This window comes from Plecotus auritus, assembly GCF_963455305.1.
Source record: "Plecotus auritus genome assembly, chromosome: 2".
NCBI classification, from domain to species: domain Eukaryota; kingdom Metazoa; phylum Chordata; class Mammalia; order Chiroptera; family Vespertilionidae; genus Plecotus; species Plecotus auritus.
The window spans coordinates 159,331,252-159,445,595 of record NC_137771.1 but is presented as its reverse complement, the minus strand read 5'-3'; the positions used below and the strand labels follow the sequence as shown (position 1 = coordinate 159,445,595).

The 114,344-nt window shown below is 39.8% G+C and overlaps 1 protein-coding gene and 1 pseudogene across 2 annotated transcripts; both read right to left on the bottom strand.

Moving 5' to 3' along the window:
* Positions 1 to 1,593: 1,593 nt before the first annotated feature.
* Positions 1,594 to 101,418, bottom strand: PHLDB2 (pleckstrin homology like domain family B member 2). Its single transcript, XM_080657321.1, has 19 exons — positions 101,164 to 101,418; positions 83,046 to 84,394; positions 63,500 to 63,883; positions 57,970 to 58,113; positions 56,574 to 56,711; positions 45,698 to 45,826; positions 40,052 to 40,207; positions 38,997 to 39,107; positions 37,105 to 37,194; positions 32,386 to 32,529; positions 31,322 to 31,507; positions 29,428 to 29,568; positions 28,140 to 28,239; positions 19,275 to 19,482; positions 10,708 to 10,798; positions 9,628 to 9,774; positions 7,635 to 7,854; positions 4,045 to 4,130; positions 1,594 to 3,430 (listed from the first exon to the last, which is right to left on the bottom strand). Exons 2-19 carry the CDS (start codon positions 84,378 to 84,380, stop codon positions 3,290 to 3,292), a joined length of 3,951 nt encoding a protein of 1,316 aa, XP_080513447.1. The 5' UTR covers positions 84,381 to 84,394; positions 101,164 to 101,418; the 3' UTR covers positions 1,594 to 3,289.
* On the bottom strand, positions 50,206 to 50,666 carry LOC308240881 (large ribosomal subunit protein eL21-like; annotated as a pseudogene). Its single transcript has one exon. The product of its transcript is annotated as a large ribosomal subunit protein eL21-like (transcript).
* Positions 101,419 to 114,344: the final 12,926 nt, after the last annotated feature.

Below are 114,344 nucleotides of genomic sequence, written 5' to 3'. Positions count from 1 at the left end.
AGAGAGAGCAAGGACAGCCTCTTGACTTCAGGACATACTTTGAAAGTTGCTAAGTTATTTTAATAGTTCTCCATTAGGCCTGTTGTAGAGTACAGAAGGACTAAGTTAATATGGCGATACCCAATGCACGCCACTTCACCATCCCTTGTATCCTAACAATAAACACTTATCCTCAAGGTTTTTGGATAATTGCACAGAATCTCAATCATTCCTGTCCCTATTATCTTCCTGTATTTTTGCAGGTCTTGCATTTTATGTGCAGCAAAATGGAAAAAAAAAAACAAAAACTGAATTGTTCTCAGAGTGGGAAAAAACACTACACACAATCCATTGATCATTTCCTCTGTATAACCTTATCAGTCTAACAAATCAGAAAAAAAATTGGGGCTTCTGTCAAGTAAAGGTACTTTTACTGACATGATGTGTTTGAAGTAGGCAAATTTGTTTCCATTGACCTACTGTAAATGTTGCCTTCATTAACAGGGATGAAAGGGAGTATTGGTGAGGGCAGTTTCGCTCTCTGAAACCTGCTGCCTTTGTTCAGGGAGACAGATGAGGTCCCCATGGAATAGAGCCCTAGAGCTTTACTTTACACCTGTGTGATTTATTCCTTATCATATCCTACATAATAAAAGCCTAATATGCTAAGTGTCTGGTTGTCCAGTTGGCCGTTAAACCAATCAAAGTGTAATATGCTAATGATATGCTAAGGCAGCTCAACCACTCTCTATGATGTGCACTGACCACCAGGGGGCAGACAGTCAACTGGTCGACCAGTCACTATGACATGCACTGACCAGCAGAGGGCAGACGCTCCAACTGGTAGGTTAGCTTGCTGCTGGGGTCCGGCTGATCGGGACTGAGCAACATGGGCCGGACATGCCCTGGAGCCCTCCTGCGGTCCCTCCCTGGCTGGCCAATCTCCCACGTCCCTCCCCAGCCCGATCGTGTCCCTCAGCCTGGCCTGCATCCTCTCACAATCTGGGACCCCTCAGGGGATGTCAGAGAGCCAGTTTTGGCCTGATGGCAGAACGACCAGTCGCTATGACATGCAGTGACCACCAGGGGGCAGACGTTCAATGCAGGAGCTGCCCCTGGTGGTCAGTGCACTGCCACAGGGAGAGTGCTGCTCAGCCAGAAGCCGGGCTCATGACTGGTGAGCGCAGCGGCGGTGGTGGAGGCAGGGAGCGGGCCTAAGCCGTCAGTCAGACATTCCCTGAGGGCTCCTGGACTGTGAGAGGGTGCAGGCCGGCTGAGGGAACTCAACCTCCCCCAGTGCATGAATTTCATGCACCAGGCCTCTAGTAGAAGTAGAAGTAAACACAGTCCTTGTAATCCCCAGTACTAAATGCATCTGTGAAAAAAGATAGTAAGATGTCAGAGTTTTTAGGGGTACCTCATTTTGTTAACAACAGGAATGCAACCAAAGATACTTCTAATTACTTGTTTTCATACCACAAATCATATTGTTAGCACACAACATCCTTTATGTAGTCTACAGTGAACTTTGGCTGATTAATCCACCTGCCACACTTGTCATGTTACCAATAGGTAACTTCCTAATGAGAGATGAGTTTATCTTCAGACTGAAATCTGGTCAACGTTTTAATGCAAACTCAACACATTTTAACACACATTTTTAAAAGGTTTACTACATCATGCAAGATATAAAGTTGATTAGAGTATCTTTACAATCCTATGCAGAAAGTACAGTACAAAAAAGTTGTATCTTTACATTAAACCAAGAAAATTTTAGCAATTATATTCACTTTTTTAGATCATTACAAGATTAAGGGTGATCTCTGAAAAAAAAAACCCAAACACACCCAGATAATAAAAATGTCTCCTGCAATCGTGATTTTGTCCTCTATTGTTCAAGTAAAATCATGTGTAATCCAGTTGCAAAATCTTATTATTGGCAATATGTATACATATACACGAAGCACACTGCAAATGTAAAAAATTGTACCCAGTCAGGCCTAACAAACTTTTCATAGACATTTCTAATCTAACCATTTCACCTTCACTAGTAAGTAATGTCATTATTTTCTACTTCTATTCATTTGCCAAGTTTTAGGAAAGTACATTCATACTTACAAACACACAACATAACAAGCCATGATAAATGGCATTTAAAAAACTGTTATGAAAGAGACTTGCCTGAAGTCATTTAATTCAACCAAAAATTAACTTAACTCTAAGAACAAAGGCTTATTATAAAGAGATACATAATAAAATAGTACATTTCAGAGAACATGATTGAACTTCATTTGATATTTTATAAAACTACAGCATTCTGTAAATAAGTATTTTAATTGGTCTGTTCTTTGGTTAAAAAAAAAAAAAAACCACACAACTCTGATTTCATAGTTATGTCATGTGAGGCTGCAATTAACAGGTGTGCTCCATAACAAAGGAAAATCCAACAATCTAAGTAATTGGCTACTGGTTACCTGTATTTTCAGCACTGGGAATGGAGAAATCTTCAGGAAAACAATCTCCTAATATTAAATAGTCTCTTTATTTTAATTGCCCAATGTGACAAAATATCTGTCCAAGACTGTTTCTTTCTAAAATACACAGCTTTCTGTTCTTTCTTATTTTACAAAAAAATGGTTTGCTATACATATATAGTAGCTTATGCTGGTGACCCTTCAAAGTCAACTGCCTGGGCACTTGATGGCATCAAAGCATCATTTTAAAGTGTAGAATAACACAAAATGCAGTTCATCACTTGACACTACTACTATTAAACAGAGGTCATGTCAAGTCTTTGGTTTGGTGCAATACTTAAAAATTAGGGCAAAAGTTCCTCCTGTAATATATTCTTCTCCAAGGCCCTGTGTGCTCATATTTATAATAACTTTCAGCAAAATGCTCCTATTTTTAAAAGGCCAGTTAATACCAATAATGTCAATACCAATGATTTGGGTGCAAAAGTAATTACATATTTCCAAGTATGTACATTTTGTAAACTGTTTAGTTCACTAAGATCAGCAATTGATAAAAAATAGTTTATTAGAAATGCTCCTCTTAAGTGATGCTATTTACCAAAATAGTGTTTTCTTTCTCATAGGTGCTTGATTCTTTTGCTATTTATGATCAAGCTTTGAATTAAAATCCCTTCTTTCTCGTTTACAAATGGCTTCCTCTTAATATGAAAGGAGTTCTGAGTATGCACAATTAAAGGGATGGGTCTGTTGGGTCTTTCCATCTGGGATACAATATGGCTTCATTCTTGTAAGAGATTATTGCAGTCTGCCCTGAAGTGGACCATCGCTCCAGTTCACTACAACATGAAGTGAGTATAGCCTTCTGCCCCAGTAACTATGACATCCATCCAGATCCGCATGGCTTCCGGTGATGGGGCCACCATATAGTAGATTCTGTCATGTGTCTTGACGCTAAAGGTGAGTAATGGGTTAGGACTCTAAAAACCAAAAAAGGAAACAAAAATGTAACACACGTATCTTGAAACTTTAACATGAAATGACACCAGGGCTTCTTCCATTTTAAAAGTTCCAATTTATGCAAATCTACATAGGTATTACTTTTGCTCTGGTATAACCTATACCCCAGTCCCAACACCTTTCTCAAGATTGACTATCTTTCTGGCCTTTCTGCACAAGAAATTTCAGAGAGCTCACCAACCCTCTGAGTAGTTCCTCTGTAAAGCTCTAGGAGTGTACCTAGCTGATGGTGGGTGCTCAACAAACAATGGCTGCTAGTCTCAGTCCTACTCAGATCCTTCCTCATAAGCAGGTAGTATGTACTTAGAACCCTAGCAAAGAGTCACTTGGCAGGGTCTCTCCAAACAATATGTCCAGAACATTTCCTCACTGTACCATGACTTTTTTTCCCCACAAAAAGATCAGCTGTACTAATTACTTCTCTGGTTATTTTTCTACACCATTCTGATCATTTCTATTTGTTATGTAAGAACAATAAATCTAAATTGCTTCAAATAAAAACACACACACACACACATATTTTTCCAATTTAGGTATGCATTAAAATGGTAGAAACCTGAAAATCAGTGTTTACCTTATTAGCATTCTTGAGGTGATCATAATACACTTCTTCAATGGCTTGAAAGTATATTACTCCTTTTAATTTCGTTTCATGCTTGTCTGCAACAATAGATGAGTGTTAAATATATTATCACCACCAATGGACAGGAAAAATTATAATTCATTGCAGTCATCATTAAAATATTTATCTAATATTAAAATTATCTACATTTAATTCAGGTATTTTAGGTTAGTGCATTAGCCTGGTTCTATATTGAAAAAAGATGAAATTATCAGTCCAAACTAAAGGGAATAAGTGACTTTGCCCAAGGTTTTCCAACAAAATAGCAGTCAGATTAACACACAAAGAATAAATACCATTGACATGGATATAAATCATTTCTCCACATTCTCTAAGACATTAAAATGGAACTATGAATATGCAGAGCTGTTGTAATAAATTTGTAACAATTGTGTTTTTCAACTTATTTTTTAAAATAATATGCTACTTATATTTCTTTTCTATCAATTTCTTGTCCAGCATGCTTGATTTATTTGCCTGTTCCCATTAGAACTTCACATCAATAATTTAATGTCCCTACAATGCAGCATTTTCCAAACTGTTTCTAAGATTTTATCAGATTTTCCATAAAAAGCAAACAAAACGTTTAAAAAACAACCAACCACCAACCAAATAAACAACATCACTCTGTAATCTAATAAGTTCCTGAAATATAATTTAAATTCATCAAGAATCATAACAAATGAGCATATTAAAGGTTTTTAAAGCATGATGAGGATGCAGAGAAAGAGACACTATCATACCTCATTGGTGGAAGTGCAAATAAAAAAAAGCCTTTTTGGAAGGCAATTTGATAAAATAAACACAATTAAAAATGCAAAACCATCTTTTTACTCAGCAATTCTACTTTTAAAACTTTTTGTATAAAAGCTCCTGATGCACATGCACACAGATTTGTATTTGATATAGCAGAAGGCTGCCAAAGTCTGCTTGAACTTTAGCAGGGAACTGATTCAATAACAGACCAGCCATAAAATGGACTCTAACAGCCACTGAAAAGATGGAGGTAGTTATGTGCCCAGTAGAGAAAAATCTTGAAATATTGTTATGTGAAAAAAGTTATGAACAGAGTGTAATTTGGTCCCAACTGTATTAAAGAAGAAAGAACACATGTAACATACTGAAATTGATATATAAATGAATAGAGAAAATCCAAAAGGAAATTTCAGATGTAGTAGTGGAAAAAGGTTAGAACTTTGCTATGGGAAAGAGGCAATTTCTTTATAGACACTTTGGTTGAATTTTTATTGCTTTACTAATGAATATCCCTTTTTTTCCCCAACAACAACAATAAAATCCTAGTATGAAAAAAAATATATCCCCTAGGAAGTTCAGTAGAAAATAAAGCTGTTTAATTGTATTTAACCCAGTGCATCTCTCAAACATTTGCTGGAAAGAGTCTGCAATATTCATGTGAATACAATAATACATTGTTCTCTGAAAACAGATGCAAAATAAAATCTGAAGATAAAAGTAAATCTTGTTAGTGTATCAAGCAGGCAGAAAACTGGAATGAAACTTCTGTTAGGCACTTCCTATATGAGAAAGAACTCTGAAAAACATAGGCCTCACAAGGACACTATGAACTAAGAGAATCAACCATGCTTTTGGTAAGCTGGTGAGGTAATGCTACTCATTTTGTTTCAGTAGAATTATCCTATCAACTTACAGACATTTTGTTCTGTGCCTCAGTTCTTTAGAGATTCTTCCAACGTTACCCAGTTAATATGTGGAGGCCAAGTACAGAGCCCGGGTTCAAGGCCAACAGAGACCAAAGACTCTAGCTTTCAGCACTCACCTTTACAGCTCCTTCATGCATACCATGGTCATCTACCTCACTGATAAGCTAAAGGGGCATGGCTAACGTGGGCTCAAGTCCAGCCTGAACTGCAATCCGTATGACTTCCTGTGGACTGATCTGTTCCTGAACGTGGTGCTGTTTTGGGAACGAGTGTGAGTGGAGGTGGCAGGAGCAGGCAAAGCTGATGATGGCTGCAAACAGAGCCAACTGGGCGGCATTTGCCAAATGAGGTCCCACCAGTCAGTTACAGAATATATAAATATTAAAAAGCTGAATTAAGTATGATGTTGTCTGTTTTATGCACTAGGATTCTGAGTAATTTTCCATATACCAAAGAGGTTTGTAAAAAATTGAAAACCAGTCACTAAGAAGTTTAACTTTGGGAAAACTCACTTCCATGGGTCAGAGGAAGGGACACCGAACCACCTACCTGACAGATGGAATGAAGTAAGGATCCCAGGGAAAAGAAGAATGAAACTGTTTGTGTGAAATTATTTCAAAATTTTACTTTTGGAAAATTCTGGGTGAGGTTGCCTGTGAAGACTAGCACACAGCAAAGATCGTTTGTTTGTTTTTTAATGCATTTTGCAGACACTAAATTAGCATTTCTTATTAAATAGGCATCTTTTCTATCACACTAACTGGAGAGAATGTCTCTGGATTCCTATAGAATTCAAGGTCATAAAGCCTGAGAGAGGCAAAGCAGGGGACCTGTAAGGTTCGGCCATTCGTGTCAGGTCACTAGCCACTGTAGTAACTCGAACCCCACTCAAAGAGTTCCTATAAAAGGCACATACCCCCACCCTCTCCTCACCCCAATTCTGGGGCTCCACAGATTTTATTTCATTTTTTTTACATGTTTCTTGGTTTTGATACCTCTCGTCATAACATATCCTGACCTCACACTATAGATTAAATGGCTGAACGGTTATTTTTTACTTATCACATACATACTTTTTAAAAATAATTCCTGATAAGGCTAATAAATGCTGATACAGTCGTCACAAAAAGAGTCTCTTCATAACCTCTGGGAAGATCCCCCCTTCTTCAGAGCTGAAAGGAGGCCAGAGCCTTACTGTGGTGGAAATGGACATGTTTCATATGGATCAAGGGTAAGTAAGAGGCTTGTGGGTAAGTATGCCAGTCACACTAATATTCCTGTATTTATGGAAAATTACGTAGGGCGTGTTTCTCATAATCCATCATTTACAGCATCCAAAATATTTCAGTCACTTAATAAATATTTACTTATTCACAAGTTCACTGATGAGCTTTACTCTCTGAGATTAAAAGACCATTCCAGTTTATAAACTATAGCTGAATAACTGTCAGCTATGGTTGCCTAATTGTGTGTGACTTACATAGGGCATATGACAATAAATAAATAAATAAATAAATAAATAAATAAATACCTTTTTTTTCTGGCTTTATGGTTAAAAAGAGAAAATTTGGTCTCGAAAATATATTCCATTTAATATGTATTTGGACTTGAGCTTATTTAAGAACTAGAATAGATTAATTCACACTTTTAGAGAACATGATTTTTATTATTTCTAAGAGGAAATTCATATCACGTGGACCATATAATCTGAACATAAAATAATTATACATTTACAAAGTTAATATTGTCATTATTTCTATTATTTACCAATTCACTATTTATACTGAATTTTATTGCCTTTACTCTTTAACAGAGGGTTCCTAATTTGAATACATTGTTTAGATTTTTCCCATCACCCACCTGCATAATAAGAGAATGTGCGCTTGTTCCGATCAAAAACAAACCAACGTTTTTTCCAAGTTTTAATTTTTCCACCCATTTTGATGAGGAATCCTCGGCAGGTCTTCTCTGTGATGGATACATGGTAACAGGTGTCGATATTGTGGCCAGCAGTCTCCACGTGGCTCCGCAAATCAAAGTCTTCCTTCCGGACGGGCAGATAGCGTGTCAAAGGTCGAGCCTAGAGAAGGGCAAACCCATTGCATCTGAAACTAGTTATCTGCTTCGTTTAGATCAGAGGGGTAGAAGCAGAAAACAACTGAAAAGCCTAAGCATTAAAATGCCCATGTGATTATGAGCACTTAAAATTCATGACATGGGGTCTAAAAAGTGGGTAGTATTTTAAGAAGGATGCTACAATATTGCAGGGGTGGGGAGGGCTAGGGGGTAAACCCAGGCCAATAGATTCTGTGTCTGGAAATGGACAGATAAGAAAATGGAAAAATGTCATTTATCTTAGCTTTCAAAAAGGTACTTAGCACTTAAAAACAGGGGAATGGAGCATGAAGTTACCTGGGTGGCTTCCTACAGATGAGGACTCCTCCACTGTAAAGTTTCCAGTTCTCCTCCCCACCATCTCACAATAGTTCTTAAATAATTTCAGACATGACTGATGGAACATTCTTCAGTAAGTATGAACCCCACAAACCGCCCCCCCCCCCGCCCCCAGCTGTACACATCGGCTTCCATACAATAGAAATCTAAGGCAGAGATGTATGTTTTGCAAAGCGAAGCTAAAATAAGGTAAGAAGTGGAGTCAAAATTCTGTCCAGGACCAGACAGCGAAGAGACAGACATAGATGTCTTTTAATTCACTGTGGCTGGAGTAGAGGTGCGTCTAATCTAGGAAGCACAGATCACCATGGGCAATGCTTCTAAAATAATGCTTTATTTGATCCTGTTAAATTAACCCACTCCTTTTCCCTGGGGAAAATGACCTCATCATATTCTTGGTTAAACCTTATAATTAGGATTAAAATAGAATTGTGCTTTTGCTTTGGCTTCAGATACCTTAAAGGTGAATCAAAACTTGGCAGAGGTTTAGCTTAATAAAATAAAATGAACATGTTTCACTTTGTAGTTCTCCTTCAATATTTTGCCTTTGATTCTGTGGTACTTTGTAAACAGATGTTACAGACCTATGGTGCATCACAGCCTTAAAGAAAGTGTCTCACTGCTGTACTATCAACTGCCAGAAACTAGAAAGAATAAGGGAAATGGTGCCTTTTACCTTTAAGTCTAGTAAACTTTGGTAAAACTGATTTGAACTTCAAATTACATGGACTTAACAAAATTTTGAGTTTCTCAGAAAACATACATTATGTAAGCAGCTCTCGTGACAATACCAGAAATTCAAACTCTATGATGACCAAGATAGAAAGTTAAACAGAATGGGTGGTTTCCCCAAGTCTTGCTCGAGTTCAGTAATTTCATGCACATGTGTGTGTACTGGTATAGTAATGGGGATACATGTGATAATACAGTGGTAGGGACACATGTGATAATACAGTGGTTAGGAAACAATAACAAACCAGAATACTAACACCACCACCAAGAAACGGGTCTGGTAAAATTACCCTGTTCTGGAGTGTTTGCTTTCAAAAGATGCCTTAATAGTGTATTTGCTTTCAGTAGTAAATCCAGCTGCATTTTTCAAAGCTCCTCAAAAAAATTCTCCTTTTAAATATAGCCCCCAAAATGGGTAGAAGAAAAAGTGTCTTTCCCATCAAATGTCCCATGCACGAGCAGAGCAAAGTGTCATTGATTGGTAGGCCCTGCTAAGTTCCGAAATCAACGTGTTTGGTATTTTTTGCCCACTAAGGCACATCTTCCCCTTAGCCATTACAGGTCAAGTGCTCATTCCTGGAAGGCATCCTGACACAGCATTACCTTCCTCTACAGAACAGCCACTAGGCGGCAACATACTCTCATGTATCCAGATGGACCCACCAACCTGTGCCCTTTGTTTCTCCCTTATTTTCACTTCCTTTTCAATCAACTTCTGCCTCTGGCTAGTTTCTTCCTGCAATCGTTTTTCCAGGAGTTCTCGGCGTCGTTTCTCTTCTTCCAGAGCTCTTTTTTTGGCTTCCATTTCCCGTTCCTAAATATCATTAGGCAGAATACATTTTAAGACATACTGGTTATATTTGAATGAGTCCAATTAATATCAAAAAGGAAATTCTCACTAGAAATTTTGGTTTATAACCTGGTCCCTTATAATATGTAACCTCGACTAAAACACTCGTAATCACCTCTCACATAGCTTGCAAAATCATCCTATGCAAAAAGGCAACCAGTAACTTGAACTAACAATTGAATTTAAGTGAAAATCCAGCCGGTGATTACAGTACATTCTGTCATTTCATACTGATGACCACGATTCTCCCATTTCTAGTTAAAAAGCCTCTCAAATTGTCAGCCAACACTGGTCATGAGATTTAGCCTTTCTTTCAGTTGCCCTCTTCTAACTGAAGGTCATGCATGGGTCCTTCCAATTCCTATTGTTGCTCTGCAGCTTCCTGGCCAAAGGTCGCAGAGGAAGCATGTGGGGAAGTTAGAAGAGGAAAGGAGGTGCCCCTAGGCAGGATGCAAAGGCATTCTGGGGGATTCCTAAGGAAGTTCAGATTCTGCTTGAAACACAGTCACAATAACGAGGGATTTTTAATGTGACAATAGTGCAGTTAATGCAAGCTGACAAGGAATGGAGACTACATAAAGACATGACATGCCTCCTCATTCTTTGGCAGGCAAACAAAGTGCCCGTCAAAAGGAAAACATAATACAAAGCATTCATTTCGGTCTACATCAACACAATGTCTATTTTCAATTATGAAAGATTGTAGTGCAGTAAAGAACCTTAGAAATCATCCAACACCCTTGGTTGTCAGATAAGAAAATGAAGCCGAGAAAGGTTGAGTGACTACTCCACGATCACACCACTGAGTGAGGCACCTAGGACAGCTTCCTGGTTCAAGCGCAGAGCACCTTGCACCCCCACATCTCTGCCCTTGGCATCACGATCTAAGAGACCTACCCTGGATTCCAGCAGCCGTGTCTTCTCTGCATGAGCCTGCTTCAAAAGTCTCTCCATCTCTTCTATTCTGGCAATATTTGAAGTGCTGGCGCTAAATAAAACACAAAAGCCTTTCAAGAATATTGTTTTGGAATGAGATCTCTTCAAACATACACACACACACACACACACACACACACACACACACACACACAGGTTCACGAAGGTGTAGAACAAAATCCAATGCAATTTAAAGGTCTGAAGGGGCAAGTCAATTCAACTCTGAAAACTGTAGGTGATATTGACTTACCTCAGTGTAGGACACAAAATACAGACAAGCAAAATAGCGCCAAAGTGCTTTACTCATAAACAAACCAAAAACAATTTTATGAAGAATGTTTTCAAAATGCTTCTTGCAAAGTCTAAAAATTTTGGCCTGTGGGAGGCCTTCCGATTAGCTGAATTATTCAGAGTCGACAGACCAACAGGACTATCACTAAAGTTCTAGGTAAATGACACCTATGGTTTGAAGGGCCTTTATTTGGTTTGGGAATATGTGTCATTAGCTCCTTTTTTGTTGTGCCTTCACATCTATGGGCATTTTATTTCTTAAATGATAATGCCAATTAAAAAATGACTTCTTATAGGTGCAATGGGAGGGTGGTGGCCAGTTTTGTCAACAATACCCACCCGCCATACCAATGAACAAACTGCATAAAGGGATCCAAGCGTTTTGAAAGAAATGCCTCTTGGGAAAGACATCACACAAACAACTAAAGGAACAAACAAAAAAACAACAACATAGGAAATGAACACTGCAAGAAGAGTTAGGGGTAACCAAATGAAAAAGAGAAGAACTTGGAAGCGAACTAACTGAATAAAGGGATCCAAGAGCTTCAAAAGAAATGCAACCTGGGAAAGACATCACACAAACAAGTAAAGGATAAAAACAACAACAGAGGACAAGAACAGTTAAAGATAACTAAATGAGGAAGAGAAGGACTTGGAAATGTTTAACACTAAACAAAAATTTCTGTTTTCCTCTTGCTTACATTTTATTTCACTAGTTTGGAAAAGAGAGACGGTAGCCGAGGGAAAAATGTATTTACTCTGATGTTGCAGCCACGGGAGAACCAAAGTTGTGTCTTATGCATGTACACGTGTATAATCACTTATCTGTCTTCTTTTCCAGACTCTCTTGAGGACAGAGAGGCTTTCTGCCACTATCCCCCACAGCACAGCGCCCGGCACACAGTAGGAATTTGTGTTTGTAAGACATTCATATAAAAGTGAGTTCATATAAGATATATAAGATAATTATTACTGTGGTCTTCCAAAATCAGGCTTTGGATCATCTCAAACGTGGGGTGTTTTGAAGAGATAAATGACCTCAGTAACACTGGACATGTGGTTTTATCTTAAAAACAGTACTGTGAACACAGATGTTTTTAGCAGTTTTGTTCATACTGGTATCTGCCAAAATTTGGAAGCAACCAAGACGTCCTTCAGTAGGTAAATGAATAAAGTGTGGTTTAATCCAACATTCCTTTTTATTGTCTAGCTTGTGCCCTAAACATTGTTACAGAAAAGTCACTGTATCCACTCCTTTATTGTTTGGATAGCATTGTTAGAATGATGATTCTCATGTTGAATATTCCTACAGCTTCCATTCACTGGCCTAAGTATGACCCTGAAGCCACTTGAAACCTACCCAGATGAACTGGTTGCAAGTAACTTGGTTAGACACAAATATTTTCAGTCCATGGTTTTTCATATATTTGCAATTTGGGTTCATCCTGGGGTATGTTTTCAAACATTTATCCAAGTTTCAATATTTCTGTTCATTTTTAAAAGAATTTTTCAGAGTGTTTTCTATTTATTTGGTAACTACAGGCCCAGTGCACGAAATTTGTGCACACAGCCTGCTTGCTCAGTCGTTTGGTCGTCCCTCACTAACCCCCTGCTGGCCTGGCCATAGGCAGCCATCTTGTGAGGGCATGAGGGTTAATTTGCATATTACCTTTTTATTATATAGGGTAGTTCTAATTAATTTTATGCCAATTATATCCAATCTATTTGGCAATGTTCTCATAAATGTCTTTTTTTTTAATTGTTGAATTTATTTATTTATTTTTTAAAATTTTATTTATTTTTATTAATTTCTTTATTGATTAAGGTATCACATATTTGTCCTCATCCCCCCATTCCCATCCCAAACCCCTCCCCACGCATGCCCCCACCCCCCTGTTTTCCGTGACCACTGGTTAGGCTTATATGCATGCATACAAGTCCTTTGGTTGATCTCTCCCCCACCCTCCCCTAAATTAAGTGAATTTTCTGAAAACACTTGATAGAAGAAAGTACAGGTTAACAGTGACCATGTCTTCATTATTTTAGGCACCTAAGGTCACCTTTTTTTTTTTTTTAACTATGCTGGATACACTTTAAAAAGATACTTAGTTATTTTATTAAAAATATAAATTAGCCCTGGCCGGTGTTGCTCAGTGGATAGAGTGTCAGTCTGCAGACTGAAGGGTCCCGGGTTCGATTCCCGGTCAGGGCACATGCCCGGGTTGCGGGCTCGATCTCCAGTAGGGTGCGTGCAGAAGGCAGCCAATCCATGATTCTCTCTCATCATTGATGTTTCTCTCTCTCCCTTCCTCTCTGAAATCAATAAAAATATATTTAAAAAATATATATATATATATAAATTAATTTTTATCCATAGACACTTAATTGTTCTCCACAGCCACATTTTTGTGACTGTTCACTTGAATATTTCCTTGGCATTAAGCCACTTTTATTCAGCAAAACTTTTGCTGCTCTATGATATCCTGTTGCCACCCTTTGATGAGATTCACTTTAAAAAAAGAGTCAGGAGGCCGCTGAGGAAGTGAGGCCTGTGCACATCTCCTGCCTCAGTTCTCAGAGCTGCTATGAAGTTGCTAACCTGTTGCTACACTCAGTTCAAAGCTGAGCCTTAAACATCCTGGGACAACTGCTGTATGGACATGTATGGATGTTACTTCCTCCTCGTAATTTCTGACTCCCTCATTTGCATATTGGAACTGCCCAATCCCTGTTAAGTTAGCCAGATTCCTTCATTTTCGTGGAGGACCAGAATGGGAACCAGACTTGTAAGCTTCACCTCTATAACATCCTGCCTTTCTCGTTTCTTTTCTGAGCACAATTGAGGTTGCTGCCTGAATCTGGGCCTCCTGGGTTGTGAACCTTTTTGATCAAATAAATACTTTTTGTTCTTTATTGGAGCCTGAACCTCTTCTTGGTTAACACTATCCAGAGTAGAAAGCAGAATATAAACCTTAGCCTAAAATGAAGGGATTAGAAGCACCTCAAATTCTGGTTAAAGCATCTTTTAAAACCAAGTTTAGCCATCGATTGCTCTCAATCCGGTTCCCAGTCTTATTTCTTTCGCTCACATACATTGTTGGTATTTAAGCTATCATGAGCAATCAGCTTCCTCAACATTTTCTAAAAATTATGAGCATAGGATCAGAACTTAGTAAGTTAATAATGGCAACAGTAATAATATTGTATTACTATAGGAGGTATTTAGAACACTACATTCTATAAGACAATCAGTAATTCTAGCAGAATAGAGATTTTATGCAGAATCAATTCTCAGTTACTGTTTTCTAAGACCAAGACTTGCTTTCTTAGCTCCATGTTTGTTTACAGTGTAGTAAGAATGCTGAAAAAGCAAAAACATTGTCTGACTCAAGTAACTTTCTGGTAGATGCAAAAATGATGTCTCAACAAAAACTGCAGGGCAAACGTACCCACAAGTCTGAGGAATTCTGTAATTCTACAAATGGCTTTTTGTGACATAATAAACCACAAGACTATGTTTATGTCACTAGAATTTCAGCATGCAATTACCTTTTTAAAATATGTATTATTTCAGGGTATTTTGATACATAATTTTTAAAAGTTTTAAAATGAGAAAAATTTTAGTCCTTTATTCTTCTTTCTACCTATCTGCACAGAGCTCCCATTAAGGAAGTCCTGTCGTAACACACCTTCCAAACACTAGTTCCTATTACCCACTTTCCTGATGTTTATCCTTGATTTTCTACCTTAACAATGGGTGTGAGCTTATCCTAGGGGAGCATGGGTTCTTTTTAAAGGTAGATGGTGGCACAGAGGAGACATGCTTGTTTTTCTCTCCCTTGTCTGCTAGACCTTTTATAGGCATCTTCTACTTGAGCTTCCATTTTTTGACCTTCAGAGGATCTGACAGAAAAATTAAATAAACGCTGTGAGTAATTGCTGACTGTAGTGACTGGTTACCCACAACTGCTAGCACTAACAGGTCAGTTCTGTGTGCAGACTATGGAAAACGACGGTGGCCACACGTAAGTACCTTCCAGGAATGGTCATTCTGCAATGATGCTGTTTTCTTAATGTGGCATGTTCAGTGGGAATATTCTTGTTTTCAACCCCTGGAAACCATTCTAAGAAAAAGCAACTGAATGAGCAAATAAAAATAAATTAAGGTTTTGCTGGTCACCAGATCTGAACTTGTAATGCTTGGTAAATATAATCAAAGTGGTCCCTTTTTAGGTCATTTCTTGTATTCACTGCTGCGCTGCAGTTGTTGACCTCTGTTAAGTATGAGAGATAGGGTGGGGAGTGATTATTTGGAAGGATGCATATTTACTTCTAATTTTGAAGGGAAAGAAGAGGGGAAGAGAAAACAGAAGAAAAATAAAGCATCAAGATAGGAAAACCCTTAGAGTGTATTTATTAAAGATGGCTCAGGCCCAGCTGGTTTGGCTCAGTGGATAGAGCGTCGGCCTGCAGACCAAAGGGTCCCGGGTTCGATTAAGGTCAAGGGCACATGCCTGGGTTGTGGGCTCAATCCCCAGTAGGGGACGTGCAGGAGGCAGCCGATCAATGATTCTCATCATTGATGTTTCTATCTCTCTCTCCCTCTCCCTTCCTCTCTGAAATCAATAAAAAAGATGGCTCAAAAAGGAAAAAAAAGGTCAAGCTTTCAAGAATTCATCATAGGAATATTGTTATAACCTGTTCACAATTATTAGGGAAGAGGGGAGAGTAGTCTGATGTTTTCAAAATAACAACTAAGTACAAAGTGCCAAAGAAACGTGGGCAGTCCCTCTATGATTACTACATTGGGAAACTAAACTGCTGCATTTTGTATTCTCTCTTTTAACGTCCAACTTTTATTCCCCTATCATCATTATATAATAGTTACTGACTTTTGTTTGGGTCCTGTTATTAAAAAATACCACATCGAATTGGTCTGGTCAGTTTACACTGGACAAGTAGTTATGAATAACTACTCAAAGCTCTAGGATTTCTGTCCTGAGAATATCAGCTCCCACTGGCAAGGCTCCAACACCCTCACCAGGACCACAGGGACTACCTGAGCACCTTCAGGCAAGAGATGGTTTGATGCCCAACGTTCCACACACTCATGTATCTTCCTCAAAATAGTCATGTTATATATATTTTTAAAGGGAAATACTGCACCTTCTAATCTATATATATAAAAGCCTAAGTGACTGGCCAACTGGTAGCTATGATGCACACTGACCACCAGAGGGCAGACACTCAATGCAGGAGTGGAAACCACAGGCATGGAAACATGGAACAGAGTGATGAATCTCAGTGTGTGTGTGTGTGTGTGTGGTGGGCAGGGAGGGTGGGAAGAGATTAACCAAAGATCTTATATGCATACTAGAGGCCTAGAGCATGGATTTGTGTACCGGTGGGGTCCCTTAGCCTGGCCAGTGGGGATTGGGCCAAAACCAGCCCGGTGCATAGGCCAGGCTGAGGGACCCCACTGATGCACGATCGGGGCCGGGGAGGGACGCAGGAGGTTGGCCAGCTGGGGAGGGATCGTGGGAGGGCTCCAGGGCATGTCCAGCACATCTCGCTCAGTCCCAATTGGCTGGACCCCAGCAGTAAGCTAACCTACGGGTTGGAGCATCTGCCTGGCCTGTGCCGTGTTGCAATTGGGGACCCCTCAGGAGATGTCGGAGAGCCGGTTTCGGCCCGATTCCTGAAGGCCAGGCCAAGGGACCCCACCAGTGCATGAGTCTGTGCACCGGGCCTCTAGTATTGAATAAAGTGAAATACTAAACCTTCAAACATTAAATAATAATGGCAGCAAAAATAACATCTTTATTCATTATTATTACATAATTCCCTCCTTAAATTTGGGTCATTTCTATGTGACAAGTGGTAATATAATTATGATTGCTTTTATGTTTTTCCCAGGAATGCCTTTTTTTTCCTGATAGGATATATCCAGAAATATTAATATTTTGCCCATTAATGCCAGAATTAAAATACACTATACTCTATTTATTACAGACTATAGTATCTGTCCTTCCCTTCTCCCCTCCTCCCCCCAAATTTCCTGGCTACAATGTCTGGTTACAATTGACTCTCTCATATTCTTTTCATTTATGAAACACTAACTAACCCAAACGCTAAGTATAACTTGCTAATAGTCTTTTCTTCTGCCTTTGTCACTCTTTTTTATTTTTATACTGTTTTTTTTTTTGGGGGGGGGGGAATAAATTATTGAAACCGTTATAAAGAATGAAATTATGTTCAGATGATGGCAATTTTCCATCAAAATATTTAAAAAGCCGTTCTTCCCTTGTATTCAAGAAACAAGCCCTCCATTTCACAGACTAGCAAATCAGGGCCGAGAGAAGTCTGAGGTCTGCTTCAAGTGGCACACGTATTCCTGTTCCCAGCCTGAGACTTCATCCCATTATAGGAAAACTTGTTTGATGGCAGCTATCCAACTAGACATTTTCTTTTGAGACACAAAAATGCTCAATTAATGTTTATTGAATATTGGATTTCTTTTTGGTTTAAATCATAATGCTTCTCAGCCAATTAACTAACTAGATCAAACACAGAAAAATGTCAAAATTGAAAATATGTCCATTTTATTTCATCCTGAGGTACTTATTTAGCTAACACTTACAGAATGCCTACTATACATCAATATCTCTACTGGGTGTGGAAAGTGAAAGATGAATAGACATCTTCCTTGACATTGAGGATTTCACCCATTAAGTACTGAAGAAAAAATTTATACTGCAATGGGATCAGTGATATAATAGAAGAAAAATAGCTAGTGCAATGGAAGAAAAAGCCCTGAAGGAAATTTTTCATGAGTTTCCAACTTCAGTTTGAACTTGAAGGATGAGGAGAATTTCTCCAGGTCAGATGGGAGTGAGGCAATGATGATGGAATAGATATTTTGTAAGGCCAGACAAGATCAGTGCTCAGTAGGTACAGGTTGAGTGAATAAAACAAATGAAAGCATGAACTGACTAGAGACAGTGGTGTGCTGGTGTTCTAGCTCTCTGGAGGAAAACAAAAACCCTGATGTGTAGCAATTGTTGATTTATGTGGAATGTATATTCCCACCATGGCCAATCTCAAACTTCCAACATGACATCACTGATTGCAGAGTTAGGAGAAGATGTGCACATTAGGCGCTTGCCAGCCAGTATGAGCCGACTCTAGCCCACTGATGACTGTACAGGAATCCATGTGTTTTTGTGGAATGAAGGAGCCTATAAATGAATGAATGAACAAACTACACAATTCCAGGGCAAGGACCAAGATGGTTAAAGGCAAGAGATCTGAGAATTCATCACCCTTTCAATTAATAATACAAAGGTCTATGAGGTGCATCAGGAGAAGAGAATGAATGGGGAGTTGGCCTGAATATAGAATGCCATGTTCTGGGGTCTAACTTTATTCAAAAGATAGTAGGGCATCATCAAAGCTTTTGAAGAGAAAGGGTACCATGATTAGATCTATGTCTTAGATGTGCCTTTAGCCATAATTCCATGAAAACACCTTTGTTTGCCTCAAAGTATAAACACAAATGTGAATTGTTAAATCCTTACAAAAATTTCAATATGCAGAACAGCTAAAGCCTCCCTTTTAATGAAACACAAGGGTAAGAAATCCTTCGAAGTTCTTACTCTGTTGTTGGAGATTATTTCTTTTTTAAAAAAATATATTTTATTGATTTTTACAGACAGGAAGGGAGAGGGATAGAAAGTTAGAAACATCGATGAGAGAGAAACATCGATCAGCTGCCTCCTGCACACCCCCTACTGGAGATGTGCCTGCAACCAAGGTACATGCCCTTGACTGGAATCGAACCTGGGACCCTTCAGTCCGCAGGCCGACGCTCTATCCACTGAGCCAAACCAGCTAGAGTGGAGATTATTTCTTTATTTAATCAAAAGCAGTCCGAATGAAGCTTAGAGTCAACCAACAGAAGCAAAACGATTTTGAAGCACAGTATACATGTGAACTCAAATGTAAACAATGAAGAAAGATAAACTAAATGATGTCTGACTGGCTGAGTCACACAGGATACAAAGAAATTACTTTAAAGGCCACCATGACACCCATCCTCTTTCTGCATTACAGACCCTTTATGTTTCAGAAATTTGGGTTTGTACCAATACATACATTGCCCCAAATTGATGTCTTTACTTTTTGAAACCAGCAGGTCCTTCTCCCAACCAGACACCTTACCTACAAAGAAATCTTACCTAGAAATATTGTCAGGTGAGCAAGCAGAGATGCTGGTCTCCATGCTATCAGAGCTGTCTAGGCTCAAAGTATCAAAGGCCTGGTCCTTGTAGCCGTGATCTGGGTAGTGGAAACTGTTCAAGTAGACATTTGATTCAGATGCTGTGCGGCTGTAAAACTCAGAAGATTTCTGCCTTTGTCCTTCACTCATCTGTTGGTGATTATACCCTAAGGAAAGAGCCATAAATATGTTACTGTGCCTCATTTTTCAGTCTTAGATCTTATAAGACTCAAACTTAGCAACCCAAAACATCTGCCTATGAAACTTGGCCCTTGGTCTAATTTGTTTTGAAGCCAAGAAGATCAAAGAAACAGCATCATGCTCAGTGCAAGTACCAAATTCAAAGAAGTGGTCTTGTGAGTGATCTTTTTTTTTGTCAGTGGATCACTTGACACTTTCCTATGCCATTCCCACATCTCTGCACAAGTGAGACTAATATTATCAGCACACACAGAAACACAAGAAAACCAAAACAGAAACACAGTGAAAGGCCCTGAATCCTTTCAAAATAGCGGGGTTCACGTCAGGGCAAAATGACTCCTAGTAATAGGCAACAGCAGGTTAGGGGAATCACTTTTTCAATGATATTTATATTTAAGGGATACCCGATCTGGTCATAAAGAGCAGGTAAATCAGCCAGGTATAGGATTTGAGAAACCTATCATTTACTCATCATCACTAACACTTTCACTCTGGTTAAGAGACAGACTGTACATTTTTCTCATTCTTTTATAAAAAATTTCCTTGTCTGCCATTACTTATTTAAAATATTCAGAGTCAGCAATCCTTCCAATGGTTGTACTCCACCTCATTACTGTACGTACAGTAAGTCCTAACATCATCGATAGATTCTTGAAACTGTGGTGAAACGACCATACGAAAACCAGTTTTCTCACAGGCTAATTGATATAAACAAGAGTTAAGTTTCTATGGCATCTCATCAATGTTATAACAAAACACCATTATTCGAGGACCTGTAGCTAGAGCTGTCTTCTTTTTCCATCTGAACCGCCAGCCTTCTGTCAGTTGGTAATATTGACCACATGACAATGTAGGAGCTACATCAATGGCAGCAAAGGTACCATTACTAAGAGGTGTCCGCCTTACCCTAGTGCCTGGTCAGCTGTGCATTAGGTAATTGGCTTTACTTTGCGTTATTGCTGCGGCTTGTTCTCTAGTAGCTGATTTGGGGCATCATAAACCGAGTTTTTCTTTCCTTTCAATTCTCTATGTACCATACACTCAGGAAGCAGGGGTCATGCTGATAAACAAATTCTTCTATTCATTCATTGCTTTAGCCAGTACTATAGTTTGCAATCTCTTTCTCTCTGAGTAAACTGACTATTAGACCTATTAAGAGCTTACAATTGGCCCATTTGAATTTTGCCTCTTTCCTTGTGCTCTGCTTATCTTACACTGAGGCTTTTAATTGGCAATGAAATGTCCAAAAAGTGGGCAAGAGAGTGAGCGAAGGCAAGTGATTTCAAACAGCTTCCTCCACTGTTGATTAAACATTTCAATTTAAAACCAGAGCTACCTCCATGATGCAAAGCATCACACACCAAAGGCTACTATAGAGTGATTTTAGTTCTATGAGTTTTTTTTTTTAAATATATTTTATTGATTTTTTACAGAGAGGAAGGAAGAGTGATAGATAGTCAGAAACATCGATGAGAGAGAAACATCGACCAGCTGCCTCCTGCACACCTCCCACTGGGGATGTGCCCGCAACCAAGTTACATGCCCTTGACCGGAATCGAACATGGGACCTTTCAGTCCGCAGGCTGACGCTCTATCCACTGAGCCAAACCGGTTTCGGCTAGTTCTATGAGTTTTGACGCATTAAAATTTGGAACAGTTTTAGGTATCTAAGTGAAAATATGTTAATTCAGATAAGGCCTCTTCTGGAAAAAAAGTTTTTGTAACATCAATTATAATTATCCTATATAATAAAAGCATAATAATAAAAGGGTAATATGCAAATTGACCCTAAGGGCGAACGACCAGACCAGTCACTATAACGTGCACTGACCACCGGGGGCCAGACACTCAATGCAGAGGCTGCCCCCTGGTGGTCAGTGTGCACTCACAGGGGGAGCTTCATTCAGCCACAAGTCGGGCTGACAGCTGCAAGTGCAGCGGCGGTGGCGGGAGCCTCCATGACAGCGCTAAGGATGTCCAACTGCATCTTAGGCGGGGAGCAGGCCTAAGCTGCAGTTGGACATCCCCCAAGGGCTCCCGGGCTGCCAGAGGGATATCTGACTGCCATCTTAGGCCTGATCCCCTAGGAAGTGAGCCTAAGTTGGCAGGTGGACATCCCCCAAGGGGTCCTGGACTGTGAGAGGGTGCAGGCTGGGCTGAGGGACTCCCCGCCCCCCGAGTGCACAAATTTTCATACACCAGGCTTCTAGTCCTATATAATAAAAGTGTAATATGGTAACTAGACTGGATGTCCTCCCGGTCGTCCTTCCAGACAAAGCTCGGGCTGCAAGGGAAGCCTGGGTCCTGGGTGCCAGAGGGAAGCTGGTGCTGGCAGCCAGGGGAAGGAAGGCCTACTCTTGCATGATTTTCGTGCATTAGGCCTCTAGTAAATTATAAATACCAACACACGCACACACACACACACTTGCGTGCATGCACACACACATACACACACGTAAAAGCTACATATCAATAAGGTAAGATGAAAAATATAAATGCAAACCATGAGATTTTAGGCAGATTACCATTACTTGTAGTGATTAATGCATAAAGCATTAAATGAAGCCAGTACAGTCATGAGAGTGGAGCATGTGCCTTTAAAAAAAAATAAGGCAAACAATTCATTACTCAATATTTACCTTTGATATTTGAACTTTTAGAATTACTAATTGCTCCTTTTAAATTTTTTAAAAATTATTCATTAGGAAAAGGAAGAGGACAAAAAACTCACTAGAACTTATTTAAAAAGTTCATATAAGTCTGTTGCCTATGCTTTCAAAAGGTTTGTTGGCAAAGAAAAGGTCCACATTGACACCAACTACATGGATGACATTTCCTTGTTTTAGTATGAAAAATAAATCCCTAAAAGACAACCATGTAATTGAAAACATTCAAGAATTGTCTGCTTAACAATGACATGTGCCATGCCTCAACTTTCCCTTTGCCTCCAGTTTTTCATAATGAGGAAAAGTCAATCCCTATGATGCAATAACACTTCCTTAGAAAAGCAGAAAGGAAGGTGAGTATATTTCTTCTTAAAACAACACATGCCCTGCTCCTCAAATCTTCCAGGATTCCTGCCCCCCCCCCCCCCCAATAAAAAGTATCACAGAATAAGCAGATGAACTTAGTATCTTCAGGTGAGGCTAAAATCATTCAAAATTTTCAGATGCGGCATGAGGAAAAGCTGTGTGAGAAGGTGTACTGTGCTAAGAATTGCGCATGTAAATTTCCCAGATCACCCCACTATTTGTTGAGGTTTGGCTCTATGTCTTAGAGAAACTTCCACCATTCAGGTGGTAAAATAAGCCTTACATTTTCATGGCAACTTAAATGAAAAAGCCAGCTGCCAACGAGCATATCGTTCACAATGCAGGACTCTTGTTTCCTGCGAACCCAATGTGAATGGAAATGTTCTATGTTACGAAGCTTCTCATTTCTCCCAATGGGCAATGTTTTATTGACCACGATGAACTCAACTGTCACCTGGCTTAGCCTCCTCTTTCTTGAACAATTAAAAAAAAACCACAAAAAACAAACAAACACCAAGTTGCCCTGCTATTACAAATAAGGCCATGGAGCTCTCCTCCGTGGCCCTGGAATCGTGCCAGGTGATTCCAAAGAGCTGGTATTGGGATTCAGGCTCAGACTTGGCCAGCCAAAGGTGTAGGTACTTTCATTAGAGGAGGGGGAGGGCACCCTGGAAGGAGGCCTGAGAGGTGCTGGTGCAGTGAGGTAGCACAGAGGACACACCTATGTTCTGTTCATCACAGATTCCCCATTTACTTAGCATATGGATGTCATGAAATAAAGAATCAATCAATGAATTCATGTTCTCATCTATAAATGGCAACCAAATTAGTGGCTAAGTAAAGAAGTGTATGCAGCAAGAATAACATGCAGCACTGGACAGCATCTAAAAAGTAAAAAGGGCCTTGTAGATGCTTCAAATCCTTCCTATCTGGACAGAAAAAGCTATTTGAAAGGGTATTTTATGGGGTTTATAAAGTGAGACCTGATATCTGAGGTCAGTCGCTAAGCATAGCACATACAAGGACTCCAAACAACTCAACTCTCTTCACTGTCCAAGAAGAGCCAATATTCTGCACGTGCAAGGTCCACTTATTATTATTTTTAGTGCCAGCCTCTGTGAATTCTGGGTAATTGGACCTGAGAAGTCCTGTGTGAGCTGACCACTATGAGACACACAGTCTTGCCCATAGCTTCCAAATGTGTGGTATATACTTTAAACGACTATCTAGGCCTTAATATAGAAATGACTTAAAATTATAACCTGGGTTTAAGAGGACAAAATCAATCAATATTTCTGGCAATTCAGCCTTTCATAGCTCACCTGATGAGAAATTCATTCTTCCTAACCATATTCCACAGCCGGAAGATGAAGGCACAGGAAAAGTCAGGAATGAAGAGAATGACAGAGAAAGGGGAAAAGATACAAGATCAAAAAGGATGACCAGAGGACAGGAAAAATATACGACACTTCAACATGCAGTCATTGTCGGTGTTAGTGACGACAGCAGATTGACAAGGCAAGATGTTCACATCTTTAGATTAAATCTGAGTTTATAGAGAAGAGCTCAAGAAGCTAAAAAACACAATAAGCTTATAATACATGCACACAGTCAAAAAAGATTTCTTAAGAAAAAAAAATCTTTCACACATATCAACCAAAAAAATAGGGAGAATAAAAACAAGATTATATCTATAAAACAGTTCATTTTTTCCCATGCAGACAGTAACAAATTGCTTTTAAGAGCTAAGGTTTGTAAAATGTCATTCAATTATTTGAAGCAGTGTCCATCAAATTATATAACCCAGTTCCCTAATATCCTATATCTCTATCAGCTAGCCACAGTAATTACATCTTATTGATTCAGGCCAGCCAGTTAAACTGTTCTTCACTCTCCACTAAGTCTTTCACATGAAATAGTCTTAAATGGGATGATTAAGTAGGATCCCTTTAAATCTTTCCATCTTCCCACGCAGCCTGCTTTATTTATACCTGATCTTTATAAAGGAGTAATCTCATGCCTTACACTTAGCCTATATACACAACAAGACCCACTCTTTTCTTTATCTAGATCCTGCGTCTTACAAAACAATGCTTGCCAAGCACTCATGCTTCCTGCATGGTCTGTCCTTGTCATAAAAAAAAGCAAAACAAAGAAGGTCATGCAGCTGCCTGTGAATGAATGGCAGCTGCACCCTGCAAGGGTGCAACGACTTTTCTCCATTGTGTAAAAGGAATAATCATCAGGCTAAAAATCTGCCATTGTACAGTTTTAATTCTGATCATTTCTTAAAGATGACTTCACAGTGACCTTTCACTATTAGCTGGAAACAAAAACACCACACAAGGAGGTTGTCATACCTTTCTTGGACTTTCCTGCATTAAACAAAAGACAAAAGGACAAAGATTTCATTCATTCTAAAGCTCACAAAGCCATAGTTCACAAGTTGTACAAAAGCCAATAACCATTACAACGTTAAGAGCCGAGTTTCTGGGCTGTCTGCTTTCAACTCTGCCCTCGGGGACCTTTGTCTGCATGATTCACATTGTTGGTTCCATTAAAACAATGCTGACTGCAGGATGGCTTATACTTACACCATGGTCCTTGATGTATCCGTGATGCACAAACAGCAAAAAAAGTTAGTTCATTTAAGTTAACTGTGTAAGTCAACAAAAATGGTAAGAGCTATTACATTTGAGTTGATAAAAATGTGCTAGATCCAAACTTTTTCAAAACCATGAAATTTTACTTGTATTTTAGTGCTCGTGAAACAATTCTAAATGAAATGGTGATTCAACCCTCCAGGTCACTGGGCCACCAGGATGGGTTCAACAGAAAATTCTGCCAAATTTAAGGTCTGCTGTGGCTCTAAGAACTGTGGCCCCCAACCCCTCCTCCTCCACGTGGGGGAGCCACGGGAGACAGGCTGGCCTCACAAGACACAGCACATGCAATTGGATCAGCACACACGATGCTTCTCCATTTCCTCAGAAGCGGTCTCATCAGCACCACAGACACGCTGTAAGGAACACCACTTTAGCTGCAGTAGGAAGACTGAAGCGCAGTCTTCTCGGGTGTACAGAAGACCTACCAGCGAAGAACCAGAGCAAAAAGATCAAAGACAGTATATTTTACAGAGGGCACTTCCCTAAGGTGACCTAAGAGAATCAGATCAATTTTCCCGTATAAATGTAGCTTAGGGATTCCCATTACTTGAGGGGAAAACAGAGATTAGAAAATTAGAGATGAAACATCCCTTCGTTTCACCATATTCTCACAAGGGTCATGGTAATGTTAATAGTTCTTATTTTTACAAATCCATGTAGTATAAAGGTCTCGTTTTCCTTACTCTCTATTTTAAGAAAATGTTTTTAAAATAAAGTATGGTATTGGGGCCAATCCAAGCTTTCATGTCTTCAGCCACTGGGAAAAAACACATTTAAAAAGAAGTCTATAAATATTGCAGAAAAATGCTTCAATAAAAAATAGACCTGACTCAAATGAACAGTAATAAATGGGAGCTAAATGGTACTTTTATGTTTATTATTTATAAATCATAAGAGCTATTTTTTAGCTTCAGAAATTATTGTAAAAAAAAAAAAAAAAAAAAGGCCCTGGCTGGGCAGCTCAGTTGGTTAGAGCATCATCCCAATATGCCAAGGTGGCAGGTTTGACCCCTGGTCAGGGCACATGCAAGAATCCACCAATGAATACATACATAAGATAAATAAGTGGAACAACAAATCGACATCTCTCTCTTTCTCTTTCTAAAAATCAATAAATAAAACTAAAAAACGAAACACAGAAGTTCAATGAAATGTATTTTATTTAAATGTAACATAAACCTATCATACATTATAAACCTCTCTTCTGACTACTACAGACTCTATTAACGATTAACTAATTTCTAATAATGATTTAAAAATCTCGCTCAAGCCCTAGCTTGTTTGCTCAATAGTTAGAGCACCGGCCCTCAGACTGAAGGGTTGCAGGTTCGATTCCAGTCAAGGGCACGTGCCTCAGTTGCAGGCTTGATCCCCTACTCTGGGTCAGGGCGAGTGCAGGAGGCAACCAGTCGATGTGTCTTTCTCACATCGCTGTTTCTCTCTCACTGTCTCTCCCCCTCCCTTCCACTCTCTAAAAATCAGTGGAAAAAGTATTCTCTGATGAGGATTAACAAAAAAAAAAAAAAAAAGAAAAAAAGAAAAAAAAGAAAGAAAGAAAAAATAAACAAATCTCATTCAAGTGATATATATGTATATATACAAAAGTTATACACATACATATACACACCACACATACATACATATATATACATACCAAAATGTATATATTTTTTTCCTTTTTTTTTGTCTGATAGAAAACCGGTGATTATCCCCTGATACCATTGGCAGAGAGGCTGAGCAGTCAGGATGGAATCCCAGCCTGCTTGGAGGGAAGAGATTCGATCCCACTGGTACATGAATACATTTAGGAGCCACATGCCCACCACTCTATCAGCCTCCGCATTTACATCCTTTCACACCTCCATCACATTTACTACATTTTATTGAAATTATCTGTTATGTGTCTTTTTCCCTCACTAGACTATAAGCATTTCAAGGGCAAGAATCATGTCATTCATTTGCATTCTTGGTCTCTAGCACTCTGACTATTCAAAAGTGAGAGCCAGCCAGGCCGGTGTGGCTCAGTGGTTGAGCATCGACCCATGAACCAGGAGATCACGATTCAATTTTGGGTCAGGGCACATGCCTGGGCTCAATCTGCAGTAGGGTGTGTACAGGAGGCAGCCAATCAATGATTCTCTCTCATCACTGATGTTTCTCTCTCTCTCTCTCTCTGAAATCAATAAAAACTTAAAAAAAAAAAAGTGAGGGCCAATATAAGTTGTTGACCTAAGCGACTGTGTTAACACAATAAATCTAATCTCAACAAGACTCTCATAGTTGGAATTATATTGCAGTTATATCTTCTAGCCCACAAAGACTATTTGAGAACCCCATTATAAATGCAATGCATTTTTACAAAGAAATAAAATACCCAGAGAATCAAAGTCTACCTGAAACCTAACAACCACATTAGAAGAAAGGCTCAAACCACATTAAAAGGCCTAGGGGAATTCTGTCCTGGGCCACTGGTGCTCCATTTATTGTGTCAGTTCAATGAATCTTTAGCACATGTTTCAACACAGTGGCTCAGCCACAAACCACGTGAGTGACTTAGGATCTCTCATTTCTTTCTACCTATAAAATGCAAAGGTTAGCAATTCTCTAGGGGCATTTCTGGTTTGAGAATACTATTACTAATAAATTTATGAAGTGAAAATTTGAAACATACCAGTCATATATGTATATAGAAAAAGTTACCTTAGTACAACAATAATCTATCATCTATCTATCTATCTATCTATCTATCTATCTATCTATCTATCTATCTATCTATTCCTTCCCCAAAGAGGACACATTAAGAGTAAAATCGAGGACTTTGCTTGCTGCCCTTTTAATGATCCTCAACTTTGCTCTCCCTCCCTCTCTCTGAATAATTCTTATGCTTAACAAAAGACATCCTATTTGATTTTTAAAGTGACATACCTCTGAGCATCCTCCGAGATTCTGAGTCTTTGGTCATGGTTGCCAGCGAGTGAGGGAGCACACTGCCACAGCTGTTGCTCTGTCCCAGGGGCAAGTGAGCCTGTGAGAAACAGGAGGAAACACTTCAGGCAAACTGCAGCCCAGTGGTCCTTCAGGACACGGCCACATCCCTGTCCCACGGCTCCTATCTAAGCACAGAGGGCAGGACAGGAAGGTCTTCCAACCCGTTTGTGGATGCTCAATGATAAAGACCAGTCGCTGTCCCTCCCAAGGAACTCCATGGAAGTCTCCACATCACAGCAGTTCCTCCAGTGGCAGCAATTCCAAAAGACAGGGGAAACACTTGTTCTCCAAAACCACCATTGAGAGCAACTCAAAGTTCTACATGCATAAGGAGCAGAGGGCAGATGCAGGGGCAGGAACGTGCAGGGCATGCACCAGGACAGAGCAGACCTACCCTGTGACACGGGTGCCAATTTCCACCTCCCTCAGTTAGCTAGTGGGCTGAAATCTATAAACTCCTCCAGTGGTTCTATCACTCTCTTTAATAGCAAAATCCTTCACATAAAATATTCTTGGAACACCAGTTTATATAATAGGACACCAGTTTAAAACAACATTACTCTTAAGGTCAAAGGAAGAGCCCCAAAGTCTGTACCCTCAGAGCCTCCTTGTCATCTGCCTTTCCTCCTCTTCCTGCAATGACCCCTCAGGCATATCAGCAGAACATGAATGAGGGTTAGGCATCGGACCACATGGGTTCATATTCCAGCTTCATGACTAACTAACTGAGGGCACTTGGGCTAGTCACTTAGCTTCTTTATACCTCAGTTTATCCATATGCACAATGAGGATAATAATTAGTATCTCTACTGAAGAGTCTTGTTGGGTTTTAAAATAAGACAATCCACATAAAGCACTTAGCCCAATGTCAGGTTCAGAAACGACTCAGTAAAAATCTGGTCCTATTATTCCTGTAATCCAGAGCTTGTATCTTCCAATTTCCAGATGTGGGATGTAGCCACAGGAGTCTGCCACATGAATGCCACCTACTACTTGTGTGGTGGTGGCAGAAAATACCCTGGACCAGGTTCTTTGGTCCCAGAGCGTACAATTCCAAATGTCCTCTGAGTAAGACAGAAAATGCAATTTAGTCATAATGTCTGCCCGACAAGCAAACTTAATGATTTATTATTTAGCATTTTCTTTAAGGACCTTTGAGCATCTGTCAAACTCAGGATGAGAAGACTCCCTGGATGTGAAGCCCACAGTTCTCCCCATGTCCTACCTTCGGGGCGGTGCTTCTCCCCATAGTAGCACTGCTGAAGTGTGGGGATATGGAAGGAGTGCTTTTCTTTCGAGGCAAAGTGTCACTCAGATAGAGGCCTTCTTTATGCTGTTTTTTCCTTTCTTCCAGACTTCTAAAGTGCTTTAAATGCAAATGTAAAGCAGAATAGCAAAACTTGACTAATTGAAACAGGTCACTGAAGAAATTAAGAAGTATGCATTTACCAAGAAGTTTGGAAATTTTAACAAAATTTTTTAAAATCCAACTCATACTTGTGTTCACTAACAGACTTGGGCTAGCTAGCATTTGGTAAGATACACAGGCAGTAGATGAATTTTTTTACTGAACCTAGAAACAAAAGAAAAAAAAATCCACCTTTCACTCTCATAGTGCCTGCTGCCTTGGGGCCTCAGGACAACTTACAAATGATTATGATGGTCGCCATGTGGATGGCGGAACAGCCAGTGGACAAAGCAAGTAAGCAGTTTCTCCCCTTGTCTGTCTGGACAGTTCTGTGTGGTGGCACAGATCCCAGTGTGAGGAGAACAAGAAAAGGGAGAAGGAAGAAGACGAAGAGAAAGAGCAAGTAAACAGGGGAGCTGTTTTATAGTTGGAATAATATTTCAATCACATAAACACACTCCAAATCAGCATAACGTTTCCATAAAAGGCATCCTTCTAGGTTACTTTTTTATTTAAAAAAGATCTTGGCCAAGAATCCCCTATCATAATCCTTCACATAAAAAAAAAAATCCTCCTGTTGACTATTTCTTTTTTTTTTTTTTCCCTTTCAGATTCCTAACACAAAATTTTGCCAACTTGACATTTATCCAAAATTTTCTTGGCCTCTCAAAAAAAAAAAAAAGTCTTCAATAGTGAAGTTATTTCCTAAAGTTTCTTTAGGTTTGATCATTTTTACACTAAGCTTGGGCTTTTGAAATATGTAAAAATTAATGCAAATTTGAGTTACCAAATTCCTTCTTCTTCTTTACATGTGCCAATCATGAAAAATACCTGCATTTTTACTTTAACCTTATCTACTTATAGTAGCTAATATTTACTAACCTAAAAGTAGTGGGGAGATATAGTCCTTTAACAAAGGGTAATAGAGAGTAAAGGTACCTTCAAGAAATGTGAGGGCTGGGCACAGCATAGCAGGGCTTGCCTATTTCAAGGATCTAATGTCTGTGCCTCCTTAGGATCTTCTGGGGCCCAATTCACATAGGAATTTGCTTATAATTTAAAGGAGGCTCATAATAGATTTTTAAAACACGAGCATGCATAAGCACTGAATGTAGTAAAAGGAGGGCAACATTAAGAACAACAAATATGTATTTTAAAATCTGGTCAATATAAACTGTTGTTCTATGGCCCCAGAACACTACTTGGGTGACATTGGACAAACTATTTACTATACTGAGACTCAATTCCCTAAATGTCAATATGCAGTTAATTCATATTTCACGGCATTATTTGAAGGGAGAAATGAGAAGTTTATTTGTAAAATGTTTAGGAAATTTTGACACAGAGTAAAGGAATGATGTCTATTATGATTTCAATAATGTATAAAAAAATGTGTGTTGACACAGCAACTTTTATACCATGGATTTTATGGAAATAATAATCATTATTTTGAAAATACCCAAGGTAAGTTGCAATATTTTGGTTGAGTGAAAACTAATGTATGAGGATATAGAATTAGCTCAAACATATCAAAACTTAGGAGAGGACAGTCAAGGTCCCAAACTTATAACACTCCCCACACCCTCAGACCTCACTAAATGTCCTTTAAAAAGAAAATCAGCAAAGGAGTATGCGCCTTGTCTTTTTAAGAAATTTCTTTGCAAAAGTTGAAGGAAAGATTTACAAGCTCTGAACACCAGTTCCTAATTACCTGTTGCTCCTGCTGCTGCTGCCTTCTGTGTTTCTTAGCTGGTAGAGGAGGAGGTGTGTCATTTAAAGGGAAGGGATTGACAGACGGAGCCATGACTTCAGGCCAAGGAGCTGATGGAGGTTGAGTGACAGGATGAGGAGAAAGGGTAGAAGGAAACATAAATCCAGGACAGACAGGTGATCTTTGCTTCATGGAGGAAAAAAAAAAAGTATTCATGTGTCCATGTAAAATGAAAGAATAATGACAAAGAAATGAAATAAATAACCCCATTATTCTCTTTTGCTTATATTTTAATCAAGAAATCACAAATGATGGGCTGTATCTTTCCATTTAGCCTCTAGTGAAAACCCCAATCTGCAAGCAACTTAAATGAGCAGACGGTATTTTCATTTATTATTATTTGCCCCTTTCCAGATGTTTTAAAAAGGCATAACACTAAAAAATAATCCATACTGCAAAATGTAACAGAAAACAAAATTGCCCTAGCCAGTTTGGCTCAGTGGACAGAGCGTCGGCCTGTGGACCTGGTTTGATTCTGATCAAGGGCACGTACCTTGGCTGCAGGCCCCTCCCTGGCCTGGGCCCTGGTCAGGGCTCATGCAGGAAGCAATCAATCAATGTGTTTCTCTCACATCAATATTTCTCTCTCTCTTCCACTCTCTCTAAAATCAATGGAAGAATATCCTCGGGTGAGGATTAAAAAAAAAAAAGAAAGAAAGAAAGAAAAGAAAACAAAATCAAACTGGAAAGGTGATTCAAACCAACAATTTTAGAAAGACTCTTGATTTTTAAGAAAGCTAGATCAGGTTAGAGTACTCAGATATAGAGTTTATATTTTTGAACTTACTTCTAGTAGTCCACTCTGTCCCATATATTTCATGGTTTCTTGTATTACAATTGGTATAGCAGTACCCCCAAATTGGTATGTTTTTCAAACTCAATATCACTTTGACCCTATGGTCAACCAGACATGTATTTGTCACAAGTGCCCTCATTTTCAGTTAACCAGGGTTAATTTTTGACATGAGGAAGCAGTGAATGAATGAAATGTCATGCCAACACACCTCTTTATTTTGTGGCTGGCTCACCAGTACAGCTGTGGTAGGCCCAGTGGCAACAGCATCAGCGTCAGCAGGGAACTGAGTGGAAGGGGATAGATTCGTGGAATTGCCACATGGCTCATTAATTTCATTTACACTGATATAGCCCTAAAAGGAGGAATTTAGAAATTAAACACAAAGAAAGCAAAAGCTGAGGCATGCGAGAGTATTAATGCTCTAATACAATGGAGTTAGCTTAGAGCAGCACAGCCAGATATCTGTGGTATTATCAAATGTTTCATCAGGGAGTTATCAGCAATTAAAATGGATTTACAGTGCTTAATCATGAAAAATGATATTCCAAATATTAAAATTTTTTCCCATTGAAATTATAAATAACCCAACATCATCCATTTTAAAGTACCCGGAGGTATCACCTTTCATTCTGTTGACTGAATGAGGTTGTCATTACACAACATTTAAAATAATCACACACACACACAAATCGGAGATATAAAGTTGACAATGTAATCATTCACTCTCTACTTCAAGAGCCTTTTCCACATTATTTTTAGATTTTTCTCTCTTCTTCTGTTTCCTGATAAATTAAAGTGTGAGTGAATGTGGGCTGAGGGCTACTGGTTTTTGCTCTAAGACATTTATAAAACCATAATTTATTTGTAATGGAATCCAACTTTTAGGCATCTCAATTAAATGAGAATAAGAAGTACACTGTCCTCTAGTGAGCTTCTTTTAGCAAGACACATGAATAAACACACATACACACACACTCTAAGATGGAGTTGCAACTTGAGGATGTTTCAATTCAAGGCAGCTCCCCCAACTCCCACTCTATCCCCAGGACAGAGACTTTCCAGTTACTTTAAATTCAATGAATCAATTTTGGCTTCAGCATAAATACCCATAAGTCAAAGTCTATCATCTTCAAACTCCTGAATTTATATTTGAGGAAAAGGCACTTGCAAATTTTCATGGAAAGTAATTGTACAGACCAATCATAATTTTCACCACACCAATAAAGCAGTATGAAAAAAGAATAAAGAGTAGGAAATAGTATTTCTTTCAAAGGTAAAATAGTGTTAAATTTAACGCTTAGGTTCTTCTATTAGCTCATCAATCTTTTCAAAAAATGGCTCAAAGAAAGGCAAAATAACATTATGCTGATGAAGCAAAAATTCCAGGCTAGAAAGCAAGGCTTTACTGAGAATCATAATTATGAGATAATAGAGAAAGTGGGAATTGACTGTTTGTAAATTGGAGGTATCAAAATGCTGCTGAATTAGTCTCACACTTCAGATAGAGGCAATGAATACTATGTAAAGTTTTATAAGATTAAATGAAAGAAAGGCAGTAGACAACTGGGTTGTCCAATTTTCATTTTATCTTTGATAATGAATCAGAAACGAAGAGTAACAACTTTTGAGTTATTCTTTTGTTCAGTTGATAGTAGAATGTTTCATAGACCACAAAACCAAATTAATTGATTCAAAAATGTATGAAGCTTGTCAAAAGTGGGACTTGCTTAAAAATTAGATACAAATTCACCACTCCTTAAAAACGAGAGAGAGAGAGAGAGAGACAGAGAGAGACAGAGAGAGACAGAAAGAAAGAAAGAAAGAAAGAAAGAAAGAAAGAAAGAAAGAAAGAAAGAAAGAAAGAAAGAAAGAAAATCAAAACAACTTGTGAGTCAAGTTGATTTGGTCCATGAAAGAGAACACACATAGCTACTCAAAAGAGTTGCAGACATGCAAAAATGATAAAGAGCCAAATAGCCTTTTGAAACCAGGAAGGGTACAGAGAAAAAGAACAACTCTTTAAAAGAAAAGGAAAGATTTTATTCTTCTAGTAAGAGATAAAGAGACCTTGGAGCCTACTTAATTCCTTGGATGCTATAAGCCTTTCAGACTCACTGTGTTCAGAGTCAAACTGCTTATCTTCCCTCTTGAGCCTATTCTTACCCCAGTCCTCCCTTTCTTAGGAAAAGGTACTCGGTATCCATCTCATTATTCAAACTGGAATAATGACATGACTCCTGACACCTTCCTTAATTTACTTCATCCCCACATCCAGCCTATCAACAAGAATTGTCACCTCTGGTTCCAAGATACTATATCTGCATGCAGCTAATTCTCTCCATTTCTGTGCCATTGCTCAAATCTGAGCCCCCAGCATCTCCAGCCTATACTATTGCAATCACCACCACGCTGGCTTTCTGGCATCTCCTGCTTCTCCTCCTAATCCAGTAGAACAGCCCAGAGTGAGGTTTAACAAATGGATATCAAGTGATGTCACCTCCCAGCTTAAAAGCACTCAGGGGCTTCCCATCCATATAAAATAAACCAGGTTTCTTTCAAATGGCTCATAAGACCTAGCCCCTGTCCACCTTGCTAATATTCTATATTTGGCTACACTGCATTCACAACCACTCATTGTCCACTGAATGTGCCAGTTCCGTGTTCTGAATTATGGGAGAGAAACTATGAAACTGAATCATCTAATAAAGCTTTGTGGAAACAGTTCACAAATTGCGTCTGCGGTACACATTAAGCACACCTGTTTATGTGATGAACATTTACTTCACATACCCTTCCCCCCCCCCCCCCCACACAAAATACTTTCTATGCAGGAATTCTTAACTTTGATGTCTTTTTAAAATCAATTTATAAATAAAGGGGTTGTTATTATGCAAATTTTTATGTAGAAGCAAGCTTTTTCCTTAGCTTTTTGTAGAATATAAATATAAAAAGTTTTCTTTTTCAGTCAAGGTTATACTTTTCCAAATTAGAATTAAAATAGTCACCATTGTAGCAGTGTAGCTCTATCTTATATAATAAAAGAGTAATATGCAAAGTAACCATCACTCCGCTACACCCACAAGCCACGCCCACCAGCCAATCAGGAGCGAATATGCAAATAAACCCAACCAAGATGGCTACGGCCACAGAGAGCAGGAAGGAGGCTTGGGTTTCCCCGGCGATAGAGGAAGCCAAGCTTTCCACCTGCCCTTGCTGGCCTAGGCCTCCACTCAAGGCTACAAAGTTTCAATGATAGAAGATACATAAACCCAAAGAGAAATGGCGGCAGCCACGGAGCTGGAAAGAGCAGGAGGCTAGGGTTGCCCCCGGTGATGGAGGAAGCCAAGCTTTCCACACACCCTGGCCGGCCCAGGCCTCGCTTAAGGCTACAAAGTTTCAATTATAGAAGACACATAAATCCAAAAAAAATGGCTGCCGCCTCAGTGCAAGCAGAAGGCTTGGCTCCACTCCAGGCTACAAAGTTTCAATTGTAGAAGATAAATAAACCCCAGATACCAGGGCCTCTGCTTGGGTCGCCAGGGGGCGTGGCCGGCCTGCAAACCACCACAGGCCCCTCGCCCAGGCCGCCCCACGCCCCAAAGGAACCCCCACCCTGATCCAGGTCACCCTTCAGGGCAAACCAGCTGGCCCCCACCCACGCACCAGGCCTCTGTCCTATCTAATAAAAGAGTAATATGCAGATTGACCATCACTCCAACACACAAGATGGCTGCCCCCATGTGGTCAAAGATCCTGCCCCCATGTGGACACAAGATGGCCACCACAAGATGGCCAGCAGGGGAGGGCAGTTGGGAGGGACCAGGCCTGCAAGGGAGGGAAGTTGGGGGCGATCAAGCCTGCAAGGGAGGGCAGTTAGGGGTGACCAAGCCTGCAGAGGAGGGAAGTTGGGGGCGACCAGGCCTGCAGAGAAAGGCAGTTGGGAGGGACCCAGGCCTGCAGGGGAGAGCAGTTGGGGGGTACCAGGCCTGCAGGGGAGAGCAGTTGGGGGGGACCAGGCCTGCAGGGGAGGGCAGTTAGGGGTGATCAGTCCTGCAGGGGAGGGCAGTTAGGGGCAAACAGGCTGGCAGGGGAGTGGTTAGGGGGTGATCAAGCTGGCAGGCAGAAGCGGTTAGTGGCAATGAAGAAGGCAGGCAGGCGAGCAGTTGGGAGCCAGCAGTCCTGGATTGTGAGAGGGATGTCCGACTGCCCGTTTAGGCCCTATCCCACTGGGATCAGGCTTAAACGGGCAGTCGGACATCCCTCGAGGGGTCCCAGATTGGAGAGGGTGCAGGCTGGCCTGAGGGACACCCCCCTCCCCTGTGCACGAATTTCTTGCACCGGGCCTCTAGTAAAAAGATATTTAGGAAAGGAGAGTGTCAGGGTCTGGGGGAACATGGATGTTTGGGATAAAGAATGTATATAGTTTAATATAAATAGGATTTTTTCAATTTAGATGGAAAACAGCAGAAATGACTTTGGGAGAATAAAGAGAGAGAGAGAGAAAAGAAAGAAATCAGATTATCTTCTCAAATATAATGGGGAATTTTTATGTTTTAGGAGACTTAGAAGTAAAATAAAACAGAGGAAAAACTAAGAAAGGAAATTGCAGGAAGGAAAGAAGAGAATTTAAGACTAGTTTTGGTCTGGAACCTAAATTTTTTGAAACTCCGAGTTAACTCACAATGTCACTGTCAAGCAAAGTATGCACATACACACACATACACACAGGGCATTTGCATAAGACACAAAAATAATCCCTTAAATTCTCAAAGCATAAATAATGAAAGGCAGGAAGGCTATTGACACATGGAGTGCTTTCCTAAGTCATTTAAGCTCATGTTTTTCCTGTTTCGCTAATCACAGAAGACTGAGGTGCAAGTCTTGATGTCTCAGGTGGTAGGAGTGGACATGTGAAATCACAGCTCACCTCTTTTAGAGTATTTGGGTTGACAGGAAACCCTTTCCCCCCCGAGAGGCTGGAGTATTTCTTTTCCAGATTACAAAGATTTTCCTTTTCCTGAAAGAACACAAAATCTATTAAGTTTAGTCAACCTTGGATTTCCCTGATGACTCATGTTACCTTTAATATTTTTTCAGATGACTTCATATATCTTTTGTAAAGTGTTTATATTTAAGTCTTTTGCCTGCTTTTTAAAAAATTATTTATTGGGTGTTTAAGTGTTATTATTGAGTCATAGGAGTTTTTAATATATTCTGGATACAAGTTCTTTGCCATTTCCTCTTTTAAAAAATATCTTTCCTTACCCCAGGGCACTTGCACCCCTATAATTTCTTCTGGAAACTTCATCCCTTCAAGTTTTAAGTTTAAATCTATGATCGCTCTCAAATTAATTTGCATGTATGGTGTGAGAATGGATGGTGCTGAGGCTCCTTTTCTTCCTTGTTTATCCAGTTGATCCAGCCCTATCTGTTGGAGAGACTTTCCTTTCTCTACCTGATTTCTTGGAGCCTTTGTAAAAAATGAATTAGACAGCCTATGTGTGGGTCTACTTCTGGACGCTATTTGTTTCCATTGACCTATATGTCTGTTTGCACGCCAGCACCACACACACAAGTAGTCTTAAATCCCGCAGCTTGATAGTAAGACTTGAAGTCAAATAGTATAAGTTCTCCAACTTTGCTCTTGTTCAAAGCTGTTTTGGCTATACTACACTGTTTACATTTTCATATACAGACAATTCTCATATTTTGCAGAGTTAATGTTCCATTATGTTGCCATGAACACTGAATTAGTGACTGCAGAACCAGTGTCCCTAAAGGAATGACAGGGTTGGATTACTGTGGGCCTCTGCGTTGATCAAGCAGCGAACACACGTAACTTTATTTTATGTGTGTTTCTGTAAATGATGCTCAACTACATTTTATTATCAACCTGCCAATCTCTACAAAATGTCTGTTGGAATTTTTATTGGGATTGAGCTGCATCTATAGGTCAAATTTGGGAAAATAAAGATTTTAATACTTATGAACCATAATTTTTACAAGAGAATTATGTTTCGTGTATTTTTAATAAGGAAATATTATTTCTGTGAGGGTGCCTATCCATTTATAAAAATTTATCCCTAAGAAACTTCCTTTTCGGCTAAAATTTCAGAAACATATTACATATTACACTATATAATTTAATCTGTGCCCTGAACTATTATTATGTGAAAGGGTAAAATGGCAGTAGGGAGACTAATGGTGCTAAAGCAGAGTTCATCCCTAGAGCAGCACAAAGGAATGGCAACTACAGCTCCATTCAGAGGTTTGTAGGTGCTGAAGAAGCAAGAGGAGAGGTGCTGCCGGGGATTGGTGTGGGCTACAGAGGCACTTTGAGTGAACTGATAATTCTCTGTAAAACACCGGTCTTCCTCTCTATTCTCAAACTAAACGTAGCTAAAATGGGAATGCTCCAGCTACACTTCTTCTAGGTGGGGTCATGTACAGCTTCATATTTTAAAGTATCATCCGGGATTTGTTTTTTTCCTTCACACCATTCTGGGTCCATCTCACATGATCCCAAATGTCACTGGCCTGCATTCAAGGCTCAGTTTAGAGACGAGGCCCATCAACTCTCATTTCTGGTGCCTTATTCATGAAATTAGACGATGGCCATATCAGGAAATCTGGTTGTGGATGAATCCCTTTCCAGGTAGCCACGTTAGGGGCTGAGGTGTGGACATGGTCCCTTTGGTGAGAATAACCTTTACCCCAAAAGTCATTCTTAGATTGCAATCCACTGTCACTATTAAAAGGCACTTGCTTTGAAGGAAATGACTTTCCCCAAATTTCCAGTGCTGAAAGAGAAATACTTACTCTTTGCAGCATCATTATTAAATTATTCTTTTCTTTCACAAAGTGGTCTTGTTCTCTCTGAGCCTGCTGGACAATGTGATTGGCTTGCTTTTTCAATGCAGAAATTTTTTCCTGGAGGAAAAGAAGATGATAATAGAAAGATGCAAATTAGACATACAAAGGTTTGCCAGTCTGTCCTGGAAACAAGAGAAAAGGTGTTTATAGCTGGAATAATATTCTCATTGACGGCTGGCCATGATTACTACCCAGAGGAAGTTTCTTAGACCGCCAAGCTTGTGGCTTTTCCTTACCTAAGGCCAACACAGTTCGAGCGTTTAAAATCTATTTGAAGAACCCAGAAGTCAACAGGAAATCTTGTTTTAAAATATAAATGAACTTTTGGCATCATCTTGGGAGACGCTTTATGGGAAAAACAATGAAATTTCTTATTTAAACTGAGAGCTTAAGAAGTCACCTTCTCCATCTTCCCTTTGCTCAGTTTTTTGGGTTTAGTCCAGAGTGCTGGGGTGTGATTCTAAATTCTGGAACAAGAGCTGATTTCTGGGCTGGGCATCTGGGTGCTAGGGGTTGGGAGGAGTCAGTAATGTGCATGGCATTCATGGGGCTATTTCTAATGGTGACAAGCTATCAGCCAGCTTTGCAAACTATTGAGCAATGGACAGAGAAAGTTTCCAAGTAGATTTTGTTCATACAATTATTCTGAATCTAGTTACTATGATTGCAAAAGGAAGTAATTGAAAACAAATATTGAAATTTCTGATTCTCTCTAACTCGGTTTTTACATAAGAAAAAAAAAAGGTATTTTTTATAAATGCATCCACAGCATTAAGTAACAATGACTGTAACATGTAATGTTTATCTAGTTTAAAGCACCATTTGGCATATAGATGGCAGGCTCCATAATCTGCAAAATGGGATATGTGATTAAACACTCAGACATTCAGATGTAAAGATAGGCAGACAGACACATGCTATAGCTATATTAATGATTACTATTGTCACATAGTGAGGGGTATATTATGATTTTTGCCTTGAATGACACCCGGCAAATGTACCTTTCTAGTAACAATGTTCCGCTGATATTCAGCCACCTCACGCAAGAGCTGCTGGGTCAGGTTCTCCTTTTCCTCGTCCAGACGGCTCTCATGCTCTAGCTGCTGGAATTCTAGGTCCTCAAAGTGTTTGCTCTCAACATCCAACAGGTCGGCATCCTTTGGAGAAAAGCAAATGAAAACAAGGCAAACCAGAATGGCTACAGCTTTTTAAATGTGAAAAAAAAATTTTTTTAAGCAAACAGTCCAAAATACCTTTTCAATTACAACATCAAACAGGGTTATAATATGGTAACCCTTTCCTTTTGGAATTAACCCCCAGTGCAGAGACTGTTATTAGAATTGAAAAGGACTTGGGGGAAGGGGATGGGGACACATTTATTTCACCATTGATTTTAGACTGCTTTGTGGACAAAGAAATACTTGCTTTAAATCTACTGGGTGGCTTTAAAATGGATCACAAAGTATACAAAGAATTCAGTGAATAGCATAAATATTATCTGCAGACCAAAGGTGTGACATAGTCTCTTGAGAAAATTCCCATTTTCCACAAATGGTCAAATAAAATGAGACTTTAGTGATTAAATTCAAGATTTCAAAGTTGTTGACTGTAAAAAAAAAAAAAAAATGTTGGCATACATAACAGACCAGAGATCTCTAGGAGGGATAATATGCCCCAAATGGCACACCACACAATCCACTAAGATGTGAAGAGAAAATATTAGAGCTCCTTTATACTTAATTTTAGTTTTTCCTTTCCTTTTATAATTCCTCAATAAATGTTCTTTAATCTACATACAGATAGAATAGCATATATACATTATTTAAAATAAATATATATTTTTGAGCATGTATAAGTATATATATGATCAATGTAACATATAGGCATGCATGCTCACATAATTTTATTGAAGAGAGGTGTAATCAAACATATTTGGAGATTGGGGTTCTTAAAAAATTGTTTATAAAACTTCTTAGTGGAAAGAAGAAACCACAGCTCTCATCAGGCACAAAGAGAGACTCAAAGATTACATACAGTACTCTGGGTAATCTTGAGGACACTTAAGAAAGATCTGAAATCATAAAAATCAGAGGATCTAAAACAGGCATTCTCCAACTCATAAGATGCCTGAAGACAAGAATGAATCTGTATCTGTGCAAAAATCGACCCGTGTTGTATAAGTTATTCTCCAATCTATTTTTTTTAAAAATCCACTCCTTTACTTTTGGAGACTTTGACAGAACTATAAATGTGGTATGTATAGATTTTTAAAAATATATAATTTGTAAGTAATCTATGGCAAAAAAAGAAGAGGCAGTTGAACTATATGGATCACAGCTCTTCATAGGCAAAAAAAAATCCAATACTTTTTTTTTCAATCAAAAAGAGTTGAAAAAATAAATATATCATAATTTAGATCTGCATCAGTATTTAACTCCATCCACCTCCTAGTTTTTATGTAAGTGATAATAAATTAAGTCTTTTAATCAAATGGGATATATTTCTATTTTATGGAATAAATTTTATTCTGAGAATGATTCTCAGAAGAGATATTAGCTATCATGTAACCCATGTGACTAAAACCAACACTATAGCAACAGAAGTGTATTCTCAAAGCTTAAGAGCAGAAAAAACAATTTGAAAAATTTATCATTTAAAACTTCTTTACACTTTAATTGGCAAGACTAAAATACGCTTTTGGTTTCAAGTTATTGCCTGACATTTCAAGTTTCTCAGACATTTCATGTTTATAATTCCAAAGAAATTAATAAATTCAGACCAAATCTAGTCTCTACTGAAGAAATTAAGAGATAACTCATGTATTATGTCGTGAAACAAGTATTAAGTCCTATAGTCTTGCAGCAATACATTAGCTGATATATTTATTCAAACAGGCATGCACACTAATTTTTAAAGTCTTTCCATTAAGGTTGGTTTGTGTCTAAATGTTATTAAGATAAAAACTTAATAAACCTTTTTTTCAGTTTATAGATAATCTACATTCAAAGTGGATATATGGCTCACAATATATTCACAATGCTAGTCCCTCACTCCACATCTAGTTAACATGCAGTATGTTATTTTAACCACACGAAGGTCAGAGAGTCACTAATTAATTTGTAGTAAATATTTAAACCACTGCATGACACTAATAGCACACTAGGAAGGAAACTGGAAAGCTAAAGCTAAACTCGGCACTCAGATTCCATGGGCGTAATCATCTGATCAAGTTATCTAAACTATCAAAATGTGTGTCTATAAACTTACACTGTGAAAGAAAAACAACTTGGGAGGGCAAAAAAACATTTAAAAGATATTAGATAATAGAAATTTAGGGGATGGAAATTGGAGGCAGAAGCAGTTTCATTGAGCACAGAACAATATAGGCAGGCAACTCCAGTAAGTGTACGATGAGTTGAATGAAAATCTGAACTCCATTTCACTACTAGAAGAACATTATATTAGTAAATCTTCACCGCTGGCAAGCTTAAAGGCCAGGTGTGAAAGGCCCTGAAATAGCTCACTAAAGACAATTCAGTGCAATTCCTTTTTTTCTTTCCAATAACTTCTGAGAATTTATATGGCAGAGTTTATATGTAGATCTTTATGTTTTCTTTGCCTTGTAGAGGAAGAAGAGAATAGATGTGGTAAAGCCAGGAGAGATTAAAGTAATGATTTCATGACAGCTCAAGACCAAGTCTGAAAGGAAATTTAAATGGGGCTCAGGGTTTGTTAATATTCCTGCATCTTACGTTCTACAGTCAAACACTTTAACTGCATACTTTTGGAATTTGGAAAGATAATGGTACAATGGTACATCTACTACAACCTCTTCATGTTACACAGGAGGATACTGAGGCCCATGTAGGTTGAATGACTTGTGCAAGATTAAATTATAAACTGACTGTAGAGTCACTGACAAGGTCTCCCAATTATAGATATTATGGTGCCCTGCTGGTATGGCTTAGTGGTTGAGTGTCGACCTATGAACCAGGAGGTCATGGTTCAATTCCTGGTAGGGGCACATGCCCAGGTTGTGGCTCGATCCCCAGTGTGGGGCCTACAGGAGGCAGCCAATCAATGATTCTCTCTCATCATTGATGTTTCTCTCTCTCTCTCCCTCTCCCTTCCTCTCTAAAGTCAATTAAAAAAATAAATATATACACACACATATATAAAATATGAAATAATTTTTTTTTAAAACCAGGAGCCTAAAGTCAACTAGGCAGCTGAATAAATATCCAAAGCACAAGAAACTGTCCTAGCCAGGTGTTGCCTGCATTTAATAATGGAACCTATCTTGGCAAATGAAAGACTCATTTAATTTCAGCTTTCTTTCCCACACTACTCATACCCTGGGGAGCAATTTGATTGGTGAGCCCATATCCACTACATACTATTGCAGGCCATGAAACAACATCAGAGGAAAAGTGCAATCTGACTCTTAAAGCAATGATTTAGAGGTAAGAAGCGCAGTCATAAATCCATAGGGTATTGAATACACAAAATCAACCTACAATTTCAGCTTAAGTATTTGAGACAACATAGAGTTTAAGAAAACGATGTTCTTCCTATTCCTTTATGATTTTATTTTGTATAACTTGCCATATAATGAAATTTGTTGTAATAAAACCAACTTTATTGAATCTAGTTAAAATGCCTTGGGGAAAACTTTGTGGTGAAATGGTAATCTGAAATGTTTGAGGTCTGAAGGGAAATGAATTGTGGTAACACAGGAAAGTTTCACTTCTCACGAAATAAGTGAACTTTTTACTGATTAAGCCAAGGGTTTGGTGAAGAGTTACTATGGTCATTATTCCTGAAAAATAGCATTAGTAGACCTCTTGATATCAAGAGAACAGAAACCATCACAAGCCAGTTTCTCTCCTAAGAAAAGGGGTTTTATGATAAGTATATTACACTCTGCTTAGGGAAGAGGAAGGAGTCTTTGACTTTGATTAGTGAAATATGCTTTCTGCATAATTTCCTTTCCTCTTTTGTACTCAAAATCCTTAGAACGTATACAAATTTATGTGTTATCCTATAGAAGCTAGATTAAGCAAACAGCAATTATATCAACCTGAGTTCAGTTTATTAATAGAATCTACCAATTTTTATCTGGTGATGTTATAAAGAATACAAACAATAACTGCATAACTAGAGGAAAGAATAAACAAAATATAGAACTATGTTGCTGACTCATAGTATTTCAGCTATGTAAAAACTTTAGTAATAAGGAAAGTTGAAAAATATTAAACTATAAAAATCAGTCTCCCAACCTCTTTTGTGAACTGGCATAAACACAAATAAATGACAAACTAAAATAATTTTATAAATACTATTATTCTTTTCCTAATCATTGATACCACAAGATTTCCAGAGAACAGTGCCATTGAGGGATTAGGAGTTTTATCTTCTTACAGCAAATTTAGCTGCACATGATAAAATGAGTGACGAGGAAGAAACACTGTTGGAATTTTCTTTGATCCAACATTGTAAGAAATAACAAGTATTAAAACTGTTATGCTGCAGTTTAACTTGTCCGCATTCGGCACTCTTTATTAAGATGCTTTCCACCTCTGCAATATACAGAAAAGTTTTAACTAATTTTTCATAACCTAGTGATGCTCAAGGCATCAAATATCTTTGTATTAAAGGTCATCTTAAACATTTTCGAGGGTTGGCATCTTATTTTTCAACCTGGGAAAGCTCAAGGAGGTAGACATAATGGCATGAATGAAACTAGCTTTCTTTTCTACTCATGTGGCATCATAAATTGTTAGTCACTCAAGACTACGTACTATTATGTGATTTCTTTGAAAGTCCAAGACTTTTAATGATTGCTTCCCAGGGTCACACTTTATTTGGGCTTCTGTTTTGAGGAAACAGCCCTGCTATCTCTGAACTAAGAAGTGGCCTTTACCAGTGATTCTGAAACCATCCATGTAGTTGGGTTTTTAATTAGTGAAATATGCATCATGGATCACTGAATAACCTGATGAAGTTCAACTAGAAGGTCTGTGCTGCACTAAGTTTTTCAAAGTCATGAAATTCACATAGAAGATGTTGAGGCCATTGGTACCGCCCTGCATCATGAGGCTGCATGTTAGATTGCTGTGATTGTGCTTGTGAGTTCAGCGTCACTACTAGTAAGAAGTAGAAAGAAAAACCATACACTAAGCGGTGGTGGGAGCAAATAGGAGAATAGGAGAATTTTTGGACAGGAGGATAAAATCAAGCTAAAAAATATTCAAGGGCAAATAGTATTCACAATGCAGCGCAGAATGGGGTGAAGATGTCAGTTGATTTAAATGCTACAATCTTGGTGACCATTACATGTCAGGAATTGCTCTCTTTAAAAAACTAAAACAGAAAATAAACAAACAAAAAGCACCCAAAAACAAAGAATGTTTTTACATTATCTGTTAGGTGAAGGATTCTAACAAGGTAATTTTTAACAGATTAGCATGATATAATGTATACTGTCAGCATGCATATTTCTGTTTAAAAAATATCTAATGACCAGAACTTATGCAAATTTATGGTATGTGAAAAAGGAAGTCAGAGTAAGTGGAATTTAATTGAAAAAACAAAAACAAAACAAAAAAAAGCAAAAAACAATGGGCACATTCCTGTTTGCTACTGACCCTCTTCAGCTGCTGCTGTAACTGTTCCCGCATGGACTCAGGACAAGTGTCCAGCTGGGTCTTCTGCTCGGAGTAAAGCTCCTGAAGCCTCTCTAGTTTTTCCCTTTCAGCATCAAGCTTTACCTTCTCCTGAAGTTCAGAAATCAGAAAATAGAAGAATAGAAATTACCTTCACACCTAAGCAGGCGTTAGTGAACATTTCCCAAGGATAACACATACAGTACAGTATATGCAAACTCTAGATATCCTATGAATGTAGAAACATAGGTTAGTGACTAGGAAAAGGGGGTATAAGTGGAAGTAGAAACAAGGGACCCATTTCTGTATTCTTAAAACACAATCTACCTCCTGGAGTATTGGCAATGACTGACTTCCTTCCTTCCTTCCTTCCTTTCTTCCTTCCTTCCTTCCTCCTTCTTTCCTCCTTCCTTCCTTCCTTCCTGCCACCACGTTACAAAAGCCGGGGAAGCAATGGTAATGTTGGTCAATGGTCAACAAAGAACAAAAGCAATGCCAACAGAATTCATAAGACAGCCTTGCAGAGTCACTTGGCAGAGAGCCAGACAATGAAAAGCAGGCATTTACCTCAAGTACTGTGGTAGTCCAATTTGCTCAAGACATTTCTTAGGCAAGCTTTGGAAATCACTGAAATTTTATTTCCATGTCAGAGGCACATTAGGCACTTTAGGTAATACCCCGGCATCCAAAACAGTTCTAGCTATCTGGTAAACCTTAGTGCTTAAGCAATTTGAGGATCTGATTTCAAGGAGAACATCTAATTCAGAGGTTGAGAGAGCTAGTAAAAAAAAAAAAGACTTGACCAAGCAGTGAGAGGAAGGTATATAAGAGACATCGAATGTGTGACATTTACTGTGGAGATAAGAACTTTCCCTACAAGGACTGACTAAAAAAATAAGTGAAACATGGACTGTGAAAAAAGAGGAGAGGAGAACTCCAGGAGTCAGAGAATAGAAGAGAAAGGAGAAGATAGCACTCAATCCCTCCAAAGTCACACACTCCAAAGTGACCCCGGACATTTCCAGAGTATAATAGGCGAATCTGTAATAATACAGTGATTACCAGGCCTTCCAATGCCACTTGGTAAACAATCAAAACTTCAACCTGTTTAGTGCTGGTCTTCCCAACTTGTGTTCCCTTTATGATACTCTGAACCCTTGACGTAACCTTCAGACCTGATTCTCTCCTTGCGGAACACTCTCGGACTATACAGAAGCACTTTATGAAGCATGACCATAAAATACCATGTCCTTCCTTTCCTTTGTTCATTCTGTGTGAATTGGTAGAAATAAAACTGGCTTCTAAGTATATTACGGAAGTATTTTTTTTAAAGATGAAGCTCTGAAGTAGTCCTATGAAATTATACTTACTATAACTTCTTCATCCAAGTGGCCATGATTTCCTGTGTAAACATATATTTAGATTCTTTATAAAAGATGTTATGGTTTTTTTTTTAAGTCTAAAACAGTTCACTTGAGTCTCTATTTTTGGCTTAAATTTTAAAGTGTTAAAGACATTTTAGAAATGTATGTTTTGATTTAGAAATGCATTCTTTTCTCAAAATGATTAAATACAGAAATCATAAAACTGAAATCCTACTTCATATATCAACCTGAAAATGATTCTGCAACTTATACCTCAGCAGATTGTGAGTACAGTGTCCTTGTCTTTAATGGCAAGTTTGCTCATTGGGCGCATACATTGAGCAGGAATTGGAGAAAGTAATGACACTGTTCAGAGAAATAAAGGATTCTCAAGTGTTGATTCATAGTAAAACTGAAAATACTGGCAGTACCAGTTAGATTTAGTCTTTACTTTTAGAATCAACCATTTTTCCCTTAATAAAACCAGCAATACAGAGTACCCATTGTGTTTTGGCCAATAAAATGTATTTCCTATGTGTGTGGATCAAAGATGGCCCTCTTTAGAAAGCAAATAATGTTATCCAAAAACAATTCTATTTCTAGATATTACATCACCAAATATAGCAGTAAATCTAGTTCCAAACAGAAAGTTAAGCAAATAAGAAAACCATATATTCCAATTAAATACCATAAGTTCAAAGCCCCCAAATTTAAAGTTATATTTGATAAAAAAAAAAACACTGATACAATATTTGATAATATGAAAAGGTGCTGGCCTAAAACACAGGTCTCAATCCAAAGAAATAAACAATTGCTCTGATGCCCTCATTTTAAAAAATTGTTAATAATAGGTCACAAATGAACAGCTAATAAAAAATACCTTATGTTTACATAGTGCCTTCTTCCCGAGGTGCTCAAAACGTTTCGCAATTCCATACAAGGGGGCGGTTAGAAGAATTATGCAAGCAGGCACCATCAGAACCTTCTGCAGCTTCTCTGAGATTTACCAGTAAGGCTGTGACTACTACCTAGGTCTCAGTGGGGCCAATGCGAGGGCAAAGGAAGTAAAGGGGAAGGATAAAAGAAGGACTAGTGTCAGGTGTACCCGGCCATAAATCACAGAGGACCACAGAGGTGACATCACTCCTGCCAGAGCCAGAAGTAGACCAACTCTGAGTCAGAAAGAAATTAATATTCCTCTCTCCTATTTACTGCCCAGGAAGTTTTCAGAGGAAAATTAGCTTCAAGCAAGTAGTTAATTAGAGCTGAACGTATCACCTAATACAGCGAAGGTAAAATAGATGGACCAATTAGACGGCGTTCTAATTGCTTTCTACAATTATTGCATTATAATTGATTTTTACAGGGATTCTTGCTTTTTACATGTAAAATATTAAAACAGGGTGTCATTCTCTTCCCCCAGATTTAAAATTCACCTATTCCAATGACCATAGCACAGTGATATTTTCCAAATGTAAAATTGGGAAAGAGTATAACTTTTTTTAAAGATTCATAAAATTGATTTTCAGGAAATACATGAATTAAGATAAATTTGTAATATTTTAATAAATTTAACTTTGTTGAAAAAATAAGATTTCAAGGAATTTGGACACACCAGGAAAGTACAGGCAGGGGACATTTATAAAACCAAGAACAGACCAAGATTCCCTAGAGACACAGCTGCTTCCATCAGCACTGTTCTCACATTGACTTGTCCTCGTCTCAAATTCATTGCCAGATGGTGCCTGTTTTGTGTATTTAAGACTGATGTTCCTGAGGTGTATATACAGCCAAAAGTAAATTATTCGCGGGCAAATGAAAGTAGAAATCAGTACATAAACCAGGCTTATATTTGTATCCATAGTGAGTTGTTCATTCACTCACTCAATAAATATTTATAAGGGGCTAGAGGTAGAGAAGAGAGGGAACTTGATCACTTCTCATGAAGTACAGGCTATTCAGCTCTGTGGTTCTTAGCCCAGACTGCACGTTAGAATACCTTCTGTGAGTTTTTCAATATGTTATTTCCAGGCCTCCACTTAGTCAGAAAGGCTAAGGAATGAGCCTTTAAAAAATCTTGTCAGCCCAGCAGGAGTGGCTCAGTGGGTTGAGTGTCGTCCTGTGCACTGAAAAGTTGCTGGTTCAATTCCCAGTCAGGGCATATACCTAGACTGTGGATTTGACCCCTGGTCGGGCATGTAAAGGAAGGTAACAGATCAATGTTCCTCTCTCCCTTCCTCTCTCTAAGCATGTCCTTGGGTGAGAATAAAAACAAACAAAACAACAACAACAAAAATCTCTCCAACTTTTCTAATATGCAGCCAGGCTGAGAATCACTGACTTAGCCACCCAGGATGATGTGAAAGGCAAAAGCAATTAACTATATTTTGATTTTCCTAATAAAGACACCAGATTCTACCACAGGGTACATCAGAAATTGTTCTTAAATATTTGGTCTTAGCACCTTTGCTTCAGAAAAGGCTTCTCTTACAAGTAACATCCCAGTTGTTCTTGTCCCAGATTTTTACATTCATATTAAATGCTTCAAGTAAACTAAACAAAAATTGGATTGTGAAAGATTTCAATATCCAATATGCATTCAGAGATAAATGATGCATTTCAAATTCAGGTGCAAAATGATTCTCTTCTAATAGACAAATGGTCAGGAGTGGTTATAAAGTTACCCTAAATAATTTGAATTTGCACAAAAGAATTGCCAATAATCTTGAATGAACGTAATAGACCAAGGGTTGTCATAGGACCGCTTACATTGCTAGATCTGTGCTTAGACGACAATAATGTAAGTTTTCTCTCTTTCAAGTTGTATTCTTGAACTGAAAGTTAACTTGTTGGTTCTATCTGAATTTCAATACCACACATAAATTCTTGAATACCAATGAAAAAAATAATTTTAGCATATCTAAGTGCGCAATACTTGTTAAGCAGATGGTTCAAGATTATTCTGAAAAGTTTCTTACTTTATTAGCTTGTATGGCTGCTAGTTAAAACAGAGGACACTCAGTTAAATTTTAATTTCAGGTAAATAATAAATTACCTTTTAATGTAAGTATGTCCCAAATAATGCATGACATAATTATACCAAAAATGTCTTTTCTTTTCATACTGTCATGCCATGAACTCATAGGGAATGGGCTCCCGCAGCTCAGGCTTCTTTCCATTGGTTCTCACAGTGTGCCTCTCTGGGTGGAGCTGGCTGGCGCTTCAGCTGAACCCAGGTTCCTTTCTCTGTGGCTCCCTTCCTCTTCTGATCATTTTCCTTCACACATTCCAGGGAGTTAACTCAGCTCTTAGAGTGTTTAATACGCTCAGTACGTACATTCATTCTGTTGGCCAGATCTTGCCCTTAACTTGTTTGTTCACAACAATGTCCACCACATGTTGGATGACACTGTAGACTCTTCCAGTTTTGCCATGGGAACATTTGTGAACACTGTACTTCCCTTGATGCCTACATCATCTTTTTTGTAGGTTTGCATGTATGTGGCCAAAAGAACAACTCCACGTTTTCTAAAAGGCCCAGAAAACACATAGTGGGTGCCTCTCCTCTTTCCCTTTGTGTTAGTCATTTTGGCGAATTACTGAAAGATGGTTATTCCGGCCCAAAGGAAAAAGTTATTTTCTGTGTATTGGAAAAGCAAATTTAACTGGAGGAAGGCAAATCCAAAAACCTCATTAGTTTGATAAGGTTTTCTTAAAAATAAAGATCCATCTTTGTAACTTCCAAACTGTTTAGCACAGAATCCAGCACACACTAGGTAATAGGAACATGTTTCATGAAACATTGGGTCACATTTTGAATGGGTACAATGATGGGTTAAAATTCATAGTCCCTAAGCCATCATTTTTAAGGGTGGTCCATCCAAAATCCTCTCTGTACACCCTAGAATCCCTTTCCTTAACATTTTCTAAACACTGTGGGGTTATCTACCAGGCAGGCATCCTCCTTGGTTCATGGATTAGGCAACTGTTTTAAGCCCAAAACCACTTATCTGAAATTCTTAAGGCCACAAGTGTTCCAGATTTCAGAATACTCTTAATTTTAGAGGGGTTACAGTTCATATAGCATATGTTATATGGCATTTCCAGTGAGGTTGGGAAAATACCTTTACTCAAACATGTTACCATTTCTACAGCTACTTAAGAATATTCACACCAAGTGAATATTAGTCAAAGTCAGGTTCTGCGACCAACTAAATTTTGGTGCCAACCTTACTAAACTAAAAGTTTTTTCCCCCCATAAAACTTTTCAGATTTTCGAATTGCAGAGGAATGGTATAAACCTATGTCAACAAATGGTGATTGTCGAGAACCCATTCTCTGTCTGCATCTAAGGCATTTTCCTATTATTTCTTTTTAGGATTTTTTTCCCTTTGGCTTTGATATTTTAATTACAAAATTAATGGATATTTAGTGTAAAAAAACTTGGAAAATGAAAACACTAAGAATTTATGTAATCAAACAACCACCAGAAAAAAATACACTAATCTGGAATCCTGTTGATTTAATCCTCAAATCCTATGATAGATTTCCACTTCCTCTAACCAGGGAGCTAACTTTGAAATGTAAGAAAGAAGCAAGGGAAGCGCTGGGTCCCTCTGAACATGGACTAGGACTTGGCCAACACTCTGCACTCAAGAGGCATTAACACTTCGCTGAGGAATTCGGGGCCTGGCTCAAGGTCTTCCCCTGGCTCTGCAGGAAGGATGGGGAGGAAGTAACAGGTACTTTGGCAAGATAATAATGGGCAATAAAATTTAACCATTTGAAATACAGTGACACATGCTTATTGTAGAAAAATCAGTCCCATTAATTTAAGATTTCATTCAGGAGCATGTTGTATGGCATAGAGTGATTTAAGCTTCAGTTCACACCTTTAAGATTATTTGACTATAAAATGTGCAGGTCAGGATGGCTACAGAATATCATAATCTACCTGAGTGAGGATCATTAAGAAAACACATAAGAAAAATCTATGTGAACAAACACATACGCTCGTACCTTCTCAGCAGCTGCCCAAAAAGGGACTTTGCCTTGGCTGAAGGCAGTGGAAGCAAGGGTAGCCGGCTCCCCACGAGGCCTTTGGCCAAACTGAGCTCCCTGGATCTGGTGGCCTCCCCACTCTCAGTCACCAAGCCCAGTAAACTAAAGCAGTTTACTAGAGCAGAGATGAACAATCCTCTCTCCTTTCACCCCCCTGCCCCCCATAAAACATGATGGCCTACTGATTCATCAAATAAACATCCCCTCTGAGTTGATGTTTGAGTCGGATAGTTATATCTGCTCAGGGTTTATCTGACTCATAGAGATTCTGTCTGTGATGGGACCACTGTCTGAGAACACGACAGGCAGGTGGCACTAGCTCAGAGTGACATGGAAACAAGCTTACTGGTGTTCTTGACAGTGGTACCCAGAAGGGCAGTGAAAGCCGCTGAGCAGATGTTCAATAAGTATATAACGAATACATCACCTATATTTTATGTTATATGTATAATTATGTTTATATTTTATATGGTAACATTTAATAAATAATAATAATCTATATTAATTTATACTAAATGTATCAAATTAAATGACAGTTCCCAAATCAGTTAAAAGAAATAATACTAAAGACTGGTCTTGAGAGCCAAGGAAATGAGGTCAATAATTTCACAGCAGGATTTGAACTCTGAGGTGTTACTAAACCTTCTTCCTAGAGCCAGGCCTACAGGATATCAACATCTGAATCAGAGCTTGCCCAACAGGGATATGTTTTCAGGTTTTGGTTTACTCATTCCACAGTTTATATCTGATAGCAGCAACAGGTGTATGGAAAAGGAAATGAGAATTCAAAAGAGCAAAGGCCACTTCCTCCTTCTGTCTTACACTCCGGCTCGACTGGCAGTGTGATTACAAGCCCATTGGCATGTGCAGTTGGGCCGCCCATCCCAGCTGTCCTGACACTTGGCCGCTTTGCTCTTGGGCAGGTGTTTGGCGCAGTGCTTCTGGAAAGGCCCAGCCTAGACTTGTCCTTAGCAGGAGTTCCATGAACAATTCTCAGAGAATACTGGGTGGTATGCTGGCACTCACTACAAGCTCAGTGAACAGTCTAAAACACCACCTTCCTCTATTTCACAGGCCAGAGAGGAACATAAACATCTAACAAGCCCAGAACGAATGTAAATGATCATGTGTGATTCATAAAAGGGCTAAAAGAACAACAGGGAGAACATAATCTGAACTGGAGAGGTCTTTAAGGGCTTTTTGGAAATACTAACACTGAACCTAAGCCCTGAAAGATGTAACCAACAGACATGGTATATGAGGAAGGGAGTTCCAGGCAGGGCAAACTGATCCACAAGGGAACTTTTGTGGGGGTGGGGAGGGGACTAGGTCTTTAAATAAATAGGAAGAAGACCATCATGAGAGTCGTGTGAAGAAGGAGAGATGGTGACAGAAAGACACATGACAAGTAAGGAATTCAGATTTACATAAAATGCAGTGGAACACAAACCTGAGCGATATGAGCTACTTCATATATATTTTTAAAAGTCACTCTGGATGCTGTGAAAAGAATGGGCTAAAGGAAAGCAAATGGGAATGGGACCAAGGAAGATATTTTGAAGATTCAGACGAAAATACTATTAGTTGAGATGCAGAGAAGTTGAAGTAATTGAGAGATGTGTTCATAATCAACGATGTGGGAGTGGTGGAGAAGAAGTGTCAAGATCTACTCCCAGGTTTCTGTATGACCATCGGGGTGGACAGAGATGCCATTTCCTGGACTGGGAAAACCAGAGGAAGAATAGGATTGGAAAGGGAGAGGATGTGGAAGGCAAGGGGAAGGATAAGATCAAGAGTTCAGTTACAGGGTATCCAGTTGACAATATCTGAGTATAGATATCAGGTGGGCCATGGGATATGAGCCAGAAGTTCAGAAAAGGATGGTAGACTAAAGTCAAACATGAGACAGTAACCAGCACATACAGGTTATTGGAAGCCATGGCTATAAAAGAATGTGAGGATACAAAAAAAAGGGTTCAGATCAGAGACAAATACTCTTAATACCTGGTTAGATAGAGACAGAGGAGCAAGCAAAGGAAACTGAGATGGAAAGGTCAGAAAGATGAGGAAGAGATAAAAATGAAAACCACAAGAACATGGTACGGGAGACAAAGGGGTGGGAGAGAAGGGAAGTGCCAAGAAAACGTTGTCCCCTGTCTTGAATGCTCCTCAGGAGTCTCATCACAAGAGGACTGAAAAGCACCCAGTGAGCTGGGCAGCACCTAGGTCTTCAGTAATTTTAACAGGAGCAAATCTGATGGAGCAGTGGGAGCCTCAGCCAACTGGAATGAGAGGAATGGTGAAGTGGGAAGAGGACACACAGTGTGCTAGAACAACGGAAAAGTCTGCCTATGATGAAGAGAGGTGAAATGAGGTATTAGCTGCTAGAATGTTTAGTTTTAAGTAATAACTTTCTAAAATACTAATGTTGGCATGCTGACAGCAAAGGTCTAGTAAAGAGAAAGCAGATGGTGAAGAGGGAAACAGGACTGCAGATGTTGAGGTGAATGGCATGAGGCCTCTGGTCTTTGAAGGGAAGAAAGAACCTTCCTCAGCTGTGAGAGATGGGATGCTTCTCATTTCTCAGTGCAGTGGATAATTAGATCCTCTCAAAGCCAGAGGGAGGAAAGGGGACCAAAGGTTTGAACAAAGCAAAGGTACATAATCGCCATACCATAAAATGGTGGAATAAGTTTGTTTGAGAAACACAGTAATGCCACCAAGCAAGACGGGGTCTCCATTGGAGTTTGGTTGTCAAGAATATGTAGTAGCATCATCTAGCCCAATCGGTTTTCACTTCCCTCAACCTCCTCTGGAATCCCTCACCCAAAGCTAGTTTCTGCCGTTTTTTCACACCATGTGATGACAGACAATAATCCCACCTTCTAAGACCAACTAATCCCTTAACAGCTGCATGAGCTGATCCTATACTTCAGGCTCCCACTTGTATGCATAGCCTCTATAAATCACCAAAACAATAATAGGAAGGATGGAGGTGACCTCCTTGCTTGCTCCTGCTCATGTTCCTGGAGTTCCACATTACCTTAGGTCTGCAGAACAAAAAAAAAACCTTCAGTGGATGTGAGATTCAGCACTGACTCAACTTACTTCACTTTTGTGTAGAATTTGATGCTAATGACAGAGACAAATAGAACTTGTAGGCCATGTCATGCATGGGCTATACAAAGATAAATAACTACATGGATGGGAAGGCAGAAAGGTTCAATGGGAACATGATGCCTATTCCTATGCCCCATAAGTTTTCCAAAATGACATAAATGATAAAATATTAGTAAGTCCCAAAACACAGACATCTGATGCCTCCAACGAAAGTTTCTTGCTATCTCAGTGCAGAATCTTTGAAAAGCATTATCCTCTCATACTGCACAACTAGACAATCAACCCTTTGAATTGGTTTTGAGCTTTGAAAGAAAAATATACCTATTACCCAAATGGGTTCTTTATTATTCAAAGTCTGGGGCTAGACGAAACACACATAAAATTTAATATGAAAAAGCTGTGCAGTTTAATCTTGACAAGCAGGAAACCAAAATATTGATGTGTAGCTTTTAATCTGACTTCAATTTCTGACAATAACTTTTTGAGCTTATTTTCTGGCACCAAGATCAAATGCCCTTATTTATAGGTCTTGAACAAAGAAGAATCTATAAAAAGGAAGCCACATTCAGCAGAAAACCCTTTCCACATATTACCATTAGAACTTACTCAAACTGAACATTTTTCTTTTTCTCAACTTAGTGGAGAACATGGAGAGCAAGAAAGAATATGTTAAAGCTCATTTTGCTTTTTCTTTCTCAAACTAGAATTTTAATTTTCAGTTTAGGCTTAGTTCAGCTGTAACTAACTCAGAATGTGAGAGGAGAGTAAATAAAATATTTCCCAGAGAAAAATAAACAGACAAACAGAAAACACAACTACCACCCTGGATTCTAAAAACTACAATAACTTTTCATACTTTCCCTAGTAGATGTAAGGAAACTTCTAGATCGTGGCCTCCAAAGTATAAGCAAGACCTTTTCCAAGGTAAGTGTCAACTGTGTTTCACAGACAGGATTCCCTGGGTGTGAGGATCTTCTGAAAACTGCAAGGTGTCTTTCAAGAGCAGTGCACTTACATTGAAGACCATGGCAAGGCAAGACAGGGGAGATGAATGGCTCCCATTCATCTTTTTAATAAACAGAAAAATGAAAAGAAATGAGGCAATCATATTTGAATATGCATAAGTCATTTCTATAGGGCACCAGTGGTAAAGAAGGTCAATACACTAAAATAATTCTTTAAAAAACACAGTGGAATTAGAAGAGCAGAAAGACTAGTGGAAAACAGTGGTAATTCATACAACATTTAGATTCAACCAAATGGGACCACCATTTTTCCCATGAAAATTGCATCCAAATAGCATTTTCTTTTACCTTGGTCTTTTCACCGACAATGTTCTTTTCCAGTTCTGCTATCTTCCGGTTTATGTGATCCAAAATCTCCTTCTCTTTCATCAGTTCAGTTGTTTCAGATTTCTGCTCCCCTTCCAAAAGAGCACATTCCATATCCAACTGCGGACAAAACAAAGCCCAGAGGTGTTTCACCTTTAGGGAAATTCTCAGCTGCCAACTTTAGAGGTTCATCTTTAACAGCTACAAATTCTAAGAAGTAACTACTGTATCAGCCCGATTGTGGGGCCTAGAGACTATTTCAGAGAGCCCATGAGAGGCTTAGGAGTCCTATTGAAATATATCCTATTTTCCTAGAATATAAGAAAACTAATTATTTAATTTTTCTACGATGACCCCTTTTCTACTTATTTCACAGAATATTTTGCCCTTCTGCTTAGTTTCAGGCTTCACCATGAACCATATTGGGAGCAACCATGTCTTTCTTTGTTTGTCCCTAGAGCATGGGAAGCAAAAATTGCACTCAGCCAGCAAGCATGCACTGCATTCCTTAGCAATGCCAGCAGGAGGGGCTTCCAGGGTTTGTGCGCAAGCTGACAGGTGAGCGGTCCCCTTCCACTCATGGGGCTGCCTGCATCATCTGTGAGTGCAGACATGCAGATCCTGCCTAGGCAGAATTATTTGCTCTTTCTCACTCCATGGAGGTAATATAAAAATTTTCCATCTCTTCAGTTATAGTTATAATTCTATAACCAGAATTACAGTCTGTCTGTGTCTATCTCCCCCTTGGTTTGCAAACCTCCAGGAAGCAAAGTCCATGTTCAATTCATATGTAAATCCCTGCTATTGTATCAACATGAAATCCATCTCACAGTAAGCATGCACAGAAAATATTTATTGGGTTTGAACTTGAACACCTAAATTCATGGTACCTTGAGTCACAAGTCTTGTATCAAGTTAGAAAGCATGTACAGTAAGTCCTCACTTACCATCATCGAGAGGTTCTTTTACTTGTGGTGAAACGATGTATAATATAACGAAACCGAATTTTACCATAGGCTAGTTGATATAAACAAGAGTTAAGTTCCTACAGTATCTCATTAACGTTAGAATGTAACAAAGTTGAACAAAATAAGTTATTTGAGAACCTGCTGTACTAATTAAGATAAATTCAGTTATACATAAAGTACATGAAAAATGGCTGAATATGTTTACCTCTTTTTATTAAAAAAAGGAAAAGAGAAAAGTAAAACAAAAAAGGCATTTTTATCCTGCATATATACCCAGTGAACTAATGTTTGCTCACGTTCTCTGTATTCTGTTTCCAATGCCTGTGGCCTAATGGGCAACAATATTTTAAAGCTAAAAACAAAAGAAAGAAAAGCAGGGAGAGGGTAAAAAATGAACTCATGGCTTATACCTCTCTGGAAGATTCATCCATCTGGTCATTTATATCTTTGATTTTTTGTTCAAGTTCCTCGAGGTTGTTCAAAATTGTTATCCGGGTCTCCTCCATTGCAGCCAGCTCCTGAATCCTTTGTTCCTCATTTATACCCTCTGGGGTCTGCAATTAATCAACACAGAAAAGAGATGTTCACACTTGAATTCGAGAATTTCCCAATTCATAAACCAGCCCCAGGTCTAATGTGTTCGCCTCCATGCCTATCTGGATTCTAACAGCAGACCTGTGACGGCTTAGTAGGAACTCTGCGTTTCCGCACAGATACTCAGCAGCTGGGTTCTTCGACTAGCTCACAGAACATAACTTAAATTTATAAACTCATATATTATTAAAATGAAATAACTAAGAGGTTATACAGATGAGGAAACTGTGGTCCACAGAGATTGTAGTTACTTCTTTACAAGGCAGAGACCTAGAACCTAGGCAAGACTCTGAGGTCTTCCTCGGGGATCTCTTGGGCATGCTGCTGCCTTTCATTACAAACTCCGTATCTCTCCCATTTCCAAGCGAGAACATCTACTAGTACAACTGTCTCTGGAATCTCTACCATACTATTGGGTCCTACCACTAAGGTCATCTGCAAGTGAGCTTTCATGCTTATTTATTTCTTTCCAACACAAGGTGGAAAAAAGCAAGGGCAATCACATGTGGCCCAATCTCACCAAATGTCCCACAAAGTTAATTATCAGAACAAAACAGGCTTAATTACTTCTATGATCCCCTCCCCCAGTGATTTAAAATGACACACCTAATATTAAGTTAAGTTGCTTTTTGTGTTAGCACACTACTTACATCCTATAAGACCTTCTTCCTATGTAATGTTTAGGACACTATCTGGAAAAAGCCTTTAGTGAAATGAAACGAGGCCCTGGCCATCATTCATAAAATTATGTCATGAAAAAAATGAGTTCCTAAGCAAGAAACAAGAAAGTCAAGAAAGAAATTAAGTGAGAGAAGGCATACTTACTCCCCTGAACAATTATGCCAAACTAGAGGCCTGGTGCATGAAATTCGTGCACGGGTAGGGTCCCTAGGCCTGGCCAGCGATCAGGGTATATTGGGGCCTTCCGGCTGCCAGCCGGGGCCTTCTTTTGTTCCGTGCCGCCCCCTGGTGGTCAGCACACATCATAGTGAGTGATCAAACTCCCGGTCTCCTGGTTGAATTCCTGAGGGGACACTTTGTATTTTAGGCTTTTATATATATATAGATGCCCAGGGAAAAAGAAATGTTGATCATGCACACAGCCAAAATTTGACTGCTTGTTATTTTAAGAAAAAAATATAGTGAATTGCAAACAGCAAATTTCAAGAATTCAGGTTAATTATCTTGTGTATCACCAAGTAGAGACCAGTCTTTCTGTATGTCAAGGAATGCTGGTATATTTAAGTTTCATTACTCTTTAAAAAAGAACTAATTTTTTCATCAGTAAGTCAATGATTCTACAATTTCACAATTAGAAATTAAAAGCAGCAGGTCAGATAAGTAAATTATTTAAGATTATTCACTAATCATTAAAAGGAATATTCAAATGAAAAGAAACTATTAAAATTTATTATACCTTATTAAGTTCATTTATTTAAAAATCCTGAAAATAACTTTAAGAAGAAAGGCATCATATTGTGTTCTTTTATTAATATTCTTTACTCTGTATCCCACTTGCAGCTCATTAAGGAGACTAAATGATTGAGAAGTGACAAGTATCTCAGGTTGACTAGTACAAGGATGCAGCCCTTCCAAGCTATGGCATTTAGCTTTCTAATTGCCACCTGAAATCTGTATCTTATTGACTAATAAAACAACTGTGACCTTTTTACCACAGACAATGAATCGCATTGTCCTAGTACTTAGGTGCTTGTTGTAGGGCCTGAGGAATTCCTGTAACAGTGCATGGCATTCCGAAATCACTGACCAGTAATCCTAGCAGGAAAGCCTCAAGAAGGCCGGCATCCTGTTGGGCCAACATTTCATATTAGATTTCAACTTCCAACATGGTTTAAAAATATCTCTTTCACTGGTGGAAGCAAAGCATTATGAGAAAACAAAAACTGAACAATCTTCAAAACTATAAAGATAGGTAATAGTGGCAATTATAAATATCTATATAACTCAAAGTTTCACAATAGGTATATTTAATAATAAATAACTGGAGAGGCTGTTTATAGCAATAAATACCATCTAGGAAATTACTGTGTGTTTTTTAACTGTTATTTATAAAAAGCAAAATCTTTAAAAGGCATTCTAAAACTCTGGTTTGTGATAGAATAGGATGTGGATGTTGATCTCATTTATATCAAAATAAAGAAAACCAATAGAGAGCCATGGTGTAGTGGCCACTAAATATCTTTAGATTTATAGGGAAAGAGAAAGCTTTAATTTTAATCTCTCTGGGATATTTTTATTGTAATGGATAGGATTCCACTGGAAGTGACATTATTTATTAAGCCCATTAACACACGTATGTGCATCCCCAAGTATGCCATCTCTACAGTAATAGATAGATACAGAGAAAGGGGAGAAAGAATAGGAACTTTGCATCTGCCTTTTTTTGTAGATCTCTTCTTAGAAACGTCTTGCAACCAGATGAGGATGCAAGTGTGAGGGTTTTCCACTGTAGACAGAATGATTACTCAAAAGGAGAAGAGTGAAAAGTTCTCATCACAAAGAAAAAAACATTTTTGGTAACTATACGAGGTGATGAATGTTAACAAAATTTATTATGGGAATCATTTTGCAATATATGTTAGTCAAGCCATTATACTGTACACCAAGCATGTCAAACTCCTGGCCAGCGAGTTTGACATGCTTGCTGTACATCTTAAACTTATATGGTGTGGTATGTCAATTATATCTCAATAAAATGGCAAGAAAAAGGAGAAGAGTGAGGTACTCTTAACTTTCACCTCAGGTGGTGGCAGATAGGTTGACAAAAGCTCATTAAAATTAGCATATTTCCAAAGTTATCTGTATCTTTAAGTGTTTGGTAAAGCAAGTTCCAGAACGGTTAATCTCCAGTTTCCTAAACATCATTAAAATCTTTGTTTTATTAAATCGGCTTAGAGTGTTTTTCACATTCCTCTCTTCACTAATCCTTAGATTGATTAATAACAAACATTGTACTTTTAAAATAATTCAGTGAGCAGATTACTCCAAGAGGAAGCGCACCAAAAACAAATGGCCAGGACTTTTTAAAAAGATTCCATCTTCTGTCTTGAGGTAACATATGTCTGTCTTCAAAAAGAATAAACGAAAAATGCGTTCTCGGGAACCCGACGCCCTCTCACTGGCACTGTCTAAGCTTCTGTGTGCAAACCACAGGAGGCCCTGACGTTTCCTGTCTCCCAGGAGGCACAGTCTTTTCTTTTGCACAGGGATGCTGCTCCACGCTCCAGAGGCCTCCTACTCCACAAAAGCTCATTTGAGCAATGGAAAACATCTGTCCTGATCTGCTCACTTACATAGCAACAGCTTTCTTGTCACAGTCCTCTTCAGGAGGAAACCTGTCTCCAAAAGAATGGTCCTTAGGGAGAGCTCACAGCTTAGCATCAAAGCAAAATCTAGCAGATCTCAGTAAGAGAAGACATGTGAAAGGACTTGGGATAAAAAGGTAGCAAAGGATTTCTGAGAAAACACAATGTGACAACAGGTCAAACTATCAAATGATGGATCATTCACTGTGCCTGAAAGACAACTCTTGAGTTTCCTCCCAGATCCTAGCTTTTAACAGTTGCATCTCTATTGAGAATTAGAACGGTACATGAAGTCATTAGAAGGAAGAAGGGTTGGGCAATCCAGAGTCTTGATGGTCATGATGCATAAAATGGGAGAACTCAAGGCAGGTGACTTCTGACCAGGAGCATTCAACTTTTTTAACAAGAAAAATCTTGTTGTGGCCAAACAAACAAAAATAAAAACAAATGCATAAACTCCCCTGAATAGTGCTCAGTGTGATAAATTACCTCCAGAATTTAGTACCATGATGACATATTTCTTTTAAAGAATCAGAAAGTGTCCTTCTAACAACAACAATAACAATAAGAACAAAAATAACTAACGTATCTTTTTATATTTGATTCTTCTGCCAAGAATCTCAGAGTCTAACTTAATGGTCAGAGCCACTTAAATAAATAAATTAACTAGTCCTATTTATTCTTAAATAAATAAATTCTTTTGATTATCGTACTTGCTTTCCCAGACTCTGCTTTTTCCTGTTGTTTTTTTTTTTTACTATTTTGGTGTTCTAATTTTATTGTAATAAAATAGTTATCTTCTAATATATTTTATTATAAAGTTCTCTTAAATTCTTTCTAGAAAACAGGTAGGAGAATTTTTAAAAATTTTATAGAAAAAAAAAAATTCTTAACCTGTGTGAAAAAATAGCACCAAAAATTTTTCCTTGAACTCCATTTTAAAAATCCTCAAATTTGAAAGACATTTTAAAATCAGCAAATGACCAGAAAACTAAATAATAACTATGATGACATATAAATCTTAAACTTTTATATGTCCAAAAAATTTCACAAAAAAGTCAAAAGTCAAAGTTACCATTCATGATAAAAGACTAATTTCATTACCAAAATAGTTATTACTCAGTAAAAACAGGGCATTTTCCAAAAATTGGGTGAGGAACATAAATAAATGTATTTAAATACAAATTAACAACTAAAACAGTAAAAAGATGCCCACTTTCATGCATATTAAAGACAAGCTAATTACACCTATTAGCTTAGCAAATTGAGAAATTTTGATAATAAACAGCCTTACCAAGTGTATGGAGAACAAGGTGTTCTCATAAACTGTTGAAAGTATAACTCCTTTGAAAGTACAATTTGGAGATATTGATTAAAATAAAAAATATATAAACTCGTTGACCTAGCATTCCACTTTTAGTAAGCGATCTTACAGATAATATTTGCATAATATTATCTATAATTGTGCAAATATATATATATATATATATTCTAGGATATATATATATATATCCTAGAATATTTGCTACATGTAGATTTTACTAGTCAAAAACTGGAAACAACTTAAAATAGTATTCCCAAACACAGAACACTAGTCAGCCATTGAAATGAATGAGGTAAAGCTGTGTATACTAATATGCAAAGATGCTCAAGACATTTAGGGAGGGGAAAAATGCAGAACACTGTGTATATGTCTATGCTTATAATATATGGCCGCGTATGCACAGAAATATTAGGAAATCATGTAAAACACTTTGTGTTTATCTCTCAGGTGTACAACTCAGAGGGACAGAATGGAGAGAAACCTTTCTTTGTACTTTTCTAAGCTGCTGTATTTTCACAGTGCAAATTTACTGCTTTAAAATAAACACTAATTTGCTACACCTTGCTAATACCTCGTAAACTGACGCTTCACTGAACACATTTAGAAAACAAGCATGATAAAGCCCCTAGTCTCTAGGCTAATGCAGATGCCCAGTCCTAGGCCCTCAATCCCAGTCTCTGTGCTCTGTCTCCTTACCTTTGGCAGGATACTTAGGTAAGAGGACTCGTTGGAAGCTTTCAGAAAGGCAGAGGGGGGCGGTGGGGGAGTCCTGGCGAGGTCCCTGAGCAGTTCCTCGTTCATGGCGCTCCTGGGGGAAAGGAAGCTGGCACTGCTCTGACTCAGGCTCCCGAAGACTGCCAAGTCCGCATCGTGGCCAGCGCCTTTCTGGTGGCACCTGTATCTGACATCGGGGTTCACCAGGGCTTCTTCAAACACAGAATCCTCGTCAGAGATCTGCAGTTTCTCAAGCTCCTTATTGATTTTCTGCACATCTGCCACGGTGGTGCCAAGGGACAAGCGACTGTCAGGCTTTGTGTATTCAGCACAGAGGCTGAGGATGGTCTCCAGACGCTGTCTCTCCTAAAACACAAGGGGAGGAGAAGGTCAGTGAGTCTCTGAGAATGGAGACAACTCCAAATAGAAAGAATGAAGAGGCTGGGACCACTGGTGATTTTGTCCCACACATGAGCCCACAGACACTTGGCTGGGGATGATTTCCATCTTCTCTGATGGACACATATAAGGATTCAGATGACACCAAGGTTAACAATGTCTGATTTTCCTCCCAACCTATATTCTGGGCTGTCCCCTTTACCTGTACATACCGGTGCTGGTCCTAGCCCATAGAAGCAATCAGTAAGCCTTTTCTTGATTTAACAATTTTCCAAACACTTGAAAGGGTTTGTAAATCTGTTTCAAAAAATCTTCACCTCCCCCGCCACTCCCTGTACCTAACTACCTTCAACAATATCTAGCTCTTTCATCACTATAGATTTAGTATTTGTCCTTAAAATAAATTCTCTAACTTCCTATAGAAATATCATTCTACTGTTAGACACACAAAAAGAAAAATGCAAATTTTAGAATTTATTAATTTAATAGGCATATCTAAGTCTTCATTTTATTTCTTGAAATGATTAAAAATTTCAGCTCTTTTTTATGTTTCACGTGAAGGTATTTTCCACCAATCTCTCTCATGAGGAATGGAAATGATAAAAAGGCGGAATGTCGCATGAAAATGAAGACTATCTGACGTCGTGTCCAGACAGAAAGACAACAATGTAGTTCAGCTTCTGAAATCATTAAACCTCTGATTCATTTATTTGAAAAATAAGATGATTGCTCATTTGGTTTTTAAAAAATCAATATATAGGCCACTGATGTCTACAATGGTACCACTAACGGACACTCCTCTCATTCCCCACGCAAAATAAGTAGCTAGATATGGTTCTTGACTTTAAATAAATTTACTAAATATTTGTGAACAACAGGGTATAATTTACAAAATGCTCATCATAAGCCTAGACAGCACTGTTTGGGTTGGGGAATCTCAACATCTTCACCTTAATTTTAATATCTAAGGGGAAAGAAAAAAATAAAGTAACAAAAAACATCTGTTGTGATGAAATCTACCACACTGAAAAGAATTCAAAAGACTTCTAGAGAAAAAGCCTTTTCAAACTGGTCATCAGTTAAAAAATAGAAAACTTTTAAATAGCACTGGGCTGCTATTTTCAATTTCTAATTGCAGCTAATCTATAAAGACACAATCCTGAAGGCAGTTTGCTTTTTATTAATCAAAGGAGTGTCAAGTAAAAAAGTCAAGTAGGTACAGAGCAACATAATTCCCTGGTTTCCATTAAACACATTCATTAAATGACAAGATAGAAGTAATTTGAGTTGTATCTGACTTTTATCTGGCTTCTAAACACGCCCCCAAGCCCCCAAAAATGCAATAGCTTAATCAAAAGGACTATTAAACGGGTTGCTATAAGCCCCCACCTCCCTTTCACTGTCTGAACTTCTGGACTCCAGCTGCAGCTCCGTCCTCATGGCCTCTTCCCACTGCAGGCACTCAGAGCCACACACGCGCATCCCGGGAGCGCTGCACCCTGTCCATCCAGGAGCCCGGTCCTTATTTATCTCCACAGCTGCCACCAGCTGCCAAGCCCTACCCACCTCAGCTTTATGGGGAGGGTTGGGAGGGGGGTGGACTCAGCATTCATTGCCTTATTTTAAACCTCTCCAACAATCCGGAATATGCAAAAAGAACCTGCAAGGGGATGTGTGAGGAAGAGGACAGGAATGAGATGTTACATTTTACCCTTCTCAACAGCATCTGCATTAGAGGCTAATCTCCAAAGAAAAGTGTTCTTTCTACCCTTTCGGTAAATTAAGTTGAAGCATCTAAATTCAGTTTTTACTAATCTCTCTAGATCATAGAGTGTATATATGAGCCTGGACATTACATTTGGGATTTTTTGGAAATTGTCAATTTCCAATTACCAGGGCTCTCAGGACATGTGGCCTTCAAAAGCATAAAAGGTACTTCTGCCTGCTTATAATACATAGCAAAATTCCTCCCACATCTCCTTCCCAAAATAGTTTCTTTTGCTGCCAGTGCTCTTGCTTAATTCCAGAGGGAATAAATGATCCCAGCCTGAAGATGAATGCTATTTCAGAGAGTGAAACGCAGCATTCAAAGTCTTGTGCACAGGAAGTTTGGTCTACTGGTATGTGCTTCTCTATTCTTATCACCCCATTCACAAGCCAATCTGTCTAGGCTTTGAATCACACACACACACACACACACACACACACACACACACACACACACTCACACTCACACGTGCACACACCACTGCTGCCCACGAGTCTATAACAAATTCAGGCCACGCCGTGGCACACTGGCCCCATAAAAGCAGCACCAAATAAAAATAAACTGATGATGAAAAGTGCGTCAGAAGAAAGTCTGCAAGGCATTTCAGAAAGCACTACAAGAGGCCTTTTAAGGAAAGCCCTGAACAGAATTTCCCCTCAGATAATAATTCTCCCTGGAGTCCACTTCACTCTGGAGTTTTGTTCCTTCCCATTCATCACACCAATATTCTCCACTCTGCATGACCTAAAACCAGGGTGATTGCTCCAGACCAAGACGCTCTGAGAATCAAATAGGGCACTATTAATAATTATGCTGGAACATCAAGTGCAAACTGGGATTGGCAAACTCCCTTAAGTTTAATTTTCTTTGGCATTTCACCTGGCCATATGCCGAGTCGGAAGGTTACCTACCCTCTTTGAGATCTTTACATCCTACCTCCTTTCCAAACCAGCAATTTACTGCACATTCTCCTGAAAAGCCACCAGTACAGATCCTAAATATCCACATGGTCCATGCTGCTAGGGTTTAGAAAGCAGGTCACTTCAAAACAAATTATTTCAAATACATTTTTATTTTTTCTCCCTCTCCTCCATCCCCATGTACCACATATATCAAATCAAAGAAAGCTTTGAAGGAGACACAAGATCTTACGAAATATACCTGAAGAAAATGGTGTGCAATACTTTCCTTCAGGTTTTAAAAAATAAACAAACAGTTGTGGGGTGAGTGTCTCTTTCATGACCTCAGAGTTTTCTTTCCTTTCAGGGGAATGTGTCTGGCATTGCCCCATTGCAGTTCCCAGTCCTCAGTTCACAGTCCTCCTCCATCTCCTCAAAACATCCAGTTTCCTTGGAATCAACTAGCAGGCGTCCTCAAACTACGGCCCGCGGGCCACATGCGGCCCACTGAGGACATTTATCCGGCCCGCTGGGTGCCGCTGCCTGTCCTGCTTAGCAACTGACTCGTCCCGGGCCTGCAGTGCGCATAGGAATTTGTTCATAGTTTTTTTTTCAAACTATAGTCCAGCCCTCCAACAGTCTGAGGGACAGTGAACTGGCCCCCTGTTTAAAAAGTTTGAGGACCCTTGAACTACAGCTAGTATAGGCCATAGGAATCTCAATATAATGCAGAAATAAATTAAGCAGAAAACTGATTGCTGATACTTAAGCACAGGTAAAATATTTTTTCAAATCCTTCTGTTATAATTAAATATAGAGTCATTACATGAAACATAAGGTCAATCTTTAATGGTTAGATATAATTTAGATGAAAGGAGATTGTTTTTTCTTAAGAGGACCTTTATAACTGATAGGTATGACTTTACTTCTCTCTACTGTTAACCCTAGAGATTCAGTATCTCCCTAATCTTCAATTCAACAGATATTTTAAGTTACTCAATGCCCAGTAATATGCTGGTGACACCAAGATGAAAAAAGACAACATTTCTAGCCTAAAAACTTTAACAGAAGGCACATATAATCAATTAAAGAAAACAGTGATAATAGAAGTTTACAGAAAATTTATGAATTCACATATAGCGAAGAAAAATGTAAAAATTACAGAAAAACAAATTTGAGTTGAGTTCTCAAGAGTAAATGAGTCTGTGTGACCTATTGAACAGTAAGGTGGGCAGGACATTTCTGTAAAGGAACCATACCATCAAAGGCATAGTGTGGTGGAATATCCCAACATGCTCAGCAATCAGCAACTACTATGTAGCTAGGGAGATGGGACTCTTCATAGGAAGAGGGATGAAGTACCTACATAGAAATAGGCCAACTTTTCTTCCTCTTTATATCAGGACTCAAGAGATCTCAATAGCCCTAAACAAACTTTTGAAGTAAATTCATAGACCCTGGTCGGAAAGTGGATGGCAGAATGAGAAGGGCTGGGCTGACAGCATTATTTCTAGGACTCCACGAGCAAATTCTCATGTCTTCATAGGGGGCGGGGTGGGGGGGACAATCAGGAAGAAAAACAGTAGCAGTAAATCTTTTATGTGAGTCTACTTGTTTTTAGAGATAAATCCCCTGGGATAGTAACTGAGGCTCCTAAGATCAGTTCTCTTTCTGGACACAGTGAAATGGTTCTTCTCTTCCCTACCCCAAATTAGATGTGACTATCAAACTTGCCTGGGCCAATGAAATGTGAGAAGCAATGTGTGTCACCCTGCCTGAACAGCCAGTGTATGACTCATTGTACACCTTGCTTGCCATGGCAGAGTGACAGAGGGTGCTGGCTCCAGCCGCCTGAACCCTGAGTGAGGAAATGTGGAGCGGAGGCTTCATTCACTCCGTGCTGGACACACAGTGTATCGTCACACAGCAAGGTGGGTGGGGTAATGCACCCTGACTCCACAGGGAGAGGTGAGTGGAAGCTTCACATTTGAAACCTCCTGAGAACTCTGCCTTATTTTTTTTTTTCTTTTGGCTGAACTTTATCTGTAGCCTTTCCCTGTAATAAACGATAACTATGACTAGAACAGCTTTCAGTGGGTTCTGTAAGTCTTTCCAGCAAATTATTAAACACTAGAGGCCTGGTGCTCAAAATTCATGCTCTGGCGGGGTGGGGGGGGTCCCCTCAGCCCACCCTGCCCCCTCTCACAGTCCGGGAGCCCTCAGGGGATGTCCTACTGATGGCTTAGGCCTGCTCCCTAAGCCGTCACTAGGCCTCCCTCTGCAGGAGGCAATCTGGCTGATGGGGGAAGGCGCTGCCCCCATCACCCAGCTGCTGCTGCCACTGCTGGCCACCGCAGCCACCAAGGCGTTTTCATCAACAGGAACTCCAGTCCCTTCACCACGAAAAAATGACAACGTTCTTTAGGCATTTTCAAGATGTCTCTTTCATAGGATATGACAGTTCTTTCTTTCTTTCTTTTTTGTTTAATCCTCACCTGAGGATATTTTTCCATTGATTTTTAGAAAGCATGGAAGAGAGAGGGAAAGACAGAGAGAAACATCAATGTGAGAGGGACACTTTGATTGGTTGCCTCCTGCATGAGCCCTGACCTGGGCCCCAGCCAGGGAGGAGCCTGCAGCCTAAAGTAAAACTGCTAAATTAGATACAATCTAGCTAATGTCCTATAGGACAATAAAACCATCACTTTTTGAATTGGTGTGTCTTCTAGACAGAAATTAGTTACATCTTTAAAAGCCTAAAAATTCTTTTCATCTTCTCACTTTGCTGATCATTATATGTAACTTTCCAGGGCTGTAAAATGTCAAACTATATGGAACTTATTTAACTGTAAATAGTGTGTCAGGAAATGATCATTCTGTGGGCCTCTAACGCCCCAATTATACTGAAAGGACTTGCTGTCAATGTTTTACTCTGGGCCTGTGCTGGGACATGTTCTGTGCTCCCAGGCTGCTTGGCGGGGCCGCCCTGGCCTCCTGGGGCTGGCGATGGTCCTGGGAGCCTGCGGGCGTGGCTTGGTGCCGCTGCCCTCACCTCCCGGGGCTGGTGATGGTCACAGAAGGCTGTGGGCTTGGAGCCCATCCCTGGGACCCAGGCCACTTGGCGCCGCCCCACCCCCAGCTGCTTGGTGCCTGCATATGCAAATTAACCTGCCATCTTTATTGGGTTAATTTGGATGCTCACTCCTGGTTGGCTGGTGGGCATTGTGGAGGTACGGTCAATTTGCATCTTTCTCTTTTATTAGTGTAGATGAAGGAGGTGTTGGGGAACTCTCTGACTTGCAACTGGTGTCCAGTGAAGGTGGTCATGTGTAGAGACAGTGCCCTTTCACTGGTTTTCACACTTACCCAAACATTGCCATAGTATTGGTTTTTTATCAGTTTAGAAAAATGATCTGATTAAGAAATTGTATATATAAGTAAGGAGTTTTTATTGTTTAGTTTTACAAATTATCCTCATGGAAGTCACTTTAATATATAGCTAAGAATATTTTATTTTATAGTCTGTCTGGGAAGTCCACATTCAGACTTAGTCAGAAAAATGCTTTATTCTTTACCCTTAGTTTAAACAGATGTGCATGTGTGCCTCATCAGAAAGGCTGAGCTGGAAAGAGGCCCAACTGATGTATGAGAGAGTAATGACTTTGTCTGACTGTATCTGTTCTGGAGGGAACTGCAAGTTATTTGGAGAATTACTAATAATGTGATAGCTATTGACTGATTAGTAAGCATTTGTTATGAGCATATTAGTACAAGGATATTGCATCATATGCCCCTATTCTCCACCCACAGGAATGGATAACTGTATACTGAGGGAGGGTAAGACATATGCAAGTAACTAGGACAACATTGACCACTCAGTGGTTTTTCAGTACCTGCTTCTAAAATAGACTCAGTGCACTCAAATACACAAGCACACCCAGAGTAGACTAAGGCCGCCCTGCCTGAGCTCCCTGAAGTTCCCTCCTGTAACTATCTCTATGTATCTGGTCCTCCTTTCTCCATTGCACCACAGTGGCTAAGAGCATGAACTCTGGAGCCAGACTTCTTGGGTTTGCCTCCTGGTTCTGTTGCTACTTGTGTGGCCTTGGGAAAGCCATTCAGCTTCTCCCAGACTTCATTCCTCATGTAAGAAACAGAGGATTTCTGAGGTATCTACCTAATAGGATGGTCGAAAGTATTAAAATTCATAATATAATATACGGCTGGCACTTAGAATGCTGTCTGGGTCAAAGTGAACACAAGGTGTTATCTAAGGAGAGTCCCCAGGCTGAGCCCTCTGCCTGCACCACTGCACCAAATGCCCTCTCACCATCCTTGTGGGGTATCCCAATGATCCCTTCTCCTACACTCATTCCTTCTCTGTGACTGCATCCCCTCTGCCTGAAAAAATAAAGAATAATTTTTATCATATTACTCAGTACATCTACTCTTCTGCTTCCCTACTTTCCTTCAGACCCCTCCACCTCTACAACTCCAATCACAAAGTAGTTGCTAGTGCTTAAACCTCATCCCCAGCCCTTTGCAATCTAGAACAATGTATTCTGCCTGTAAGAGAAGGGGCACCTCCCACTTCTCCAGGAAAATCAGGAGTAAAGTGACCAGAAATAGGAGAAGTGCTTTGAAATAAAGGCATCAGGACTTTTTATGAAGAAAGCCACTCTCTGTGATCTTATATTTTAATGATTGTGGGGCAAACTGACCTCTCTCCCCACAGAACCACTGGACACTCAGGGCAGAATCTCTGTGTCTAAGATTGATTACATGGAAAGAACATGGATTTGGATTTGAAGTTCTGGCACTCATCAGAACTCTAACATAGAAGTTTTGATCAAGTTCAACCTGTCGGTTACCTGGTCTGTAAAACAGAGATAAGTGCCTACTCTAGAGTTCGTGGGAGATTTCAATGTAGCATGTTTTATATACTTTATACTAAAAAGTCTAAAGTCTGTGCCTGTCACATAGCAGGTGCTCAGTGTTTGTTAACCACAACTAGAGATGGTTTCCATAAAAATTTGAAGTGAAACAGATCATTGTCTTGTGGATCCTGGGGAACCATCTCTAATATTGGTTAACAAGCAAACCTTAAGACCAAACTCAATTTTGTTCAGGCAAAGGAAACGCAAGAAAAATATTTCCCTGAAAAAAAATGCACAAATCTACAGGATTCCTCTGCCATTCTGGAAGGTGAAAAAAAAATCCTTCACTGCCACTGCCCCAATTCCTTCGGCATGGCGGGCCAGGCACCTGCACCTGGGCAACATAGCTCTGCCCAGTCATCACAGCCGCCCAGAGACAAAGGAATCTTTCCAGCCCTCACTGCCATTTGGTCCCTCAATCCCCGCCAATACAGAGCAGCATCGGGATGGGGCAAAGAAGGTTCACAATTCTATGTACAGAAAACACAACAATTAAAACATGAGTAAACTCTGTAAACCTACTTTGGGGCCTGTATATTCCCTATAGCACATTAAATCCAGCAGAGTAGCTTCTAGAAATAACTGCCTTCCAAAAATCTATTCTCCCATCCAGTGCACACACTTCAGCCTTGACATAAAACCTAGGTTTCTACTTCACATTGCCTGTGGCTCCACCTTAAACACCAGAGACCATCAGGGTCACTGCCCTATGGGTGCAGCACTCAAATACCTGAGGACCGCATCATATCCTGCCTCTGCTCATACTCACACAGATACTCAGTTCTTTCAGTCTCACTTCATAAATCAATTCCTCACACTCCTGGTCATTTTCTAAAAAATTATAATTATTCACCAGTGTCAACATCTTCCTTAAACCCTTACCTTCTACTATTTCTAGCTGTGTCTCTATTTTAGAAAGACCCCGCACTTTAATATACTATATATGGATATAAAATAAGTATATATTTAATTATAGCACATTTACTAAGTGCATTTAATTATTATTAATGGTGGGAAGTGATCAACCAAACAATTTGTATGCATAACCCATGGACACAGATAATAGGGTGGTGAAGACCTGGGATGGGAGGGGAGATTAGGGGGACAGGGGGCGGGGGGCTGGCTAGAAGAGGTCAAAGGGGGAAAACAAGAGACATATGCAACACTTTCAACAATAAAGATTTAAAAAAATAGATGTAATATTTTAATATGTAATATGTTATATAATTAATAGGTTTTTTACATATACATATATATGCTGATATAACATTTACTTTTATTTTCATTCCATCAAATATGTCTTAAAATATTATCACTTGATTTAATTAATCCTGTTACTTTTTAACTCGAGAATGTTTTTCTCAGTTTGCTTTTCCCACCAATTATTTGCTTTTGTTAGGCAGACAAGTGAATCTGTAACACAATGACCACCTAACTAGGATCTTCTGTACTTTAGTCCTTTTCCTGATGCTGTTCACATCATTTTGCCATTTAAAATCTACTGGCCTGGCAGTTACAGAATAGTCACGGGGATGTAAAGTACAGCACAGGAAATACAGTCAATAATACTGTAGTAACTATGTATGATGTCAGATGGGTACTAGATTTATCAGGGTAATCACTCTGTAAGTTATATAAATATCTAATCCCTGGGTTGAACACTTGAAACTAATATAATATTGTATGTCAATGTAATTGAATAGTAAAAAAATTTTAAATCAAGTGGTATACTTAACGTTTATGAAAAGTTTTACTGTTATAAAATACTTGGGTTTAGTGAATTATTCTTATTCCTTTTAATTCTACTTAGCATTTTTTCAAAATTGTCCTTTCTCAAATTCTAAAAAATAATCCCAGAACTGGGGTATGGTTTTTAGCAATATTGAGTGAGAAACATCAATTTTTCCAAACCAAAATTCTTCAACAGAACAGGTCCCAATAAAAGGTTTGCTCCTTGTGGTCACTTAGACTTCAACAGAGCAAAATTCTTGGATGTTTGAACTTTGAAACACTAATCATTTCATTGACTTCCGCTTCTGGGAAGAAGTACTAAGTACAATGAGGAACCCTGGACATTTTATAGTATATCAGACAAACATAAGAAGACCATGAAACATGGAGAAAGACAGCAAATCAGCTAGGAACTAGTAGTACCCGAGGAAAAACACAGAAATGAGTCCCCTGGGATTTCCTTGGCCACATACATCCCAGATTGTGAGCTAAAGAGAGGCAACAACATGCAACACCCTCGCGCAATCTGCAGGGAATTATGCAGAGTGAATAAAGCTGAAATCAAAAGGTTACATAGCATAAGCTTGTATTTATGTACTATCCTTGAAATGAAGAACAGATGAGCCAGGGGTCAAGGAGGAGATGGAGGGTAGGAGGAAAGTGGGAGTGGCTATAAAAGGGCAATAGGACAAACCCCTGTGGTGTTAGAACTGCTCTGTATCTTGACTGTATCAAGTTCAATATTCTGGTTGTGATATTGTACCATAGTTTGCAATATTTTACCACTGGAGGAAACTGGATGTAAGGTACACAGATCTCCAAATTATTTCTTATAATTGCACCTGAATCTACAATTTCCTAAAAAGATTAACTTTGGGGGTGGGGGGGACGGGAAACGTGCCTTCTAATAGGTCTTAAGCTGCACTTTGAGATGGTTGAATCAAAATTCTTCTGTTGAAAAAGTGGTGAATAAATTTACATTGTAATACTTGTTTTAGGCTAAAAATAAAGCTCAAACTCTAAAAATATCCTTCATAGCAAATATTCCCATGAACTTTTCTAGAATTGAGGAAGAAAATTTTTCATTGCAAGAATTAGCTAGCAGCCATCAACTTATTTGATGAGAAATTTTAAAAAGGTAGATAATAAATGGCTTTTAATTTAGAGACACTAAGTAATTTGAAAAACAAATATGGGGATCACTTTTCCTAGAAAATATCAATAGTACTCCCTCATCAACCCATTCCTATGTACCTGTTGATATAGATATACTATATTTTGAATTTTCATCTAGTTTGTACATTTTTCTATAAAATTTGAGCTTTATTTCTCATTTCTCAACAAGTCCTTGTGTACATTGGTTTACCAGGTTATAAAAAGGAGACTTTTTCCATAATCTTGGCATATAGGGCCTCCCTTTTGCCTAAATTACCTTTTATATTTCAGCATTTAACCTGAGAATGCTAAACTATGTTAAGTACTGTCCCTCAGTTCTGAGCAGGGATTTTTAAATGTGTGGCACCATCAAGAGGCAATAGCTTGCACTGCCACTGTAATAAGAACCTGGATAGGTTTTGCTTTCAAATACAGAAGAACCTGCTCTTAATAGTAACTGTCACAGACTATTGTACCACAGAATTACACTAAGATTTTAGCCTCTGTTTCCCCAATGTGGAGTCACTAAATTGTTGCTAAACACCACTTTTTCCTTTTCTATCCCCCTTCCAGCCCTCCAAGTGAAAAAAAAAAGTGGTAATTTTTTATTCTAGGTTAACTGGGGACAGTTGACAATCCTAATTTGCTAATGATTGTTTCAATACTTACTGAACATCTACATATAGGCCAACAATTTTCTATTTAAAAGATAAAGTCTTTATTCTTTAGTGACTCAAGGTGATCTGACCAGAGATAGCAGTCTTTTTTATATTACCCACAGTTATATATTTACTTGTATTTTATTAGAAATTAAAGAAGTCGGCTTAGAGATTGGATGACTTAGTTATGCAGTAAATAGCATCACCAATTTAATCCTGTGCTGTGCAATATATTCTAACTAATTTCACTTTTCCCCCCCATTTTTCTTAACATAAGAAAATTTTAGAATATGTGGTTCACATTTATGGCTCACATTACTAGTATATTTCTGAGCTAGACTCTATAAACCATCCAAACAAGGCATAAAAGTGAAAGAAGGCAGGGAATCACAAAGAATTGGCTGGCTGTTTTAAACATCAGAGCTAAGTAAAGCAAGACTCCACAGAAACAAGGCAGGCTTTGCTAAATCTGGAGATTAAATCATGTAATGTAATCATGGACATTCTGACTCAGAATACAGGAAGAGATTCATAATATCTTAATATCCCTTTAAAAAGTTTGAGCCACCAAGTTTATTTGGTTAGAAAAACCAACCTCTCGCCCCATTTGCAGTTTAACTGGCTTACTTCCCACTAGTGCAAACATTTTTTAAAAATTAAAACTACAGTCAGGATGTAGCAAGAGGAAGGGCCACATCAGGAAGGAGATGCCTTTCAAGTCAGACTAGAGGACAAAGGAGTTTTCAATACCTAAGCTTGCCATCACATTCCAAACACATTCTACTTAAAAAAAAAAAAAAAAAAAAGACGAATACTATGGCTAGGCAACAATAGTCATTCTCTTAACATTGTCCATTCTGCACCCAACCAAGAAATGCTGTCAAATTTGCAATACAGAGAGATCTGAATGCCCCAATGTTTCTTTTGGGGTCAGGAGCCACTGAAGTGGATGCAGCAAGAAGCAGGTAGAAAAGCAACACACAGCTACAGGTAGAGTAACTTTCACCTGTTTCCTCTCTGGTCTTTAAAATAGTACCTGTATCTTATCACTGTAAGATTAAACAACATATACATTTATATTATAAAATTCCATAACTCTTTAAGTATGCTCAATTACACTTTTACTTAATTTTAGAAACATTAGAGATCTATGGTCTACTCAACAGTACACAGCCTTAGTTTTTGTATGATCCCGGAGAGCACCAATTCTTATAAAGATTGATATAAATTTTTCAAAATAAAGAAAAATAACTCATTTTTACATTTTCATTTTTAATTGAAAACGGGAAAGGAATTTCTCCATTCCTGGAAATCAAATGTATGCATTTGTGCTAATTTAGTTGCATCTTTTGCATAGAGCTTCACTACTACCTGGAACTTGGTGCACAAACTTAAGGTTGAAATGTCTGGGAACTAAGGGTACAGCCTGCAGCACAGAATAGGGAAAGTCAGAATAAGTGTCATAAATGAGTCAAAAACATTCATTTACTCTTCTCAAAAGCATGTAGGCAATGCTGCCCTCGTCTTCTGGCTAGGGCTTGGATGTACAGCGATGAGTAAGACAGACATAGTCCCTACCTCTGGCAACATAAAATGTTTTAGTCGTAAACTGATTTTAGAGGAGCTATGCAAAACATCTTCCAAACAATGGAGAATTGTCTCAGACATTTCACCTGTTCAAATAATAACCACCATGGAGATATTCACATGCACTTGAAAGAAAGCCAACCTTTATCTTCAATACCGTAGAGCATATAAAAAGTTGAAAACCTTATTCCATGATGCCTGATGAGAGCCGGCATCATATTACAACATGTTTGAGAAATAAATACCAAGTCTGGTCTTACATAGTTCTAAGCAGCGACAATACTGTTTATCAGGGCACCGCAGAGGACTGCCGTCAACCAGACAGAAAATACTGGATTGCTCTACAAAGCAATTTGTGGTAGTACATCGGTTCTCCACAATTGCACACAGATGCTTTCGGTAATGGAACCAAATGAATACTCTTAGCAGCAGCAGGGTTTTCTTTCAGATTATTTTCCTTTTTTTCTTTTTAAAAGTACTTAACTGCCCCAGACCATAAGAAGTACAAGATAGCAATCACTATCTCTGAATTACTGGGAGGGTATCAAATGAGATGAATAAAAGAATATCCTGTCTACTTTATGATTTCTCTATCCTCTGGAACATCTGTTTGTCAAAGGATCAGCATCCCAGCCCACTAGAGATCCTTTATGCGTTACTCCTAATTGGAAAATAATGCAGAAGTAGGAAGTTTTAAACGACCATTGACCAGCCCTAAAGGACATCATGAGGTGTGAGAACTGAAATGCACACACTTCATGCACATTGGACCCAATCAAGACCTCCCTCACTTATATCTAGTAATGCTTCGTTTGGAATATTTTAAAATAAGACTTGATATCTGATTTCTAAAATCATAAAAAAAAGAAAAAGCTGGCAAATAAAAGCAAGGTTTGGCAGCTGAGAGCAAGAAAGAAGAAAAACTATAAAAAGCTAAACATCTCAAATAGCACAGCAGTTGGAAGCTGCGTACTATAGACTCCAAGACATTTATTATGCCTCATTAATAGGTCCTCAGAGGTTCATAATTAGGGTTCAATCTTTAAGACTCAATTAAAAGTAAAGAAAAAACACACAGATGAAACACTGCTATAATCAAAGCTAAGTAAAAAAAATGCTGAAATTAGATTCATGAACTGGCTCTCTTCTGCTTAGTTTCCTCATTAATGAGTTCAATAAATCTTTGGCATCTATTCATTCAGTATTTGTGTAAGAGTTGTGTTTATTTTTTGAAAATTATGCTTTGACAATTTGGAAATCCCAGTGAAAAGTCCAAGTGGACTGCATCGCTCAGGAAGTATATACCTCATGGGCTGGAAGCCCAGGCACAGCTTGCCTTTGGCTCCTGGAGCAAATCCCAAATGGCAGTAGATCTTGACCTTCACTGCCTCGATATTCTCTGAAGGCTTTGTTTTCCTACCCTGTGCTTTTGTTTTTGTTTCTGATTCTCAGCCAAGTTTGACTTGGGTTTTGGTTCGCAACAACCTGTAGTTATTATTCCCCATTGGTGGCAGCAATGACTGGGAATCTGGTTTTGTGGTCTGACCACTTGGTGATCTGTCCGGTAGAAATGGGATCTAGTCTTGCTCAGGTGAAAGATGACTGGACATTTGTTTATTGTTGGTTTTAACTTGTTTGCTGCTTTTCTATTTGTGAGTTCAAATCAGGACAGTATTTTGTGCCCAGTGGAAAAGCCATTAGTCTTGCTCCAGTGTTTATTTTTGATCCATAGCAGAGGCCATTGAACTTATGCTCTAAGTTCTTTATTTGTCTGTGTTCTGTACCTGAGGGGGCAGGGGGGAGAATCAATTGTGTGGGCGAAATATTTTCCTACCTCCTGAGGACAATAATAATTAAAATATAAGGACCTCTGTTTCTGATTAGTTTATAGAGAGTAATAGCATTTAAATAAATCTTACATTTCCCAAATTCTAGAAAATAAAATTCTAAGAATTTTGATGTGTTCCTTTTTGAGAAAAAGACATTTCTCATCAAAACTACTGACTTCATAAATATTTTTTCCCCTTAGGAAAATATTTCCATGATGAAAGTGAATGCTTATATAAGTCAGGATGACTTGATAATCTTATTTTAAAAACAGCTCTATGCCTTTTCCTTATTTAATCAGTGTATAGTATAATTCAAGTATAATTTCATTTTTAAATAGTTTGGATTTGGTTTATCATAAGAGATTAGTTTATCTGAACTTCTTAAATGTCATACATTAGTTTACTTCAAAGATAAGCTAAGTTACTTTCATATGATGCTTAAGATTATGAAAAATATAAAATCTGTGCTCAACTAAACAAAATTGTAAGAGTAACCAACCTTTTAATATCAATAATAAGTATGTTCTGTGATGTGTCAGCTTAAACCTAATTTCCAATCTTTAAGGACCTTTGTCTTAAAGTGTCTGGTTGTTCCAGAATGTGAAAGAAAACCGTGAGGAACAAAAGTTGATGAAAATTTAAAAATTGTAGGTCTGCAGAAATGGAGCTTTATTTGACTTGGTTTGTAACATCTGCAAAGAGTTAAGTCTATAAAGACATTATAAGATGTTAAAATTCTGGCAAAGCTTATAAAGGTTTATTTCTGAAGTACTTATTTTTTGTTAAATGTAACGCATGACAAGTACCCTATTAATGTAAAACTAAAATGCAGTTATCTTTACTGAAATGGAACATTGATCTTGGAGAAATCAGCCTATGCTTACAAAAGGCAGGAAAAATTAATTTTTCTGTGTAATCTGCCCAGAAAGCAGTTTCAGATTCTCATAAGAGGAACTTTGTGTACCTATGCTAATTGGGATATATCCTTGCATTTTTAAAAGGACAAAAATATTTCTCATTGCTAAATGATTTAAGAATTGTTTATTATAAAATAACCTATTGTCACTTAATTATTAGGTAACCAAACTGCAAACACTTGTTGTTCAAAGACATGGACAATCCTGTATTATTCAAGTGATAAAATCTCTGGTTAATAACTGATTTTGCCTTACCAAGATCAGACCCTAAATTTAGAAAAAAAAAGATTCCATGATATCTTTTATACCTGAACGATCTTTAAATTTTCCTAGAGGACCCCTGGGCAATCACAAGATTTTTTTCCGTAATCCTACAAAAAAAAAAAAAAAAATGCTAGAAACAATTAGGTTTGTTTTGTAGGCCCCTTATTTATAAATAGGTCAAAACTATCAAGAATCACATAGGAAAACTTGTCAAATCAAATGAGAAGCTTAGCCTTTCCCAGGCTAATTTTGTACAGGTAAAATATCTATAATAATAAAAGTGTAATATGCTAATCAGACCGGACGTCCTTCCAAATGAACTTCCGGATGAAGCTGGGGCTGCGAGAGAAGCCCGGGTCCGATTCCTGCCAGCGGCCCAAGGGAAGCCCAGGTCCCAGGTGCTGGACGGAAGCTGGTGCCAACAGCCGGGGGGAAGGAAGGACTACTGTTGCGTGAATTTCATGCATTGGGCCTCTAGTTATAATATAAATAAAGATCAGAGATGCATACTTATAGAAAGCCCCTGGTTATATCAATACCCTCATTCTCTGTGATACATTCTTACCTTCAGGAGAAACACTGATTAAATAAGACCAACGCCTTATGACCCAGTAGATTTTAGCTCTCCTTCTTGCTGACACTGTTTATTAAATTAACCATAGATTAACCATGGCCATTTACTCTTAACCTCACCAGTAGTCTGCTTTTCTCTCATGTTTACCTAAAGACTCTGCTTAAGTTATAAGCTAGAACAGCCATGGGCAAACTACAGCCTGCGGGCTGGATCCGGCCGTTCAGCTGTTCTATCCGGCCCACGGAGCCGAAAGAGCGGAGGGTTCTCTTGATCTTCCCTCCGCTCCTTTACTTTGAATTTATATTAGTTCACACAAACACTCCATCCATGCTTTTGTTCCGGCCCTCTGGTCCAGTTTAAGAACCCATTGTGGCCCTCGAGTCAAAAAGTTTGCCCACCCCTGGGCTAGAATGTGCCTTAACAAAGGAAGACAGTCTCAGAGCCTCATGGGAAGAAGTGTGCCAGGTGCTCTTCACTCTTGAGAGTTCAAAGAATAGACTTATGGGTAGAAGCGTCTGAGCTAACATTATGTAGACAAGTACAAGACAGTACTAGGCAGCTGCATCAGATTTTCAAGACTTATTTTAGTCTAGAGATAGATGACTTCGTGTTAGTAATGACCCAAGATGCAGAGGAATAAGAATGAATTGCATAGAACTGATGGAACTGATACAGGAAATCTAATTTCTAAATGTAAATATGTGTTTTGGAAAATTACTGGTATTATTTTCAATGTTCTATTTTCTGATGGGAAAACCCTTTAGCATTCATCTTGTCCTATCTCTAACCTTCAATTTAGCTGACTATGATTTTGTAAACTAAATAAAACATTCTCTTAATGGTAGCTTGTTCTGCTTGGTCCCTCAGAAATCAGGAAGATCTATTTTTTCTAAGACTCTTTACTTTTTAATGGCAGTAACATTAATTGCAGAGGATCAATAGAATCTGTCCTTGGTTTTGCTAGGATGTAATCAGACAAATAGTCTATGCAACAGAATCCAAACCTAGAGTGTCATATTTAAAAATAAGCATCATTTTATCAGCTATGACAAGCCCATTATTAAAGGAAAAGAGTTATAACTTTATATTTGGAGCCAATACCCACAAAACTCTTCCAAGAAGCTGAACTGGGACCTACTGGGGGCTTACAAGGCATCAAGTTTACAGGCAGTAAGGAAGGTCACTTCCGGGATTGCCTGGAGCCTCAGCAGATGTGGGGACACTAGAGGAAAGAGAAATTCACCAACACTTGTAAGTGCTAAAGATGAAACCCAGTGGAAATGAATTTTAAGTTTGCTTTCCTATCCTTGGAACACAAGAGTAAATACGAGCATTTGAGGAAGATCTTTGGAGTGATGGAAAGCACTAAAATGCTCTACTAGATTTCTTAATAAATGATCAGATAGATGTTAACTCTCCTACTCCATTAATAACAGTTGTTCAACACAGTAGAGTACTAGGTTTGCTATCCATATACAATACGGCTTTCATATGTTAATTAAAACTTCTTCTAACTTATGCCAATGAAACAAGCCCATATACAATGCCTTTTTCTGACCATGAAAAATCTGGAAATTATGATGACAAAGGAAACTGTCATATTGGAGCACCATCCAACAGATGCACCCGAGGAATATCTAACTCCCTGAGGATACACACATTTGTATTCTTACTATTATATATTAAGATATTTGAAAACATTGTAACAATATACATCAGATTATCAAATCTATGAGTAATGCAAATTATTCTTTTGCTAAAATGTCAAACAAATTTTGTCCTGTATAGATGCCAATGATTTCTGACCATTATAATCAACGCAAAGGTTATATTTGTACTGTCCTATAGGGCATTAATATGTTTGGTATATAATTCAGAAATCTTATTCCAGCATACTTCCTTTCAGTAACTAAAACACTTTTGATACTCCTATACTTTTGTAAACCTGCTTTACCATCCTGATGCTTCCCTCATTAAAGAAATACAGAATTCATCATTAATGAATTAACATAATCTGTGACAGCTATTCATCCCATAAACAAAAACAAAACAAGCAAAAGAAAGTATGCTTTAAAAAAAAAACATATGCCTAAAAGAAAAAAAGAATAAAAAATGCAGTAGTTTGTCCTCATTCAGTATGGAATTCTCAAGGAATGTTCACTCCTTTCTCATTATTTTCAATATTTTTCCAAATAAGCATAAATCCAATTTAAATAGAAAAGGACAAGTCAAAAAAATTTGAGTATATGTAGTCGGAAGTCACTATATATACTAAGAGACATGACTGAAGGGAGTGTGAGGTATGTGTGTGGGTGAACAGTGCAGAAAAAAGGTTAAGCACCATTTAGACCACCTTTTAATTTTCCAGACAACTTACTATACAGAATCCGGCCTAAATCCTGATGCGTTCCAGTTTCGCTGATTATTTCTATGATACCATGTATACACAAATTTGATGATATACATAATAAAAATTGATGTTTCTTGACAGTCTTAAAGAAAAATTTTGTAAGACTTAAGAAACTCAGTAAAATTCACAACTACCTTTGTTAGTGTCTCAAGACTTTATATCTGTGAGAACTCTGCAGAGCAACTTAACATAATATTAGGAACATGTGGGCCTTCTAAAGACCCACAGAGGACTAATAACAGTGACCCGGGAAGAGGAGAGAGAAAAATAGTAGGAGAAATTCTAGGAAGGGACAGCAGTGACTTGTGCACATGGAAATTCTACATGCCCACATAAATCCTTGGAGTTTTTCTCCAAGAAGCTGTTCAATGAAACAATGAGGTCAAATCAGGTTATTACCAATCGCTCCATCTCCTGCTCCCTGAGTCTCTCCTCCCTTTGCCGCCGGTGGTAATCCATCAGGTCATCTCGTCCTGAAATGGAACTGATGCTGCTTTTCCGTTCCCGAAGGACAGGCTGGGGAGTTCCTGAGGCCTGTCTGAGGCTCTCCAAATCTGCGTCATCCAACTCGACAGACCCACAAGAGAAGTTCCTCCTGGCCACGAACACTCTGTCTGGCTCTCCAGGAGGAAACGAATGATTGGAGCTGGTCCCCGAGTAGGAAGCCTTATCGAGGTCATCAGAGGTACAGGAGGAGGTGGAGGCCAGAAGCATCTTCCGCGCCATGCGAGGACTGCCAGGGACACTGAGGGTGGAACTTACATAAGGACTGCCCTCGGACACAGAGGTTTTATAGGGTAAAGCGCCTGAGCTCAAAGAAGAAAAATTCAGGTAATTGTCGTTGTCTATGATGCTATGAGGTAGATCCTTGTCCCCCGGCTTGGCTCGTTTGGAATTGCCCAGAGAGTTTCTTGGAGGCAACGACAGAGGCTTCAGCTGGTTCTCTGTGGCCCTGTGCAACCTGGGCAGCGACCGGCTGTAGGCTCCCATGTGACTCAGGCTGCTGCCCGAATACTTCCTAGTTCTTAAACCGGTGTTTTCAGACGCCGGCTCCTTGTGTCTGGTCAGTTTGGGCTGCAGTGTCAGGCTGTCCTGGATGCTCATTTTTCTGGCTTGTTTTGGGCTTGAGGGCATGCTCGCTGCCCCTGATCTGCCGATGGGAGAGGGGCCGGTGTTGCTCAGGGAGTTCCCATTCCACATGGCCAGGAGGGAGCCAGACGCCTTGCGGCTTTCCAGCCCTCCGAGAAAGTAGACATTGTCATGGGATTTGTTTCTGGAGCTATGTTTGGAATAGGGAGGCTTCTCCGAAAGCCTCAAGGACCTTTCACTGTCCCGGCCAGTATAATGATCCAAGTCCGTTCTTCCACGTGGATATCCGCTGACGGAGGGTGAAGTGCTGCGTAAAGGAGTGGGAGGTTTCGTGGAAATACTTTTCTCAGTTCCATCACAAGAGAATGGCTTGCTTCCCTGGATTTTGGTCAAGGAGGGGCTACTTCTGACACTGGTTCCCAAAGGGGAAGGGCTTCTCTTCACAGGCACAGGCTGTGAGAGGGTCAGATAGGAGCCAGAATAGTCTCCGTTGGCTTTAAATCTCAGGCTGGAAGAATACTTCTTTGGGCTCAAGCTCTCCATCATGTTCTGGGAATCGTTCTCAAGGGAATTTGCCACAAAGCGTGCCTCTAAACTACCATTCTGTAAGTCCAGCTGTTGTTGCACGTGGCTATGCTCTGCCATAATGCTGCTTGAATCTGTAAAGGAACAAAAAGAGAGAGCAAGTTTTACTTAAAGAAGGTTTAAAAAGACCAAGTACTTATCAGCCCACATCTGAACAAACAGCCTTGCGGCCTGACCTAATGTAATTAACAAACACTATCTCTGTTTTAGTAATAAACCTAACAAACATGTACTGCAAAATGAAGGAGAATAAGGACCACTGATCTGGGATGTTTTTTGCTCAAAAGAAAAAATAATAATTCAAAAGGATATCAGTGATATTTGAGAGGAACAAATCCCTAAGTGCAGGTGGAGGATTAGGCTGGTACATAAAAAAAAACCCATTTCCCTTCAGGGTTCTGGTCCTGGGCAGACCACCTGCTTCCTGAGCACCTAGCAAACACCCAAAGGGATGATGCAATGGGCCTGCCTTACATATCTCTGCTAGAATCCTTAACTGCTCAGAAAGCTCATAAGGTCCTGAGAAAACAAAATTCACATTTTGGCTGAGAAAGAACATTTTATGTTAGACACTGACCGAAAAACCCCATCAAGGTTAGAAGATGGTTCTTTAAGAGGGGTTTCAACATACCTTCTCAACAAAGAGACTTAATACAGCTCCTGCACCCACCAGGAAAAGGCAAGTAATAGAAGAGTGTTTCCCAAATTACCACAGTATTCAGGAAAAGAGGGAACAGAATACTTAAAAACCTGAAACTGACTTATCTTTCCAGCTCCTGGGTACCCCAAATGTACCATGCTCATCCTTCATCTCAAACTCCCTCCTCTCTCAGAAACACCTTTCTCCCTCTTTTGCACCTTTGTGAACCCACCCATTCCTCAAGACTCCGATTAGGATCCTATCTTTCATGCTCACAATTTATTTTAAAGGTATGCAACCAGATGGACACAATATTAACTTAAGAAACTGAAGTTTCACCGAAATCGGTTTGGCTCGGTGGATAGAGCGTCGGCCTGCGGACTGAGGGGTCCTGGGTTCGATTCCGGTCAAGGGCATGTACCTTGGTTGCGGGCACATCCCCAGTGGGAGGTGTGCAAGAGGCAGCTGATCGATGTTTCTCTCTCATCGATGTTTCTAGCTCTCTATCCCTCTCCCTTCCTCTCTGTAAAAAATCAATAAAATATATTTTAAAAAAAAAATATTCTTCATCGATGTTTCTAGCTCTCTATCCCTCTCCCTTCCTCTCTGTAAAATATCAATAAAATATATTAAAAAAAAAAGAAAGAAACTGAAGTTTCAGTCTATAAAACTATATTTTAATTAAAAATTATCACTGCAGCCCTAGCCTGTTTGGCTCAGGGATAGAGCGTCAGCCTGCAGACTGGAGGGTCTCGGGTATGATTCCGGGCAAGGGCAGAGATACCTCGGCTGCAGGCTCTATCCCTAGACCCGGTTGGGGTGCATGCAGGAGGCAACCAACTGATGTGTCTCTCTCACATTGATGTTTCTCTCTCTTTGTCTCTCCCTTTTCCTTCTACTTTCTCTAAAAAACCATGGAAAAATATCCTCCAGTGAGAATTAACAATTAAAATCAATCAAGGTTAAATCCTTGATAAATGATGTTTTAAAAATAAATACATACAAAAATAAAAATTTAAAACATTTTAAAAATAAAAATTATCACTGCAAGGGAGAAGGTTTATACAGCTAACTGATAAAAAAAAATTATCTTCAGATCATCATCAAAGTGGACACACGGACATTCTCATTGAACTCATGCACTGCTAAGATAAGATGGGCCTCCAACTCTTCAGGCATCTCAACCCTAGTTATTATATCTCTGGTCTCTGTTGCTTATGGTTAGTAATCAATTTCATAATGTGCTTGTTTCTATCACGAGGCCACAAGATTCAGGAAGAGGGATAAGTCTCGTATTTCTATCTTATCTACACCCTCTCCTGACTCCCACTGTTCCATGGGTGAGACACTCGATGAACCTAAGTTTTTAATTTCGTCACAGCCTTCCCCACTCCCTCCCAGCCACAGATTGAAGGAACTTCATCTTGCCTGCTCAGCTTCACAGACTTCCCAGGCAAGTTCAGGCAGCCTAATAAGGAATTGCTTTTATCCACAGAGTGGGGCCAACAAACAGTCTGGCTGCTTAAATCTTAGTGATGGGCTTAGTATCCATCTGCCCATAACGCTGTAGCTTCCCCCAACAAGCTCTGCCTTGGGTTCCTTATCTTCCAACCAAAAGCCTTGCCCTGATGTATAAACGCATGATTATCTTTTAAAGTATCCTCACAAAAATTAATAAAATTGGAATTCTCCTTTAGAATTGCCACCCAGCTAGAACCTGGCCCCGCCTCTGGCTCTTGCCGGGTCTTTTGTTTCTCAGGAACAGTGTCATCTCTGCACCCAAGACAAATGTCCCTATGTCCCTCTCAGCAACTGTTTACCATCATTCTGACCTTGAAAGCAACAGCAGCATGGTCTGAGTCATATCTCACTATGCCTCCTTAGAGGACTGAAACCAAGATGACCTCTAGGCTTGGCCCCTTCTGTTCCCATCTCTGGTTGGTTTGCCATATTGAAATTCCAGCAAACCTTGGCCAGTTCCCTCAAGTTAAATATTTTATAATTGAGGACATAAGAAAATAGGTGGATACTGAGGCTATTTTTGGGATATGCGGGGAGACTTTCTCCTTCACTATTTCCTATGTCCTCTATCACTTATCTATCATCTCCTTCCTCATTTTATCCATCAATAACTCCTACCAACATTGTTCTTCAAATATATTCTCTTCTGATCATTTCTCACCATTCCCACTGCTCCCTATGGCAAGCCAATATCTTCTACTAGAGGCCCGGTGCATGAATTTGTGCACAGGTGGGGTCCAACCGGCCCACTCCGATTAGGGCAGATTGGGCTGGGCCAGCCGGGGGGAGGGGCCCTGGGCGGTTGGTAGACTGGTCATGTCCCCTGGTTGAACTCTGGTCAAACTCCCGGTCAAGGAGACAATTTGCATATTACCCTTTTATTATATAGGATTGCCTTGTCTATATGCCTCTTCTCCTGCAAAAAGAATAACCATAGATGGAATCACAACAAAAAGTTAGCAGTGGTTTTATCTGGGTGGTGATTTTTAATTCATCTTTCTCATAGTAGTTTTTATTTTTCACATTTTAAACAATGCATTTGGATTACTTTACAAATTAAGAAAAAACCCACTTAGTATAAAATACTAGAATACAATCTATAGTTAGACTTCATTTTCAAGTTAATTAGACCCAGTTTTCCTAAGCTCCTGACCAATTTTTGAGCCAGATATTAGCTCTTCCAAAAAAGTTTATTTTAAAGAACTTTTTATTAGACTAACTTAATACACAAATATTTGAAGACTTCTACATGACTCTTATTTTTCCGAACTCTTCTAAATGACTCAGGCAAAATGTTAATTATGAAAATGTACCCACTTCATATTTTATGCATCTGAAAAACTACAAAATCAAATATAATACCTTCCCTAATATGAAAAAGTGAACAAAGTGTTATTTTTAAAAGTCTCCAGATGTTTGTCGAACATAGCTTAGACAATAATATTAGTATCTTAATTTTAAAAAAATGTAGTTAGTAGGCTATTTCATGATTTAAAGTGGTTCTGCTTACTGTATAGAAAAAAAATTAAATCTCAATAGGTATTTGTAAGTAGTTCATTAAGTAGGTATTAAGTGCCAACCACATATCAGACTTTGGATTAGCAGGCATTAGTGTAGCCCACTAATATTCCTGTTCTCCTCCTTCCAGAAACATAGCGATGTTGCTCTTCCTCGTTCCCATGACATTAGTTTTGGCTATGTCCCTTGCTTAGAGCAATCAAACATGAGAGAAAGTGACATGTCAATTACAAGTTGAACTGTCAAGGGCCAGAGCATGATTCATCATTTCCATCTTCCTGCTAAGATGACTAGCATGCATTCAAGTTTGTGGAGGATTCATGAACCTACACTCTACAATGAGGACACCATAGAACAGGTACCTTGCCAACCCTAGACTGTCTTAAGCCACAGAGATTTGGGAGTTGTTACTAGGGAGGTGTTAATCTTCATTAAGTGCCTACCATAAACCAGGCTTGGAGCTAGGCATGGAAAGTATGTGGTCAAACACACCCTTTCCTGCCTTTACACAGCGCACAGTCCAAGGGGGAAGACACACATATAAACAAATGCTGGAACAGTGTGATACATATGTCAATAGAGGATTGATTGACAAAGTGGTAAAGGGGCATGGAGGGAAGCTAACCCAAGAGAGAGTGGTAGTCTGGGGAAATTTTGATAAAAAGAAATGACAGTGATGTTAAGTCCTGTAGGAAGAAGGGGAATCTGATGGCTATTATCCAATGGTAGCATAAAGCCACATCCACACCTAAAATGTTGTGATTTTAAGGATATAAACTAAATCCCAAGCCCATTTGGGGCCAGACTACTGGTACATCCAGCAACATGATATCTCTGACAGAACAAAAATTGTATAGGAAAACAGCAACAGTTATTTTTTATATCATGGTCCTTAAAAATCTAGGATGTGACACTCTTGGGATAAACAATATTTAATAGCCATGTATTTCCCTCTCCTAGTTAATCCTTTCCCATCTCTACCACTGTATAAGACAAACTGTCTGGGATCTAAGGCATATGCCTGCCCTATAGGTGACTTAAATTAGACAGCATCCTCTAACCATTTAGGATATTTTAGACAAGGACAGAAAAGGAAATCCATAATAACGTGTTAGAATACACAAGAAAAGAATTGAAGCCGGTTAGTGGGGAAGTCTTTGGTTTTAAGATAATGTATACAAAATGGGAAACAGAACGAAGTTAGAGAGAAAAGGTATTTCCACAGTGTGCAGAGACAGCAATCCAGGAAGCAAGGCAGAGCAGATGTTATGAAATAGAAGTCAAAGCTAAGCATGAAGCCCAAACTGCATTATAAATATTTACTCTAACAGTAGAGTTGAAGGGTTTAACACCTCATGTCAAAATGGATAGTTAAGTTTAATTTTTGACTCAGAAATATAAGATATTGATGTCATTTTTTTAAATCCTTGCCTGAGAACATGCTTAGAGAGAGGAAGGAAGAGAGAGAAGCGAGAGAGAAACATCAATGTGAGAGACATAACATTGATCCATTTGCCTTCCAACTGGGAGTCAAACCCACAACCCAGGTATGTGCGCTGACCAGGAATCGAACTGGCAACCTTTCAGTGCACAGGACAATGCTCAACCAACAGAGCCATATTGGCTAGGCATAATATCATTTAAGAGGACAAAACTGTATTAATATATTTCAACCTGTTTGCAGTTGCAAATGCTACTTAATCACCCAAGTTAAATATTACCAAACTCTGTTCCCTCTTTATTTCGGGCCAATACAACGGTGGAGTATCAAACCACTACATGTTTCTTACTACCCTGCAGGGTGGCAACACTCGGTTCTCACCCTGATTCAATTACCTGATGACATGTAATTGAATTCAGACACCAATTTGGACACTCTCACATGGACAACCACATATCCACCTCACATACACTCTTATAAAAAATAAAAGTTACTTAATCACTGAAGCAGTTTGGTTGGCCAATCAAAAATATAATACCAAAATATTCACAATAATATTGGCTGGAAGAAGATCTGCTTTACAGTCTCTAGGGAGAGACGAGCGGGACATTTGCAAATAATAAACCACATCTGAGAAACAGCCATGCACCATTTCTCCACCATACATACTTGTAGAAGAAAGTTACAGATGATTTGGATGGAAGAACATTCCAGAGAATATTTAAAGAAATATACATGTTTGACACCCCAGGTTTTCAGTTCAACCTTATTGGGTCTGTTAAGGATGTGTGAAAAGTTGTACATTTAAAGGTTTATCATCAAACCTGGCATTGATTCATTTTCCTAAAGCTTAGTTTACCTGCCAGAGCTAAGTGCATGTATACTTGTCTCAGCTTGCTATCTCTTAATCCCACAAGTCAACTCAACTCAAAAGGTGGAGAATCTGCCACACAGGTGGAATTTCTGACCCTAGAAGTGACAATAATGGCTGTCTTTCCTTCCCCTCTTCTTTTCATTGCCAGTGAGATCAGAAGAGTGGATGTCTAAAAAGGGGAAAAGTATAGGAAAATGGAGAACAGTGTGGACAAAAAAAGGGTTTTATGGAAAGTAACCTTACAGGTGAACTGATCATAAATTCCTATCTGGGCAGGTCATGGTGGGTAGTCAAGCTCCAGGAATATAACCTCTTTAGTAAAAGGTTTATCTTTACCTTCAGCAAGCCCTGTCCAACGTTTCTATACATCTGGGTTAACACATATTTGAAATGCCTTTTTTTCCGAGCCTCAGAAGCAAAATCACCCTCAAAAGAATATATAATCTTTTTTATTTTATTTTATTTTATTGATTTCAGAGAGGAAAGGAGAGGGAGAGATAGAAACATCAATACTGAGAGAAAATCTTGATCAGCTGTCTCCTGCACACCCCCCACTGGGGATCAAGCCCACAACCCTGGCATGTCCCCTGACTGGGAATCGAATTGTGGCCTCCTGATTTATAGGTCGATGCTCAACCACTGAGCCATACTGGCTGGGCAGAGAGCATATAATCTTAACTACTCTGTATTCCAATCCCTGCCTTGCTTCTCCCACCTTCATGCAATGCTCCTTACATTCCCTGCTTATTCCAAATGCATAAAAGAAGCTGCAAACTGCCTTTCTAGGAAACATTTCTACCCCTGCCTCTCCCCCCCCCCCCCCGCCCCCCGCCCCATCCCCAGTCTGTTAAGGTTTTGCTTTCCAGGTGAATCCTCTGTTTGGATCAAGTAAATTTTTATAAAAACTCTCTACAGGTTTGGACACTCTCACGTGGACAACCACATAACCTATCTTGAGTGAGGATGAAGGTGTGGACGGGGAGAGGGGAGGCAGGAGGTGGACCATACAATGGAAGAGATTGGGTATAACTCCAGCAAGGAGGGAGCTCTGCAGACAGGATGCGTTGGAGACTGCAGCTGAGTATAGGAAAAGAGGAGGAGGAGCTTGATGGCGGGGGCGGGGGGGGGGGGGGGGGGGAGGGGAGTGCGCAGTGAGAAGAACACTGCAAGAGGTGTTGCCCAAGTGACAACCAAGAGGGGGCCAGTGCAGGAGAGGTCTCTGTTAACACGTGTAAGAGAGGAGGCGAGAAGACTCCACTGTTTCTATACTGGTGTGTTTATTTTGGGTTCCCTGTACATTTTATGTAAACAAAAAGTCTCAGGAAATGATAAAATCACTGCATTATGTTACTGTGGAAGCATAACAGTCCCAGGGGCTTTCGTGGCTACGGATACTGCATGCATACCCACAGAATGGGCCCAGAGAGGCATCTGGGGCCCACGTGATAGAAAAGACAACACCGGGAAGTCTAAACAGGAAAGAGGTCGAAGTGTTGAAACGTTTGGACTTACTTTCCAATCGTCAATTTAATCCCCCCAGAGGTCTTGTTATTCTATCACCTGAAGTATATCATCATCTCATGGTCATCTAGAAATCGCCAGGAGTCAGGAAGAGATCTCAGAAAGATACCATAGAAAGTTCTAGTGCTTTTTCCCTAGGGAAGAAAAGCACTTGATAAACTAATCTCAAGTGCCTTGGGCCTGTCCAGTGCGGCTCAGTGGTTGAGTGTCAACCCATGAACCAGGTGGTCACAGTTCCATTCCCAGTCAGGGCACATGCCTGGGTTGTGGGCCCCATCCCCAGTAGAGGGCGTGCAGCAGGCAACTGATTAATGATTCTCCCTCATCATTGATATTTCTATCTCCCTCTCCTTTCCTCTTTCTGAAATCAATAAAAACATTTAAAAAATAAAGTTAAAGTGTCTTGGTAGATTCTTTACTCTTTGGTGCAATTCTTTTTATAATACATAGTTTTCCAGTTCCTTGTATGTCAAATAACAAGGCAGTGAAGCTGATCCTACGCAAACTGCAAGTCACCTACGGTGCAGTGAGCCTGGTGTCAAGGATACGAGAACAGGCCCAAGAGCAAAGTTAAAGAAGATAGTATAAAATGAAGTGTCTGCTGTGTTGTGTTGTGTTGTGTTGTGTTGCGTTGCGTTGCGTTGTGTTGTGTTGTGTTGTGTTGTATTGTGTTGGAAGAAAGAGACTCCAAGTCTGGTCAATATAAAAGCAGTTTTCCAGGTAATTTATACCAAGACTAGAGGCCCGATGCATGAAAATTCGTGCAAGAGTAGGCCTTCCTTCCCCAGGCTGCCGGCACCGGCTTTCCTCCAGCACCCTGGACCCGGGCTGGCTTCCCCTCACCAGCCCCGGCTTTGTCAGGAAGGACGTCAGGAAGGATATCTGGAAGACATCCAGTCTAATTAGCATATTACCCTTTTATTATTATAGATAGCTTGGAGAGTCCTGAATTATGCAACACATTACTTGTTGTATATTGCAGTGTACAGACACTTCTTAGATCACCTAATATAGCAGGAATTAAGGAAAGGGAGACTGCAACAAGTGATAGAAAAGTGGAAATCATTTTATATTGCTGGGGAAAGGCAGGGATGTTGATGACAGAAGAAAATTTGGGAAAATATAATCTCAAAAAATATCAGAAAGTGATAGGTTAAAGTTTTCACTTTATGGCAGAGTTTGCTTCCTACCTGTGTCCTACAGAAGGGCCCTTGGAGCTGAGGGGCTGGCTCTCGGAGTGTATTTGGTGCAGACTGCTTGCTGCCTAGTGTGCAAAGCTCTCCCCGAACACTGGTGGTCCACAGGCTGGCCTCTTTCAGCGCTGATGTTTACGCTAGGCAATGTTTCAAATAAAGCATGTCCTGATGACATGTAATTGAATTCAGACACCAACTTAGAACAGTCCCTCAGAAGCAGTGCCATTCTTTACATAAATGCTAGTGGGCATTTCTGTGGAGGCCAATGGCAGCAGATGGGGCCTGAGGGGAAGCTTTTGGAGGACTAAAAGGGAAAAATTGAGAAATCTGTTTCAGCCCCAAACTTCAAGCTTAAGCATGGAGAACAATGAACACAAAAACCTCCCTCTTCCCACTAATCCCAACATGAAAACATGACGAAGAAGGGGGCTAATCAGAAGCTTCAGGAACAACCACTTCCTTCTCTACTGATAGAAATTTCACTTCAGAAATCTGAAAGTAGCCTATTGTCCCCATCCTCCATTATCCAATCAGCATCCATATAAACCCCCACCCCTCCCAACTCTCCCTTTGCAAACATACTTTCCTTAAACATCCTTTCCTTTTTCACAAATATTTCCTTTCACCACTTAATCCTCCTCTGCCTCCTCCATCTCTGCAAACAAGCCTCACCTCTCCACAAAGCCCCACAACCATTGGCAAACACCTTCCCTGTGCAAATATTTCCAGATCCTCTCTCCTTCAAATCTCAGCTCCCAGTTTTTCAAGCATCCCTAAACCTGGACCTTCCCATTGTCTCAGCCTCCATCTCTACAGAACTTCCTCATCTCCTACTCACTCATCCAGATTCCTAAACTCTGGTCCTTTAATGCTTCCTACACACTCAAAATTTTATATCCCAGTGCAGAGAAGATCTTAAAAAAAAAAAAAAAAAAAAAAAAAGCTCTGTTAGTTGACATAGTACTCTTCTTGTTCTTTTGGCAAATAAACATAGCAGTAAATGGATTCCACTCCTCTTCCTTTGTACCATGTTCTTGGTTATTTAAAGATCTGCCCGTTTAAACAAAATAATTATTATCCACTAGAGACTCTTACGTAGGTTGACAATCTCCAAGGAGGATATTTTCATCTCTCAAAAAGTTCCCCAAAAAGCAGTTCCACTGAAATAAGTGTATTTTAATGGCAGAATAATGGTTGTTTTATTCTTACAGACAGCCTATTACAATAGGAGGCTGTAAATCTTACTGTGTGTAGACACTCACATACATACTCACAGACAGACACAAAGAGACAGACACACGTTGCCCACATAGTGGTCTGAAATGCACAAGGGCTTTTTGTGCCTGCCAGAGGGGGACTGCTCTTGAGGACCTCGGCAATTTGAGGCATAGTGGAGGTGATGCAGAGCAGCGGGGGGAGAAAGGGTGAGGACCGCTATAATGTTGACATGATATCTCAGGACACTGATTACACAAGTTTCTTCATTTTCTTTTGTTTTTAAACTTCTACTTTATTACATTCTGAAAACAAGTAAAAGAAGAGGTAAGGGGAACCCTTAAAGAAAGAACTAAAGTATCAGATGACGCTACAGGGAGGAAAGAAGCACAGAAGGGAGTGGTGAGTGATGGGGAATAATGGGAACATTTAATGTAGATGGAAGAAGCGAGGACAAAAAATAAAGTTTCAACTTGTGCCTATCACAATAAAGGAATCGAACCCCATACTACCATTCACTTCTTTCATCTCTAGCTGTATTGAAGTCTAAGCTTTGTAAAAAAAAAAAAAAAAGCACTCCAGATGGTATTCAAAGGTTCCTAAAGTAGTCGCAATCAACAGCCATACTTCAAACAAGGAATGAGGATCTTTTATTTTCAGTTTTATAAATTATTTTTTAAAAATGAGTTAAGCTTCCTTGAAACTTGTACATTTTTATATTTTGTCACCTATTAAAGTTTTATTTTTATTTTTCAAGTACAGTTGACATTTAACACTATTTTATATTAGTTTTAGGTGCACAGCACATTAAATGAGGAGCTACTTTTAAATAAGTCTAGATTGTCTTATATTAGGAATTCTTAAGAATCTTAGAGGACTCTTAGTGAAGAGGGTAAAACATCAATTATAGGATTTAAAAAAAATGTGTGCTAGTCCCTTGAACATTACTTGTCTGTATGAACTTTAGACTATCCAAGGAATTTGGCCGCATGTTTTCTGTGATAACTCTCTTTGGCCAATGAGGAAGGCAGGGAAGGGAGGACAGAAAGGAGAAGTGACCTCAAAAAACATCTGGGTCATTCAAATTCCCTGCCCATATTATGAAGAAATGCAGCCTCAAAAAAACGTAAAAAAATACACACACTTCTTACATGTTTATGTTAAGACAGAGACTGATGTATTTTGTAGATTCTTACATTACATTAGTGCTTCTCTCAAAGTGGGAGAGTTCTTTAGGCAATAAATTATAGACCCTTATTTTCAGGGTTCTTTATATAGAACCCTAAAACAGTTGTAGTTCAAGATAAATATTTCTAAAATGTTCCCAAATAAATCAAATGTTTCAAGATATTTCTTATTCCTGATTATTGACCTAGTTCACCCTTGGACTAAGGTGATTCTGACTGCAGACCTGGAAGAAGCCCCTCTACTAAGTGATCACCACGGTGAAGATGAAGCAATAGAAGGCGAGTCTGGAATCGCTACCGTGGAGGTCTTGATCTGTGTGCCCTGTACTGCAGATGCACATCTGAAACAGAGGGAAGTAGTATCCTTCAAGCTCAAAGCCAATCTCAAGAAAGAAAAGTACTGACCCTGGGATCACATCGGGATAAAGATGCTCCCTCTTGACACTGAGACCACCGCTCCTGGCTTGAATTGAAAGCTGAGTTCACAGAAGCAAGCTCCAGTCTTTCCACCATCCTGCCTCACTTCACACTACTGATCAAAATAAACCCTCTTAAAAATCATCTCTGATTAAAGTAACAATCCGCAAACAAGCTACGTTCCCCATTCCCTTACCCAATATTTGTAAGCTAGAAATAGTCAGGCATGAGTGGGCTCAAGAGAGATGAAACAAACACAATTTGGCCACATCTTCCAGTTCTTCTCTTTAACTCAAAAATTGAGTGAATGGGTTTTAAAAATACTACATAGTAAAAACAAAACAAAACAATAATGATACCATCTCTCCATTACTTAATGGTTGATTATGCAAGGTGGATGCTATAAGACACTTAATTTTTCCTTCTCCTGCTACCTACCTTATAATCATTTCTTTTGCTTGGAAGAAAAAGGAAAAGGGAATGAATCAGCAAGATCAATTAACAACTGATTAAATTAAGTTTAATCAATGTTGATTTTTATATCTGGCCCAAAGACCTAATAAAGAAAATGGTTACATTAGGATGTTATTTTTATTGTAATGGACATTCTAGTACAAAAAACACTGGACAGGCTACCAGGAACATGAGTCAGGAGACCTGGATGGTCCTGGTTCTGCCAAAATAACCAGCAGACGTAAAAGCTGGAGCAGGTCACTTCACCTGTCTTCACCTTGTTTTAGCTGAGGTGAAGAGTAAAAAGGTGAGAGTAAACTGGATGTTCTTTCTGCTCCAACTTTCTAGACTCCCATAGATACTGGTTAAATAACAAGGAGTGCCAGTTATACAATGCAGGAAATGACCACAGAACAGAAACATGTTGTAGTGATAAGGTGGCAGCTACCTAATTGGGAAAAGATTTCACCGGCGCTGTTGCCCATGACATTCCAAGGGCATGGTAAATTGTTTCAGCATATCAGAGTGGGAAAAAGGCCTGGCCACAGCTAAGATAATGCAATGCAATACGGGTATTTGATTCAGCAGGATGTATAAGAAATATTTTGTCTGGATCCCCATGGCTTGCAATTTCCTTCCTAAATCTTAAGCTGTGTTTGAAACCTATTTCTGCAATGATATAAGCAGTGTAGTAGCCAGACATCATTTTCTAGTCCCCTCTGAATATCTGCTTGCTATGAAGCACTATTCAGGCTGGGTCTGAACTGGTCCAAAAAATGTAAGAGCTGGCTGTCCTTCGCTCCTACCAGCCCTTATTTTAGCCATAAAGTGGTCAAGAAACAAATCTGGGGGAAATCTGTAACCTTTAGCTTTTTTTCTCTCTCAGATGCTAATTCCATAAGCATAGTGCCATCTACAGAAGCTCGTGCAATGTGCCGATAAAATATTCTAAGATGATGAACTTTGATTTCTAGATTTTAAGTCTTAGAAAAGACTGACCTGCTGCTTGAGGTTAACAATATTGAGTATTGGCATGAGCAAACTTTTTCTTCCCCTTAATTTGTAATGTAAAGGAAAGCAGCTCATCTGATAAATCAACCTACACACACTATACAAAACAAATTATCTCTTGTAAAAATTTATCCATGTATTTAGCCTGTTACGCTCTAGTTTGTCTGTTTCTTTGTATAGTGAGTTTCTCCAACCCCTACCTTTCCTACTGCACCTCAATAAAATGATTTTTATACTTGGGTTTCTCTTATTTCTGTTATAGATAACTATCTTGCCTTTAAAACAGATACGGCACAAAGGTGCCTTTCAACATCTAAGAAACACCCCTAAATATCATGAAAACAACTGTGTGCAAATTAACCCCTCGAAGATTTGAATCCCTGGGTGACAGAGACAAGCTCTGCCTCACTAGATATTTATTTTAAAGGGTTTTGAAAATCTGGGCTACGCTTTTTGTTATTTTTCACTTTCAAAAGATAAGAGTCACATTAATCAAGTGCTAATAAATATTTTCAGCCAACAGTTTTTGCTTTTTAAGCAACTCTTCTATCATTTAAAAAATAAAGGTAACAAGAATGACTAGACAAAAGGTGATTATGAAAAGGCTACTACCTCTTTTATTGCAGCATCCAAAGGGACCAGACCTCTTCAAAGAGTCATCACTTGATAATTATTTCTAAATATACTATTATGTACTTGGCTTTGAGGTGCACTCATTGGGGCTAGGTGTCAAAATGATAAGAACCTACCTCCACACAGTGTAGAGCTCTGACCTCTCCCAACAAAGGCATACTGAAAAATTCTCCTATATTTCGAGAGCCTCCCAGATTTGAGGATTCTAACTACTGTGGCAAGACCACTTAGCAAATAGAACTAGAATCCATAATCACAGGCCCCGTGGCTGATTGGGGAGTAATGTAAATGTGGGAGTACATATGTTCATAAGTGATCAGGCCATATGTGCACAACTTTTCTGATAATCAAAAACTTATTGAGATAATTGCTTTCTATAAACAGAGCCATCACAGATACCATGCTGGTTAAACTCTCCTAGGAAATTAACAAAAACTTTATATTACTATCATTTTCTTCCCCACAAGGCAAACAAATGGGATGGTGGAGACCGGTGGGGTATAAGAGGAAGTATAATAGAACTGGATTCAGACGAGTGGGCTTGCAGATTCTGCACTGTCCAGCCAATTGGGTGGACTGTGGCCAAAAAAAAAATTCATAGAAGAGGATTTTTGAGGTTTCTTTGACCCACGGAATTATTTTGTCTTACTTGCCCAAAGAATAGCTAAGCTTGAAGTGTCTTCAGATTCCTGACCCAAGTTCCTTGCAATCACATTTATCTTAGATATCCACTCATCAACTAACGAATTTCCCCTACAACTGCCCCAATGCACACTCATTTCCTTATTTGCCAGGTGTCCTTTTTCCCCCAAAGGAAAATGTTTTTCTATTATGATTTACATTCAATATTATTTTGTATTACTTTCAGGTGTACAACACAGTTGTTAGACAATCATATACTTTACAAAGTTGTCCCCCCCGACCCCCATATTTCAAGTACCCACACCAGGTGTCCTTTTAAACTCCACACTCAGGAGGCCTCTCTCATTCTCGCTTCTGTCCAAGACAACCCTATCCATTCATGTACTCTGCTCTTAACCCACAAGGCAAGGAGAGAGAGAGAAAATCTCCAATGTCCTGCTTTGTACCTGGATTCAAAAGCAGCATCTGCTATGTCTGTGGAACCATCTGTTGCCCCCTTTGCCATGGGAAGGATGGTGCAGGCATCAGACGCAGAGTGTCACAGGTCACACAATGGAATTATCCCCATCTTGGGGCTGACACACCCAGGCATATGCTCCACAGTCACAATGGCTAATGCCACTCTCTCCCATCAAAGAGTTTATTTATTTCCTCATGGAGAATGGTACATCTAAAGCCTCACAAAAGGTCAGATCCACTTTTTAAAAAGTTACATCTGCTTGAATATCCGTTTCTAAAATCTCTAATCCTGGTTTATTCCTAGAACTATGCCTGCTACTTGAGACCTTATGAATCATTAAACTCTGAGCAACTCAGTTCTTACACCTGTAAATGACCTTACATGCTAACACTCCCAAATTCTGTGATTTTAAGTCCTCAGTGAACACAAGAAGTTCCTTCCAATCTGTGGTATATTGAGCCCCTTAACGCCAAGGGCAAAAGAACCAACCTGCTGTAGACAAGACAATATGGCTTCTATGACATGGTCTCTTTGTTGAGCAAGAACACAATTGGTTTATTGAGGATCCAAATTAGATTAAGATCCCTAATCTTGTTAACAAATGCCCAGGAGGCAATATTCCAGTGAAGAGTTGGGGGCTGGATAATTCATTGTGTGTCCTGTGCATTGCAGGATATTACTCAGCATCTGAGGCCTTGTCCCACTAGACACCAGCCCCAGTGGCCAGTTGGGGTTTTTCCCTGCTCCCAGCTGGGAGAACAAAAAATGTCTCTATACATTAGCCAATACCTCCCGGAGTGGGGGGTGGGTGGTGGGGGGTGGGGTGCAAATTCCCTCCTCCTCCCCACTGAGAATCATTCCTATAATGTATACCAGGGCTTTAAAATAAAGCACATCACTTAATATGGGTTTTGTTTGTTTGTTTCAAATGGGTGACGTTTACACAGTTAATTATACCAAGATTATACCAAGACCTAACAGACAGTCATCCTATTTATAAAGATCTTGCATTGCTCTTGGAAGATGTACTAGTACAAAACCACAGACTTCCCAAGCCATTCAGAGCACAGCCTCTCTGCAAAGGATTAAGAATTAACATATAAAGTCATAATCACAACTGCTCTTTAAAAGTGTTTAAAAGGAATCACAATTTTCACAGTAACTTCTCCAGTGCACTCCAGAATCAGCCCTTGCTTACAGACCTCAAAATAGGGCTTTGAAGAAAATATCGAGAACCAGTGGTTGGTTTAATTACTTGGCTTTTCTTCTTCTTCTCTCTCTTGTGCAAAAGCCCACAAATAAAATGTTTCTGCAAAGATTGCTAAAGAGTTCCAGCTTTGGTTTGGGTTCTTTAAGACAGGAGTTAGCAAGCTCTTAGCCCACTTTGCGGGAGTATCTTCCCCCCCACCCCTCACCCCCCACCCCTTCAAACAGGGATCCAAGAGACAACGCAAAAGAGCAGCAGCTGCCAGCTGCATGAAACTGATTGAAGCCTGCAAACTGAAATGATGGCTACTCTTAACCAAACATCTCATTTTTCCATTTGTGAGAAAGGCTGGGATTTGCAAACCTCTGGGTCTCAGGAGGTAAAGGCTACACTGGTTAACTAAGAGCAAAAACTCAACGCCCCCTTGCTTTTAAAGGAAACGCCAGTTATAAACGTTTTGGAGACTTTACAGTTTCAGTACATATTTTAATTTCCACATTAAATATGTAAGGCAAACAACAACAACACACAATCAAACCAAAACCTATTAAGTAACTAAGGCCAAGATATTAAAAGAGAATTATGAACAGACACTTTTCAAAGAACCTTAGCTCTTCATTCAAACAAATATTTACACAATTGAGGGCAATGGTATCAGGGAGGTAGCCATTCTGTTAAAATGGTGGGCAACTCTAAAGGTTTATTTATCCTAAATTCAACTACTCTGTTGCTATCCTACCAGGAACTAAGAATTCAAGTGCTTTAGGGGCAAAAGTTTAACCCTCTGAAACTGTGAGCTTCAGCTGAATTTAGATAATGTTTGAATCTCAGAGAGATATCTCAAATGCCTAAAGGAAGCCAAAGTAGGAAGCTCAAAGTTACAAGTCCAATACTTGAAAATACTCACTTGAACAATGAAGGGAAATGTAGCTGACAAATATTTATACTAAGAGGACTCCACATTTTTCTGCCTCATCTCCTTGTTCCACTCCCAGCTGTGTCTGGCTGTGACTAGCTGTGCATTCTAGAACTCTTGAGAGCTACTTCGGAGCTGCAGAGGAAAGACTTCTAGGGATGAGGGCAGGGCCAGCCCAGAGGATAACCAGCCCCGGGCAAATCTACCAACTTCCAAGGCTGCGGGAGCAGTTCTCTCTTTAGTTGCGAAAAGTAGATGGGGGAGGCGCGGGAAGTAAGTTCGACTTCCCAAACTCTTTCAAACGGGAAACCCCAGCGCAGGAAGGGACAGCCTGTCAGCCTTTTAATTTCCTGGCGGTGGCGGGAGTTAGCCAGGTCCTGGGCGCTTTAATAAATGATGCCTGCTGGAGCTGTTATTAAACGTACCAGCCAACCTTGCGCCTCCGCCGTGCGGGGCACGCGTGAAACGGGTTCAAAAATCCCCCATCAAATCCAGCCGCTTCAGGGGTGCGGAGACCGCCATACCATAAACTTTTGGGAAAACCCAAGTCGAAATCAGAATCTGACGCTCTGGGCGGTTCAAACTTGAGAGCCCCATTCTTGAAACAAAGTGGAACCAGCCAGATATTTGGGGGCGGGGGTGTCGTCTCAGAATCCCGCGCCCCACGCCATCCAGCAGTGGACCTTCTCCTTCCTCTGCCTACAGCGACAAAGCAACTATATCCCGAAGACCCCGATCCCTCTCTCCTTGGGTATCCCAGAGTTCTCGGCAAAAGTTGCCTCAGGTCCCCCCAAATCCCGCCTGTCCCCTACAATCGCTCTGTGAACGTCTCCTCTACCCCGACAGTCCCTTCCCAGGATCCTCACAACAGGAGGTCCACCCGTCCCTCGGGTTCGGAGAAACCCCCAAAGCAGTGCAGCCCAGGCTCCGCTCACCCCCAGCCTGGGCTTTTGTCCCTACAGTCTGCAAGAGAAGCAAAGAAACTGGTCCCGGCGCCACTCACCGCCTCATCTTTCCTCCGAGCCGCCTCTCTCCACCAGCCCGCCGTCCGCTCGCCTGGCCCCAGCCCCGCTCTCCCTCCCGCCCGCCCCGCGGCCCTGGGCTCCGGCCGCTCCAGCAGCGGCCGCCCGGCTACTCCGAACTGGCGGAGCGCAGTCAGCGCGCCCCTCCCGGCCCGGGCGGCCACTGCCTCCTCTCCTCCCCCAACCCTCCGCCGCACACCCGGCGGCGACCAACTCCGGACGGGGGAGGCAACGCCCCGGGGGGGCGGCCCGGACGGACGGAGAAGGCGCGGCCCCTTCCTCCCTGTTGGCCGCCGCCCCCTCCTCACCTGGTGCGTCGGGGCTGCCGGGTGCCGGCGCCGGGGGAGCGGAGGGGCGCTCCGCGCGCCCAGCAGCTCGGTGCGGTCCCCCTCGGGCTGCGGTGGTGGGCTCCGCGCCGCTCGGTCCCGTGCCCCCGGCCCCTTCGTACCACCACTGCGCTCCGGAGGGACTTGGAGCAATGAAGCTCCCGGGCAGTTTGCAGTTGGGGCTCTACTGAGGCTGGCGGGACCTGGCTGCGCGCCCCATCAACAGGCTTTACAAAGCTGCGCTTACCACAGCAGCGCAGTAGACTTTTGTGACAGGCTTTTTTTTTTTTTTTTTTTTTAATGAGCTGTAAGAAGGACGGGAGGGTACTCATCCTGGGGTGACGATTTCCCCACCCTAAGGTGAGGTTTCTACTGGGAACTCCAAGTTGCCACACCTCCTCCCGACAATTCGCCCGCCAGCAGGTACCTGATGCGTCAGAAAAACAGCTTTGCCAAGTGTTAGGGAACGGCCTTAGCTAAGGGCCAAGGATTTTTAAATGCATGCAAATGTCCTTTCATTTATTTCCCCAAAAAGTTTCTATCTTCTCCAACATACTTTTCGGAGTTGCTGTAATCAATGAGAACAACGTTGATGTGAATGTCCTCCAATGGGTGCTTCTGAGGAAGGCAACCGATTGGACCAGGGTGGCCCTGACTGTGGTCCGCGGGAATGTGAGCCTTTGCCAAGTTCTGAGCCAGTCTCTGGGTTTACAAAGATAAAGGCCACGGGCCCTTAGGAACTCACAGCGGCAAGAAAGAACACAATGCCCTGGCCCGTGGTTCAGTTAGTTAGAGCGTCCTCCCATACACCGAAAGGTTGCAGGTAGGTTAGATTCAGGTCAGGGAACATACCTAGGCTGCCAGTTAGATCACAGGTCAGGGCATCTAAGGGAGGCAGCCCATTGACACCTCTCTCTCTCTCTCTCTCTCTCTCTCTCTCTCTCTCTCTCTCTCTCTCTCCCTCCCTCCCTCCCTCCCTCCCTCCCTCCCTCTCTTTGCCTCCCTCTCCTCCTCTCCCTCCCTTCCTTCCTTCCTCTCTAAAATCAAACTTCTTCGGGTGAGGATTATTTTTTTTTTAAGAGCACAATGAAGCGCACACTAACTTAAGATCAGTATGGCTCTGGGCAAGTTTAAGCTCCCACAACAATTTCTTCATCTCTAGTGTAGTAATAATGACCCTGATGCTGCAGGGTGGTTAATAAGCTCCTGGATAAAGTATGTAATGTACCTGACACTGTGAGTGGCACTCCTGGGCTCTCAACAAATAGCTTATTTAATGAGCTCTTCGTTTGTGCAAGTAAAAGTCTGGCTTCTGATTTTGAAGAGAGGTTCACCTACAGACAGCTTGGTGTTTTATATGCCGAGTCTCCCCCCCCCCCACAGAAACATACATGGATCATTCCAACACTTAGTGCTCTAGCAGCTCTCCTCTCCCACATCATGTTTCCACGCCTATTGGATCATCACCATTATCACAAAATCATGTTATTTTTCCCATCTTATAATCAAAAAGCTCTCTCAATTCCACTTCCTCCTCCAGGCACTTGTCCCGCCCCCTCTTTTTTTTTTTTTTTTCCCCTGCTCATCCACAGCAAAACTCCTTTAAAGAGTCGTTCAGAAAAGCTCTTCTCCACGTTCTCTCTTTCCATTTACTCCAACCAGGCTTGTGCTTCTACCATGTCCCTAGAATTCATCTTACCAAGATGAAACTACTTCAGCTGAAGGTTTCTCAGTCCTCATCTCACTTAAACTATAAGTAGTAATGAACACTTTCTTCTCCTAAAACTGATTTTATTTTACTTTCATGACACCATGTTTTCATGTTGTTTGTCCTACCCCTGACTCCTTTGCTGATCCCTTCTCTTCTCCCAGACTCTGAGGAGCAGGAGTGCCCCGAATTCAAAGTTTGGAACTCTTCTTCTATCTACGCTCACTCCCTTAGTGATCTCTTCTTGTCTCATGGCACTAAATGCCATCTATGTGATGACAACTCTCAGATTTTACTTCCAGCCTGGGCATCACCCCTGACCTGTAGATGCCAGGCAGCTGCCTACTCGGATGTCTACTAGGCTTCTCCCACTTAATTTTTTCAACACTGATATCCTGAAATTCCTTCTTCCAGCCACCAAAGACCCTGTCATAACTGAAGTCTTTCTCTTATCAGGTCTAAAACCTTGGTATCATCCTTGACTTCTATTTTTCTTGCATTTCAATTTTAATCCATCAGAAAATATTTTTGGCTGTACTTTTAAAATACTGTAAATTCAAAATGCAACCATTTACTACCTGCATTGTTATTGCCACCCAGGTCTAATCTATCACCACATCTTGACTTTGAATACCCTTGCTCTGCTCACGCTTTTGCCCCCCTTGTGGGCTGTTCTCAACACAGCAGTCTGAGAGATCCTTGTAAAACATTTAAGGCATCTTATGACTCCCCTGCTCAAAACCTTGCAATGGTCCCCACTCACTCAGACCAAAAGCCAGAGTCCGTAGAGGGGTGTAGAAGGACAACACATGCTCTGTCATTCTCTAACCTCAGCTCTGGTTTCTCTCACTTTACTCACTTACCTCCAGACGCTTTTCCAAATATATTTCTATATTAATTACTTTAATCCTTATAGCAACCCTACAAGGTAAATATTGTTATTATCCCCATCGTCTAAGTAAAAATGAGGCACAGAGAAGTCCATGATCATTCAGTTGATAAATCGCTAGAGGCAGAATTTGAACACAGGCAGCATGATTCTGGATTACAAGCCTCTTGAATGCTCTCCTCCACCTCTTCTTTAAGTAGGAATGACAGGGGAAATTTCTGCATAATAAATAATTCCGAACCACTAGACAAAAAATAATCCTTATCAGCTTCCTCTCACTACCTTTTTAAAAGAAAATCTTTTGATATCTGTTTCTTTTACGATAGCCAAGCTCCTTGAAAGCTAAATGGATCATTTTTCATGTTTGTGTAAACCATATTCAAGACTTGATAGATACATGGAAAGGGCTCAAAGGGTATTGATTTAATGGAACTTTTAAAAATGACTAAATCCAGTGGACCATCTAACTCCTGATGAGTTAGTATGGGTCTTCAATAGCTTTCATAATGCCATAGTGACCTGAATACAGGATAAATAAACAAAAGTTAAATTAAATGTGAAGTGCAGATCCCAGCATCTTAAAATGTGTAGAATGCACTCAAAATTTAACACCTATTGTTTTTGTAATAATTATTATTACTAGACTTTCTTTTAGTTGTGACATTTAAATTTTTTAAAAATATTTTTATTGATTATTAGAGAGAGGAAGGGAGCGGGAGAGAGAGAAACATTGATGTGAGAGTGCAACATTGATGCCTCCTACCACTGAGCCCACAACCCAGGCATGTGACCTGACCAGTAATCAAACATGGCAATCTTTTGGTGCTGGGGACGATGCCCAACCAACTGAGCCAACCAGCCAGGGCTTAGTTGTGACATTTTTAAAAATAGAAAGAAAGAAGAAATGAGCTCTTTCCTTCTACATTTTCCATTTCCTGGGTTCTTTAAAGCAAAGTCCCCTATTTAACCACAGACCAGAGCTACCCCTCTCTCTGTCTGCCATTTCCTTTTGTCCACTTAGGGATATTATGTGGTAAACTACACAGCAGAAATGGCTTCCCTTTTCCTTTCTCCAGGATCTGTAAAGATTAAAGTGCCTGACCTTACTTTTCTGTATCCTTCACCCTCTGAGTTGAGAAAAGGTGAAGAACTGCACACAGTGATATATGAATTATTTCTTTGGACTTAATTTTGCTATTGTACCCTTTCATTAGCAAAGACTGGTTGGACATGATTAACTCTTATGTCCTAACTCTGTACATTTTCTCTGTGTTTGCAATGATAGCCTCGCAGAGAATCAAGAAGTTTTCATTTATAGAGTGCAGTGAAAAGATCATGATTTTGGAGTCAGGTGGGCCTGAATTTAAACCCTGATTCAGCCCCTTTACTAGCCAAGTAATTTGAACGTTATTTACCTTCACTGAGAAATAAACTTCTATTCTGAAAATTGGGACTAATATCCTCAAACTCATATTTTTATGAATCAATTTGATAATATAGGCACCATGCTTTGTACAGGAGCAATATAGCACACTGGGAGCACTCCCAATGTAGTTTTTTTTTTTAAATAAAAAAAATAAATATGGAATATATTTAAGGGGCAAAACATGATGATTTGATGATGGACATACATATAGTGAAATTATTACTACATTCAAATGATTTAACATATCTCTCATTATCACCTTTGTGTGTGTGTGATGAGAACACCTGAATCTACTGTCTTATCCAAATTCCAATATTCAACGCAGTATTGTTAACTATAGTCATCATTCTGTACATTAGCTCTCTAGACTTATTTATCTTACCTAATTGCAACTCTATACCCTTTAACCAACATCTCCCCATTTCCCCCACCTCACTGCATCTGCTGATCAACTTTCTATTCTCTGCTTCCATGTATTTGATTTTTTTAGATTCCACATACAAGTGAGATCATGCAGTTTTTGTTGTTGCTGTTCTGTATCTGGCTTATTTCACAGGGCATCAAGAGTAGTTTCCAGCCACACTTGCTCTTTTTCTATGGAGCTATTGTCAATGATATAAACCATCGTGTTGTACTGTCCTATTTAAGTTGAATTCCTCATCATAAACTCTTTTTCCCTTTTGCAAAATCAGTGTACTTTAATTAATTGTAAAAGGTATCTTCATGTATTTTCACACTAGATTTGCAATCATTGTTAAGAAGAACTATGTAAACCAATGTTTCTCATCGTATCCTGGTTGCCAGGAAGCTCAGTGTGAAATTTACTGTTAAATTGTTGTACTTTGGTAATAAAGATTTTGCTTTCTATTCCTTTTTTTGTTTATGTCTTCTATGCATTTTTTATTCAATAACCTTATTAGATATTTGAATTTTACTATGTGTTCTCGAATATATATTTAAAAATATAAAGTATACATAAAACATTAGCTCTTCAAATTAACACCAGAAAATTAACCAAAATTAAAGTGAAAATTTACCCTATATGCTGATTTATATTCACCATATTAAGAGATTGGTTCTCCAATTATGAGAATAATCTAAATATATATGGAATATCTGATTAATTTCTGCATCAAAATGTTTCTTTTTGCCCTGCCCCCAATCTTTTCTGTTAGTCTGTATTGGAATCAAGCAGGAAAAGGATTCAGTGGTGTGTGTGTGTGTGTCCCCTTTGGATTAACTTATCCCAGCTGCATTTGTGTGGCCAACTTTTCAATCACTTGAGGACCCTGAATTTGTCTGTTTTTCCTGCATGGCAGACTTAAAACAAGGAGTTTTCTTTGTAGCTTATCTGTTCATCACAGAAACAGTACTCTGTCAATAGTACTCCTTGATATTGTAAGAAACTCAGCTTCTCTTCTCTGTTGTTTTTCATTATTTTTTTTCCTATCTGACTTTCACCATCCCTCCAATTTGTCTCATACCTTAATTTCAAATTCTCCTTTAATATAATATACGTATATTTTTTTCAGCCACATTGGGCAGGGATAAGTGCTCTAATGGATGTGTCAGATATAAGCAGACCTCACTGCCCAAGAGACTTCTGACAACTCAAGAGCAGGGAGTAGGATTCAGAACATGGGGAATGTTAAACACAAAGGTGAATTTATTAGGCATCTACTCTGTTCCATATGGTGTACCTAGATGGATGGGAGATGAAGATAAAATAAGACATTTGTTATGTCTCTCTAATAAGGAATTTACTGCCTAGCATATAACTGTAATCTATATATATAAAAGCCTAAGCGACCATTACAACCGGAAGACCAGAACGACTGGAATGGCCGGTCAACCAGTCGCTATGACATGCACTGACCACCAGGGGGCAGACAATGCAGGAGCTGCCCCCTGGTGGTCAGTGCGCTCCCACAGCCAATCTCCCACAGCACCTCCCCCTGGCTGGCCAATCTCCCACGGTCCCTACCCCCTGCTGGCCGGCCCCCTGATAGGCCTCAATTGCCAGCCAGGCCAAGGGACCCCACCTGTGCACGAATTTGTGTCCCGGGCCTCTAGTGTAATATAAAAAATTACTAGAGGCCCAGTGCATGAGATTTGTGCACTGGGGGGCGGGGGGTCCCTCAGCCCAGCCTGCACCCTCTTGCAGTCCGGGACCCCTGGGGGGATGTCCACCTGCTGGCTTAGGCCCGATCCCCTCAAGAATCAGGCCTAAGCCTGCAGTCAGACATCCCACTCACAGTCCAGGGCTCTCGCTGTCTGGGATGCCTCGCTCCTTACCACTGCAGGCAGAAGAGGCTCCCGCCACCACCGCTGTGCTTACCAGCCACCAGCCCAGCTTCTGGCTGAGTGGCGCTCCCCCTGTGGGAGTGCACTGATCACCAGGGGGCAGCTCCTGTATTGAGCATCTGCCCCTTATTGGTCAGTGCGTGTCATAGCAACCAGTCCTCCCGCCATTCGGTCGATTTGCATATTACACTTTTATTATATACAATACTGTAAAAAAAGGTATCTATGCCCAATGAGTCTTTGCAGAGGAGATGACATGAACAAGGCAGGACCACAGTAAAGCCAAGGCAGCTAGGGACTAAAGCAACCAGCCTGAGTCCACAGTGCATGGAGTGGGGCATGGGAGATGGAACCCAGGGAGTCAGAACCAGATTTGGGGGGAGGGGAGTGATGAGGCTTTGAATTTAAGATTTCATGTCTAATACCATTTTAATTATGTCATTTCCTCGCTCTACACTTGCACTGGCTCCCCCTTGCCTGACTAATACAGGAAGAGGCAGCAGCTGTGTAGGAAGTGGAAACTGATTATATAGGGTTAGGAAGAAAGAGAAAGATGAGCTCCAGCGACAGAGTTTAAAGTTAACTCCAAAAAAGCACTGTGGATTCTGTTTCCTAATATGTTAGACAAAAGTATCCATGCAAGTCAAGGGGCTCAACTGAATTATATAAGGTCCCAGTTAAGATCCTGAATGTCTCTGCCAACTGCTGTCCTTTTTTTTCCACCTTATGATGCCATAGTCACAGATCCGAAGGTTCTCATTTAAATAAGCACGAAACAGGTACCTTTTGGCTATTGAGTCATGTGTTGGACTGGAAGTTCAGTGACCTAAAATTCCAATGTACTGGCTGTGTCACTAGGTGCTGGGGGCTACCTGCTTGACCCCTTTGATGTTTTACATTATGGGCATATTAAGTGCATAGTTTCTCTCAGGGGAGTTGTTAAGAGAGCTAATAAAAAAATTATTATATAGCACCCAGCCCTGACAAGATATTTATCAGCGCTCACGAAGTTCTAAATGATTGTATGCAGCACTTGTTTCTGAGATACAGATAGTGATATTTTTAACTAGTATAGTTCTTTTAGACTCATTGGAATTTCTGGCTATTCTCAGGAACCAGGAGAGTTTCTGTGAGTTACAAACATGCCTAAAGAAGATGATTGCAATTCATTCACCGTGTTTCTCCAAAAGGAACCAAAAGAAAGTCTATTTAAAAGGTCCCCTCTTGTTCATTTAAAGAGGTTGCTGCCCAGGATATTTGTATTATAATTATGAGATTGACATAAGGACTTCCAGAACTTCAACATGGGTAGATGTATGGATATACCATACCTTTAATGTTAATCTAAAGTTAGTGTTACAAAAGGCTTAGCAACCCAACAATGCACAAGGGGGTAGTTACCTATATTGAATGAATTTGCTAGACAAGAAGGCAAATGTGGATATGGTTACAAGGTGTGTTTCCCTCCCTCTCCCTGATGCATGCTAGCAGAGCTTTCTGTGGCTCTCCTTCTATTTCCTCTCCAAAAAGCCCAGGTGAATTCTGAGGACCTCCAACAACTGGAGTGCTATGGTAGGGGTGGGGGATCACGTCACTGCTTTTCATTTCTCTGGTCTGTTGAACATTGATAGACAATGCAATCAAGACAGTCCCTGATGTGGTTGATTATTTTCCTATTGCACAAGCTCTTATCCTATCTGATTCCTGAAATTTATCAAAGTGACCATGCAGGTGGAAAATTTCTTACACAGGCAATTTTGAAGGACTCAAATGGTTGGAGGGCATTACCCTTAATGAATAATTCAGTGGTAATTTGTCATCCAAAGAAAGTTTCATCTCTCATGGGCTGTTAGAATGTCATGTTGAATTCTCTATGACTTTGTAAATAGTTGAATGTTCTGATCCTATTGGAAATATCAATCTCTTGTCTTTCATTACAACTGCCACAATCCTCAGTATAACAAAGGAGTGTTGAGGGGTACAGATGGAAGAAGGTGGGTACATACTGTGCACTTCACAGGGATGGCTCCTGGGCACCACAGACCAAGCAAATCCAAATCATCACCTTCTCCTACTGGCACCTCTTTTTTTTTTAAAAAAAAATATATTTTATTGATTTTTTACAGAGAGGAAGGGAGAGGGATAGAGAGCTAGACACATCTATGAGAGAGAAACATCGATCAGCTGCCTCCTGCACACCTCCCACTGGGGATGTGCCCGCAACCAAGGTACATGCCCTTGACCGGAATCGAACCCGGGACCCTTCCGTCCGCAGGCCGACGCTCTATCCACTGAGCCAAACCGGTTTCGGCTCCCACTGGCACCTCTTAACCCTCCTTCTTTGTTATATTCCATAACTAAATAAAGGTCACTCCTTATATTTAGTCTTCCAACCCTCCAATTTGGGAAAGGTCCTCAGTCTCTTATTTTTTCTCAACTTCTATTACTAATCTGTCCCCAAATCATATCATTTTTACCTCTTAAACACCTGTCAATAGTACTCTTCTCTCCATCCCCTTTACCTTCATTTATCACCTGGTAGTATTCTTAACTCTCACTCCTAGAGAGGGCCAGGACCAAGCCTGGGTGTTGGGGGAGATGAAGTTTCACTAGGCCTGGGGCTGGAGGAACATTGGGTGTGTGATAGGCAAGGCTCACCCAAGGCAATGGAAGATGGAAGGGCCTAAAGGGAAAGGTAAGATTCACACTTTCAAGAAAGAGAGTCAAGGAGTATCAAATCCAAGACCCTGTGTATTTGGCCCAGAGAGGTAATGGGGTTTGGGTGGTTGCTGAGTGATTACTCAGTGTTTGAAGCTTGCACTTATGGTAGAGATGTGATGGGCGGTGACACAGCAGTAGGCAGACACTGGAATTATAAAGCTTCTAAATTAGGTCTGTGTCTCAATAAAACTAATTAAAGTTTGTAATTATTATATTTGTCTTTTTTTCTTATCTCCCCACTAAATTCTAAGCTTTGTGAGGTCAGGGACCATTATATCCCCAGAGCCTCCCACAGATTTTCATACATGGCAGACACTATAAAATATTTGTTGAATATGTGAATTGGTCTTGAATATTGAAAATTTAATCTTGTCATTTCAATCTTAAGAATTCTTCAGTGACTCATGCCTTTAGGATGAGATAATTCCAGAATCCTCAGTTTAGCATCTATATATATAAAAGCCTAAGCAACCATTACCACGGAACAACCAGAACAACTAGAATGTCAGGTCACTGTGACACGCACTGACCACCAGGGAGCAGACACTCAATGTAGGAGTTGCCCCCAACCTGTGGGCCCCAATCGCTGATGGAGCCTGTCGGCCAACATCCCGTTCCCTCCCTACAGCCAGCAGGCCCCAATCGCCCAATCGGGGCTGGGCCCCCAGGCTGGGACCGGGAACCAGGGGTGGGTTGCAGTGGACGTGGCCCCTTTTCCAGGGGATCAGAGGGCCGGCTCCCTCCTCTGGGCTGGCAGCCAACCTCCTGGGTTCCTCCACCCAGCCCATAGGCCTTTATTGGCCTGCTGCCCACCTGCCACGCTGATGGTTGGCCCCTCCCCCTGGTTGGTAGGCCCCAATTGCCATATTAGGGTCTGCTGGCCAACCTCCTGGTTCCTCCCCCTGACTGGCAGGTCCCAATCACTCAACTGGGACCAGGCCCTGGGCAGGGACAGGGAACCAGGGGTGGGTGACGGGGAACATGGGGAGCGAGGAAAGGAGGAGGAGGGTGATGGGGAGGAGGGGAGGCAGGGAACCGTGTGGTGGCAGCGTGCATGCCGCGAGGGAAAGAGGAGGTGGGGAGGTGGGGAACCTGATCGGCCCTGATTGCCCACCAGGCTGAGGGACTCCACCTGTGCACAAATTTCATGCACCAGGCCTCTAGTTAACAAATAAACAAAAAATAAGTCATTTGGTTTCTCCAGGTTATGTTTCCACCTAGTGGCTTACCATTTCCTCTCTCCTTTTCCTGAAAGGAGGGGAAGTATCAATCATGATACACTTCTTGTAGTTATTGTATCATTTTCCATACAAACAACTGTAGACCTATTTTTGCCCCATCCAGTGTGTGTGTGTGTGTGTGTGTGTGTGTGTGTGTGTGTGTGTATTCTATTGATTCTGTTTCTCTGGAGAACCCTCACTAATACTAATATAAGAGATTTCTATTTTAACTATTTTTGTTTCTGTGTCTAGAACTTAGCACAATAATTAAATGAAAATTTTAATCTATCTTGAAATCACTCTCCCTTAATAAAGAGAACTTTGAAGTGCAGAGACAAGGAACTGGTTTTAGGGAAATACTAATGAGGTTACCTGACACCAGGTTCCCAGCATATCCCTGAGCACCTCCTCCCCTGACCCCGATTACTTGACCATCTGAGGCATAGTAAAAAATAATGAGGAAATATAAATTTTATGAGCCTATTTATTCAGTTTTGAATGCTGGAAACACATTATAAAGACTCAACCAGCACAAGCCCTGTGAATTGGGAGTGATTGGGTTGCAGCCTTGTCCCTCCTGAAAGGAGACTGCAGGATGAGCTTCTCTTCTAGAGAGGTTAAAACCATGATGCCTTTCTCTGTTTGTTCCATCTACTCTTTTTTTGTGTGAGCTTTGATTTTTTAATGACTGATGAGTTACTGGAAAGATATTGCCATGCCAGCTGCTTTGGCCTGCATGCCATTCAGCATCTGGTTCAAACTTAGCATGTCTTCAGTGAGGGTAGCCAACCTTAGGCTGTCTTCCTGCTGCTTGCTGGACTCCTAGGTTTATGTTAGCTAAACAATGCTCAGTTATTCCATATGTATGCTAGACAGTAAATACTCATAAGTAATTACTGAAAATCTCTGAGCATGAAGTGCACACCCAGGGAGTTCTCACTTAAGTGTTGCTCATCACCAGCTCCATCCTCCTGGGACTCCTCTTTCTGGGTGTTATCCTCCTCCATCGGGATCTTCTGCTGAATCTCAGAGGAGAAACTGGGATGGATGCCAGCCTGTATGCAGCAAGAAAAGCGAAATATCATGATTGGGAAGCTGAAAGCCAAGGTAACCTCTGACAACTGATGGTCAACAGAATTAACATCTGAGGAACCCTAATTACTTTGAATTTGAAAAACAGACATTCTGGGTCATCCTATAATCTCACTGCTGACTAGCCTTTACAATAACAAAACTTAAACACCATCACCACCAATCATCATCAATGAAAGCACACTTTTGAATAGAATAATTATAAATTTGAAAAAAAAAAAAAAAACCACCCCAAAACATGCCAGCAAACAAGCAGTGAACAACACTTAACCAGTAAGGAGAATCCATTTATCAGCATAGTTGTTTCTACTTGGGGTTTATTGTTGCTTATTTTCTAATTTTTCATCCCATGCTTATTTACCAGCTATCTATTAGGTACTTTGTATTTATTATTTCTTTTAATTTTTACAAAATTTCATGTTATAGAAAGGGTTTAGCTAATGTCTTTGTTCTTAAGAGCTCTC

Bases quoted from the DNA above. Each gene is read 5' to 3' on its own strand.
- PHLDB2 (XM_080657321.1), bottom strand. From the start codon at position 84,380: ATGGCAGAGCATAGCCACGTGCAACAACAGCTGGACTTACAGAATGGT. The intron at 39,108-40,051 runs GTACATTTGCCG...CTTTTCCTCCAG, and splicing joins GGAACATTGTTACTAGAAAG to GAAAAAATTTCTGCATTGAA. The intron at 9,775-10,707 runs GTAGGTCTCTTA...AATGATATTTAG, and splicing joins CACGGCTGCTGGAATCCAGG to GAACGGGAAATGGAAGCCAA.